Here is a 144,179-nt window from a genome sequence, read left to right on the forward strand (position 1 = left end):
AACAGATTATGTATCTCTATTTGTCTTTTTTTATGTCTTCTAGAATAATTATATTCTATATAATTATAAAATAAAATAAGCTTTGTGCATTTTTATTAGGGTTGTTTCTGCATGCTTTTTTTTTATTCTATTGCAAATGGGATAGTATCCTCACTATCCTGCATGCCTCATATTGTTTTGAGGTAAAAGAGCTGTTGATTTATTTTTATTTTATTATATCTAATCACCCTTCTTTAATTTTTTTCATTTTAATATTTTCCAGTCAATTCTTTTGGATATTTTAGAAGTGTAATTGAATTGTCTATATTTAATGACTTTGTCTTTTCCTTCTTGACCTTTTTAACTCTTCTTTTCTAATATTAACACCATTTTAGTCTTATGGCACTGCTTCCCTTCTCTACTGCAACGCTGAGTAGGAGTGACTAGGAGTGAATAGGAGTGGCAGTATCATTGTTACGCCCCTGACTTCAATAACAATGCTTCTGTGCGTTTTTGAGAGATACACCTTATTAAGGCATTCCTTTTAGGGGCACCTGGGTGGCTCAGTGGGTTAAACATCTCACTTAGGCTCAGGTCATGATCTCACGGTTCCGGAGTTCCAGCCCTAGGTAGGGCTCTGTACTGACAGCTCAGAGCCTGGAGCCTGCTTCAGATTCTGTGTCTCCCTCTTTCTCTGCCCCTCCCCTGCTCACACTTTGTCTCTCTCTCTCTCAAAAATAAACACTTTTAAAAAACCCGACCTAACATTTTTTTAAAAGACCAGATGAGAACACCATGTTAAAAACCTAGTAGACTACAGACAGTTTCAGTGTCTGTTGCATAGGGCTAGTGTGAGGGCTTAATAATATTTATCCCAACTCCTGCTTCCAGATTTCCTCCTAATGGTATGAAGGAACCAGGTGCCCTGGCCAACTCCCACGTGCTGTACAGCAGCTGAGATCAGAGTCTCATCACCATTCCTCACCCGCCCAAAGTAAAGCTCCAGCTGGCAACTCATATGCCTTTCACTGAGGAGGGATCGGGTTTTGGAACACTCGGGTTCTCAACAGGTGTGTTAACTGGCTTAGGCAGTGGGTACCCCCCCCCCCCACCAACTCCCCCGCCAGGACAGAAGGGTGGTGCTGTTTCTCTTCTCCCCGAGGCCAGGGCTGCCCCCAGGCTGCACCTTCTCCTTCTCGGCTGCAGAGGGCGCGCGTGAGGTAACCGGCGCTCTAGAAGGCAGGCGAGCTCCACGACAGGACGGGGAGGGGTAGGGCCAGGGGGCGGGGCGGGACATGGGGCGGGGCACCCGGGAGTCTGGCGGGGCGGGGCATGGGGCGGGGCACCCGGGAGTCTGCCGGCTGTAGTTTAAGCGCGCAGGGGAGGAGAGCGGGTTCCGGGAGGTCTTTCGGGCCGGCGCGAGGGAGCTGCAGGTGGGACCGTTACCCGCCCAGCACCTGAGAGCGAGCGGGGCGGCCGGAAAGGAAGCGTGCCTGCGCACCATGATCCCCTTGGAGAAGCCGGGCAGCCGCGGCTCCCCCTCGGCAGCCGCCTCAGGGGCGGGCCGGAGTCTGGGCGCGCCGCGCCGGCCGCCGCCCCCACCCCAGGCCCGCGGGCTGCTGACGGAGATCCGCACCGCCGTGCGCACCGAGCCCTTCCAGGACGGCTACAGCCTCAGCCCGGGCCGAGAGCTGGGCAGGTGAGGAGGGCGGGGGCCGGGCGGGGGCCGGGCGGGCCGATAAGTGCCGAGGCCGGCGGGCGCGGTGGCTTGGCGGCGCCGGGGCCGATAGCGTGCTCTGTGACATGGCACAAACTTGGGTGCGGGCGGCGATATCGGGCGGTCGAGTGGCACCAGCCAGCCCTCCGCTGGTTCCCGACGCCGGCGCGGCGCTCTCGCGACCGTGCGGCTTTCACTTGGTAGCGGGTGTGAGAAAGTCTCCAACGGCGGGCCGCCGAGACGGCCCCCCCTGCCTCCGCTCCCGGCCCTCTCGGCATCTGAGGTGTTTTCGCGGCGGCGGAGCGCGGGGGTGGGGGTGGGGGGGCGGGGAGCGTGTGAGCTGCGCCGCCGCCTTTTCCCGGAGCCAGCGAGGCTCAAGCAGACCCGGAGCTGTGCAGGCGGCTTTGGCTTTGCCCTCCGACTCGTGCGTGTTCTCCGTCTCCTTGTGTGGCTGTAAGAACGCATCGCTCCAGACGTGACAGCTTCCTCTGAGTCAGTGCTGTGTGAACCTCTCAGCCTTCGGCGGACTTCAGTTTCGGTGCCTTGGCTTTGTGCTGTTTTACTTCTAGAATATTCAGGTCCTTGTGGCTGTTAAGTTCACAGACGCCTGTCCTTCCCTCGCTCTTTCTACTCTGCTGGGAGCTGGCCCTAGCCTTCTCCTCCCCACGCCGCTCTTGATTCGGTCTTTTAAAATTGTAAACGGCGAAGCCTGTTTGGATACTTCACTTTTTGTGTGAAGAGGGATGATCCAGTGATAGGGGCCTGAGGACTGACTTCCTTTTTGCTTTCGAACACTTTGGAGAAGTTGTCGAGAGCGTCGGCTTTGGAGTCCGACCTGAGTTTAAGTCCCGGCCTGCTTGTCATGTGTGCCTTTGAGTGGGTGACTTAGACTCCCCAGCCTCCTGTTTTTCACCCATAAAATCCTATAATGACGGTACCTGTCTCGTGGGGGGTGTTGTGCAGATGCCTGTAAAGCACGTGCTGCAGGTCCTGGCACATAGCCTTCAAGAAATGGTGGTTGTTGTTGCAAAATAACACCATGTTGCGATGGGGAAAGGGCCTGACAATTGTGACGGCCTTCCTCTGGAGTCTTGGAAAAGGAGAGTCTTGTAACATTGGTTACAAAAAGTATCGAAAATATGCTACCTTACAAATGTTAAGGTAGCGTGTAGAAGTAGCTTTTTTGTGGGGCGCCTATGTGGCTCAGTCGGTTGAGCGTCCGGCGTCGGCTCTGGTCTTGATCTCACGATCCGTGCGTTGGAGCCCTGCATCGGGCTCTGTGCTGACAGCTCCGGGCCTGGAGCCTGCTTCGGATTCTGTGTCTCTCTCTGCTCATTCCCTGTTCATGCTCTGTCTCTCAAAATAAATAAATAAACATTTTTTAAAAAGTAGCTTTTTTGTTGTTGTTTGGTTGGTTGGGTTTTGTTTTTGGGTTTTTTGTTTGTTTGTTTTTGGAGGGGATCCTACCATTTTAAAATGTCATACTTATTCCAAATGTTAACAAAAGGAAAAACATCCGTCAGAATAAGAGGTAATGCTTGACTGTGGCAGGCACTGATGAACTGGATCTGTGCACACTTTAAATATGACAGGGAAGACCTAGGGACCTACTCAGCTAGGTATTCTAATTCATCAGAATTCCAGACATTCTGAAGTAGCCCTGATCTCTTGAAGAAAGAAAACTAAGACTTTCCATTATTATTTGCTTGTCTGGCTTCATTCTACAAAAGGAAAACTGGTATTACAAAACTGAAAGATCTTCAGGTGGCAAGCACTGTCTTGTAGAGTTTAAAATGAATGATTTAATCTGAAAAAATTGATTTGTGCCCTACCAGGTGTTGCTACTGATTCCTCTAGGAATGTTCCTTTCAACTCTTGTTTTTATCTGCATTATGCAATTCACTTGCCTATAGGTGTTTATCTTCTATACATATTTGCTTATGTAAATTTCTTTACGCAAGTAATAATTCCTGAAGCAGCAGAACAATGCAGATACTTGATATAAAAAAAAATCTAAAGTTGCAAAACAAAATTATTTGTTTCTTTTTGGTTCCTCCTCCTCCTTTTTTGTTTTTTGTTTTTGTTTTTTTGATCACAGGGAAGTTTAATGCAGTGGTGAAGAACATGGGCTTTGGAGTCTGATGGTCTGTGGTTGAATCTTAGCTTTTTACTTACCAGTTATGTACACTTGAGTGAGTTACCTAACCATTTATTGACTTAGAGTTGTGGGGAGAATTAAATAGAACACGTGTTTATAGCACTAAGTCTGTGCCTGCCTTAGGAGGAGGACTCAATAAATATAATTCATTGTGTAACAATAAATGTACATTATTTTTAATGTAACCAGAAAGCCAAAACAAGAAAACCTGCACAACTTCATGCTTCTCTCTATGGCAAAAGTGATGAAATCTAATTGCAAAAGGTAGAGGAACTGTTTGGAACTCTCAGGAAGCAAGAGTTCCGTTTTGTGTCATAAACAATCTTTGTTCCAAGTTTACAAATTTTGCCTGTATATTATGGTTCTGACATAATTGAGTGTTAATTCATAAGCCTTTCAGTAGTAATGAAGTTGTCTCTTTTTCCAACTATAAACTGTGGTTGCATTTCTGATATAACGCCTCTCCTGATATAGAACTTACAAAGTTATCTGTGTTACATTTTAATGAGGAATAGATCTTAAGGTTTTCCTAGGACATTATATTCTGTGGTCTTTCATTTAGTCAAAAATGTTGAAGAGTGAAGAGCCAACTGTTCAAACAAAGAAATTGAGTTCTTTCAGGAGTTACCATTATCTTACAGAAAATTAAAGCTTTTAGTGAAATGGTTGAAGAGGATTTTTGAAATGGTCAATATTCGTTCTATATCCATCTAATGATAGGATGTGATGTTGATTATTTTATGAAATGTCACATTCTTTCATGTCTCCAACAGAGTCCATAGCAACCTAAATGTGGGTAAATATATGATGTAAAATTTTCTTTTGTTGCTAAAAGCTTGACTTGTTATTCATAAAGCTTGTTGCCTTTCCTTGAGGCAGGATATGTGCCAGTGTAAACCACATTAATGATTATAGATGTGGGAGACGTGACCTTCGGTTCTGAGAATATTTTCATAATGTTGATTTTCCTTGAGTTTGAGAGTACAGAAACAAAAAGAGGTTTCTAGAAATTTAAAATTATAGTAATTTCACATTGACTGATTTGCTTTGCATGTGATCTCATCTAATCCTCAACTTTAACATTTTTTGATGTATTCATAAATTTTATCTTTAAAAAAGGATTTTTAAAACCAAAAGAATATATTTTTTCTTTATATTATATACTGACAGTTGAATTTCCCTTTGGGACAAAAGAGATGAATTCTCTGCTGAATGAGTACTACATAAATGTACAGTTACACAAGTGCTTTCACATGCATTATCTTATTTAATTCTCCTCACATGCATGTTTGGTAAATCCCATTTTCTATGAGAAAACCAAGGCAGAAATTGATTCTTATGATAGACCGCTTAGCTGGGACTCTGAAATCCCTGCCATTATAGAAGTCATGGATGTTTCTCAGAGAATAATCTGAGGTCTATCTTGTAGCTAAAGCATTTTCCCAGAGTTTTTATGAGCTCCACGTTGGGACAAACCCTGTGTTTGTTCAAATTAGACCACCCTCCTCATTTATAGTTCCCTCTTCATTTGGGCCTTATGGTGGGTAGGGATGTTGTAGCTTTCTCTTCAAAGCAGTTGAGAGTAACAAGAACAAGGAAGGATTTTTATCAGAGAATAAGAGAATGTTCAAGCTGAAGCAGATGCAGGGGCAGGTGTATTTCAAGAACTGTGTGTTCTTTACCTGGATTCATGGCTGTAGGTAATGGCTTCAGGTTTTTGTATGTTACAGCTACTTAAGCATGTGTCATAAATTGTAAGTCATAATTTCTTTAGAAATTAAAACCCTTATTAAATAATATCCATGTAGAAATTGCCTTGTTTTAGGATGGATATTCTTATTTAAGATTTCCTGGCTACTAGGTATTAGTTTGAAGAATATTTACCAATAGTTGTGTGTAATCTGATATTTTTGGATGGATTTAAAAAATTGGCTATGTATGTGGTTCAGCAACGGGAATTACTTAGGAAGTATGGCTTGTATTCTAAGGCAGAAATATTTCATTAAGTCACCTATCTTAATTTTAAAAAGTTCGGGCTTATGAAGTTAAAATCGTAATTTAAAATGCAAAAACCTAAAGATTTAATGAATTTCAGCCTTTTTACAAAGCCATAAGTAACAAAATTTTATACAGTCGGATTATTGAGCCAAGTGTGTTAGAAAGCTAAGTAGGTATTGTCATTGATTCACCTATTCAGGTAAAGAAGGAACTAGATTTATTGAGGGAACTTTTGCATCAAGTAGAGAGTTCAAATTAGACCACCTTCAAAACTCCTCTGTTCTAGGATTCTTTTTTACAAATTACTATCATTATTGTAGAACTGAGTTTAGTGCCCCAAACAATAAAAGTTGCTACTGATTACTGATCATTTTCTGAATGCTGCACACTATAGAGATGTAATTTTGTTTAGTCTTTACTGTCTTGCAAGGTAAGTGTCATCAACCTCATTTTACAGATGAGGTTAAATTAAGGCTCAGAAATGTTGAGTAAATTGCCTCAGATTACATACACATTTATTAGCCAGAATTTAAAAGTCTGACTTTCAAAGCCCTGCCAGTTCTTGTTACTCATGGTGATATCTGGTCTGATGGACTCAATGAATTTTTATACTTAGAGTCAACAGACATTTTGGGTTTTGTTGTTTTCCTTTCCGAGGTAAAGAAGACAGGTAGAATATATTCTAGGTCTTTCTTGAATGGAACTTCTTTACATTTAAGGTATTACTCCAGTGCTATTAAGTAAATGTTATATGTTAAGCACATAAGGCACTTTACTAGGCTCTGGAAATTATTCTCAAATGTAACAAATCAATCACTAGTCCCTTTATCAGCAAGGTGACATGCTACATGGGAAAATATTATGGGGAAAATAACATTTGAGCTGAGCCTTAAAGAATGGATGGAATTTCAGTAGTAGTGATGAAAGATATTCCTCTCGCCTTTGGCAATAAAATAAATAAGCACAGTGGCAGAAAAAGTCAATAAAAGAGGGCATAGCAAGTAGTCTAATGTGGTTAAGATATTAAACTTTATGAGATTAAGTTGCCTTAGAACTTTTATTTAATAAACTAACAAGAACAGTTGTATATATTCAGCATGCTGATATCCTGTTTGAGTACCTGCCATGTGCAGGGCACTATGGCGATACAAAGATGAATGATAAGGGAGGTCTCGCTAGGGAACTCCGTTTAGCTAGGGAGACAGGCGTAGTGAACAAATTGTACTATGTCAGACCAACTTAAATAATATAATACAGTTATATAAACAAAGCACTTTATTGTAATCTAGAACCAAACCCAGAACCTCAGAGATCACTTTTATTTTGCTTCCTCTATATACCACTTGAATTAGCATCTCCAGTTTTTGATCTTTGACTAAACCTTATGTATTCTATTATTTGTTCACCTTTGTCTATAAGACAGCACTGGAACTTATATTTGGAATCCATCCAGTAAATAAAACTTCTCCCATCCAAAACCTAAGACATTATCCCCTTATCCATACCATTCTTATAATCCGTCTCAGTTGATGGTACCACATTTATCCAGTATTCAGGTAAAAATCTACAGGTTGTCCTCTGCTTCTACTTTTCTCTTTTCCCCTCATCTCTGCCTGCAATTCCAGGGGTGCTAATGAGCCTTGACCTTCTTTTAAATGCATTGTCTTTTCCTAGCTTCTACTGCTGCTGTTTTAGTTGAGTCCCACTGCCTTGAATTATTTTTTTGGTTTCCCTGATTTCTTGTTAACATTTTGCAATACACTCTTCACAGCACTATCGGAATTATCTTTTAAAAACAATTATTTTAAAAATTCTAATGTACTCATTTTTACCATGAGAAAGCTCAAACTCCTTAGCATGTCATACATACTTAGAGATGCTCACCATGCCTTCCTAAGCTTTACCACTTAGGCACTGGCAATGCAAAGTTAACTAAAACCTAATCCTTGTTCTTAGGAAGCTTAGACTGGTGTCTAACTCAGATGTCACTTTCTCTTGTAATAATTGTTGATGTATCTTTCCTTTACCACCGCTCTGCAATATATTATCATTAAGTAATTCTGAAATATATTGATTTTTTTTATATTCCCCCCAAAACTGTTTAATGAAAACCTGGTTCTCAGTGTGTAATAGTGAACCATAGATGTTTGTGAAGTAGATGAAGAGCTCAGGAAGTTGTAAAAACTATGTAGTCCAGGAAGAATTTTGGCTAAATAGATAAAGTAGATGAGCAACAAACATCTTATGTCCTTTGAATCTTATCTACCTCAAGTCTGTATATAACTGGCTCTTAGTGTCAGAGAAACATTTATTTTTATGCCTTTGTCTCAGTAACCTAAAATTAAAGGATTAGGTACAATCACAATTTTTGCCATGAAGCTGTGGTGAAACATACATATTAGAATCCTTGTGGGCTGTGCTGTGATAATGTAATTCTTGATGTGTTCACTAGGACTCCTCACCTTGAATGCTGAATCTCACATTCCTGTGTACTGTGTTGCTCTACACAAAGAATAGTTCCAGAAATGTCTTGATCTCCTTTGGACTCCTCCTTGAGTAGTTTTAAGAGTTCCCTACTCATTGCACCAGTCATTTAGAAATGAAGGCAAGACAAGTTTCATCAAAACTTTCATGATCTGCTGTCTTACTCTCAGTTTCCGTATCAGAATGATGGACGAGTTTCTTCAGTGTGGAATAATGCAGGGATTGGCAAACTACTGCTGGCCACCTATTTTTGTGAGGCTCACAAGCTGTATAGAATGATTTTTACATTTTTTAAATGGTTCAAAATCAGAAGAGTGATATTTCATGACATGGAAATTATGTGAAATTCACATTTCAGTATCCCTAAAGTTTTTTGTTTTTTGTTTTTTAAACCCAGATCCACCCATTAATTTACCTTTTGTCTATGTCTGCTTTCATTTTATAATAGCAGACTTGAACAGTGGCAACATAAACCAGCAAAAGAAAATTTTCTGTCTGGCCCTTAATAGAAGTTTGCTGACTCCCAATATAGTGCATGACACAGTGGGAAGAATAAAACTAAAACTGTGAGGATTGCTTCCACAGAAACAAAGATGATGTCAAGAGTAGTCACTGGTGTAGGAAGAGAGCTCTGGGACCTGTGCTGGTGACCCTAAGAAACAGTTGCATGGCCCCAGATGTCAAATACATCTGGGTTTCTTCCCTGTATTTGCCTCTGGTCCCTGAATTTAGCAATAGCTCTTCTGGAAGAAGGGCTTCCAGAGTTTGCAGTTTAGTGATGTGTGTGGATCCTTTTCTCTGTTGGGTCATTAGTCTCCCTATCTATTCAAAAATACATATTCTCAGGGCTCCTAGTGGCTCAGTCGGTTAAGGGTCCGACTACGGCTCAGGTCATCATCTCATGGTTCCTGGGTTCGAGCCCCGCGTCTGTCTCTGTGCAGACAGCCTGGAGCCTGCTTCAGATTCTGTGTCTCTGTCACTCTCTGCCCCTCCCCCGTGCTTGTAAGCGCGTGCTCGCGCGCTCTCTCTCTCTCTCTCTCAAAAATATACATTAAAAAAATACACATTCTGGCCAGATATTAAGTAGTGTTTTATTTAACTGCAGAGTACTGTATTGCCTGGAATTTTAAGTGTGTAACAGTAAACATTGGTATGTTTGATGTGGGAATATTTTGAAGGCAAGTTCAACTGAGTTATTTCTGATATACCAGGCATATGCTTGCTATCAGTTATATATGTTGGTCAGTTTTCTACAAATGAACCTTTCTTTTTTCTCTTCTTTTAAAACTTCTCACAGCTATTAAAATAAGTCATGTTATTAATGATTTTTTTTCTCAAAAGAACCCAAAGGTCATTAGGAACCTTTTAAAATCTGGTGGAGGGGTGCTCAGGTGGCTCAGTCGGTTAAGTGTCCAACTTTTGATTTCAGCTCAGGTCATGATCTCATGATGAGATGGAGCCTCAGGTTGGGCTCTGCCCTGACAGCACTGATTGGGCTTGGGCTCTCTCCCTCTCTTTCTGCCCCTCCCCCGCGCCTGCACTCAAGTGCACACTCTCTCAAAATAAACACTTAAAATTTGATGGAAATGTTAGTTTAATGATTTTGTAGGGTAAAATAAAAGGAGGCATTAGTCTGTGATGAATATGTTTATGATTTAATCCCTCCAAGCATCTGTAGAAATCTTTCACATTTTTGTGAACAAAAAGAACTTTGATCTGAACAAGGGTGCTGTTAGGTAGATTGTTACTTATTTGAACAGCTAGAGAGGTCTATGCCTAAGGATGTATCATTTAACATTTTTATTTGTGGTGGTTGCAAAAATACAGAGGGCATGAAAAACATGTTTCTGGTTAATACTAGCTAGGAAGAATTAGTACTCAAAATTACATCAGTAGTGTCAAATGCTGGGGCTGAACCTAGAAATTAGAATTTAACAGAACAAATGAAAACCTTGCCTTTAAATAAAGTATGAGTACACCAGCTTGAAAATTTTCAAAAGGAAAAAGATCTAGGTGGTTTATTTACCAGCCCAATATGAACTATGAAAAACCTGTCAAGTTTTTTTTTAAAGCAATATTGGATTAACAAAATAATAATCATGCAACCCTTTGATTCAGTTGTACTTGAAGTAGGTTGCTTCAAATTTGGTTGGCATGTTTTATTTTATCAGCAGTTCTGATGAGGCGTGATAGTGAGAAAGTCTTAAAAACCTTTATGGGGTTAAAGAATGATTGAAAGTTGGAAAAGGGAGTGGCAGTTAACAGATCATGTTAGCTGCAATCAATACCTGACAAACTGGTCTTTGAAATTCAGGAAAGAAACGTCTTTCTATACTGTTCAGCAAAAGACCCAGACTTAACAACCCTTCACTTTAGGCCTGTCATGAAAACTTATTAATGAGGTTCCTGGGTGGCTCAGTCAGTTGCGTGACAGACTCTTGATTTCAGCTCAGGTCATGATCTCGCAGTTCTTGGATTCAAGCCACACATCAGGCTGTGCCCTGACAGTGCGGAGCCTGCTTGGGATTCTCTCTCTCTGCCCCTCCCCCACTCATGCGCGCGCTCTCTCGTTTCTCAAAATTAATTAATTTTCAAAAAATGTACCCAGGAGTGGAAGAGACTGCTTCACAGTTTGAAAGAAGGCATTGGCATCTGGCAATAGGTTAAAAAATAAACAACCCTGTGATTTCTAAGTTGCCTTCCAGTATAAAGATTGGGTATTTATGGGTGATGACTATCACAAATCAATGATTTGTTTAATAATATTTTATTTAGCACTTACCATGTGGCAAGTCCCATGCTAAGCAATTGATTTGTGTTTGTACTTGAATTCTCACAGCAACCCTAGGAACTGGATTCCAGTGTGTCCTCTTAACAGATAAGGAAAATGAGATTTAAAAAGGTTAAATAAATTGCCCAAGGTTATATGTCCTGTGAGCTGTAGAGCTATTTGTGGGATTCAAGCTCACATCTGATTTCAGAGCTCATACCCTTAGTTTGCTTAGTTTGACTCCCCTGTGACTTGCTTTATTAGTTTAATAACAAATGATAGTGTAACGTATCAAAATAATGTGTGTTGTATCTGTCTTTATAGGAAAACAAGGCATTTCCAGCTATGCTGTAGTTGAAATATATAAATGAGATCCCTAACTTTTTTAATTTTGGAAGATTATAGTATTAGAGTCAATTCAATTCTTTTAGGAGTTCTGATAACTAGTTTCTAACAAGTCAAGTGGCTTTTTAAAAGATTTAAATCATTCTTATGTATAAATGTGTAACAAATTAAATTATGTATAGCTACAAAAATATTGAGTTTAATATTTGGTTATCCTCTGTTTAGAAGGAATTTTGCAGATTTGCAGTTACATTTTATTATAGATAGATGTATCCTATTAAATTCCTAAATGATAGTGCTGCTTTTGTGTTTGAATATAATCTAAATTTGAATATCCACTGATGAGTATTTGGAAGTTTTATTAAAATTATTACCATTTCTAGAAAGTTGTCAAGTTTAACAGTGAATGTTTTTGTTTAATTCTAGGGGGAAATTTGCAGTGGTGAGGAAATGTATAAAGAAAGATTCTGGAAAAGAATTTGCAGCAAAGTTCATGAGAAAAAGAAGAAAAGGCCAAGATTGTCGAATGGAAATAATTCATGAGATTGCTGTTCTTGAACTAGCACAGGATAATCCTTGGGTCATTAATTTACATGAAGTCTATGAAACTCCATCAGAAATGATTTTAGTTCTGGAATAGTAAGTATTATTTTCCTTAAATGGAGTTTATTTGATAGTTCACACTTCCTTTATAGGAAGCTAGTCATCTGTGATACGTGTTGGGGCCTGGCTCTGGAAATCTGAAGAATTTCCAGAACTTTTTCATGTATTTCTCATATTAATTTGACATTTTTCAAATTAACAAGAATGCATGTAGATTAGATTTTTCATTTTCATTCTTTAATGAAATTCTCCTGATAGTAGGGTAAAATTCTCTTACATTCTTAGAGGCATTCTTGAGAAAGTAAGTGATACCAAGGTAATATTAAAAGACACTCTACAGTCCTTTATATGTTCATATAGTCTGAGTTAATCTTTCAGAAACAATTTTTTTGATTCATACATGTTTTCATTTGAGTAAGGAGGGACAGTATAGGAAACAGCTTTGGAAAATGAACAGTTTTTTCTTCCTAAGAAATCCTGTTTTCCTCTCTACTTCTCCTACCAAAGAAAATGATTGATAGATTTGAATACATTAAAATCCTTACTACATCAAGAAACACAAAGGAAAAGACAAGCTCAGGGAAAGTACTTCTCATACCTGTTCACCCAGAATGCTTAAAATTTCTTTATTGTGTGTAACTAGATCTTACAAATTACACAAAAACATGAACCTCCCAGTTTAAAAACAATGGGCAAAGGATATGTTAAAAATTTTTTTCAACCAGATAAAATTGAAGATCTAATCAATGTTATTAAATGATTCTAGCAAGTGGAGGGCAGCTCCAAGGCATTGTACAAAATGGATAGGTTTTCTAGGAAGGAGGGTGTGGCAAGAAGTTATTAGCAAAAGAAAAGAAAGGGTTATTTCAAGCAAGATCCATCACCTTCCCTTATGGAAAGAGCAGAGGGTCTCATTAGGTGGATTACCTCATTTTCTTTTGGGGGATGGATAGGCCCCACGTGAGACTCCTATTGATGCTGATCAGAAATTTTCTGACTGACCGATTAAGACTTACATTTCTTGGGGGGAGGTCGAAACTGTACTTGGGTTAGATATTAAGCCCCAGTTTGGTGACTTGGTATAAGTGACACCATTTTGAGCCTGCTTTTCTTTTTAAAAGATATGAAGAGAATTCCACATAGACATACATATATAAATAGTCTATATGTACGTGAAAGTATTGATTCTTATAATTTTTATAATGTAAATTTAAAAATAAGTTTTCAATTTCCCCTTATAAGAGTGGCAAAGATGATAAAGAAAAGGTGATATTCATGGGTTGAACCATCTGATTTATACTACAGGTGGTAGTCTGTCTTAATGGTACAACTTATCTGGGGGACAGGCTAGAGTTATATATCAAAAGCTTTAAAAAAAAAAAAAACAACGGCAACACTATTTCATCCAGCAATTTCACTTAAATATTTTTTCACAAGAAAATAGGCCAGTTGTGCAAAGATATATTAGAAAATGTTCAGTGAAGTTTTTTTTTAAATGTAACAAAAAATAATCTAATTATTAACATAGGAGGGAGTTGGTTAAATAAGTGATAATATTACAAAATGAATTACTGTGCAGTGATTTAAAAAGATAAGGTAGATATAAATGTGTTGACATAGATTTTTTTTAAATATTGTTAAAAATTTTAAAAGTTAATGTGTAGTAGTATTTTTAAAAACTTTAAAAGTTTGTAGGAAGCAAATTCTTGGTGGCTAAAATAGTGTCTTCCTCTTGATGATGTACTTCAAGAACATTATGTTCATATATTTTAATTCAGTAATTTCACTTATATGAATCCCTTCCAAAAAAATTGTTAAATGTGAACAGTGAGAAGCACAAAAGTGTTTCACCCAAGGTATTTTTAATTACAATAGTAAAAATATTTAAATTGGTGGATGGTTAACAAATGTAATATATGTGAATTATATCTGAATAGAGCTGTTTTATGATTTTTAAAAAATGTTGGTATAGGAATCTCATACATAAATCCCCTGCCTACCTAGGTTTTTGGTTTCCAGTTTGTTTTGGAAAGGATCAAGGCAGAATTGGAACATGATCTAGAGGAGACTGCAAAATACTATTCTCTGACCAGATCTTGTTCCTCTCCTGTTCTCACCAAACCTGCTCTTCAGCCTTCAACCCTGAACTCTTCTTAGGTCTTCCAGTCTTTCAGCCACCTCCTGACTTTTTTCTTTCCTGTGATTCCCTTCTCTTCTTCAGTAGTTATTTTAGCTAATCTCTCATCAGCACCTTCCATTATTTCCTTCTTCCTTTTCATCTTCCTCTGCCACTTGTTTTGCCCGTTTACCCTGGCCCGTGCTGTGTCCTGCACACTCTGGGGAGGATTTTGTACAGTCTGTGACCTGCTCCTTACAAGTGTGAGAGTCCTCAGTTGGGCTCTCGCTGTCATTGGGTGATTTTTTACCTAATCTCTCATCCCCTTCTATTAATGTACACCCCGGCCCCAAAAGGAGCTAATCAGAATCTTTAATACTCTTGCTACATCACTTCCTTCCCATCTTCTATTAGATACCTAGTCCTTTCTCCCCTCATGGAGAAAATAAAGGATGGCACATACTCCCTCAGTGTCCCTCTGCTTTTACTCCTCTCAGTCCTTCCCTTCTGTTCAAAGAAGTTTTCACTACTTAACTCCAAGGCTTAAACCTTTACTTGTGCTCTTTAATTCTCTTCCTTCCTTTTCTAGCGCCATTGTTTTGTTTTTTAATCAGTTCACTGACCTCTCGCAGCCTTTCAAGGTGCTCTTGAAAGAACACCTCTCCCAAGGTGGTTCTTTTCCCTCATCTTCCAGGTTTCTGTCTCTCCTATCCTCAGATTCCTTTTCCTCATCTCTGACTGTCTTTAAACCATGGTCCTGGCTTGCTCTTTCCTTTACTGCTATCTATAGTCCTTAAAGGAGCAGTCTGAATTTATAGCTTTCCTCACCTTCTGGTCTGTTTTGTTCTTCATTGACCCATGAATCTGCCATGTGCCAGTTCTCCCATTACTCCTCGTCTGCTGCACCTGCTCTTCCCAAACCCTGTTTGCCAAAATCAGTCTCCTCATTTTAGTGTTAATTCTACTCTCTGTAAATATTTTATTATACTTTCTTGAAATGATGTTTTTGGTTTTCATGGTCCTCTTTAAAAACAAAAAACAAAAAACTTCTCTCTCAGCCTTATACCCTTCTTCTGTATGAATACAAGTGCTCCCCCGAGTTCATTAGTGTTGTTCTTGTCATACCTTCATTCTGTACACTTACTCTGAATGGTAACAGTCTATGTTTGTGGCTTCAGCTATTCTTTACATGCAGTTATTTCCAAATCTTTGTCTACAACCTTGGACCTTCTGAAGTTCCACCTCCCTGCTGCATATCTCTGCATCCAACCACACATCATTACCAATTCAGGATCGATATGTGTGCACTCCTGCATTACCCTGGTAATGCCTGTTTTTCTTTTGTTCCCCATTTCCAATAATAGCCCCATTTATTTCATAGCTCAGGCTAGAAACTTTGAATCTATCCTTGTTTTGTTTATCTCCTTTAAAAGCTCATGTATAATAAATCACCAAGTCTTACACTTAAGCCTTTCCCTTACTGGTCCCCTTTTCTTGGTACTTGCTATTTCTCTTCTGTATTGGGTTCTCATTGTCTCTCCTGTGGACTCTCACAGGAGAGAGATCTTTGCTGATCACCCTGGCTTCAGTTCTAGGATGTTCCTCAGACTGCTGCTAGATAGTTAAGACATAGATGTGGTGATATTATTCCCTTGCTTAGAAACCTTTGGTGGCTTCTATTGCTTCAATGATCATGTTTTTATAACCACAAATGAGTATGATTTGGCTAAAAATGTTTGTGTTCTACTTTTTGTTTGAAGGGAAAGTCTTAGAAATATACTTTTAGATACTGAGGTATCAAAATTCATGGCAAACATCAATAGATTGTTGTTACAGAAACAGGCAGGTTTATGATCACTATTTCAGTAATGCATTTCACATACACTTAAATACCTGCCATATGCACTAGTGCTAATAGGTATAAAAGTGAAAAGTGGTATAAAAGTGAAAACAGCATAGCCCTTTCCCTCCAGGTGCTACAGGTTTAGTGAAAGAAATATAAATGATTGCAGCAGTGTTGGTGTTTTACTTGAAATGCTAGTTGCTGTGGGAACACAAATTGTAACAGTCATAATGTGTTAAGAATTTACCATGTGCCAGGCACTAAGCTAAGTCAGCCAACTTTATGTAAATTATTTACATGCTTTATATACATTATTTTATTTTAAAATTGTTTTCCAGCTTTATTGAAGTATAGTTGACATAAAACATTTTGTAAGTTTGAGGTGTAGGGTATGTTGATTTGATACACTTATGTATTGGGTAAGGATTACCACCATAGCATTAGCTAACACCTGCATCAAGTCACTTAATTACCTTTGTGTGTACGTATGGTAAGAATATTTAAGATTTATTCCCTTAGGAACTTTCAGGTATATAATTTAGTATTAAATATATATAATATAGTATTAACTATTATCACTATGCTGTATGTTAAATTTCCAGAATTTATTCGTCTTATAACTTGAAGTTTGTACCCTTTGACCAGTAGCTGTCCTTTTCTGCCACCTCCCCCCACCCACTGGTAACCACCATTCTGTCTGTTTCTAGGAGTTTTACTTTTTTAGATTCCACATATAAGTGGAATATATTTATTTGGGTGAATAATATTCCATTTTATACATAAGTGTATAAAATATATATCTTAATAGGTGTGAGATGGTACCCAGTTGTGGTTTTGATTTGTAATTCCCTGATGATTAATGATGTTGAGCAACTTTTCAAGTACCTGTTGCCTATTTGGATGTTGTCTTTGGAAAAATGTCTCTTTAGTTTCTTAGCCCTTTTTTAGTCAGATTGGTTGTAGGAGTTCTTTATATATTTTGGATATTAAGCCATTATCATTTAATATGATCTGCAAATATTTTCTCTCATTTCGTAGGTTGCTTCTCATTTTGTTGATGGTTTCTTTTGCTCTGAAGTTTTTTTCATTTGATGTAGCCCCCACTTGTTTATTTTTGCTTTTGTTGTCAAATTCAAAAAAGTTGCCAACACTGATGTCAAGGAGCTTACTGCCTGTTTTCTCCTCAGAGTGTTATAGTTCAGGTTTTACATTCAAGTCTTTAATCCATTTTGATTTGACTTTTGTGTATGATGTAAGATAAGTGTTCAGTTTCAGTCTTTTGCATGTAGCTACCCAGTTTTTTAAAAACCATTTATGGAAGAAACTCTCCTTTCCCCCATTGTACATTCTTGGCTCCTTTTTAGTAAATTAATTGACCATATATGCATAGTTTTATTCCTGGACTTTCTATTCTGTTCCACTGATAGATCTGTTTTTATGCCAATACCATACTGTTTTCATTACTATAGCTTTGATACATACATACACCCACGCACATTTTTTTCCACAAGAAATTTTTTACAAATGGTATATAATTGGTATAAAACACGTTTTGGGTATGCAACATAATTTGATATCTGTATGCACTACAAAGTGATCACCACTAAAAGTCTAGGTACCATCCATCACCTTCTAACTGACCCCCTTTGCCCATTTGCCCACCTCTCTCCCCTCTTCCCCTTTGATTACCACCAGTCTGTTCTCTATACCTATGAATTTTCTTTCTTGTTTTGTTTGTTCATTTGTTTTTTTAGATTCCATATATGAGTGAAATTTTATAGTATTTGTCTTCTTCCTTCTGATTTATTTCACTTAGCATAATATCTTCAATGTCTATCTGTATTATTACAGGTAGCAAGATTTCATTCCTTTTTTTGTTGAGTAGTACTTTGTAATATATTTTGAAATCAGAAAATATTCTCAAATCCAGACTTGTTGTTTCTCAAGATTGCTTTGGCGTTTCAGAGTCTTTTGTGGTTCTATAAAAATTTTCGGATTGTTTTGTCTGTGTCTCTGAAAAATGCCATTGGAATTTTGGTAGGAATTGTGTTGAATCTGTAGATCACTTTGGATAGTATAGACATTTCAACTGTATTAATTCTTCCAACCCATGAGCATGGTATAGCTTTCCATTTACTTGTATCTTCTTTGATTTCTTTCATCAGTGTCTTACGGTTTTCATTGTATAGATCTTTCACTTTCTTGCTTAAATTTATTCCTGAGTATCCTTTCTGACGTCATAGAAAATGGGATTGTTTTCTTAATTTCTCTTTTTGAAGATTCATTTTTAGTGTACAGAAGCACAATAATTTTGATATATTGATTTTGTATCCTGCAACTTTACTGAATTTGTTTATTTATAAATTTTAGAACAGGATTTTATATGAGAAAAACATTCAGAGAAGTAATCAAACCTAAGGTCACGCTGCAAATAGAGCTGGGATTTAGTCTGGAAGTGTGTGACTCCAAAGCTTTTAGCCATGTGTTGTCCTGCTTTCCTCTGCTTGGGAGAGTGGGGAGTGCTTTTGGAGGAGACATTTAGCTTTATATACTAGCACTTTTATTGCCTTACCTAGGATGTTTCAGATTGCTCTGACCTCATCTCATGCTTTCCTGTCTGACTTCTGTTCTGCCTCATCTCCTGCTAGTCTTTTTCCAACCTCATCCTGCATTTTAGACACACTTTCTTTTGTCTGCACTTAAAGATAGCATTGCATTGTCATTTGCCTTGCATTGTTTATGACAAGAAGTCTGTTTTGATTTTTAGTTCCCTTATAAGTGTCTTTTTAAATATTTTTTTCTTTCAGTAATTTGTGCATAATGTGCCTTGATTTGCCTTGTGTTTATCCTGCTTGTGATTTATTTTGAACTACTTGGATCAATCTTTCTCTGCGTAGCTCACTCCTCTCTGGTACTGTCCCTATGAAATCCAACTTTGTCAAATTCCTAGTCTGTTTCCTCAGTTTAGCAAGGCCGCCATATTCTGCTTGGGTTTTTCCTTCACCTTATACCACAGTCCATAAATTACTTCCAAGTAGGAAGACAGAAACAGTAGAGCCCATCTTGTTTGTGTCCCTCTTTTCAGGGATCATGGTCCTAACTGCCTATGTTCTGTCTGAAAACAGTTGGCTTATATACTTTGCTCATTTTCTAGTTGTTCATGGCTAGAGGGTAAGTTCCATACCATTTGGCTGAAAGGGGAAGTAAGAGCTTACTTAACCTTTAGTGAGTCTGTATCCTGTGTTTTTGATACCGCCATGCCCTTTTATTTGTGTTCACTATGCTGGGGATGTGCTCTTACCATTTCATCTGGTGGATTCCTATTCATTCTACAGGGCTCAGAATAAATGTCATTTTTCTAAGATTTTTTTTTTCTCCTTTCCAATTAATTGCTCAGTTGCTAAATTATTACATCACTTTATATATAATTTCACACCCATATATATTTATGCATATATATTCTTTAAAATGTGTTTCATTTTTCTCTCTCTCCTACTGGTACATGAAGTCATAAGCCATACTTACAATTAATTTATCTTTCTGTCCATAGCACATTGCACAAGACCTAACATGTTTGATTGGTATTTGTTCATTTTTAAGAGTGAAGGAATAAAGATCTAAACCAACCTTTAAGCAGGATGGAAATGGAAATGCTAGTTTCTATAGAAATAGGAGTGTTTGATGTTCGAGGTTGGGAGCTAAAATCTAGACAAGGTGCAGGCAACCAAGAAAACGCAGTGACTCTTAGCCTGCAAATATCATGTATATGGCTCTGCATAATGTTGATCAAAAAGATACTTATCTCCTAACTTTCTAAGGGCCACTAGAAAGTTGAAATTAAAAGTTCTTAATATGTTTTATAAAAATAGGTTTTTGTAAAATTTTTTGTAAAAAGTTTTTGAATTAATGTTTTCATAACATTTTTTTTTGGTAAAAAATTGTGTGTAATTCATAATAAAGTTAATTGCTGAGTTTCTGAATAGTTTTAAAGTAGTGGAAAACAAGCACTACTAAAGTAAATATACCATAATATACATGAAAATCTTGCTGTAGTTAAAAGATAGGCACAACAAAATGTAGTGTTTCTCTGGCTTTATGTAAAGGAAGATACTTCCTGTGAAGTAGTTGATAATATTCTTACATTTCCTGTAACCATGCCTAACAAATGCTTTTAATGTCGCAAATTGTTCTTTAGTATAATTTTGTTTAGATCCACTAGTAAATATGACAATGAGTTAATGGGCCAAGCTTACATTTAAGCAGGTATAAAATAGGGTGATTGTATCAGAGGGTATATGCAAGTCTTGCTGGTCACTGAAAGCTAGCTTTTACAGCTTTGTTAATAGTCTGCATTTGAAATACATCCTTGAAAATTTTCAGAAAATGGTAGTTTTGTGCTTCGTATCTTGTGCTTATGTAAAGTACTTAAATTATGTTAAGGCAAGAATGGGTAAACTTTATAGTGAAAAGAACTAACAATAAATTGATCTTAAATTTTAGGTAAAGAAATCATTGTACTTCTGTAAATTGACCTATAGTGAATTTTATTGTGGATGCTAGTAATGAGCGGAAAGACTCAGAGGACAATAAATTGTGATTGGAAAACTTTTTCAACCAAAAATACAGTTCTTTGTTTTAGTTGAGGAACACGGACAGTTCTGAGTGTAACAGGCAAATTGTGGTGTGTGTATGCAGAGGGCTACGTGGGCTATATGTTATATCATGGTGCATCGTGCTGCTTAGACTGAGTTGACACAGTTCATACTGACTTTTACTTTAGATCATCAAATCCATATTAACAGTATATGGTACTCCTAGGCTGCCATTATTACTCTGTAATTGTGTTGTGAATGTTCACCATTTCCGTTCTTCTGACTTGTATATTACTTTAACTGTGCCCAGATGCACGATGGCCATTTTACACTTAAATAACAAAAATGGTTTTGATGCTTTCACATATGGTTTTTTTCATGCTATAATCAAAATGTAATAAAAATTCAGTTGTGTAGGTTTAGTCAAAATGAAAACCTTATCAGCCAATGAATTATTCTTTCACTTTCGTCACCTGCAGCTGCTCAGCTAAACTTAAATATGTTCTTATCTAATTTTGGTGACAAATTGTGTCGCCTTATATGGGCAGAATTTGGAAATAGGTTGCTTTAACAGGAAAGGAAATAACTAAATTATCTTCTGAAAAGGAATTCAGTAAGTAGCTCTTGTCTGACAGCAGCATGGCTGTTTGCAGTTAGGTATTCCATGTCAATTCTATAGCAACTTTATGAAAGCAATCTTGCCTTTTTTTTTTTTTTTAACACATAAAAGAAATTTTGTGATATGACACGAGCTGTTATTTATGGTATGAATGAATGTTTAAGTATGGACTTTTTGCTGAAGGGAAATGAACATTTTTTAATGTTGATTTCCCCCCCGCCCCCCCACCTTATTGGCAAAATTAGTTAGAGAAAAACTGAGATGCTTTGGCCAGAGGTTGAAAGAAAATTTAAATCAGTACTGCTCTTTTGGAGAGGATAGGCTCTTCCTATTAAAATTTTAAATGCACATTCCCTTCAGTCCAGCTGTTTCTTTCTAGATGTCTACCCTTGAGAGCTCCTCACACATGAGTAAACATATGAGAAATTGTAATGTGCCTTCTCATCACAGCATTGTTTATAGTTGTGAATCATTAGGAAGAAAGTAAATGACCTTCAAAGGAGAATGGTTACATCAAGTATGGTTTATCTATTCACAGGGATGTAAGAATTCAAAATTACAAAATAGATAAATATAAAACCATCATGGAAAGATTCTTAAGACATGTTTAAAAGTAAGGGTTGTGGAATAGTATCAGGAGAATGTGTCCTATATTACCATTTGTTTTTTTAAAAATCCAGGCAACTAATATTTTTGTATGCATTTAATAAGTATATATTTTTAGAAACTCTGGAAGGATATAGTACACCAAAGGGAGAATAGTGTTTATCTCTAGATGTGGCTGTAGGATTGGGGAAGGGGTCTTTAATTCATTGAAGAGCATTTGCTTTATTTTCATTGTTTGTATTTTTTCTAAAAATAATATTTCTATGTGTTTTTCAACCAAAAATTCTCAAAAAATTTTCACTTGAGAGTGTGTTAATACATTTTACCATTAAAGTTTAATTTTTGAAGTTCTTAATCTGAACTCATATTTGAGGCTTCACATTTTTATTTTAAAAAGACAAAAGAAAAATGGATATAGGGACACACACTCAAATTATACTTTACCTAAATAAAGACACTTAATATGTAAAATATTAAGAACAAAAAGGCTAAATATTTTTAATGAGTCCTTTTCCTTTATAATTAAAGTATGCTTCTACCCTTCTCTAGTGCTGCTGGGGGTGAAATCTTTGACCAGTGTGTTGCAGACAGAGAAGACGCCTTTAAAGAAAAAGATGTTCAAAGACTCATGAGGCAGATATTAGAAGGTGTTCGCTTTTTACATGCTCATAATGTAGTACATCTTGATCTGAAGGTAAGATCTAGATTACTTTACAATTTTGAGATTGCTAGAGAATGACACTACAGATGTAACATATTTTTAACAGTGATTTATTAAAACATTTATCAAGGTTGTGTATTTTATTAGGTAATAAGGATATAAAGGTTGTGTCTGTTCTTATCCTCTAACCAATTAGTTATATTAAGGAGGTAATGCACATCTGTGTACATAGAAAGATAAATAATAATACTTTGCTCAAGAAACGGAGCTTAGAGGATATTGGTGGGGTAGATGAACTCTTCCTGGTAAGAGACAGAGTTTGAGCTAGACCTTTAAAAAAAAAATAGGATTTAGATAGAGAAAATATAGGAAAATGTAGAAAATAGAGGATAAAATTAATTCACAAGAGTTAAGAGTACTTGTTGGGCAAACATAAATGGAATAGTGTCACTGGAATTGAGAGATGAAATAGGAGATGCTGACAATTGAGGAAAGGCCAGATTCCAGGGGTTTCAAATATCATGAAGTGGTAGATGACTTTTTAGCAGGGATATCTGAAAAACCATGTTGTAGAAAATTGGGCTGCAGTAAATAAAATAGAGAACTAAAGAAATTAGAGGTGGGTAGATTTCTTTTTCTTTTTCTTTTTTTTTTTAATGTTTATTTATTTGAGAGAGATAGAGTGTGAGCAGGGGAGGAGCAGAGAGAGAGAGGGAGACACAGAATCTGAAGCAGGCTCCAGCCTCCACGCTGTCAGCACAGAGCCCAATATGGGGCTCATGAGAGACATGAGATCATGACCCCAGCCGAAGTCAGACGCTCAACTGACTGAGCCACCCAGGGTCCTCCGAGGTGGGTAGATTTCTAGTTTAAAATTATCAAAGAAGGAAGGGGAAGAGGGAGGAAAGAATACACAAAGGGCAGTTATGATGCTTTCAAGTGATCAAAATGCCAGCTGAAAGTAAGGGAAGCAAAAAAGGAAATTTTATTAGCTAAAAATTCCAGGGACAATTCCAACTTAAGGAATGCCACTATTCATTAATTCAAATATTGCAAGTACATAGTTGGTTTTTCTTCGGTCTCCAGCTCTACCTTCTCAAAATGGCAGTAAGATGGTAGTAAGTTAGATGCTGCCATTTTAGCCTTACAGTTGTCCAGAGATTCAGCAGGAAGGAGCCAGGTTCTATTTATTAGCTCTTTCAGAAGTTCTGAGATTCACTCTCATCAAACTGACTTAGATCAGTCTGGAACTAGTAAGTGTGTCAGGGGGACGTTGGGGGTGCTGGGTTTTGACTGGCCAGGCCAGCATTACCAGTGTCCTTTGCTCCAACCTGGGAGGGTTAAATTCCCCCTCCCATCCCAAGTTTTTTTTGGACTGAGAGTGGGGAAAGGATGGATTCTCAGACCAGTTCTGTTTCAGAAAGAATAGAGAGTAGGTGGGCGATCAGGAGACAGACAGTGAATGTCCACTACAAGTATCCTTAGCATAGTCCTTCAGGCATCTGGGGTAGAAAAGTCTAAGATCCCTGCTGATGGTTGCTACCACATGAAGTCCAGGTGTAGCTATGGGGAAATGAAACATTCCTCAAGGACTACACCAGTGGCTCCAGTTCCTTATTAGCCAGAGGAGTTCAGGTTAGGAAGGAACGTCACCTGAGGAGGCTGAACCCCTGGACCCAAAAAAGGCTTTCCTATCTTGGACTTCTGCCTCATTTCACTCCTCATCCTCTCCCAATCTATCTTGCCCTCTGCTGTAGTTTGCCCCGTAGCAGAAAGTAGACACTTACGGCAGCACTTCTCCAACTTTGACAGGGATCAGGATCACCAGAAAAGGCTTATTAAAGCAAATTGCTAGGCCCCAATTCCAGAGTTTCTGATTCAGGGAAGGGGGTGTGTGATGCTGATACTGTGGGTCCAGGCACCATTTTGAGAACTCCTGCTGTAGGGCACACCGTGACACCTGATAGATAGAATACTGTATAAATAACTGTGTCTAATCTTTACTGCATGAAGGAACACTCTCAAGGAAGAGTGAACAGTGTGTACTCTGGAGGTTGACTTCTAAAGTAAACTTGATAAAATTCCATTTGAAATAAGGGGGAAGGGTAATAGTTATTCCCTCAAATAGTAGTCCTACCGAAAAATATAGGGGAAAGAAAACAGTTCGGAAACTTTCTTGTTTTTTTCTGAAAAATGCCAATTTAAATTCATTCTGTAAACATATTTTTCTAAAAGATAATTAATTTTTTAGTACGGTAGCTAAAACTCATGATTATAACACTGTAGACTATGGTAGTTATAGTGTCATTTTTTGAAGGTAAGTGTGGACATGTGTGTACCCACATGTAGTCCCAAGGTATTAAAGCTGAAGTGGCCTTAGAGATGATCTAGGTACAACCCTCATAGCAAGAGTGAGGGAAGTGGGGCTTTGTTTTTTTTACTTTAGCCTGTCATATGGTTAGAAATTCAAAGATCCTTGCTGTAAGAAATACCCAACTGTGCTTCCCTCAGGAACACAGAGAAAGAGATGGTCTCTGCAGTCCAGACTTCAGTGGACTCAGACTATAAGAAGCCTCAGTTAGTGTCAGCCATGCAGAAGAATTCCCAAAAGTAAAGTTTGTGCTATGCTTGTTTCCATATTTGGTTTCACACACTTAACTTTTATTTTTTATGATGTTTTGCTAGTTTTGTGAAGTAAAAGGACTTCTAGGAATGAACCCCAATTTAAATAACATTGCATTTATAGGAAATATGCTTTCGATTTATGACAGCTCAACCTATGACTATTATTTAGGAACTAATTAAGTAGCAAGTCAGGTTGCCAACACTATGTGTCATGGATCTTTGATGTTACTTGAAAGCAGCCAAGGGTGAAAATTAAGTTCTTGAATACCAGGTTTAACTGGAAATTATATCCCTTTCTCCCCAATACACTCAGTATAAATCATATTCCTTTCTCCCCACTACACTTAGTGTAGAATTCTTTCTGATTTAATAGAGGCCTTGATGATGGGCCTTTGATGTTGGAAGCTGGACTCTTCATGTTGCTTAGGCCCAGAGGAACTAGAAAGAAGAAGGGTGGCCCGATAGGTCCTCAGCTTTTCTTCTGCCCTCACAGTCTTCACATGTGCAGTCAGAATTTGTCTCTAAGTGAACTGCTGGAGGGGGAAGGTTGGAGGTGGGGTTGGTGTGGCAGGAGTGCAGATAGGAATGATTTCTACCAAAAGGTCATCTGCGGTTGGCTTTCTGTGACTTCTGTGAATCTGGACAGAGGGTCTACTGTCCTACTCCGTTTAACAGCTGTCCGCCCAATGACAATTTATGCTTGTAATGTTGACTCTGAGTTTCTATAAGAGCCTGAAAGCTACAAAGCTAAATATGTTTTCTAAAGGTTTAATTCTGTGAATTAGAGAAAAAAATAGTTTTAAATCTATGAAACTTGGTAATCCCCATGTATAGGGTAACTTTGAGTTAGTAGACTATTTGTTCTCCATTATGGTTAAAATGGGAAATTCTTGTCACAGAGACAAGTAGTAGTTAGAAGTTAGAATAACTATTATAGTTGCTCCTATAAAAGAGATAATTGACACAATGGGAAATCTGCTACTTGGCTTCAGATCAGACTCCAAATGGGCAGTTTGCCAAAAGACTGATTCACTGAAGACTCTCAGCCAAATATCTTAAATTGAACATGGCAAATGCTTTGAGGGGTAGCAGATGCAGATTTTGGAGTGTTTCTAGGACGACAAAAATAGAAAAGACACTAGATTATGATTAGGGGAAAGCCCATTCATTTCATGTAAATCATGGCGGGACTGACAAATCTGAGAAACAACAACTCTAAAGTCAGAACAAACCTAAAAGCCTCAAAATAATCTCAGTTGGTGAATTAGTCATTGGCATAGTGGCCTGCTTTTACTTCAGTCAGAGGAAGGTCTTGACCAAAAAGAACACAAAGAAATCCAGTCTTAAAACCCAGTGCTCCTTGTGTTTGGATGGTCTTCTGTTGGTAGGTGTTCAGTTGTTAGCTTGTCCACCCTGGTAGATGTATATGATGAGAAGCTCAGGAGCAGACCAGGAACTAGAAGCCAGAGCTTTCCCTTCTGATATTTAAGTTGATCATTGACAGTTTGAAACCGTAACATTTACTTGAACATTTCTAAACAGCCCCCCAGACTGATTTAGACAGTATTATTAACCTATTTCTGTACTATGACCTGGGTTTTAATAAATAAAAAGCCAATTAACTTGGATTCTCATTGCCTGATAAAAATGTTCCTTAAAATTGTATCCATGGCACCTTAAGGCTAATTAATAAGCAAGTTAGCCTCAACTTTACAATGATCTTACCCAGAAGTGGTTGTTCAGTAAATGTTAAATGGGTTATGTACAAAGATAAAGATACCAAGATAAATGAAAGGATTCCCCCATGAAACAGAGAAATAAGATTTTACAAAGACCTCCCTACTGCCTTTGTCTATTTGAGGACAGTTTGTGTGTTTCCTTTTTTCCCCCACTTTCATTGCCTCTCAATTGACCATGTCATTTTCTTTCTTACCACCTGGGATTCATGCATCTTAAATAGAATTAAATATTGTGAACCACAACTTCTTTATCATGAACTGGATTCCCTAGAAAGGAGGCCTAAGCTGTAATGCTAATGCACTTCTCTTTGTTTTCAGCCCATATATTTCACTTACTGGAAGTGGGTATATTTTGCCATCAAAGACTGACAGATTATAGTCCTGTAATTGTACTTGTTTTATTTAGAGGAGTAAGATCTGTTTTTAAAATGTACCTGTGTTCAAACCAAGGCACAGTTGATAGAAACTACATAATAAACATTAACTGAAATTCCATGAAAGAGTTCTGATTTTATGAGATGTATTTTTTCCTAGCAACATCTCTGTCAACTGTTTAAGGTCTCTCACATTGGTAGGTGATAGATGCATGTGACTGGGCCTAGATTTCAAATACAGTAATGTTTTAATAATTTGATCACACTAGTTGAGAATTTACTACATTACCACCACACCCAACTAGTGTGGGTTTTACTAAAGAAAGCATTTCCCAAGTAATGTAAAGTATAAACAAAACATAAGCTGTTTTAAGCTTATGAAAACATGTAAGCTGTTTTAAGTGAATAAATGATATTTAAGAACATTTCACAGAATGTGCATGTTTTATTAATCATAAAATGGACCTTAAGATATGGTGAAGATTTCCACTTGGCAATATTTCTTTTGGCATTTTTTATGTACTGGGAAGGGCAAAACACGTTCAGTGATGAATATATGTAACAGAACCAAACTTCACTCATCTAATTTGCCTGAATAATGACATTTTATTTTACTATAGTATTTCATTAATAAAATAAAACTAAAATTACCTTGAGAAGTCTTGGGACTCATAATCCTAGGTTTTTGCCTTGAAGAAATTGCTAGAAGCTAATTAACAAGGAGAATGTCACTTTATAATGAAGTTTGTTTATATATATTACTAAAACTTCTCGTTATTTTATCATTGAAAAGAGAGATTGATTCTAACACTGATCAGCTGAGCATTTTTACTCCTTTTGTGTGTGTGTGTGTGGCAAGGCAGGGGTGCTTTACCTGATTTGGGTATTTATAACAATTTAGCATGCCTCTGCAGCCCAAGCTTCTATAGTGACAGCAATTTGGTTTTGTCTTTTTGTTCAGTTTTAGGTTTTTACTGTAGCCAAAACTTTCTATGGTTTTAAAAAACAGGTTTTTATATAAAATCACAGATTACACTGAGCCATGGTATGGTTATTTTCACTGTTGAGAAGTCTGTTTTTGTGAATGAAGTTTTCAGAACTTCATATGTTTTCAAAATGAAGTACAGTCTGTGATTGCATAGTGGTAATATGGACATTATGCAAGAGATGTTAAGAATTCCTAAACATTTATTGGGATATCACTTAGATCCTTTTTTATTAACAACGTTTATAGCTGCAGTGTTCAGTCCAGTACCACTAACCATTTGTGGTTGTTGAGTACTTGAGAACTGTGATGTATTCAAAGTGTGAACTCTACACCAGATTTCAAGGACTTAGTATGGAAAAGAAAAAGCAAAATATCTCAATAATTTATATATTACATGTTGAAGGGATATCTTAGACATATTGAATTAAAAAATAATTTCATCTGTTTCATTTTACTTTTTATAATATGGCTACTAGACAATGTTAAATTACATTCTGTGACTTGCAGTACCTTTCATAGGACAGCACCAGTTTAGAGAGTATCCACAGATAATTAAGCCAGAATGGCCTGTAACGTAAAGATCGCTTAGTCTTTCAACTTACTTTTCAACCTATTACAATCTAGCTTTTTCTCCCATGGTTTTACTAAAAATTACTTTCTCAGAAGTCTTTCAGACTTTGGTTATTTGCTATATTCAGTAGCTTTTTCTTAGTCCTCATTCTTTCCCTCATCCCATTTGATGATCCTCTCCTTCCTTTCTTACTACAACACGATGCCTGTTCTTTGCCTCCCTCTCAGACTGCTATTTCTGAGTGCCTTCATCACTCTTGTTGTCTCTCGTTAGATGTGGTTATCAGCCAAAACTCATCTTGGCCACTACTCTTCTGCCATATTCTCTTCCTCTTGTTTACTTCCATGGTTTTAGTCTTGCCTCTGTGCCCTTGCTTTCCATAGCAGTATCCTCAGCCTTATATTCTCTCCAGACTGAATTTCCAACTGTTCTGGGTGGTTCTGCGGGCACCTCAGATTCTGGGTCTGAGAATCAAAATTGAACCAGTTGTCCTCTCTTGCTGACCTGACTATATTAGTCAGTGAATGACATAAGCACCTTATTGTTCCTGCTCCTACACAGCAACAGTCACAATGGGCTGTGGATTTTGCCACTGTAATGTGTAAAGTTTCTTCTGTGTTTTTTCATTCCATGCTTCCATGTTTTTTCATTCCATATCCCTCACTCACGCTCTCCCTTTCAAGACTTTAAAAATAGGATAAAGGCACATTCTTCAGAGACATTCTTGTATTTGATGATACTTTGCATGTGTCATGCTATATATTGGCTCACCTGTATGTATTCTTTGGCATGTGACGTTTTCATTTCCTGGAATGTCCTCTTGCCCTCCCCTGTGGTCTGACTTCTTCCAGTTCTTCCAGAATGGCTCAGAAAGCCCTGATTCTTGTCCGTCCACCCTCTTTGTGCCTGCCACCACTTTTGTCCCTTTCACCTTTGTGCTGTTCTCCAGTGTGCAGTCCCTCCACTAGTAGCTTGTCCTTGCCTTGGGTGGGGTCTTTCCTCTCCCTGGAATGCTCCCTGCCTACCCCACCCCCCAAAGTATTCTGCCATGACATTCCTTCTTAGCATTGCTTTCTCCCCAAATACTGTCTTAGAGAAACCTTCCCCAACTATTCTGAATATAACATGCATATGCACACAAACACACACAACAGGCACTGTCATCCATTACCCTACTCTGAGTTCTCCTTGGTGCTTAAAACTACCTGAGGTATTATTATTTATTCATATTTGTTTGTCCCCATTAGAATGTAAGGTTCCAAAAGAACAGGGAACTCACGTCTTATTTTCTGTTATTTTTCCAGTATGCAGTCTATAATTTTTTTTTTTTTAATAAATGTCAAAATCCTTTTTATCCTTCAGGGTCTGCTCACTTACCTCCTGTGTAATTCTCCAAGGCTGAATTATTCCCTCTTATTTATTTGTTATACCTGAGCACTTTGTCTATGACAGCACTTAAAATGCACAGCAGAGTTAGTCAAGCCTGATATAGGTGCTTCTGTTTTCTCTTCTGATGGTGATCTCTCTGTCAGTAGGGACTTGTTATCACTCATATTTACAGTGCCTCCACTCCTGACACAAAATAGACACCCTTCAAATTGTTTTTTCTACTTAGTTATGTTTTTTCCTTTCTTTCAAACAGCAAATAACGTGTGCCTCCCATGTGCTGGCATGGATCCTGGTGCTATCACAGTGACCAGTACAGTGGCTCATGGACCTTTAGATTCTCCCCATCCTCTGTTTCTGAATCCAGACTTTGAATAATCTACAAGTATTTTCTGATAAGGGCAGAATGGATGGTTGGGTCAACGTTGAACCCCTTTAAAAAGGGACTGTCTACACTTCAACTTCTTTTTTCATATTGCAGCTCTTCACTGTTGAACATTGTTAGAATCTGCTTCACTGCCCTCCTGGGTCTTCCCAGCAAGTTGACACCAGGAAAAGAAGAATGAGGAAAAAGTATACAAAGATACTTTTGTGAGAGAGAGCATGGCAAGTAGGAGAGACTGAACAGTGTCCATTGAGACTCACTGTCCCTGGGCCAAGGGCAGCAAGTTTATAATGAGGCTGGAGAGCTAGGCAGGAGCTCGAATTAGCAGCTTCCAAATACATTTGGAAGTTAAGAGTAATGGGAAGCTACTGAAGGGTTTAGGCAGGGGGGTGACCGATCAGATTTATATAGTGCAAAAGCTCCTTCTGGCTAAGTATGGGCAAAATAGATCCTAGCAAACCATTTAGGGTCTGTTGCAATTAAGCAAAAACTGATGGTAGCTTGAATGATTGTTTTCTAGTTGGAGAGAAATAAATAAAGTTTAGAAGTGCTTACATTTATGATTTAAAATCAGTAGGATATGGTGACACATTAGTTAAATGAGGAGAAAGTGGGGAGAGAGGAATGACCGAGGTGATTCTTAGTGCTTTCTTCTGCCCTGCTGGGTGAGGATGGCATTCCCTGGGGTGTAATGACCATTGACATACAGGAAATCTGATTTGGGAGGGAAAATAGGAGTCTGGTTTGGGCATGTTGAATTCGAGATAGCCTTGAGACATCAAAGGAGAGAGATTAGGTAAGCAGTTGGTTGAAGAGTCTGAGCCAGAGATAAAATCTGTGACTCCTAATGTATAGGTGATAATTAAGCCTTGGGTACAGATACCTTGTGTGAAGTGAGAGTGTGGAATGAAAAGAGCAAAAAGCCTCAAGATCAAGCTGTGAGAAGTCCACCATTTAATGGGCCAGTTAAAGGAAGATGAGGAGACACACACAACAGCCAGAGTATTAGGAGGAAGACCAGGGTAGTGTTTGTTCTGGAAGCCAAGAGAAAAAGAGTTTGTAAACAAGGAAGGAGTGGCGGCAATGCCAAGCATTGCTAAGGTGGTAGTCCAGAAAGCATGGAAATATGTCGCTGGATTTTAGTGACCTGAGGTAGAGGAATGAGGACACAGAAGCCCAGTGGAGTGGTTGAATATGCATGGAAGGAAAGGAAATGTTAACATTCATTATAAAACTCTGGAGAACCACAGTGTGATGGAGAAGACAGAAAAATACAATTAGCTAAATAGTGGGATAAGTTTGCTATGTATAAGATGTTGTGGAATAGAGAGGGGTCAGGCATCCAACCCTCCCTGGAAGACCAGAGGGGGCATCAGAAAAGGCTTTATTGAGGAATCAGTGCTTTGTTGAAAGCCACCATGCATGGAGTGAATGACGAAACTGAATTTGTCCGGGAGAGAGCTTCCTGAGAAAAGGCAATACATAATGCAAAAGCATAAGATGTGGGAGTGCACATCTTGTTTAGGGATTACAGCTTGTTGGATTTGGAACACAGATTGCCTACAGAATAGTGGCAGGAAGTTAATCTTAGAGAGGAAGCAGAAGCTGGGTTATAAAACACTTGGGGTGCTACAGTGAGGTATTTATACTTTATTAGTACTGGTGCTTCTCAATTTATCTTTGGAAATTTTCTTAATGGCAGAAGACAGTAAGTGTAGACTTTCTGAAGCAACACAAACTTTTCTTTCAGGTGCCATTTCAAAAGTTCTAATGAATTTTATATTCTAGTCCATAATATATCTGTTTGACTTTTTATGTAAAAGTGTCTTAGGTTATTTTCATTTGGGTTAAAACAAAAAATGACTCCAGGAATATGAACCTTATTGATTTTGTGGCCTTGGGTAGTTCTCTCTCACCCATGGTCAAATACATCCCATTTGAGAGTGTGTCCATTGGTGAGGACTAGCATCAGTATCATGATCAGACTTACATTATGGTGAGATCGTTGTACAGTGAAGGATGGATTGAAGGTGGGGGCAGTCAGAGGCAGGAGGGTAGTAGTCCAGGTAAGAAATAATGAAAGCCCAAACTTTAAGCAGTGGGTTTTTTGCAATTTAAGAAATAGCATTGGCATGCCAGTGACTTCACTAAGGGTGAGACATGGTTGAAAATGAAGGAGATGAAGTACTGTAGGATGATTCCCTAGTTGCTGAGCTGGGCATTGAGACTGGGAGTACAGAAGGGGAGGCATGGGTTTAGTGGGGTTTGAAGGAAGAACCTGTTCTTGAGGTGTTTACTGAACTGATGGCCTTTGCTCAGTAGTGGGAGCTGAAGGTGTGGCCCATTTCAGCCAAATGACAAGATCGATTTTAATTGGACCTATGAGTCGGCAAGGGGCTTAGGGTAGAAGGTAGATAGAGGTCATCAGCGGGTAAGTGGTAGCTGAAGCCTTGATAGTAGATGAGATTGCTGAAAGATAGAGGGCCAGTAGGCAAGAGATCTGGGGCAACATCAATATTTAAAAGGAAAGAAGGGAAAAAAATCCTAAGAAAACAGTGAGGGATCTATTGAGGAGGAAAATGTCCAAGAGGGCATATAAGGATGGTTGCCAGTAGTACATTATATAGCAATCAGTGTGTATAAAATGGTGCCTAAAAGACATCCATTGATTTGGTGGGTCTTTGAATATTAAAGATTTTATGATCTTAGGACAGATCTAGGAGAGGGGGCAAAATCCAGAATCAACTGCATTGAGAAGTGAGGGAATAGCAATAAGTATGTTGGCTAGAAAGAAATGCAGAGTCATAGGGGATTCCTTTATGAGTAGCTTGGTCTTGTTTTTAAAATAGGGGTAGATGCACATTTATGGTCTGAGCAGGAGCCAGTATAAAGAAAGAGATTGTACAAGGCCTGTTGCCTTACACATCGTAAGTACATTGTAAAAATATTTGCTTAATGAATGACTGCTTGTTGTTAAATTTGTCAATCTCAGTTTCACAGTTGAAATGTGTATGTTTTATGCACTACTTGCTCTTTCTATTCAGTCATGGTTTCATTAATTTGGAGAGTGGGATGTTATGTTTTTAGCCTCAGAATATTCTGCTGACAAGTGAATCTCCACTGGGTGACATTAAGATAGTTGATTTTGGTCTTTCAAGAATAATGAAGAACAGTGAAGAGCTCCGAGAAATTATGGGTACTCCTGAATATGTGGGTAAGTATTCATAAGACTGGGTTGTGTTGTGTGTTTGGGGTCAGGCATCATCTTCATTAGCAAATTCACATGTGGCATGATTAATAGTGGGGCCAGCCATCTGCTATGTTAAAATTCTGCCATCAGAGACTCCTTCCTTTGTATTAAATGTAAAAATGGTAAACTTTAAGGTACCAAACTGATGATCCCTTTCCCGAAAGGCTAACAGAATTTGAAGGTATTACTTCTAAAAAGAATAGAAGAGGATTTTCTTCACAAAGTGTAGGATATCATATTATCTGAAAGTGGGAGGATATTTAACAAGTATTTAACAAGCCTTTAAAGAATTTCAAGTTCATAGTAAACATTGTTAAAGTAATTGCAAGCCCTGCAATTCCATAGATGTGTGAAACAGAGGGTATTTTGTTGGATTGATACAAGGTTGAGAGCCTCTGCCAGAAAGAAAAAGGAGAATAAACTGTGAAGGTACTAGTAAGAGAGCAGCTGAAGTGATGAACTGTGGCTCTTACGTTTGGTACAAAAATAAATAAACTGTGACCTTTTTGATAAACTGGAAGAAAAATAGGATGCAAAAGAATAGTGGTTTGAATGAGTAACAACAACAACAAAAAAGATATCTGTAAGCAAAGCAAGGCAGTGAAATAATCTAAAGGTTGTGACCAGAGATTATAATATCAACATTTAAACTTTCAGAGATGAAACAGCCCTTTGTAATTTTAAGGCCTTGGATGTAGCTGTGGAAGGGCAGCTCTTTAGACCTGTAGGTCAAGAAGCATGGATATGCTGGTGGCTGCATGGGTCATGAACACGAGTGTGGAAGTTGTCAGAGGTGATGGCAGGCAGGTTAAGGAGGATGGTTTTTGTGTCCGATGACAGCAAGCACCCAGGGCCCATGCCTGAAGGGAAGCATATTTACCTGATAGTAGAAGTGTCAGGTGGGCAGACAGGCTGCATTTTACGGGGTTTGGGGTGGCCTAGGCCTCCTTTCACAGAAGAGACAGTGAAAGTCATTCTTGAAGGAGCGGAGGATAGCGGGACTTTGTGTACAGGGGAAAGTTCATTCCAAGGACACAAGGCTGGGAGGACGATAGGGTTGAGGAAAACCAAGCTGTTTGGCAATGATAGTACAAAAAAATAACTCAAAGCTTTAACATAAGTCCTGCGATTTGAGAGGCGCCTGGGTGGCTCAGTCAGTTAAGCATGTGTCTTTGGCTCAGGTCATGAACTTGTGAGATCGAGCCCTGCATCAGGCTCTGTGCTGACAGATTCTCTGTCCCCCTCTCTCTCTGCCCTGCTTACACTCTCTGTCTGTCTCTCTCTCCCTCTCTCTCTCTCTCTCTCAAAAATAAACATAAAAAAATAAGTTCTACAATTTGAAACAGATCTTTAGTTAGGTAATAAATGATATCACAGGCAGAAAAACAACCTTGAAAGTGTTGATGTATTCTTTGTGGCTAGAATACTTAAATTTCAGCAAGTGTCATGACCACAAAGTAAGGTTTAAGAATGTGGCTTAATAGGGCTTCATCTGGCAAAGAGGTAGTCCAGATATTTCGGCCAGTTTAGAGCATTATAGACTAGAATGAAGGGTTGTGAGCTGAGAATCTTATAGTAATTATTGCCCTGAATGAGTTTTGTTTTGTTTTATGCTTTCTGTTCTTTGGTAAATTCTAAATTTTCTACCAAGAGAGCTTTTTTTCCCTCCAAAAAATAGAAGTATCTTTATTATAAAAGTAATACAAATGCAATCCCAAACAACTAATCCCAATTAAATGATTCAAAAGTATATAATAGAGAAAAACAAGAGGGCCTCTCCTCTTTCTTTCATGGACTTTTAGCGATGAGTGTAAGACTCCCACCTTGTTTTCTACACAGTATCACCTGCCTGGGAATGGTATGCTATCTACTGGCTGTGTATGTTACCTCAGTACTGAAATCTCTGTACCTCACATTCCTCTGTCCATAACATGGGGCCATAATAATACTGCCTTATTGGATTTGCTATACCAAGCTCTTATATCAGTGTTCAGCATATAATCACAAAAAAGGAAGCTGTTTTTATTTCCTACCCCCTCTTCCCACCATCTTTTTTTTAATGTTTCAAGTTTTTATTTAAATTCTAGTTAGTTAACATACTAATAATCTTAGTTTCAGGAGTAGAATTTAGTGATTCATCACTTGTATACAACACCCAGTGCTCATCACAAGTGCCCTCCTTAATGCCTATCAGCCTTTTAGCTCATCCCCCGCCCCCCGGCTCCCTGCCCACCTCCCATCCAGCAACCCTCAGTTTGTTCTCTGTAGTTAAGAGTCTCTTTTATGGTTTGCCTCCGTTTTTATCTTATTTTATTTTTCCTTCCCTTCCCCTATGTTCATCTGTTTTGTTTCTTAAATTCCACAAATGAGTGAAATCATATGGTCTTCCCACCATCTTTTGCTCTATGGTCTCTTATTTGACTTTTTCCCCCTCCAGTAATTTGGATGCTATGCATTTCATTTTAAATTTCCTAGTAGTTTCTTTTAAAACTTTTAAATTTGAACTATTAAAAATTGTTTTACTGATAAAGTAAAATTTTTAAATAATACTTGTAGCTTCTGTTTCACAAGTCAGTTTCAGAAGTAGAAGTTGAGGAAATTTAACCTACTTAACATTTTCTCCCAACCTGTCATTCCTCATATTCAGGGGACGAGGGGAGAAGGTTGTCCTCAACCAGTAATGAATATGTGACTTGAGTGTTTTGTCTTTTCCTAGAATTGGAACATCTTCATTCCCCCCTTTTTTTAAATCATAATTACAACAGTTGTTTAGTCTTTGATCTGTTTTTAAATGGATCCAGTACTTGATTGCCTATCTTTTCTTCCTATTTGCATATTTTTGAAAAAAAATCATCTTTTGGTTGACTGGATTGTATCAATGAGTAGGTTTTTCTTTAAAGGAGGATTTTCATAAACCTCTCCTAAGTTTTTAAACATTTGCAAATGTCTTTCTATTGCTGTATGTGTGACAGCAGTTTAATTAAATATTATCAAAGCAAACTTGTTTTTTACAAACTCCACAGAGGCAACTTTGTTGTCTTTGTGTGTGATGCATGTCATCTGAGAATGCCCAGGGCTTTTTTTTTTTTTTTTTTTTAACTTTGTTGGCTGACTTTTTGTCAGTGGGTAGACCTTTTAAAGCTACAGCATGGAAAATAGATCAGGCATGTGGAATGAATGGGGAAGTCAGGAGGGGAAAGTACCCTGGACTAGGGTGGGAGGTAGGGAAGGAGAGTCACAGATGCATTGAGAAAGATTTGAAAGTAGTAATCTGTTAGGTACAATGCATGATTATAGAGGATATGGGAAGAGAAAGGTGTCAGTTGTCACTTTCTATTACAGTATTTATGCATTCAGATATTTTAAAAATATTAAGACCCAACAATGGAGGGTGCAGGTGGGAAAAATAAACAAGTTAATTATATCTAGTTAGACTTTATAATAATTCAGATTAATTTACACAATATATATAATGTTAACTTATTTTAGCCCAAATCTTGAATAGTGTCTTAGAATTTCTGGTGGGTTTAAAAAAAAAAAAAAACTTTTATCTCGAAAAGCAAATTAGGAATTTTTTTCACACACCTAAATGTTTTCTTCTGTTTCTGATACTAGCTCCTGAAATTCTTAGTTATGATCCTATCAGCATGGCAACAGATATGTGGTAAGACCTATTTATGAAAAAATTGATCAAATTAGTTTCAAGAAATGAATAAGTCACTAATTTTTCTTACATTTTCATTCTGATTTAGGAGCATTGGAGTGTTAACATATGTCATGCTTACGGGAGTATCGCCTTTCTTAGGTGATGATAAACAAGAAACGTTCCTAAACATCTCTCAGATGAACTTAAGCTATTCTGAGGAAGAATTTGATGTTGTGTCTGAGTCTGCTATTAACTTCATTAAGACGCTTTTAGTTAAGAAACCTGAGTAAGTATTAGTTAATATTGATCTTTGTCAATTTTTGAGTGATATGCTCTGAACAAAAGCAGGTTAAACTGAAACACAAAAGTGTAGACATTAAGCTAGATAAGACCTTGAGCTTATTATACCTATTGAAAGAAAAAGTGTCAAAACTGAGAATGTTTCGGAGCGCCTGGGTGGCTCAGTTGGTTAAGCGTCGGACTTCGGCTCATGTCACAATCTCACAGTTTGTGGGTTTGAGCCATGTGTCAGATTCTGTGCTGACAGCTCAGAGCCTGGAGCCTGCTTCGGATTCTGTGTCTCCCTCTCTCTCTCTGGCCCTCCCCTTCTAGTGCTCTTTCTGTCTCTCTCAAAAAATGAATAAACATTTTTAAAAAAATGAGAATGTCTCTAGAAAATGTAAGCTGCCTCTCAGTATAACAGATATCCTCTGCTGTGTTTGGTCTTCCAAAAGGACTTTTCAGAGACATTTAACTTAAAATATTTTTCATGATTGTGGGAATGGCATTGCACATAAACACCAAAACTTCCAGTCTTATCCAGGAATCACAATAAGATTCTTGTTAACTCTTCATAACTCCCAAAATATAATGCAATAAATCTACCTTATGTTCTGATTTATTAAATTGGTTGATTTATAGATTTATTTATTCATTCACTTTTTTTTAAGATTTTTTTTTTTTTTTAAGTAATCTCTACACCGAATATGGGGCTTGAACTCACAACCTTGAGATCAAGAGTCTCATGCTGTACCAATTGAGCCACCCAGGCACCTCTCTTGTGCTCCAGTTTATAATTGAAGTTTTAAACCACCTAAGTGTGAAATGTGTATCTTTTTATAGACATCGAGCCACAGCTGAAGAATGTCTAAAACATCCGTGGTTGACAGAGAGCAATATTCAGGATCCTTCTTTCAAGGTGAAAGGGACATTAGAAGAAGCAAATGCACTCCAAGAAGGTGATTCTGTGCCTGAAATTAATTCAGATACTCAGAAACCAGAAACCGAGGAATCAGTTGTAACAGAGGAGTTAATTGTATTTACTTCATATACTTTAGGACAATGCAGACAGTCTGAAAAAGAGAAAATGGAGCAAAAGGCCATTTCCAAACGATTTAAATTTGAGGAACCTTTGCTACAAGAAATTCCAGGAGAATTTATCTACTGAGCAATACTTCCCTTTAGAACTTTAAGATTTCTACATTGAAAACATTAATATTATTTATGGACTTCTGGCCAAATGGTACATGTACTGAAAGTGGACAAACCAGGTATCACTGATAGAAAAAAAACTAAAATTACTTTGTCAAACTTGTGGATTTAGATATATCAAGACAGATTTATAAAGTTGCCAACCAGGAGTTTTAACGGGTAAAGTTATCTGTGTCAATGTTATTTTTAAGAAGGGAGATGTTTGAACCTTTTATTTCTAAATCCTATTTCTCCAGAATGAATATTTGTTATGCAAAGATAATCTGTATTTACTTTCTTTAAAAATCCAAGTAAAAGTGCCAAATTAACATCTTTGTAAATCTATTTGCATTATTCTTGTGTATCTATATATGCATATATGTATTGATATCTTTACTAAAATTGATACTTTTTCACTTTGGATTTTTTTGGAGGAGTAAGATTTTAATTAGGTATCTTTCAAATTTTGAGACCTAGAATAACATCCATAATAGTTTAATAATGTCTTATTTTTATATTTTATTACTGCTTTGTATCGACTTGATTTGACTTCTTTTGTCTTTGTTTTTGCCTAATGCTTATAACCTATCAGTGAAAAACCCTTGCTCATTTTTTTTTCTCTTCAACGTCACTAATAAGAGTGGTGTTGATTTTTCACCTCCCATTATTCTGGTTTTAAGGTCAAGGTAGGTTAAGTAATCCTGTAATATTAAACCAGCGTTGGCTTCTCGGCTGTTTCCCTCCTCACACCTTACATATTTACCCCTTTCATAAGGCTGTCCCCTGCCACCACCTCACATGCTTATCACCTAATTTTGGTCACTTGCAAGTGTCAGTGTGATCTGATCAACATGATGGTTGCTTTGGTCAATGCAAAGACACTGTTGTATTGTTTTTGTTAACAAAATACCCCAGAGAGGGGTAAGACTGGAAGCATATTCATCTTGGCCATCGGATCTCTATTTCTGTTGAGTTTATTAGACCTCAGATTGTATTAGGAAAAGTTCTAAAATGCCAAAATATTTATAAACTTTTATTTTGTTCATAAAAAATTTGACATTGGATACTTTGTCATTAGGGAGGAAGCCTTGTTCCCTAAAGATTTATACAAATATACTCAGTAGAATGTAATTTGATTGGGATTGAACACTTCAATTGTAAGTAGGCCCCACAGTGAATAGTAAATTCTTATTTAAAAACATGGAAATGTAGGGGCGCATGGGTGGTTCAGTCGGCTGAGCGTCCGACTTCGGCTCAGGTCATGATCTCACAGCTTGTGGGTTCGAGCCCCGCATGGGGCTGTGTGCTGACAGCTCAGAGCCTGCTTCACATTCTGTGCCTCCCTCTCTCTCTGCCCCTCCCCCACTAGTGCCATGTCTCTCAAAAATAAACACTAAAAAAATTTTTTTAAATGGAAATGTAAAAGTGTACACCGTGTAACTTGAAGCAACTAAATCTCTTTTTCACACAAAGTCTTAGTAGTGTCCTTATTTATCTTTCGCTAGGCTCAGGGTGTTAGATGCTCGTGAATGCAGTTGGTCTTTCCCGCGTGTACTTTGTGCACACGCCAGGCTTGTGCTGTGCACTGTGCCCTATACTGTGTACAATTCAGACCAGTCCCTTTGCAGGCTGCTCTTTGGAAGTCACATGATGCTCTCTTCCTAGCATGGGTTCTCAGATGTCACATCCTGACAGTGGCAGCACCTCACCACCCGTTTCAGGTGTGTGCGGAGTTCAGTGTTACACATTTACCCCGTGGTCTGTAGTCACACCCAGCCCTGCTGGGCAGGTGCAGGGGCACCAGCAGATGAGATTGCTGAGGCAGTTCCATACATCAGGTTGCACTATTTTCTCATTAAATTGGCTTTATTTACACAGTTTCTAAACAAGTTCTAGAAGGAGGAAGAGGAAATTCTGCCATAGTGGCAGGGTTTTCGGTGAAAACTTCGGTTAAGCCTCAGGTAAGTCTTGGAAGAAATAAGACACAATTCGAGACAAATTTTTGTAAATATCTCTCTGACAAAAATAGGAGGGAGGTGAGAATACCCACTATTGAATGACATATTTTTATATTTGATAGATTTGTCCAGTTTTAAAATCAGAATCATTCGGATAACATTTAGACTTTTTCCAAGCCATTTTATATTACATTCAAAATAAATACATTTACTACAGTTGCTGTGTTTGTTTTCCTTTAGCTGACCACTTAGCTGATTGCAGTGTGCTGATATCCCTACTTGCTTTTGTACCTTGAATTCAGAGTTGTACAGTGCCTTTTTTTTAGAAGCATTTATACTTGTAAAAGTATACTGAATTTTTTGTTTTATATGATATAAATAGAGCATGAAGAGTCTTCACAAAATTGGGCCAAATAAAAATCTTTCCATTAATGACTAACCAACTAGCTTTATACTTACCTAATACTGGAAATTTTTTCTTTTAACAAGTTTACAAAGAACTAAACAGTATTATTGAATTTAGTCATAGAATTTATAAGTCCAGTTTTAATTATAATAAAATTCACTAATAATTTAGCTTGATGAGAAGTTTGTGAAATATGCAAAATGTATATGTGGTTTTAGTCAATTGGGAAATTGTGTTTTAATGTTGTTTTGTGGTTTTCACATGAAAAGTAAGAGCAAAATGCCACTGTCCAGTGGTTGGATGCTAATTAAGAGACACCACAAACTCTTAAACTTTTACAACTGACCTCAGTTTGGAAGAAAATTTACTAGAGAAAAAGTCATAAAGGTTACTTAGAGAATGTTGGGCAAGAGGTGAATAACAGTCCTAGTAACGTAATGGGGTTGTATACAGCTCAGTTCAGGGAGGCCTAAAGCAAGATCGATCCATGGCATCAACATAGATTGTTTTATATAGGGGGAACGGTCAATATTCAGGGTACTAACAAACTAATCTTAAATATATTTTAAGCTCACACTTGTAGGAATTTGAATTGTACTGATGAAACTAAAAATAGTCAAAATCATTCAAAGTCATTTACCACCTAGTACCTTCAGGTTGTTGAATAATTTAAAAAACTAGATGAAAACTCTTAATCTTTAGGGGCCTACTCTCAACTATTGTTTTATCGTGGGAAGTGGGGATATAATTTGCAAATAAGGAAATGTGTAGATCTAAATCTACACTAGACTGCATCAGGCTTGCCATGTGTACCCTATAACCCCGCTCTTACTCTATTGTTATAGTTTGACTTATCCTCAGATTCACATGGATTGAATCATATGGAATGTGCTCTTTGCTCTTTGGTGTCTGGCTTTCCCTCAGCGTGATGTTTTTGAGATGCCTCCATGTTGGGGCTTACATCAGTAGTTAGTTTGTTCCTCTTTGTGTGTGTGTGTGTGTGTGTGTGTGTGTGTGTGTGTGTGTGTGTGTGTTTATTTTGAGAAAGGGAGAGCATGAGCAGGAGATGAGCAGAGGGAGAATCCCAAGCAGGCTCCGCGCTGTCAGTGCAGAGCCCAATGTGGGGCTCAAACTCATGAACCATGAAATCATGACCTGAGCTGAAATCTAGAGTCAGACACTCAACCGACTGAGTCACCCAGGTGCCATAGTAGTTTGTTTTTTCTATTGCAGTGTCATACTCTGAATATACCACAGTTTATGTGTCCACACCTCTGTTCATGGATCCCTCAGCTGTTTCAGGTTTTGGTTATTCTGAATAAAGATGCTTTCTATATTCTTGTCCAAGAATTTTTGTGGACACATTGTCATTTATCCCCAGTTAAATAGGCATAGGATGCTAGGTCATAGGATAGATGGTTACTGAAGTTTTTAAGAAGCTGAAGAATGGCCTCCCCAGGTGATTGCCCCATTTTCCATTCCTGTCAGCAATACCTGAGTCCTGGCTGCTTCACCTTCTTGCCAGGATCTAGTGTTGGCCATCGTCTTCATTTTAGCCATCTTTGTGGGTGGGCAGTGGTATCGCCCACTGGCTAAATTTGCATTTCTCTGGTGACTAATGAGGAACACTACTTCATGTGCTTATTGAACCATTCTTTTGTCCTTTTTTCTCCTTTTTAATTTAACAGTTGTGATAGTCCTTTATATATTCTGGATACAAGTCATTTGTCAGATTTATGTATTAAATATTTTTTTCCCCACTCTGGCTTATCCATTTTCTCAACAATGCCTTTTCAGAAGAAGGTGGTTTTCATTTCGATGAAGTCCAGTTATCACTTTTTGCTTTATGGCTAATACTTTCTGTATCCTCTCTAAGAAGTCCTTACCCCAAAGTCATGAAGATACTTTTTTTTTTTTTTTTAAACTTTAATAGTTAGGGCTATTACGTTAGGTCCGTGATTCACTTTGAACTACACTTGTGTGTGGGGACAGAGGCTTTTAGGTAGGTGTCAAGTATCTTTGAATATTCAATCATTCCAGCACCATTTGTCAGAGATTTTCCTTCCCCATTGAATTGTTGCACTGTGCTTATCTAAGGTCATTTCTGTGGATCTACTTCTGGACGCTCTTCCTTTCCATTAATCTATTTGCTTATACTTTTGTCAGAACTTTGTCTTGATGTCAAAATAGGACTTCCAATTCCTTCTTTTTCAAAACTGCTGTTGATTCCAGGTCCTTTGCAGTTCCAAATAAATTTTAGAGTTGGCTTGGCAATTTCTACCAAAATTACTCCCCCCCCCACCAAAAAAAAAGCCTCATAGGATTTTGACTGACATTGATTAAATCTGTTGATCAATTTGATATTTTAACAGAATCTTCCACTCCATAAGCACAGTATATGTTTCCGTTTACAGTAAAACCATGGTTTTTGAGCATTATTCATTCTGGAAACATGCTTGTAATCCAAAGCACTTATATATCAAGAGAATTTCAAGAACCATTGGCTCGGTTGTGATCATGTGACTTTTGGTGTCACGTGCTACTTGTATTGCAAGATATCGCTTGTTTATCAAGTTAAAATTTATTAGCAATGTTTACTGGTCTTGCAGAACACTCAGAACAAGTTACTATATTTCATTTTAATTTTTCTCAGCATTGTTTTGTATTTTTTAACATAGAGATCTTGCACATCCTTTAGCTCTGTATATTTTGTTGCTTGATGCTATGGTTTTGGACTCTGCTTTCACCTTTTTTGTGTTTTTGATACTTTATCTTCCAGTGGTCATTTTTAACTCCTTGTGCTTAGACCTATGTTAGAACTTGTTTAAATAACAATGAGTCTACCTCCTGACTGCTAGGGAAGGGCTTTTACCTATGGATTGTACTCTGGCTTCATTTCCTTCCTTTCTCTCATTTACATTTACCTATGTTTATTCAGTTTACCTTTGGCTACATTTTAGCTCGGGTCCATAACTCAATTTTTAAAAATTAGTTGTGTGTAACTTGGTTATGTATGGATTTTTTTTTAATAACTGGAGAATGAGTAACCTGAGCTCAGGCTAGTGCAGAGGTTAGCATTCTATGGCCCTTGTTGCCTGTTTGTTAAATGAGGTTTTATTGGAACACAGCCTGACCATTCATTTATGTTTGGCTGTGGCTGCTTTCATACTAAAGCTGTAGGGTTGAGCAGTTTCAACAGAGATCTTAGGGCCTAAAATAGTTACTATCAGGCCCTTTAAGAAAAAGTTTGCCAACTCCCAGGCTGTTGTAACCTAAATGTATTTGAAATATGGGATATTTCCTATTTAAAGCCAATATTGATACAGTCCTTCAGAAACCAGTTTCTTTCACGTGGCAGAATAATCTTACAGCTTTGGTTGCGTTCCTTCTTATGCATTTTATTAAAATATGGGTTTTACTTACTAAAACTAAACTAGTTTTCCTAAATACGTTAACAGTAGTAACTTTTTTCTTCTTTAACTTTATTTATTTTGAGAGAGAGGGGGGCAGAGAGAGCGGGGTAGAGAGAATCCCAAATAGGCTTCTCCTGGTCAGCGCAGAGCCTGACAACATGGGTCTGGAACTCGTGAACCATGAGATCATGGCCTGAGCTGAATGAAATCAAGAGTGAGCCTCACTTGAGTAAGATGTGCTTAACCAACTAAGTCACCCAGGCGCCCACACCCAGAGTACATTCTTAATGTAAAATGTTGTTATAGAGCACCTGGGTGGCTCAGTCGATTCAGCACCTCTCGCTCAAGGTCATTTGACTCTTGATTTCATTCAGCTCAGGTCATGATCTCATGGTTCATGAGTTCCAACCCCACGTCAGGCTCTATGCTGACCAGAAGGAGCCTGCTAGGTATTTTCTCTGCTTCTCTCTCTCTGCCCCCTCCCCTGCTGTCTCTCACATACTCTGTCTCTCTCAAATAAGCTTTTAAAAAAAATGTAATCTTAATTTCAGTAAACTGTGATGGGTTTTTCTACTGGTAGTATCTCTCTAGTTATCTCTTGTTAAAATAACCAGCCTTCTAACAAATTGTGAGAGAAATGTACCCAGCAGAAAATAAAGGAAGATATTTGGGAAGAGATCAGTTTAATCTCTGAGAGCTGGAAATTATTCAGGAGGAGGGATTATCACTTCATCCCTGCCCCTCTCAAAGTAGCATAGTCAGTGTCTTTGTCCTATACCCTTTAAAAACTTTATTTTGAAGTAAAGATTTGTGAGTGAACCAAAACAACATGAGTTCACTCCTTGATGAGTCAGAAACTATAAGGTTGAGTTTTCACACAAAGAAACTTTTATTTGCAGCAACTAAGGAGAGTTCCCAGGGAATGGCTTCCAAAGCTGTTACTCCCTGAGAGAGGGTGAATGGGTTCCTTTTGCTTAGGGTTAGGTTGTATATTTAGTTGGGGGAGCCTGGTCATCCTATTTAGAGGCAAGCGTAAGGTCACGCATGCCCATACATTGTATACTTTGTAAATGAGGCTGAGTTTCCTTCTTAGACGGAGAGTTTAGTATTAAAATGAGGTAAAAAGGTAATAGTACTCATTCCAGAGGTCACTCCATGGTCCATCTGTGCAGAAATGAGTCAGATTTAGCTCAAATGGGATGGTCTGGGCAGGCCAGAGAGTCCAGGCAGTTGCATCTGGGGAGGTGGGGGTGGGTTGGGAAGGTGGGGGGTGGGTGGTTCTCAGATTTCATTTGAGTGAAGGGGAAAGCTGAAAAGGAGAGCTTACAGTAAAATGTAAGAGAAAGGTTAGTACAAGCAGCTGGACAGTAAAGGCCAGGTTTGGGGGCCTAGATGGTGACACAGGGAATTGCAAAGATAGTACAGTATGTCTTCGGTGACTACAAAACAGTATCAAAACCCGGAAGTCAATGGTAGTACAATGTGTCCAGTTCTGTGCCACTTCATGAGGTGTAGATTCCTGTAACCACCACCACAATTAAGATCCAGAACTGTTTTCATCACAAAAATCAGTTGAGGTCAACATTTTCCCAGATTGAGGAAAGTCTTACATCACACAATGTTATATATCTTGTTTCTACCATCAATTCAGAAAACTCAAGAGGAGAAGGAGAGTCTATTACATTTACCCATATCTTCACTCTTTTCATTGTTCCTCGATGTTCCAAGACTTCTCTTTTTTTAAAAAACATTCTTTTCTGTTTTAAAAACTTCCTTTAGTCCTTCTTCTTTCAGTATAGGTCTATTCAATCAACAACTTTAGTTTGCCAGAGTCTGAGGATGTCTCCGCCCCCCCCCCCCCCCCCCAATTCCTGAAGGCTAATTTCACCAGATATATTCAGAGTTGACAGTTCTTAGAGCACTTGAAAAATTGTATGCATTTTCCTGGCCTCTGTGGTTTCCAAGGAAAAATCTGTGATCTCAATTATCTTTCCCTTATTGGCAAGCAGTTGTTTCTGTCTTGATGATTTCAAGCTTTTTTATCTTTAGTTTTCAGAAGTTTGTCTTATCAAGATTTCTTAAGAGTTTATGCTGTTTGGGGTTCACTCAGCTTCTTGAATATATAGATTTATGTCTTTTGCCAAATTTGGAAACTTTTCAGCCTTTTTTTTTTTTTTCCCAAATACTTCTGCAGCCCCACCTTCTCTTTCTGGGACTCTGATGACTTGTTAGATCTTTTTGTTACAAACCCATAGATACTACCTTCAGTCTGTTATCCCCATTCACATTGAGTCATTTCTGTTTTAACTTTGAGTCTCTGATTCTTTCCCTTTTCCTCTCCACTCTGGTGTTCAGCCCTTCCAGTGAGATTTTTATTTAATTTCAGTTTCAAATTTCCATTTGATTCTTACATTTCTTTGCTGAGACTTTGTTTTTTCAGGTTTCAAGCATGTTTATAGTTGCTTAACGAAGATTTCTAAATTTATTTTAAGTTTTTAAAAAAAAAATTTTTAGTGTTTATTTTTGATACAGAGATAGAACATGAGCGGGGAGGGGGCAGAGAGAGGGAGACACAGAATCCAAGGTAGGCTCCAGGCTCCGAGCTGTCAGCACAGGCTTGAACTCAGGAACTGTGAAATCATTACCCGAGCCGGAGTCAGATGCTTAACTGACTGAACCGCCCAGGTGACCCTTTAAAGTTTATTTGAGAGAGTGAGAGTACAAGTTGGGGAGGGGCAGAGAGAGAGTCCCAAGCAGTTTCCATGCTATCAGTGCAGAACCCAACATGGGGTTCTGTCTCACAAACCGAGAGATCATGACCTGAGCCAAAATCAAAAATTGGACCCTTAACTGATGGAGACACCCAGGTGCCCCGATTTCTAAAATGTTTTTGATGGCTGCTTTAATAGCTTTGTCCAATAATTCCAACATCTGTGTCATCTCCATCTTGGTATCTGTTGATCGTCTTCTCCTTCAGGTTGAGATTTTCCTGGTTCTTGGTATGAAAGTGTGACTTTGTGTACAGTGAGACTCTGGATCGTATTTAAATCTTCTGTTTTAGGGGCGCCTGGGTGGCGCAGTCGGTTAGGCGTCCGACTTCAGCCAGGTCACTATCTTGCGGTCTGTGAGTTCGAGCCCCGCGTCAGGCTCTGGGCTGATGGCTCAGAGCCTGGAGCCTGTTTCCGATTCTGTGTCTCCCTCTCTCTCTGCCCCTCCCCCGTTCATGCTCTGTCTCTCTCTGTCCCAAAAATAAACAAACGTTGAAAAAAAAATTTTTTTTAAATCTTCTGTTTTAGCAGGTCTTCTTCTCTGACACCACACTGGCGGGCACAGTCGGGGTACATACAGTGCCTCCCCACTACTGCCAGGTGGAGGTGAAGGTTCAGGCTCACTGCTCAGCCTCTCTTGACACCGAGGCAGGGATAGAGGTACGTCATTACTGCTTCCTACTGGAGAATGTGGGCTCCAGTGGTACCAAGGGGTTGGGCGCTTATTCCTGCTAGAGTGGGGAGAAGTGTAGGCTCTCCAGGTGGCCTCCACTGACACCACGGGGCAGGGGTGGGGAGTGGCATACCATCAGGCAGGGATGAGAGTCCCAGCTCTCTCTCAGGCCTTCTCTGCCACCACCCCAATAGGGAACTGGGTTGGGGAGACCTCATTGTAGCCAAGCAAGGGAGGAAGTCTAGACTCCACTTGGCCTTTGCTGACAGGGTGGGACTGAGGTTTTTCCATGTGTTTGGCTAGAATCCACAATTACTGTATAAAAGTTCTTTGCCTTTCTAGGTTGCCACTTTTGGGTCCTTTGGCTTGAGAGAGCAGGCTGTTCTTGGCTTTTGTTGTCTGCTCTCATTGGTGTTTCTGGGTTGCTCATTCCATTTACACCCCAGTCTGAGACATGTAAGCAAAACAAAACAAACAAACAAAAAACACAAGGAACTCACTACTATGTTCTTACTGAGGTACTTTGCCAATCTGCATTCTCTTTCTCTTCATCTTTCAGAAGTGTCTCATGTTTATTTTATCTATGTCCAGGGCTTTTAGCTGTATTTAGTGGGAAGAATTCCAGGGAAAAACATATCTACTCCATCTTGTCCCTCCTACTCTGTTATGAATAATGAATTTGCTGAAAGTGTCCTCGACTGGCTTTGTGTAGACTTAATTTGTAAAATGGAAGCAGTATTTAAGTATTGTTTAACACAGATGAACCATTGTAACACTCCCACTGGCTTCAGGCACACCACTAAGGACACATTCTGTAGTCAGCTCCCACACCCTCCAACCATAGGATGCTGTAGCAATAGGAGTAAGGGAATCATCAAACTGCTGGGAAGTTTGAATGACAGATATCTTGGAATGACATATGTTAAGACAAAAGTAAAATCAAAGTTTTAAAAATCTCTAAATTTGTAAAATCATACAAAAAGATCTTTGGCTAAAATTTCCAATGACCGTTAGAATACTATAATCATCTCTTTCTCTCAGCTACATCTTCAGTAGTGGTCTTTACCCGGGCAAATATAGATACTGAATTCTCAATGCCAGGACTAGAACTAGGAATTAGTGTTGTCTTCTAATCTACTAACTCTTGCACTCATCAAGAGCAACTTTTTTTATAAAGCCACAGTTCCCGGTATCTGTGGAAAGGTGACGCTGTTAAAGTACCATCAGTCAAGCAGACATTTCATAATGCTTGTGATTAATTTGTGCTGATCTTGATAGCACCGCGCTCTTGTGGCCAACATTTACATTTGCAAAATGGGAGAATTTGAGAGATGGTTTACTGGTATAATCAGTACAATGGCAAAGAAAGATGCTACCTGGGCTATAAAAAGTAAATCAATGGGGACCCCACAAACTGGGATATAAATTAGTACAAAGTACATTAAATGTATTAGAGAAACGTTATTTTTTTTTCCCCAGTTGGATAGCAATGGACAAATCTGATATTTTCCTTTGCTGTGCTTCTTAAAAATAATGAGAACTCATGAATATATTTCAGGGAACACCTTTAAGATTTTAGTGTCATGTGGGGAATAGTTTAGATGACAGGTAGGGTCATTTTTGTGGCAAATGATACAATGGAAGAGAAATTAAATGATTTAACTTTTTAAAAATGCTTTTTTTGCTGGTTTAAAACACAAGATTCTAACAACCATCCTACAAGACTTTCCCACCAGTCCTAGGTGAGGTCCTAGATAACTAGGGCTTCTCCAAATGGATCTGCATGCCAGGTCCCTGGACTTGCCCGGAACATGTTTCCTATACAGAACCCTTGATGTGTTTTCAAAGCTTTCAGCTTTTGCTCTGTTTTCTCCACAAACCGTGAATTCTTTGTGTTTCTAGATAAAGAAACCCAACACAAACTAGGATCATCTTTAATATTAAAATTTCAGCAAATGACTCTCAAATTCACTATACTTTGCTTCCAAGTTCCTTTTCTGGGGACTGAGAGGAATTTTAACAGTTTTAATTTTGGTATGAACTTGGCTGTCTTGCTCATCCCATGTGTTTAATAGAAGCAGAAAACAACACAGTCTTCCCCTTTGAGATGTTTGTGGCCTTTAAGTTCCCTTTTCAAAGAGTGGTGTAATTTTCTTAGATGTTTTCTTTTTAAAGTATCCTGGATTGTGTTAGATCTTTCTTATCCCCATTTAAATCATGCCACTGAAACTGGGACCTAAAATACTGTCATATGTAAGATATCTGCCACCCAACTTGATAAGGGATTCTTAGGTAAACAAGTATAGAGCTTTATGACAGTAGTTTGGATATATTGACATTAAAAAATGGTTAATATTAAAAGCTTCCTTCTTTGAGCTATTAAGAGTAAATCTTGCTGATCTAATGTCTCAAATATTTTATATAAACATGATGTTAAAGCAAATTCCTGCCATAATTCCCTCCCTTAGATGAAATCACTTGCTTTATGAGAAAAGTGGGGAGGGAGGGGCTGGGTGGATATTGGAGAGAAGGGATGTGTTTTGCCTGAGATGTTATGATACTTGTCTAATTTATCACTCACTTTGAAAACCCATGGTTTATGGTAAGAATTCACGAAAGAATACAGAGTGGCACTAATACTTAGGAAAGGAGACTGCCCCTGAACAAACACTGAAATACTACTGAACATAAAAACCGACAATTTCAAAAATTCTCATAAGTAGAGAAAATGATAAAATAAACCCATACACTCATCAACCAATAACATTCAACAATCACAATTTTGTAAGCTAGATTCATTGATGTGTGGAGTGTTTTTAAAGTAAATCTCAAGCACCAAAGTTTATGTGAAAAAAATCAATACATGGTTCTCTCTGGGATCAGAGTAGGAGCAGGAAATCGACTATAGTGGGGCCTGAGGGTATTTTCCCTGGGGATGGAAATGATCACAATCTTCATAGAGTATGGATTACATGAGTGCAAGCATTTGTAAATGTACATGGAATTGTACACTTTAATATTTGTGCGTCTCACTGTTTATAAAATTTGCCTTTACAAGTGTAAAAAAACCATGTGAAACCCTCTAGTTATTAGGGTTTTTTTGTTTTTTAGAGTTAGCAATTCTGGAACTCCTTTCTGTATATTCTAGATTTGAGCAAATTAGTAAATATACCTAGGATAATGAGAGCCAAGTTCTTTCTCTTGGAGATGGAAGTTACATTTGTGGAAAGGAGGAAGTCTCAATTGTGTATGTAAGTGAATGAGTATATGCTCATGTATGCTCACACTAGGAGGAAGTCTCGATTGTGTGTGTGAGTGAATGAGTGTATACTCATGTATGCTCACACTAGCCCACTGAATGGAATTTAAGATTTCTTGGGGTTTCTTTTTGCCATCTGGATATATCCTACCAAAGATGCTGAGTCAGAACTGTTAAACTCACTAGAAATATTTCTTCACTACAGATTCTCGTTTCAATATTGTGTGTGTGTGTATATATACACACACACACATTTAAAGATTGTGATTTAATTTTATTTTTAAATTATGTAAAAACAAAACAGCATGGTTTCAAAGTCAAAAGTACAAAAGATACATTCAGGTAAGTAAAGTTTCTATACCTGTTCCCTACCTATATCCCCTGGCCCTTTGTTTGCTTTCTCTAAGGTAGTAATTATCCCAGTGTTTCTTTTTGAAAATAGGAGCTAATATATACATACATACATATACACACACACATGCATATACAATATGCATTATACACACACTCTTCAATCGTGTGAAAGTATCAAAGGTTTCAAAGTTTAATCAGTTTTCTATTAATGGATATTTTGGTTATATTTGGGTTGTCTCCAGTTTTTGCTATTACAAATAGTATTGCATTAATAATACTATTTAAATGGCATTTAGTATTTTTGCCATCATATCTTTGGCAGAGTCTCAGACGTGGGATTGGTGGGTCGAAGGGTAAAGGCATGTAACATTTTTCTAGGTCTTGTCAAGTTCCCCTCTATACAACTCTATAGGAGTTGTATCACTGTGTGCCCACCAGCAATTTAAGAAAGGCTGATTCCTCCCAGCCTTTCAAGAAAGTAGGTTCTCAAATTTAGGTGTTATTGCCAATTTGCTTGAAGAAAAATGGTATCTTCTTTTAATTTGCATTCTTTCTAAGAATGAAGTTGAGCCTTTCCCCCCCCCCCCCCCCGAATGTTTAAAATTCACTTGCATTTCTTTTCTGTGAACTCATTAATATCTTTTGGCCACTTTTCTACTGGGTTACTGTTTTTCTCCACTTTTTCTCTTTAAAAATCAGGGATATTAACTTTTGTGATTTACGCTGTAAATCATTTCCAAGTTTGTCATTTACTTTTTGCTTTGTTTTTGTTATTTCCAGACATGCAGAAATTTGTTTTTATATAGTCAAGTTTATCAGTCTCTCTGATCACTTACAGATGATGACTCATGGTTGGAAAAGTTTCTCCACTTCCAGGTTCTAAGAGTTTACCAATATTTTTGCTAGTATTTAGATAGTTTCATTTTTACATTTAGATCTTTGACCTAACTGGAAATTGTATGCTGAGCAATGGATCCAATTCTATCTTTATGCATATAGCTGTTTTTTCCAACATCATTTTTCAGAGGCCTTCACTCCCTCCCCTGACTTAGATGCTGCCTTTATCATAACCAGGTTTCTGTATACACTTGGGTACTTCCGTGTTCTCTATCCTGCAACACAGCATCATCTCTTCATGTGTCAGTACTTCATTATTTCATTTACAAATATGTTTTAACGTCTAGTCCTCCCTCCTTGCTCTTGCTTTGCAAGGATTTCCTGGCTACCTTTGTTTATTCTTCCAAATGGGTTTATAACTCATTAGCTTGTCTAACTTTAAAAAACCACTAGTGATATTTTTATTGGCATCATATTAAATTTAACTCTGGGAGAACTGGCATCTTTCTGATGGAGAACCTTGCTATCCACAAATGTGGTATGCCCTTTCATTTGTCCATTTCTACTTTTTTATCTTGCAGTAGTGTTTCAGCACTTCTCATATAAGTTTGCAGATTTCTTGCTAAGTTTTTACTATTTTGGGTTTGTTTGTTTGCTACTGTAAATAGGGTCTGCTCTCCATTATCTTTTTTCTTTTTTTTTTTTTAATTTAAGAGAGCACAAGAGGGGGACAGGAGCAGAGAGAAAGATCATCTTAATTTTTTTTAATGTTTATTTATTTTTGAGAGACAGAGCATGAGTGGGATAGGGGCAGAGAGAGGGAGACACAGACTCCGAAGCAGGTCCCAGACTCCAAGCAGTCAGCACAGAGCCTGACACGGGGCTCAAACCCACAAACCGCAAGATCATGGCCTGAGCCTAAGTCAGATGCTCAATAGACTGAGCCACCCACATTCAGGACGCGGGGCTCAATCCTACAATCCTGGGATCATGACCTGAGCTGAAATCAAGAGTTGGATGCTCAACCAACAGACTGAGCCACCCAGGCACCAGATTGTTTCTAAACATTAATGTCCTCTACTAAATACTCTAGTTTTCCACAGATTCTTTTGGGTTTTGCAGATATATAATGATACCATCTACATAAATAGCAACTGCTTTACTCTTCCTAATTTTTAGGTCTCTTGTTTTTGTTTTTTTGTTTTTTTTTTGTTTTTTTTTTTTTGCCTAACTATATTGGATACAGCATAATGTTAAAAAATAGTGGATATAGTGTATCCTTATCTTGTTTCTGACTTGAATGGAAAAAAACCTCTAGTAGTTTTCCGGTTGGGTAAGATGATCGCTTTGGGAATACATGTACGTGCACACACTCTCCTCTTATGAGAGGAACTATCGATTCTCATTTGTTTTTAATGTGAACACTTAATGAGTTTTTGTGAAATGACTTTCTGTATCTATAAAAGTATCACATGGGGCTCAGTTGGTTAAGTGTCCAACTTTGGTCTCAGCTCAGGTCTTAACCCTCAGGATCGTGAGTTCAAGCCCCATGTTGGGCTCCACACTGGGCATGAGGCCTACTTAAAAAAAAAATGAAATAAATATAATTTTCCTCCTTAGCTCTGTTAATATGATTAGCTCTATCAATAGATTTCCTTATATTGAACCACCTTGCATTCCTGAAATAAATCTTAGTCACTGTTTACAGAATTGGCTAGGTTAAGCTGATGTAAAAATGGCCCCTAATTTTAGGGGCTTTTAAGGGTTTATTTCTCACCCATGCTACATGTCCCATTGTGGGTCAGCTGTAAGCTCTGTCACATATTATCTTCATTCCAGAACTCAAGTCCCTAGAGTAGCTACCATCTAGAACATTACTGACTTTTGGGAAGAGAGAAAAGAGGGCATGAAGAACCAAGGGCTGGCACTTAAAACTTTTACTCAGAAGTCTTGCTTATCACTTCCACTCACAAATCAATTGGCCAAAACAAGCCACCTGGTCACACCTGAGTTCAACAAGACAGGGATATATAATCTTCCCACAGAGGAGGGCACTGCAAAGATATAGGCACCACCATATTTTATGAAAAATAATATACCACTTATTATATGTCCCTGGATTCAGTTTGCTAGTGTTTAGAATTCTGCAACCACATTCATTGGAGGAATTGGTTTCTCTATAAAACTGACGTGGAAGTACAAAATTACTTTCTTATTAAGGCTGCAAGGTGATTGACACATGGTAGCTGCACTTAAAAGCTAAGTGTTACAGGTCTTTTTTGCGGCGACTCGGAGGCAGCAGGCTGCTTCAGGATGAAGCTGAACATCTCTTTGCCAGCTGCTGACTGCTAGAAACTCATCGAAGTGGACGATGAATGGAAACTTCATACCTTTTTTGAGAAGCGAATGGCCACAGAAGTTGCTGCTGATGAACTAGGTGAAGAATGGAAGGGTGATGTGGTCTGAATCAGTGGTGGCAACGGCAAACAAGGCTTCCCCATGAAGCAGGTGTCCTGACCCATGGCCGTGTCTGCCTGCTGCTGAGCAAGGGGCATTCCTGCTACCAACCAAGGAGGACTGGAGAAAGCCCATATCTGTTCAGGTTGCATTGCAGACCAACCTCAGTGTTCTCCATGTGGCCATCGTGAGAAAAGGGGAGAAGGATATTCCTAGACTCACTGACACTACAGTGCCTCATTGCCCGGGGCCCCAAAAGAGCTAGCAGAAACCTCAAACTTTACAATCGCTTGAAGGAAGATGATGTCTGCCAGTCTTTGTGAGAAAGCCCCTAAACAAAGAAGGGAAGAAACCTAGAACCAAAGCTCTCAAGATTCAGCATCTTGTTCCTCCACCAGTCGTCCAGCACAAACGTTGGCATACTGCTTGGAAGCAGCACACTGAGAAACATAAGCAAGAGGCTGCAGGATATGCCAGACTGGTGGCCAACAGAATGAAGGAGGCCAAGGAAAACACCAGGAACAGACTGCCAAGAGACGGAGGCTGTCTTCTCGGAAAGCTTCTATCTCTGAGTCTGAGTCCTGTCAAAAATGAGATTGTTCTAAGAAGAACAAATAAGATCAGATATCAAAATAATAATAAAAAAGCTAAGTATTATGTGGTGGAGGAAAAAATTTCTGCCTCGAAGGCTTATTATTTAATGATAAAAGGCATTTAATATACCACACGTGATATGTGATACATACCTATGTCTGAGAGGCATGTTTTTAATATTTTCATCTCCCACTTTTCTACCCTGGATTGTAAAATGCCACAGTTTTTCTCTACATGTTCCTGAATGTACTTTCACCTGAGCAACTCTGACGCTGGCCAAAAAACAAGCCTGGATGATGTACAGGTTACTAAGGAGGCAAGAATCCTGTAGGTGGGGCCTAGAGGTTTTCCCATCATCCTCCCGCCTCCTCCCTGACCTCCTCAGCCATCAGGCCTCCTGTGTACACAGCAGGTTTGCCAAGCATCTCAACGAGCGGTAAAAGCATTGCCTCACTTGTAAGGTGCTTGGTAAGTATTTCTAAATATTTTTCATACAAACTGAAAACCAAACACTCACGTGGCCTAAGGCTGCCTGACTTCAGGAAACCCTTGTGCTGCTGCCTATTGAGCATTACCTCGACCTTCCCAGTGTGCCAGCAGACAGAGGCCACTTTGTCAAGTTCTGGCTGTTTTGTATACATGTATTTTATTTCAGCTTCTTCATCTTTACTGTTAAAAACTTTACCAAAACCGGGAGTAATAAAACGTCTCATCAGGTATTATTAAATCAGTGAAGGGGGGATGGTTGAAGGGAAGAGAGATAGGAGGAAGCCAATCCTAGAAAAATGGAATCAATGACAGTAAAATGTGTGATTTATCAAAAAGTCCTATCAGCCTGTCAGGACATATTCATCATAGTCTCTTAACCATCCATTAACTGTGCAATCATATGCTTACTCCCAAATCTATCATGGCCACAAGCCACATGCAAAATGCTAACACTGGCACATGTGGTGGCCAACTCACCTTTCCAGGGCTTTCTTTTACTGTGGCTTCAGCCTACCTATCCCCTGGCCAAAATGGGTATCTTCGTTCTGAGGCATAGCTCATATTTCTCCTCCTGAGGCCTTTTTTTGTGTGTGTGTTTTCTTTCCATTTGCAGGCCACTCTCTTATCGTGTCTGAAATCTTAGATTTCCAAAAAAAAAAAAAAAAGAGAAAGAAATCTTAGATTTCAAGGCCCATCAGATGACTGCTCCCTCCAGACTGCCTCCTGGATTCCTCCTAATCAGTACCTGTCTTCTCCATCGTTTTAGCACCAGTGCTTGAAACTCTTCTGGCACAGTGTTCCTAACACTCTAACTCCCCGGGCCCTCCCCACCCACTCAGCATGCCAGCTGGTAGGCAATTTGCAGGGGAAGACATGCCACATCCTGTAGAGTAAAGGATGTAGCAGTCATACTACCATTTGTTGGCTGTGATTTCTGATTTGTTGACTGTGCTCTCTCTTCCACAGTCTTTATGGAATTCTTACAATTCTAGTGAAGCCCTTTTCCAGTCCCTGAGCTGGGTGTGCAGGGGGCACTTGCTCAAACTGCTTGTGGGAAACAGTTGCCTTTTCTTCTGATGACAATGTGCATTATCCAAGATGTCTTCAAGGTAGTGGGAGTCCAACGGCTGAGTCACAGTGATTACTGGATACATAGGAAGTGGTGGGCTGCAAATACACATCACTGCTATGCTCAAAGCAAAGGAAGACAATGTCTGTCTGCAATGGCCAAGTCCCAGCCTGTTCACAATTGCCCAAGGTGGATGGAAGTAAACTTAACTGGAAGAAGTACTCAAGATGGTGATTTCCAAATAGAAATCAAGGATTTTTTCATGACACAATACTATTTCCTGTCACTTGGGTTAGAAGAGCCTCTTAATTCAAATTATACACAAACAAAAACTGTCACTTGCTTTTACTTCAGAACAGATGGCCCATCCAGGCCCTGGCTTTCTATGATTTGGCAATAGCAAGAAGAAACAAGCAAACACTGAAAGGAAGTAAAAGTTAGAGAACAATCAAACATGAAACAATATGTAAACTAACACATATACAATAAACAGTGTGTAGCTGTTCACGAATAAAGCAGCACAGGGGTGCCTGGGTGGCTCAGTCAGTTAAGTGTCCAACTTTGGCTCTGGGCACGATCTCACAGTTTGTGGGTTCAAGCCCCGTGTTGGACTCTGTGCTGACAGCTCAGAGCCTGGAGCCTGCTTAGGATTCTGTGACTCCTTCTCTTTCTGCCCCTCCCCTCCTCACCCTCTGTCTCTGTCTCTTACTCAGAAATAAACATTAAAAAAATAAAAGCACAAAAGTACATGCACAGTAGTCTACCATTTGCAGTAAAACTTTGGATTGCATGTAAAAGTTCTGTGTTTCACAAGACCAGCAAGCATTTCTAATAAATTATAACTTGATAAACGAGCTATGTCTTGCAATATGAGCAGTATGTGATGGTGAATGTCACATGATCAAAACTGAGCCAATGGCTCTTGAAATTTGCTTTGATATGAGTGTTTTAGATTACAAGCATGTTTCCGGAACAAATTATGCTCACAAACCAAAGATTTACTGTACTTTAAATTTTTTTTTTCAACGTTTATTCATTTTTGGGACAGAGACAGAGCATGAACAGGGGAGGGGCAGAGAGAGAGGGAGACACAGAATCGGAAACAGGCTCCAGGCTCCGAGCCATCAGCCCAGAGCCTGACGCGGGGCTCGAACTCATGGACCGCGAGATCCTGACCTGGCTGAAGTCGGACGCTTAACCAACTGCGCCACCCAGGCGCCCCAAGATTTACTGTACTTTAAAAGATTGTTCAGATTGTACTATCTGCAAAAGTGCTTTCAGGGAGACTCCTATTTCACTCTATAATCTATTCAAAGAATATTTGTTTTTAAAGAAACAAGCTCCAGAACAGAAATAACTTCCAATGATCAAAGGCCTCATGCTCTATATTGAATTTAAGCTTAATATTTCTGGAAAGTCTTCCCTCCAATGAATATTAAGAATGTAGGAAAAAAGGGAACCTGGGTGGCTCAGTTGGTTGAGAGTCCTACTTTGGCTCAGGTTGTGATCTTGCAGTTCGTGAGTTCGAGCCTCATGTCAGGCTCTGTGCTGACAGCTCAGAGCCTGGAACCTGCTTCAGATTCTGTGTCTCCCTCTCTCTGCCCCTCCTCCGCTCGTGCTCTGTCTCTCTCTAAAATAAACATTAAAAAAAATTTTTTTAAGTTTTTCTTGGACCTCTTTATAATACGGTTTTAGCGTACCTCTTAATGGTTTATATGTTCTTTATATATTTAAAGTATGATTTTTGTCTCCCAAAAATAAACATTAAAAAATATTTTTTTTAATTTAGGAAAAGATCTAATGAACATCCTTTATTGTAGGCAATTATAACTGCATTAAGCCTAATAATAAGGGGGTGATACTGGCCTTTTCAAAGCAAATGTATCAGATTTCTGGTTTTCATCAGCTCTGGTGCTCAGAGGGGAGGAAGATGGTCAGCTTCATAATGTTCACTTACAAAAAAGGTACCACCTAAAGGTGTGCTCCTCTAATACGTGGCTGTTTGCAGAGCAGAAGGATAAGGACCTACTAGCTTTGAACTACCATTCCCAAGTTAGTTTTGCATGTGCTGTGTACACCTACATATTTTTTAAGCTTCTAAAATGTTTGGACTAAAGCAGTTATTTTGCAAACCTTCATCAGGCAGACAGCTGACAACTAAAACAGAAACAAGAAGACAAACAGAAAGCAGTGAAGCAAAAAGCATTTCAAAGGGATTGACAATGTTCGCAAGCTACTTAACATGAATTCAGGGTCGGGCATTCTCATGTTAACAGTTACAGACCTCTTCAGAGCTGCTAGTAAGACTTGCCTTCTCATTGATGGAACTGAAAACTATGGGGGTCCGGAGGGGGAGGCAGGGAGCAGGCAGGAAAGAAAGAGGAGAACTAGCAAAAATCAGCGAACATCTTATTAACACTGATTCCTTTTACTCTGTGCTTTGCTTTTAGACAGTGAATTTGCAGATAAATTCTTATAAACTTATAGTAAAATGTCCATTTTTGATTAAATTAAAAACCCGCAATAACCGTGGTCAAATTAACATTATACCAAAATTACCACATGCCAGCACATACAGTCACCCCTGGTGCTGGACACCCGGCTCAAGGCCCTGGAGGGACCCGGTGAGGAGGGGAGGCCACTCTTGGAGAAAGCAGAGTCGTTCTGATCACCTGTCCTCCTCCATCACCAGTGTCCCTGCTGAGCTTAAACACGGGAATCTGCTGACCACCCTTGCGCTTTAAGACCTTCTGAAGGTGCCACCTGAGAGAAAACAAAAGAATAGCCTCTAGTCACAAACACCAAAGCAAAAGGCATGGTCAAAAGAAAAAAAAAAGTTGTTTTTGAATAACGTCTTAAAAATTTTACACACTATTTTGTTAGAGCTATAAGATAACGTTTTAGCATTTTCTTAAGGACTCTCATAGTTTAACCAGCATCACTGTCAAGGCAAGTTTAACAAAGAATGACCGGTGAATGGAGGGGGCACCAGGAAAGAGAAGGAGCTTATTCCCCATTTCCTAATTCACATCAACCTTCAATTCTTGGCTGGAACTCTGCCAGCTCCTGCATTAATCCCAGGCTCGGGGGTCAATGAGCCCAGGGGGAGCCGGCTGGGGGCTGCCTGAGGGCTGCCTGCTCCTTTTGTCCTGGGGAATTAAAACACAACTTGGCTAAACAGCAAGCATCTCTGGAGAGGCTTCCAGAAGAGGGAGTGAGTGAATGTAGCTATTGGCAACCAGACAAGAAAAGCCAATTAATGGGGTGGAGATCCTCTATAAAGAATGTGATGAATACTTCTGGAACAGGAACCCATGCCTTTGTTCATCTGTGACGACTGAGGCAAGTGTTAGAAGTTGTAACACAGCATCAGTATCATAGATCTAGATCAGTAGAGCTGTCAAGTTCTTCACAGTCAGCAGCATAAGGAGAGGACAATTCAAGAGGCTTTACTGCATAAAACATCTGGACTGAGCTAAGAGCCAAAGCACTGGCTTGGTGTCCAGGCCATGAAACTTTTCAAGGTTTGAAAAATGAATTCTTACTATTGCAATCATTTCACTACAAATGAAAATGAGAATCAGGATTTCCATTGGAGGGTTCTCTTCCTGTTCCCCCATTCCCACTCACCTTCCCATAATACCTCTGAAAGGGGGCATCTCTGGATGAGCTGACATAGTTATGGCCCTCTAACTTGGTTCCAGAGACTGGAATCTTCAACTGGGGGTATAAAATGCCAGATACAATTGGATACATTGTTGTCCTCCCAAGAGATGAAAAAGTGATGTTTTCTAGAGCTAACCCTATGAAGTCCAATGATCATTCACAGAATTGGTTGTTTTCTAGCTGGAGAACTGACCTGATTTTCCATCTGGCTCCCTCCAAATGTCCTGCCCCTCTTTGGATGGTTTGGTGAGGTCAGTGGCAGTCCTCCTATTTGGCAGAGACCTTATGTGCAAACTCAGGGCTCTGAGTACTTACAACCATATTCAAAAAACCACTGTTAAGAAAGAACATAACTACAGATACATGCAACAATATGGACATCAAAAACAGGCCAAGTGAAAGAGCCTTACCCAGAAGCATATAATTTAATTTTCTAGAACAGGCTAAGCTATGTTGGAAAAATGTATCAGAGAAGTGGTTGTCTCTAGCAGGGCTGAGGGATGTGACAGGACCAACTGGGAAGAGCATAAGCGACTCTCAGGTGATGTGAACAGGCTACATCTAGATGGGGGCTTGTTACATTGGTGAATGCATTTATTAAAATTCATCAAATAGGACAGATTTGTACCTTTCCCAGAATGCAAATTTTACCTCAAAAAAAGAAAGAACAATAAATATATATTAAACTCTGGTTAATGATATGTTGCTTATGTGTTTAAATGAAGTGTATGGATGTTTGAACATGATGTGTTCATGGACACAGATATGGCTAGACAAACAGATATGAGATAAAGCAAATCAAGGAAAATATTACAGTCGACCCTCGAACAACACATCAAAACTCTGCACGTAACTTTTGACTCCCCCCAAATTTAATTATTAATAGCACACTGATGACTGGAAGCCTTACTACTAATATAAGCAGTCGACTAACACATGTTTGTATGTTCTATGTATTCTGTGCTGTATTCTTACAATAAAGTAAGCTAGAGGAAAGAAAATGTTAAGAAAATCATAAGGAGAAAACACATTTACAGTCCCGTACTGTATCAACAAAAATCTGTGTATGAAGTGGGCCCACACAGTCCAAACCTGTGTTGTTCAAGGATCAATTGTAATCGGAGAATCCAGGTAGTGGCTACCTGGGTACCAGAGTGTCAATTCTTTTATCTTCTCTGTACGTTCAAAATTTTCATAATGAAAGAGAGGATCCAGCCCATGGGGAAGCACAGAGGAGCCACGCCACATGGTGTGAAAGACTTGATGACATGCACATAAGGCCACCTGGCACACAGTGGGGCACTCTGTACCTGTCCACCCCTTCCCTTTGTCTTCTGGGCTCCCTCTCTCACTTAGTGGCACCGCCACCTTCCCACTCACCCATATCAGACATTAAAGCATCACCTCTGACGCAGTCCTCTCCTGATCTAAGCAGGCCATAGCTCCGGTTCACACTCTCACGGCTGCACAGCTGCATAGCCACACTGCTTTCCTAAAGGCAGTCCCAGGGGTCCAGTATCTGGGTATTTCCAATCGGCATGAATTGATCTTCTTTTAAAGCCAGATCAAATATTTTTATCAAAATACTCAAGTATGAGTGGCTTTTGTCAGAAAAAAGTCCCAATGAAACTATTCCCATTAAAAAATTAATAAAAACAACACTGACAAAAAAAAAAATAGATCAGAGCATCTCACTCTTACCCATGGCTTCCGCTGGCCCCACAATCGAGTGTGTCTATCTCACACAATGATGTCACGGCCCTGTGGTCCCAGCCCGTCCTACCCACCATACCTGCCTGGGAAGCCTGCACCTTTGTGGAGGTCACACTGGCAGGGGGCACAGCCAAGTGCCTTCTCGGGCACACTGCTCCATAGCTGGCATTCCTTCTCTTCACAACAATGTCCCAGGTGGCTAACTGCTCCCTCCCAGGTTGCTACCACAGCATTCGCTTCAGGGTACCCTGTCTTACTTGGGAGTTTTAAACCATAACCCCCTGGAAACCCTTCTGTATCTCTGAATTGCCCACACAGCTTCGAATCATTCCTCTAACTTGGTGTGGGCCCAAAACATATTTGTTCAACATTAGAATAAACACATCTCATATTCAGGTGACTTTACTGGCTGAAATATAAAAGCGGATATAGCTGAGAAAATGGACTGGCATTTAGTGGCAGCAATGGAATAAATGAGCATTAAAACTAGAGTTTAAAGAGTTGCTCACACTTGAATGAGCACTGACTGGTCGTAGATGTATTTCAAGTTCAAGGCAGAAGCTGTGGCACACTGCTGCTGCTCACTTCCCTACAACAGTCAGTTCCAGATGGTGCCCTGAGCCCGAACACTGCCTTCCCTGCCACAGTTATCCCCCAGAAAGGAAGACGAGTATGTGAGAATAAATTCACCCATAATGCTTTCACAGAAGGTGCTCAGTAATACCTAGTGGAGGTTTTACTTCGTGCATGTTCCCATCCCGAATCCTCCAAGACCGTCCCCCCAGCGATGGCAGCCCTCTCCCGGACTTCAGTCTGCATGGGGAGCACATTACCTGGGCATTGGCAATGTCCACGAAGCTGTACTTGGTGAGGTGGAGCTAATGGACAAAAGCGGAGGGCCCAGAGCCGCCAGGGCCTCGGGGTAGCTGTGCAGCTGCTCCAATGCTAGCTAGTAATAGGAAGCCCTGGAAAAAGCTTCTAAGGGAGAAAGACAGTTATTACATTTATTTTTCTTTTTAAACTCAGGTAGACTCTCTATAGAAAGTTGGAGGATACAATTCATGTACAGCATCGAAACAGAAACAAATGTGAAATTTCTGGATGGAAAATAATTCGGGAACATTTACCCTAAACTGTCCCTTTTAGAGACTCCAAAAGCAAAGTATAGAAAGTCAGTGTTAGGATGTCCCTGGAAGGGGGCGGCCCTCTTGCCAGCGCGCCGGGACCAACTGAATGAAGGTCAACCAATCACCGAGCGCCAGCACAACCCGATGGAAAGCCCCGAGTGGCTCTCCAGAACGAACTGAAGGTCAACCAATTACCAAGCAACAGCACAACCTGGCTCGAGAGAAAGACCCACCCGAGCCTAAATCTGGAACTGCTGCAGCTTAAAAACCCTACCCCACCATACCCGGGCGCGACTTCCTTGACTCCTCTCTCTCTCTCCCTGAGTCACAGAACCTCGTCCGAGACCTTAGTTCCCAAATAAAGCCTTTGACTGCTAAAATTTTTTAGCCTCTGACTCCTATCTTTACCCTGCCTCATGCCTGACCCTAACATTTGGTGCCGAAACCCAGGAGGAGGTGGTAGCTCGCCTCCCTCGGCTGAACTCCCCCCTCCTCACCAAGCCAGATGCCAACCACCCTACTCTCAAGAGACTACAGGAGCCGGTAAGTAGGACAGACCCCTCCTTTCCCCCCTTCCAACTACGGCTGACACCCACGAGACACGTCTCGCAAGTCAGTCTCCTCTCCTCTGCACACCGAAAGGCCCGCACGCCAAAAGACCCCTTATCACAACGCGAGGGACGCCTCGCCTTGCCACGCCAATGGGGAGTAACGAGTCTAAACCACCTCGATCTCTTACCCCCCTCCAATGTCTGTTAAAAAACTTTCGGCTCCTGGGCTTACAAGGTGAACTTCGTCGTAACCGACTCGTCCGCCTTTGCACTGTAGTCTGGCCTCAATACAAATGAGATAATGATTCTCAATGGCCACCTGAGGGGTCTTTACAATACCAAATCTTAACCAATCTGGACAATTTCTGCCATCGGCTGGGAAAATGGGGAGAAATACCCTACGTTATGGCCTTTTGGGACCTCAGGTCTCGCCCCCACCTATCTTCCTCCTGCCCCTCTGCATGCATGCTCCTTGTCCGCCCACAACCCCCCAATGACCCCACCTCACCAATTTCCCCGATCTCTGACCCGTTAGAGGATCTAGCCACGCCACCCACCGGGCCTCGCCCCTCTCTGTACTCCCAACCCCCAGCCATCCCACCCTTGCCTCCCATATCATCCCCAACTCGTGCTCAGGCCCCTCCCAGCAAACAGACCCCAGCGGCCATCTTACCTCTCTGTGAGGTGGCAGGGACTGAAGGCCTGGTTCACGTCCCCTTCTCCAAGACTTGTCCGCCATTGAAAAGCGACTAGGGTCATTCTCAGCAGACCCCACCCAATACATTAAGGAATTCCAATACCTCGCCCAAGCCTACAGTCTCACATGACATTCATGTGATCCTCACCTCTACCCTCACCCCTGAGGAGAGGGAGCGCATCCAGGCCGCAGCCAGAGAGCATGCAGACCAAACCCACATGACCGACCCCACTATGCCCGCAGGAGCCGATGCTGTCCTGGCAGCCGATCCCAATTGGAACTACCAACATGCAGGCAATGGTCACCGGCGCCGGGACCAGATGATCCAATGCCTACTAGCAGGCATGAGGGCAACCTCAAACAAATCAGTAAATTTTAACAAACTTCAAGAAATAATACAAGACCCCCATGAAAACCCCGCAGCCTTCCTTAGCCGGCTCACAGAGGCACTTACCCAATATACCAGACTAGACCCTACCACCCCCGCTGGGGCCACGGTACTGGCCACCTATTTTATTTCCCAATCAGCCCCTGATATTCGAAAAAAACTAAAAAGGGCTGAAGACAGCCCTCAAACCCCTATGGCCGACCTGGTAAAGATGGCTTTTAAAGTTTTTAATGGCCAAGAGGAAGCTCAAGAACAATAGTGACAGTCCCGTCTCCAACAAAAGGTACAATTACAAACCCAAGCCTTGGTAGCTGCCCTGAGACCAGCCGCAGTAAAGCCCTCTGGACCACGGCCCCCTCTGGGGCCTTGTTTTAAATGTGGCCAAGAAGGCCATTGGTCTCGTCAGTGTCCCCATCCCAAAAAGCCTACCAGTCCATGCCCATTGTGCCAGCAAATGGGCCACTGGATATCCGATTGTCCTAACCCAAGGGACAACAGACTCACAACACCTCCACGTGGCGAGGCTTCACCCGGATGGGACTCTGCCTTCCAACTGTTGGAGATGGAGGATGACTACTGACGAGGCCCAGACTCAGTAACTCCGGTGACCCACGCCAAGCCCAGGGTAAAACTCCAGGTAGCAGGTAAGTCCATCTCCTTTCTGTTGGACACGGATGCTACCTATTCCGTCCCTGCCGAGCTATTCCGGCCCCACTACGCCATCCTCCGTTTCGGTCATGGGCATAAATGGCACCCCCTCCATTCCCCCATGCACACCAGTACTCACCTGCTGCCTGGATGGCCTCCACTTCTCCCACTCCTTCCTAGTCATCCCCTCCTGCTCCGTCCCCCTGTTGGGCTGAGACATCCTCAGTAAATTAGGAGCCTCTATACATTTACCAGCTATTTGCTCCTCTCACTCCCCCACTCATCTCCTACTGGCTGTTATCATGGACGACACAGACCACAGCCTCAACCCACACCCAGACCTCCCAATAGACCCAATCGTATGGGATACATCCACCCCAACAATCGCCACCCATCACCAACCTGTCCTCATTAGACTCAAAAATCCATCACAATTCCCATCTAGACCCCAATACTCAATCTCCCACACTCCAGACTAGGCCTGAAGCCCATTATCGATCGCCTACTCAAGGAGGGCCTCCTAATCCCATGTCATTCCCCCTGCAACACCCCAATCTTGCCTGTAAAAAAGCCAAATGGCTCATATAGACTAGTTCAAGACCTCCAAATAATCAATGAAGCTGTAATTCCCATCCATCCAGTAGTGCCCAACCCATATACCCTCCTCTCCCAAATCCCCCCATCCACGACCCATTTTACAGTGCTTGATCTCAAAGATGCCTTTTCCACCATTCCCTTACATCCTGAGTCCCAATTCCTCTTTGCCTTCACATGGCAAGATCTAGTCACTTCTCTGGCCTGCCAACTCACATGGACGCTACTTTCCCAAGGATTTCGTGATAGTCCCCATCTCTTTGGGCAGGCCTTGGCCAGGGATCTCCTCAAAGCCCCACTCTCCAGTCACTGTACTCTACTACAGTACATAGATGACCTTCTATTATGTGGAACCTCTTTCGACCACACCAAACAAGATATAGTCCAAATCCTAAATTTCCTGGCTAACCTGGGGTATCGAGTCTCCCCACACAAAGCCCAAATCTGTACTAATACAGACATATTCCTGGGAGTCTCACTCACACCTACTACCAAGGCCCTAACCCAAGATCATCTTCAAGCCCTCCAGACCCTGTCCCCACCTACCAATGCAGACGAAATCCTCTCCTTCCTGGGTCTAGTAGGCTTCTTCCGACACTGGATCCCTAACTTTGCTATACACGCAGCCCCCCTATACAAAGCAGCCAAAGAAACCCCCCAAGGCCCACTCTCCAGCCCAGGATCGGTCGCAAGGGCCTTCCAACGGCTGGTCACATCTCTAGTCACTCAACCGGTCCTTTCCCTCCCTAATGTTTTAAAGCCTTTCCTCTTATACACAGATGAGAGGGCTGGAATTGCCACAGGGCTCCTAACCCAACCCTGTGGCCCTATGTTACAAGCTATCGCCTACCTTTCTAAACAACTGGACCCTACGATCAGGGGGTGGGAACTCTGCCTCAGAGCACTTGAAGCAGCAGCCACTCTAACCCAAGAGGCATTCAAACTCACCCTACACTGCCCCCTAACAGTACTTTCACCGCACCATCTATCTGATCTCCTTACACATAAGGCCCTGGCACACTTCTCCCCATCAGGCATACAATTGTTCCATCTGCTCTTTATTGAAAATCCTGAAATATCTCTCCAACTCTCCCCCAGACTCAATCCTGCCACACTACTTCCACAAATCAACCCCAAAGACACTTCACAGCCACCCTTCCACTCCTGCACTGAACTTATAGATATTTTCTCCAAACCTCCATCTAATTTAAAGGACCTTCTCCTCACTTCCCCTGATCTCAACCTATTTGTAGACGGCAGCTCACTAGTTGACTGCAAGGGCCACCGACGAGCAGTGTACACTGTAGTTACATTAAACCAAACTCTAGAGACCCAGACTTTATCCACAGGAACCACATCCCAGAAGGCTGAACTCACAGCCCTCATTAGGGCTCTCCAATTGTCCAGAAACAAAAGGGTCACAATATACACAGACTCAAAATACGCTTTCCTTATTGCACATACACACTCCCACTTATGGGAAGAAAGAGGATTCCTCACAACTAAGGGTACCCCCATCATCAATGGGCCACTCATGGCAAAACTCCTTGAGGCCCTCAAACTCCCACAGGAAGTGGCCATTGTCCACTGCAAGGGCCATCAACCCCTAACCACAGAGATAGCTACAGGAAATCACAAGGCTGACAACACCGCTAGACAAATAGCTCTCTCTCTCGACCCAGTTCCTATGGGCATCCTCACCAAAGATACCACTCCCAATTATACCCCAGATGAACAAAAACAATACATGGCCCATCCCAATGCCCACGCCAACGCAGGCTGGACCATGCTGGGCCCCCGACTGGCCCTCCCAAATAGCCTAGTCCCTTCCCTACTAACAAAAATCCACAAAACCCTACACATTGGGCCGGAGGCCACCTTCCGCTTCCTTGAGCCCTTTATGTACCACCCGCACCTACAACAACTGATCACCAAAACACACCAACAATGCACCACATGCGCCGCAGTCAGTTCCCAAGGGAGAATGAGGCACCCAGGCCCCACTCATCAGATGCGGGGCCATCTCCCGGGCGAAGACTGGCAAATAGATTTCACTCACATGCCAAAACACAAAAAATTACGGTATGTCCTTACTATAATTGACACCTTTACAGGGTGGATAGAAGCCTTCCCCACCTCATCTGAAGGGGCCTCCACAGTGGCTGAGATCTTACTCAAGGACATCATTCCCCGCTTTGTTCTACCAAGAAGGATACAGTCTGACAACGGGCCCGCTTTCATCTCAGCAGTCACCCAACAGGTCTCCAAAGCTTTGGGTATTACTTGGAAACTCCACATACCACACCACCCCCAGTCCTCGGGTAAGGTTGAAAGGGCCAATGGCCTCATAAAAGACCATCTCACTAAACTCTCCATAGAGACTCGGCTTTCTTGGCCTCAACTCCTACCTATAGCACTCACCTGACTCCGAGCTGCTCCCTGAGGACCCACAGGCCTCAGCCCATTTGAACTCCTATATGGGTGACCCTTCCTGTTACCCCAACCCTACCAAAAGATCCTCCTCCTTTGGCTGCCTATCTCCCTTACCTCAGCCTGCTCCGACACCTGATTTGACAGTACACTGACCTCACTCTACTAGCTCCCATCCATCTCTCCTCTCCCTCACTATCTGTAAACCCAAGAGACTCAGTGCTCCTTCGAGTAAGACAAAAACCAACCCTTGCCCCCCGGTGGGAGGGTCCCTACACAGTCATACTCACAACCCCCACGGCTGCTAAATTATTGGGCCACACCCCATGGGTTTACACCTCTGACCTCAAACGGGCCCCCCCTTTACCCCCTATACCAGAAGAATCGTGGACCTCCCAACCAACCGGCCCCCTCACCCTCAAACTAACCCGACAGGCCCCTTCATGACGGACCCTTCCCCTCGGTTTCCCACCTTCACACTCAACAATATTACACGAGCTACAACTCTCCCACTCATCCGACCCCATCACCCTCCCCTTATTTCTCTCCTGGGTCTCCGACTGTTGGCTTCAGGGAACTCTCTCCGATTTCTCCCCCGTCGAAATCTCCTTCTTTAGCTTTTTACTAACCATACTTCTATATCATGATGATACTTCCCTTGTTACTCCTTGTTAACATCATCCCCCTTATACCCTCACAACCCTCCTATAGGTGGGTTTTTTACCTATCCGAAACTTTTAATGGACACACCTCTATCACACCCTCTACCCCTTGCTCCATTGTTGGGTGCCAAAATCAAGTCACCTTTAAATTCCCCTCTTTCAACACCCTCCAAGCCTCTACGCGGATTACTCCTGCCATTTGCTTTTTATATGACCAAACTGACAAAATATGCTCCCAAACCTCCCCCAACCAATATGGAGGATGCCCCTATCACTATTGTAACATACACTGGTTCAACCTATACTGTTTCACAGGACCAAGGACAGGCCGCTTCTGCTTCAAAAATGGCAACTTTACCCTTACTGTCCCTGATCCATGGGATACCCGCTGGCAAACCGGAATAAAGGGCAAACTGTATCAGAATGACCATTTCTCTAACCCCATCTCCTTTTTAACCATCTATCAAACCTATGAGCCCTCAATGTCTCCTTTCCTCTCCAGCCTTAAAGATCTTACCCAAGTAATCACGGACCAAAAAGACCAGCTCAACACACAACTACAGACACCCCCTGCACAACATCCCTTCTCATGGCTTACATTGATCAGACAAGGAGCCATCCTGCTTAATCACTCAGGCTTAACCAACCTGTCACACTGCTTTCTTTGTGCATCCCTTCAGCAGGATCCAGTAATAGCCGTCCCATTACCCACCCCCTTTCCCAACACCACTAACTCCATCAACCACCCCAGAAGTCAAATCTCCCTACAGATTCCCATCTTCACTGAGACCCCTCAAGGCAACACGTCTCACCCAATATGCTACTCCTCTCATGCCTCCCCAACTTGCCCCTCCCCCCTGCCTATGCCTAGCCACGACCCTCCCCCAGGGGGATTCTATTGGTGTAAGGGCACAGCTTATAAACAAATGCCCCAAAATGCTTTTATCTGTCTCCCAGTCACCATTATCCCCCAACTCACCCTATACGGACAGGAAGAACTCCATCAACTCCTCGAATTCCGTCTCCAAAAACGAGTTGTTTTCCTCCCACTAATGGTCTCTCGCTAGCCACGTCCCTATTGGCCGCCAGGGTTGGGACCGGCTCCCTCACACACTCCATTACCTCCTCCAGGGACCTGTCAGACAGGCTCCAGATCGCAATAGAAGCCTCATCAACCTCCCTATCCAAATTACAAAGGCAGATCAACTCCCTAGCATAGGTCACTCTACGAAACCAACGAGCCCTAGATCTCCTGACAGCAGAAAAAGGGGGAACATGCCTGTTCCTGAGGGAAGAATGTTGCTACTACCTCAATGAGTCAGGCTTAGTTGAAACCGATATAGAACACCTAAAGGAAATCCAAAAAACTCTATCCACCCACCCAGGATCCTCAGACCCCCTAACCTCCTGGTGGCAATCACCCCACCTAACTTGGCTCCTCCCCATGGTCACCCCACTAGTTTCTATCTGTATAATACTTATGCTCTTACCTTGTTTTCTCCGTTTCATATGGAAACGAACTCATGAAGTTGCCCAGGTCGCATTTCATCGGATGGTGGTCCAGCCCTATTCCTGCATTCCAACCTCAGACCCCACATACTATGGCATCACCCTTACACCCGCAGGAAGCAGCCAGATCAGATCCCTCGCCCATTATCACCAATAAGAGGTTGGAATGTTAGGATGTCCCTGGAAGGGGACGGCCCTCTTGCCAGCACGCCCGAACAAACTGAAGCCCCGAGCAGCGCGCGGGAACAAACTGAAGGTCAACCAATCACCGAGCGCCAGCACAACCTGGCTCGAGAGAAAGACCCACCCGAGCCTAAATCTGGAACTGCTGCAGCTTAAAAACCCTACCCCACCATACCCGGGCGCGACTTCCCTGACTCCTGTCTCTCTCTCCCTGAGTCACGGAACCTCACCCGAGACCTTAGTTCCCAAATAAAGCCTTTGCTAAAATTTTTTAGCCTCTGACTCCTATCTTTACCCTGCCTTACACCTGACCCTAATAGTCAGTATCTGCGGGAACGTGGCAGATGACCTTGAGCAAGGTACTTGATTCTTTCCGTACCTCAATTCCTTCATCTCTCATTTCCCACCTTATTCGTTGCCTCGTTTCTTCATCTAAGGGGTTTGCCCAGATCCTTTCTGGCTTTCCTTTCAGTTCTAAAGTCCTGTGATTCCATGACTTGCTCAAAGTGACATGGCTCGTCCATGGTAGAGCTGGGGCCAAAATCTATGACTCTGGACTTCTAAACATTGCTCCTTTCACTAGGATGAAGGCCCCAATAAACCAGCATAAAGTATCCCCCAACATCAACAGCAACAAAACCTTTGGGCCAAGAAACAGAACGTGAAAATGCTGGTTTGTCAAGTTTATAGATTTAAGGCAACATTTCATGTAGGTTAAGCTGCTTATAAGCTGCTCACAGTCTCAGGTACATTTCTTGGGCCAAAGGCTACCAGAAACCCCAGGAAGTTCCTCCCTGAAGGTATAAGGTAGACGAGCTGCCTTCGGGAGAGAGCAAAGGTAGGCTTCCCAAGTAGGGGTTTCAGTTTGGCAACAAGAAAGAGCTTCCCTCCTGTAGGCCCCATCCCAGTATGAAAGGGGAGGATGGCCTGAGACAGGAGAGGCCAGGGAGGATGCTCACCCTGGGCTACTTCCCAGGACTGGGAAGTATGAGCATGGTGCCAGCCAAGACAGGAAAAGGAGGAGCACAGGTCGGGTCCAGATTTCCATGGTGAGACACCGTTCTCAGTATCTCCTATGTCTTACAATTTATTTAATTTTACAACAACCTCATGCACAGGCACTAGTGTTGCCCCTCATCACACAGATAATGGAGGTGAGAGATCCTCCCACAAGGCTACACAGCCAGCGCAGAGCTGGCTCTGGCATTCAACTCAGGCGGTTGGCTATAGATGCCAGCTGGGCTATCTCTCCTGGACGAGCCCGGCCTACTGAGGAGGAAAGACCTCGGTCTCCTGACCCATAAAATGTACCCATTCCTGTTGTGTCCTGCTCCCACCCCTTGGGCAGAGGGGAGAGGAGGCTGAGCTATTCCAGTCTGAATTACCCCTGGCTGTGCTCGCCTCAGGCCACCTCAAGACTCAGAGAGCCCTGGGCCAAGGCTGAAGGAAGGTGGGGGAGAAGGGATGCACAGGACACTGAGCGCTCTCTGCCTGTCTGCTGGTGATACGTCCTGGCAGGAAGTGAAAATGGTGCAGAGTCAGAGTGAGAAGCCAGGCTGGGTGGGCATAAAGGATCTTCAAAGAAAGGCAGTCTAGAAAAAAAAAAAAAAAAAAGAAAAAAACTGCTGCTGCTTTGCAACTAGTAGCACTGAAATGACTCTAAATGTCTTGGCTGCCCACAGTAATTGTGGCCTGTCTTTACAAATTCAAATTTGTGTGCAGTGGGGCTGGAAGCAGCATCTGTCAGCAGTTTGCATCCCGGGCTCTTCTTTTATTTTCTCCCCTCACCAGAGTCCCTTGCTCAAGGTCCCCTCCTCCAGAGAATGGCAGGGCAAACAGGCTGAGGACTCTTGAAAAACAGCCAGTTTTCCCCACCTGTGAACCATCTGGTACTGCCCTTTCCCTCTCTTCTTTACATAATCTCAGAAATCTTAAGGGATCTCTTGTGTGTGCACTGGAGTGAAAGCCCATCTTGCTTTTTGCAAGGCTTGTGATGCAAACGAATCCTGGTCCTTTCATTTGCGCTTGGAGATCCAGGAAAAACTGGGATTATAGGATAAACAGGAAGCTATAGCCAAAGGAATGGTACTGGCTACTAAAAATAGCCCTTTCTCTAATCTCCTGAAAGCATCTCAAGTATTTCCTTTGATGGAGGAGCAGGGCAGAGAGAGCTGGGAGGAAGCTACGCCTTGGCGGCTGGGTTCACTGGATACTTACTTCGTATAAGGTAATATATAAGGGTGCAGCTCCCACTGGCCACCACACTGGAAAGAAGGACCAGTTTCCCCAGAGGCAATGGCATCTTGCTTCCTGGAGACTTTACAAACAAAAGACATGAATTAGTCTTTAAATTCAAGTTTAGGACAAGGGACTTTGGCTGGATTGGGCCCCACAGGGAAAGGAAAGCTAAAGAGGAAGCCAGCAAGGAGGGGAGGCCACCTTCCGCATTTGCTTCCTTTCAGAAAACCAGGGCTGGTTCTGGAGCCAAAGCAAAAGTGCCCTCCCGAGGGTGGCCCACATCCAGGACCCAGGCCGTGGGGGCGACGGCTGAGCACAGAGCAAGCATTCAGCACTTGTCTTTTCGGACGGAACCCAGCCCGTGTGCCAAGTCCTACATGGCCAGGAAGCACAACCACTTTGTCTCCTGCCTGCTGGTAAACAGGAAGCTTATCCTTTTGTGGCAGTAGTTGGTCTTATGAGCCTACCAATAGGCCTGCGTGGTCACTGGCTGCTTTCTTTCACATTTTGAAAAATGTCCCACCCCCCTGGATGAGGAAACTGTGGTCATGACTCTCAGGATGAATGAACAGATGGAGAGGAGCCAGCTCAGCAAATTCAGCATACCATGGCCACCCTGGCCTTAACTCCTGTCTCCTGAAGGCCTGGGTGGGGCTTTGAGCAGCACTAGGGCCTCAATGGTACCAATTATGCTCCTTCTGGTGGCCATTTAACCACTGCTCACAACTGGCCTAAGCCTTTCTGTGAAGCTGTAAGATACCCGGCCATAAAGCAGAGCAGGACACTGGCTTAGGACTGGATAAATCACATAAATGAGAGCAGACACTGAAAAGTGAGGAGTGCATGGCGCAGCCAAAAGGGAGCTTCGACCCAGCTCCAGCTGACAATGGTTATGCAGGCCAAGTCTGGATGGATCTTCCAATACTCCAAGAGACCTTTTATGTTAAACCGTTCCAATTCTAAGTGTTGACAACCAACTAAAAAGAAAAACAAACAAAAAAAACCCAAAACAACAACCAAAAAAAAAAAAACAAAACCCAACAAAATGCGTATGAGTCAGGTTCTTTCTGTAGGCTTCTGGTTTGCTTTGACCACCCAAGCTGCACCAGGGCATCCTCACCCTCCATGAGATTTAGGTAAATTCCTCTGTCTGTCTTTGCTGATATTTCTCCAAGAAGAAATGAGATTTTGGACAGAGATGGAAACCTCAGTTATAAACTGGGAAGGAAAAGACGAAAAGTGTTTATATCCCCATTTGAAGATTTAACGTTAGAGTTTTATGTGCTTCTTTAGGACCAAGCTTTTGATGTGACCTAAAGGGGTCCAAGGCATTACAGTGCAAAATACTGGGCATTTCTCTGCCAGCTAGATCTGAGTCAAGGTATCCATATTCTCACCATCTACTCCTCCACCTTCTAGAATACAGATACTACTAACAACCGTCTACTTATTTCTGAAACCTGAAGGTAAATGAATCCTTAGGAAGGGCTGTTGGAGAAAGTTCCTCATATGGATATTCCTTCTGGGAACTGAGAACTAAATATACCCTCAGGGCTAATGTTGACCAGCTCTACACTAAAATAACACTAAATTGAGGTTTCTGTATAAAAAGTATTTTGATCAACATATCAAATTAAGGAAGATGAAGCATTAGATCATCCTTGTATTATTTATTTATACGCATTTTATCCAACAGAGAAGGCTGCTGAAACCCCAAATACATGTACCCAGATCGCTGTGACAGTTTTGGCTGGTGCTGGGTAGTATGTAAGAATATTTATCAAAGTTGCGTGTAAGCTAATTATAGCAATGTAATCTGGGAAAAGCCATTTAGTCTCATAATGGAAAGGGTCGGAGCATCTCCAAAAAATGCATGAGTCAGATCTTGCTTAATTTGAAGGATAACTCAGGAGGGTGGGGCCGTGAGCATGAATCACATAGAACTCCCCAGAAGGTTGTAGTTTCTACAGCTGACATGAGACATGAGAAGGAAAACTGTCCTGAAACAATTCAGAGAATAGCCACCCATCTCTCATGTGAAATTACAGCCACAAGTGGACACTAGAGACCAGGAAAAACTCACAATTATTAAGGGAGCAACTTACATCTATTGTCTAACTTGAGAATACTCTGGCAGGTTCTAAGGGGGAACACGGCCCCAGAACATTCATTACCTTTGCCACTTCACAGCACGGCTTTCTTGAAAATCATCAAAGAGAAGTCGCTCTGCAATTAGATAAAGATTTTACATTAAAGTCACTTTTCAAACCCAATTCTCTCTGATTTCCAGTTTAAGACAGCCAAGTTTTATTACCAATCCAAGCTTTGGAACACGAATAAAAAGTTTAAATTTCAAAACAAGCCTTGTCTATACAGGGCTCTGGTTTTCCCCCCTTCTCTTCTGCCATGTAAGGAAAAGAAGAAACAACAAAGCCTGATGGTCTCCTGCGTGTGCACTATGTACCTCATAACAACCAGAAAACTGGTGTGGAGGGGCAGGCATACACGGCACGTGTCTGACCACAATGCACACGATCCTGGATACAGGCAGCTGCCCACCAAAACAAGACGCCATCAATATAAGCTGTACAGCATGGATTAAAGCAGTTTTTTAGGGTTAAAAAGAAACAACAGTGTATTAAGTGTATACATAGGCTTTAATAATAATGATACGAGGTAACATATCTCTATTAGGTGCTTGGTGCCTATATGCTAAGCACGGTACATACAATAATTCATTTAATTCTCACAATCACCCCATGAAGTAGGAACTATTGTTATTATCCCTATTTTATAGATAAGTAAACTGAGGCACAGAGAGGTTAAGTAGAGTGTCCAAAGTCACTGATATGTGTCTCGGTGGTAGAACTGGGATTCAGACAGGCAGTCTGGTACCAGGGTCTGTGTTCTTAGGCACCATGATGCACTGACTTTAAGATACCTGCTGATTTCAGAAATACTGAAAAGTAAATATATACACATACATATACATAGACACATATGTGTATGTCTCTAAATTAAAATATACTCATGTTCAGTGCAAAAAGACCTCATCATATATGCCTTTCCTGCTATTTTTCATGATAAGAATGAGGCGCATACTTGTACTTTCACTCTTTCATTTAGCAAATGGTTGTGGAGGGCCTGCTCTTGTCAGACAAACAGTGCTGAGGGGAATAAAGACAATTCACAAAAGGGCCGTCAAGTATAACTATGCAGTACAGCACAGCACAATCCTAGCAGGCTTCCACTTCCAGGTGAAACATCCTAGATTCCTCATTATTAAGATGGTTTTCCAACAGTTGGAAGTTCTAGAAAGTTACTTGAGGAAGGGGCAGGTACCTTTTCCTAATTTGCACAAAGGTGCCTATGGGCGAGCTGCAGCCCGGTTAGTGCAGGCAGAGTCCTGAGCACCAGGAGAGGAAGCGACACCCAGGAAGTGGTCAGCTCTTCCTGGAGGGGGTCAGCAAAGGTTTCACAGAGGAAATCAGCTCGGCAGAGAGAGCAGAGCTGAAGGAAAGGGTGACAGGCTTCAGGTCGGTGGAAACGATGAGCGAAGGCCAGCAGCAGAAATGAGAGCTGGGGGTGTGGGAGGAGTCTGAGCCACACGACAGTGGTCTGGGAATGGAGGCAGTTCCTGCTGAGGAAGGCCACCCACTCTGAGCTGCTGGGCTCTACCCCATAGAAGGGGCCGCAGGCAGGAGCAGCAGCAGTGGAGTAGAAAGAGTATATGAGAAGGGCAGTTTCTTAAAATATTTATTTGCTCATTTGTACACCAGCTCATTCTAAAAAGGATGATAGGGCTAACAAGGATGTAAATTTTAGAAGAGAAGAAAGAAATGAATGAGGAAATGAAGCCAAAGAGAAAATAATTTTAAGAAAAGAAATACAGCTGGGGTAACATTAGTGCATAAAATTACACACTCTGGTGCACTAGACATTTCTTCAAGGCAGCCAGGAGGGAAGTCTGAGCAACTACAAGGCCCAGTGTCCATGGGGTCATGGGACACAGCAGCTGAGGAGGAATACAATTCCTAATAACACACAAAGCCCGAGAAAGATCTCTCCCACACATGCTCAGCAATGGAGTCTCTGAATTGGCTAGCATTGCAAACAACATCCCTAGAATTGTTTTTAAAAGTTCACAAATTCCAAATAGTCACTTTTTTGGATAACATCCCCTAATAAAAGCCACAATCAGAGTCCAAGCAGAAACATAAACAATTCTACAAGTGGCCCAAACATTGGGGCCTAAGTGGGAAGTTCTGACCGGCTACCTTGACTCAAAGGAGAACTAAGGCAGTCATGACTGACCGGGTCTCCAGGGAGCCCCTCCATGTGTGACAGTGAGGTGAGGGATTTGGGGTTGAGGTGGGGAGAGGAGAACAAGGACTCAGCCTCTGCCCCTTTCAATCAGCTTCCGTTTACCTACCTCATCTGCAGCCTTGAAGATAGTGGTCAGCAGCCCCCAACCTCACACACCACAAATTCAAAAAGGCATGCTGGAGAACTAGAGATAGATTTGAGGCTACCTCCAGGAATGTTGTATTTTAGAACTAAGCTTTTGATCACTGAAAATCTGTTAATCTGATGTGAAAATCTGCAAGAAACTCAAATTCAGTTAGCCTAATACACAGCCAATCAGGGGAAGATTTTTTGCTTTACAGTTAACTAAGAGGCAAGGGTTGTGACACATCTTGAAAATGAAGCTGGTTAGCCACAGGAAAGCGGAACAAAGTACAGGCAGGCTCTCTTCAGAAAGCAGTCAGTAACTCTGCTCTGACACACGAAGGGTGACTTAGGCCCACAAAGGCTAATGGCTTACAAACTCTTCTCAAAGGAGTGAGCACCTTTCTGGAGTCAAAGGGCAATCTGTGAAACAGGGTCGAGGACCCTCCTGTCACCTCCCTCCGAGCCCCCGACCAGATGGAGGAGATCCATAGGAAGTATCATTAGGGAGATAAACAGAAGCAGCTAGATGGTTCAAGCCACAGTCATGATCTGACCAGGGGAAGATGGAAGCAATCTGGTGGTATGATCTCAAACTGGGCTGCACATCAGAATCCTGTGAAGAGCTTAAAAAAAAAATTTGATGTCCAGGCCACTCCTCAGATGGATTGAAATAGAATCTATGGGAGTGGGATCCAGGCACTGGTGTTTTTTAACCTCCTCAGGTGAGCCTAATACACAGCCAAATTTGCAGCCAGTGGTCTACAGAAACAACACCCTGCAAGTCAAGTACATGGGCTGTGGTTCAAAGGCTGGTCAGATGATCCTGTAGGGGGTCCTGGGACATTAGAGAATGGAGCCAGCTGTTCTCTCCATGCCACACACACCACCTCCCCGACCACATCTTGAGAGATTTAGAGGCTGTGGCAATAAATGAAATAGACTCCTCTTCCCAAGTGGTCTGGCCCTGGATAACAGGCACATAACCCTCGTGGGCCCTGGTCTGATAGCGGGAACCTGAAGCAGCAATCTGCCAGTGTGTGAGATAAAATCCTTGAGTTTAATAAGAGGTAAGCTCAGGAGGTCCTTATAGCAAGACAAGCACCCCAAAACCCAGCTGAGAAAGATGGACTGATGTAAGATAATAAATCCTTGATTTTATGAGGCAGTTTTCTCACATTGTAATATTTCTGAAATCAGGCTATGTCTTACAAGCTGGGCCTCTTTAGTAAAGTGATTCTTTTCTCAACACTACCATCCCCAAATTGTTAAAACCATAATTTGCCTTAATACGTTAAGAGTGGGCATAATAGGCAGCTGAAGTTGGAGCAGGGCCAGCCTGTACATGAACTCAGGACCATGTGAGCTTCCCAGCAAGACTATTAATATCCCATGGTTCTTCTTTAACTCTGGGCTTTGCTCAGGGAGACCCAGTCCAGGAATAATCTACCCACTCAATTTCCTCTGGATGACGTATGGCTGGTCTGGCTTGTCCCACATCTGAGTGACTACTATGGGCCAGGCATAAAGCAGGATATTTTATATGCACTACTACTATTTCTTATAATATCTACAAACGGTAAAATATTTTTGCCTTTTTTGAGCTAGGAAAGAAGTCTTAAGAAAGGTTCTAAAAGTTGTTCATGGTTACATAGCTATTCCACAACAGAGCTATCACATGTATCTGTCTGATCCCAGAGGCCACGATTTTTCCATCAAGTAACAAAACCCATGTTATGGGTTTCCTAACAATCAACTTCCCATACAGGTAATATGTGCTGTCCAAAAGCCACTCCAAAAGTTCACATGTTCTTTCTGCAGGAAACAAGCCATCCCTACCAACACACTAGCTATGTGAATGAGCAACCATGGACATTCATGAGCCACCAGATGACTATAGTACCAGCAGACTATCTATGGAGCAGAAGGACCATCCACCTGTTCCATCCATGAATCACAACAGATAATAAATTGTTCTAGTTTGAAGCTGCAAAGTTTTGAGATGGTTTGTTATGCAGCAATAGATAACCAAAATATCTTTTAAAAGCTTTTCTGAAAAGATTTTAAAAACTCTGTAAAACATATGTTAATTTTTTTAAGTTTATTTATTTATTTTGAGAGAGAGAGCACGAGCAGGGTAAGAGGGGAGAGAGAGAGAGAGAGAGAGAGAGAGAGAGAGAGAGAGAGAGAGAGAATCCCAAGCAGGCTCCACAATGTCAGGACAGAGCCTGACATGGGGCTCCAATTCATCAACTGTGAGATTATGACCTGAGCCAAAATCAAGAGTCAGACACTTAATTGACTGAGCCACCAAGGTGCCCTGTAAAATATACATTATTTCTAAGAACAACAATTTAAAAAAGCAATGAAAGGCTTAAAAAAAGAAGACTTATATTCAAACAAAAACAAAGCAGAGTGGAAATATTCAGAGTAGAATTCAAGGCAAAAAGCCTTTAATGGAGTCAAAAATAGACAAAAATATAACACCTATGATCAGTAGTAGCAAACAACATAACAGTAAAATTTAAAGCCAAAAACTAGTAAAAATAAAAGAATAAATGAAAAAACTACAGCAGGAAACCAACATGTCATTTTCTATTTTTAACAAATCCAATGAACAAAAAAAGCAATCAAGAAGCAAGAATCTGAATAACTTTTTTACCTTGCAAGGTTCAGTGTGTGTGTGTGTGTGTGTGTGTGTGCGCACATATCTGTGAATACACATTTGAACATACTAAGATTTTCCAGTGTCTAGCATAAGGCTTCGTGGGACTGACATAAACATTCTACTGTTCCCATTGCCCAGTCCTGTGACTACCTCCTGGAGAATAAATCTGTACAATTTTTGAGAAGACAAAGCAAGTACAGATCAGCAGTTATGTATCTTAAGTCAATTCATATACACAACGATGGAAATTGACCTTCCACTACTGCAAGCAGCTATTATCCTTAATTTTGAAGATTAAAATGACAAAATTTGAAATTGAGTTTCAAATAAGATGGAAGAAATTAAAATCAGCTTAATGCCATTTTCATTAAGAATAAAACAAACTGAAAATGTTAACAGTTGTTATCCATTAATTCAATCAACAAATATTTTCCAACTGCACTCAAAATACCAGGCACCATCTATGCACTGGAGATACAGTAGAGAACAAAATAGACATGTGGTTTGTGGACCTTACATTGTAGTGGGAGGAGATAAACAATAATAAGATTAGTTTAGTTAGTGATAAATACCTTGGAAAAAATAGAGTTTCAAGAGAATGAGAAGATAAACTACAAACTGGGAGAAAATATTTGCAAAAGACGTATTTGAAAAAGGACTGTTACCAAAATATACAAAGAACTCCTAAAAATCAACAACAGAAAAATAAACCTAATTAAAAAATAGGAAAAAAAAATGAACAAATGTCTCACCAAAGAAGATACACAGATGGCATATAATCATGTGCAAAGATACTCAATGTCATCAGTCATCAGGGAACTACAATTAATACAAAGAGATACCATGAGACATCTATCAGAACTACTAAAAGCCAAAACACTATAACACCAAATATTGGATGTGGAGCAAACACTGATGGTGGGAATGCAAAATGGTACATCCACTTTGAAAAAACAGTTTGGTAGCCCACCTACCAACCTAAACAAACAAATATATGCATGTGACATATGTGAAAATCAAGAAAAGGAAACCACACTAAAATGGAGTCGGGGAGGGGGGGTTGGCAGGGGAGCTCTTATGCCCTACCACCCATCCTCAAATGCAAATCCAACAGGAAGAGAGGGACTTTGCAGGTGGATTCTACTTTCCCATCCCAGCAAGTGGAACAAAGGTTTTCCTCACCGCCTATGCACCACCACCCAGCAACAGATCAGCCAATGAGAGACAATCACCACTCAGCCAATGAGGAGCCACTATACTTCCAACTCTTAGTTTACTGCAATGGGCTATGTGTTTATAACAGCCTTCCCAAGTCCCCGTTTTCCTCTATAAAAGAGTGTGCCTCTCCTTTGTTCTCCTAACTTCCCTATGGTTCTGACATAGCTTACTTGACCCAGATTGCAATTCTTCGCTCTTCGCCCCCCCCCCCCAAAAAAACATCTTTTGCTGGCAAATAACTGGCAGTTTTCTTTTAAGGTTAACTCATGCTAGAGTATAAAAGGAAGAAAGAGCAGTTTAAACTGTGGGGTGAAGGAAGGCCTCTCTACCAAGGCAACATTTGAGTTGAGATTGAAGGAGTAATTTGAAACCCAGAAGAGGGGCAAGTAGAGCAGGCTAAGGCCTCCAGGCAGCCGCCAACTTGGTATGTTCAAGAACCAGAAGGCAGGCTAGCATGTTAACTGAGGGCCGGCAGGAGGGCACGGTCTTCATCATGTAGACCTTTTTCGGGTATCACAGACAGTTTGGATTTTATTCCAAGTGTAATGAGATGCTGCTGAAGACTTCAAATGGGATGATATAGTCTGGCTTGCCTTTTCTTTTTTTAAAGATTTCTCTAGAAGGGGCAGGATGGAAGCATGAAAACCAATTAAAAAGCTCCTGCAGTAGGAAATAATAGCAGCTTGGACTAGCTGGTAGCAGCAAAGATGCAAAAAAGTGAAAACATATGAAGTAGGAAGCAGAACTAACAGGATACTGGAGGGATGGTGAAGGGCAAGGCAGAGTGATTTCACAGGATTTATCATTATTATCCTTAAGCCTCCTTACAAGTATTACCAGCATTCAAAATTACCATGCACTTAGACTTTAGAAATGATAGAGTTGTGGTAGAAAGCTTAAAATAGTAAACTTTGATTGCTAAATCTGATTACTCATGATGTCTCATACATTTGAATAAAAAACGTTTCAAGGCCATTCTCTTGCAGATTTGAAAACACAGCAAAAAGATATTCAGTATTTTCTGGCATCAAAAACTTTAGATAAAGGACTCTGATTCATAACCATTTTGCAAGGGAATATGAGTAAGGAAAACCCTATTAAACGTTTACTTCAGCATTTCTATTAAAACCCTCCATCTTAGAAAAAGAAAGTATATAGGAAAATAAAACAATTTGGCATCAGTGATTAGAAGTAGAATCTGGGAGGCTCGTGGCTGAATGTTCCCTCCCTGAAACTCTCCTATCATGTTCACTCAACTCTCTACCTTTTTTCCTTTTACCTCTCTGGCCAGTCCTCTTAAGTTCCTTATTGAAATTTATACCCTCTATCTCTTCTATATTGCCCCTCATTCTGTTTTATGGGCTGAATTGTGTGCCTTGCCATCCACTCATATGTTGAAACCCTAATGCCCAGTACCTCAGAATGTAACCATATTTGAAGACAAGGGAATAGTTTTTTATGTTAAAAAAGTACTCTTAATCATTCATCATCAGGGAAATAGAAATCAAAACCATGATGAGATACCACCTCACACCTGTCAGAATGGCTAAAATTAACAACAAAGGAAACAGGTATCGGCAAGGGTGTGGAGAAAGGGGAACCCTCTTACACCACTGGTGGGAATGCAAACTGGTACAACCACTCTGGTAAATAATATGGAGGTTCCTGAAAAAGGCAAAAATAGAACTACCCTATGATCCAGCAATTGCACTGTTAGGTATTTACCCAAAGGATACAAAAATACTCATTAGAAGGGATACATGCACCCTGATGTTTATAGCAGCATTATCAGCAATAGCTAAATTATGGAAGTGCCCAAATGCCCACTGACTGATGAATGGATAAAGAAGATGTGCTGTGTATGTGTGTGTATATATATTAATACATACACACATATATATAATGGAATGTTACTCAGCCATAAAAAAGAATGAACTCTTGCCATCTGCAATGATGTGGATGGAGCTAGAGAATATTATGCTAAGTCAGAGAAAGACAAATACCATGTGATTTCACTCATGTGGAATTTAAGAAACAAAACAAACAATCATAGTGGAAAAAGGAGAGAGGCAAACCAAGAAAGACCTTTTTTTTTTTTTTTTTTTTTTTTTTTGGAGACAGAGACATTGAAAGGACTATAAACCATCATCAAGTGAGATTTATTCCAGGGATGCAAGGAGAGTTCAATAGCCACAAATCAATGTGATTTACCACATTAACAAAATGAGAGACAAAAACCATATAATCATCTCAATAGTTGCAGACAAAATAGCATTTGATAAAACTCAACATCCATTTAGGATAAAAACTCTCAACAAAGTGGGTTTAGAAGAAATACGCCTCGACATAATAAAGGCAAAATATGACAAACACACAGCTAACATCATACTCCTTGTGAACAACTGAAAGCTTTTCCTGTAAGATGAGGAACAACACAACGATGCTCACCCTCACCACTTTTATTCAACATAGGACTGGTAGCCCTGGACACAGCAATTAGGCTTAGTAAATAAATAAATAAATGGATCCTCATTCAAAAGGAAGAAGTACAACTGTCCCTATTTGCAGATGACATGACACTACATATAGAAAACCCTAAAACCCCCATCAACAAACTGTGAAAATAAATAAATTCAGTAAAGTTGCAGAATACAAAATCAATCTGTTGTATTTCTGTACACTAATAACAATCAGAAAGACTATAGGGATCATTTCTATAGTTCGTTACTAATAACAATCAGAAAGAGAAATTAAGAAAGTCCTATTTATAACTGTATCTGGAAGGATAAAATACCTAGGAATAAATTTAACCAACAAAATGAAAGACCTGTACTCCGAAAACTATAAGACACTGATGATAAAGGGGAAGCCAAAACAAACAAATGGAAAGATATAGCATGCACATGGATTGGAAAAATTAATGTTGTTAAAATGGACATACTACCCAAAGCAATGTACAGATTCAGTTAAATCCCTATCAAAATAGCAATGGCATTTTTCACAGACCTAGAAAAGACCATCCTAAAATTTCTATGGAACCAGAAAAGATCCCAAATAGCCAAAGCAATCTTAAGAAAGAACACAGCTAGATGTATCCACACTTCCTAGTTTCAAACTCTACTACAAACTCTACTACTACAAAATTATAGTAATCAAAACAGTATGATACAAGCACAAAACAGACAAATGGATCAATGGAAGTGAATAGATAATTCAGGAATAAACCCACACATATATGGTCAATTTATAAAAGGACACAAGAATATACAATAAAGTCTCTTTAATAAATGGTGTTGGGAAAATTGGACTGTTATATGGAAAAGAATGAAATTGGACCACTCTGTTATACCATAGACAAAAATAAACCCCAAATGGATTAAAGATCTGATTCTATAAAACTCCTAAAAGAAATTATAGGCAGTTAGCTCTTTGACATTGATATTAGCAACAATTTTTGAGATATGTCTCCTCAGGAAAGAATGACAAAAGGGACTACATTAAACTAAAAAGGTTTTCGTACAGCAAGTAAACAATCAACAAAATGAAGGGGCAACCTATTTGCAAACGATATATTTGGTAAGGGATTAATAACCAAAATATATTAAAAACTCATTCATCCCAATATTAAAAAAAAAACAATCCAATTAAAAAATTGGCAGTGGACCCCAGTAGACATTTTTCCAGAAGAAGAAATAAAGATGGCCAACAGACACAAAGAACGATACCCAATATCACTAATCATCAGAGAAATGCAAATCCAAACCTCAGTAAGATATCACCTCATACCTGTCAAGATGGCTGTCATCAACAGACACACAAAATAACAAGTGCTGGCAAGAATGTAGAGAAAAGGGACACTCATGCACTGTTGGTGAGAATGTAAATTGGTGCAGCCACTATGGAAAACAGTATAGGTTTCTCAAAAAATTAAAAATAGACATACCATACAATTCAGCAATTTCTCTTCTGCATCTTTTTCCAAAGAAAATGAAAACACCAATGCAACAAGACATAAGCAGTCCTATGTTCATTGTAGCATTATTTACAATAGGCAACGTATGGAAGCAACCTAGGTGTACACTGAGAGATAAATGGGTAAAGATGATGTGGTATATATACACATGGAGTATTACTCAGCCATAAAAAGGAATGAAACCATGCCATTCACAACAATATGGATGGTGTTATGTTAAGTGAAATAAGCCAGAGAAAAAAAAAGGCTGTATGATTTCACTTATACATAGAATCTAAAAAAAAACCGAAACAAATGGGGGTGTCTGGGTGGCTCAGTCGGTTAAGCCTCCAACTCTTGATCTCAGCTCAGGTCATGATCTCATGGTTGTGGGATCGGACGCTGTGTCAGGCTCTGCACTGACAGCATGGAATCTGCTTGGGATTCTCTGTCTCCCTCTTTCTCTCTGCCCCTCCCCTGCTTGCTCTCTCTCTCTCTCTCTACCTCTCTCTCTCTCTCAAAATAAACATTTAAAAAAATAAAACATTGTTAAAAAAACAAAAAAAAGAAATGGGCAACCAAAAGAGAAACAGATTCATAGTTACAGAGAACAAAATGATGGTTGCTGGGGAGGGGAGTTTGACAGACAAAACAGGTGATTAAGAGGTACAGTATTCCAGTTCTACAATAAATAAAACACAGGATGTGATGTATAAATAGGGAATATAGTTAATAATATTATAAGAACTTTGTATAGTGACAGATGGTAACCTAGACATGTGGTGACCATTTTGTAATGTATATAAATATTTAATCATTAGGTTATTCACCTGAACCAGTACAATATTGTATGTCAATTATTCTTCAATAAAAAAATAAATGCTAAAAAATTAAATTAAATTTTTAAAAATAAGGTAAAATAATAAAAATTTAAAAGGCAAGAAAATGGTAAAATTGAGGACAGTAGTATTTCTGATGGGGAGGTTAGAGAATGGAATGGGAAAAAACATACATGTGGACAAACAATGTAGGGTGGGTAAAATTTTACCTCTACCATCTTACAGTCTCCAGCTGGGCCTGAGAATTAAATTGACTTAAAACAGATTAACAGGAGAAAGGCACACAAATTTTATTTTTACATACACTTGGAAGTTCCCACAAGAAAATGAAGACCTAAAGAACCGGCAAAATCCAAGTTCTTCGATATTAGGTTGAACAAGAAGAGATGATTTTGGAAAGACAACTAGAATATATGGCAAACCTAAATGAAAACCGTTATTTTAACAAGGTCTGTTTGTACAGAATACCCAGTCTCAACTCCTTACTCCAGTGATAAGCATGTTTCTTCCCTGTATAGGGAGAGCATCTTTCACATGGGTGATCAGAGCATTCTTCTCTGCACCTGCTGTTTTTCACGTGCCTCTAGCTAAAAATAATCCTTATGCCAAAGTGGCATATGTTTAGGTAGCATATTCTGCCACCCTTCAATATTATTCTACATTCTCACATTGTTCTTACATTAGGTGATCCATTCACAGAAATCCATAACCCATGTGTATGAGATGTCTAGATTCCTTTGCATGTATTTAATGGTACAGATTTTTAAAATAAAATCTTTAAAACATAATATTAGCTCTGTGCCAAACATATAGTTAATGCCCAAGAAATATTAACTATTTTTAATGTGAGGTGAAAGTCCCTACATAAAAATATAGTACAATTTGGACCCATATTTTAAAGATTAAAAAGGAACTGGAGGAAATAGATCAAAATGTTCACAATGACTACTTCTGGGTGATGAGAGGCAGAGTAAATTAATTTTTTTCTGGACCTTCATATTTATCTGTACTTTGCAATCTTCTGCATCAAGCATGCTTAGATTACTAAGAATGACAACAAAACCAAATAGAACAGTCAATGAATACAATGCCTGAAGCACATTATGTATCTGCTATGATAATAAAGAAATTTATATATCTCATCTTGTCAATATTATCAAATCACTAAATGGCTTTGCTTCACCATTTTATCCTAGCAAAGTCACTCAAAGATCAATACAGGATATATTCTAAAGGTCCCTTGTGCTTTTCTACATAGTTTATTAATAGCTTATCTGACTCAGCATTTTCTAAAGATACTGCAGAAACACAGGAGTGGGACTAACCACCTCCTCTATTCTCCATTTAGTCTCAGCCTTTGAAATGTAAAACGCCAACAGTACTGTCACAAAGAAAATGGAGAAGGATGTCTGGGTGGCTCAGTCAGTTAAGCATCAGATTTCAATTCAGGTCATGATCTCATGATTTGTGAGTTCAGGCCCCAGGTTGGGCTCTGTGCTGACAGCTCAGAGCCTGGAGCTTGCTTCAGATTCTGTGTCTCCCTCTCTCTCTGCCCCATCCCGATCCCATTCTCTCTCTCACTCTCTCAAAAATAAGTAAACATTAAAAAAAAATTTTAAGGAATAATGTAGATAATATAATATCAAAAGCAATTTGTATTCTGTAAAGGGCAATGCAGTTGTTCTTGTGTCCTATACGTTTGAGTATCTTGGGAGCATAATCAGGTTTGTAACCGCAGTGACTATCAAAGAGTTTCTGAAACAAAAAAAGGGGTTCAATAATGGCTTCTTAAATAGAATTTTTAAATGTGTCTTCCTCTTCCGTCACCCAATAGCAGTTCTAACACTTCTGTTTTATAGACTATAAACCTCCAATGACTAAGATGGCCTTTGATAAAAATAAAAACTATTCTTAAAATTCAGCTCTGGATAAACTTCTGTCTCATGTGTGTTATATCTTCCTAACAATACTCTGTGTTTACCGGCAAGTAGAAACTGTGTATTAACTTGTCTCCAGTTCAGCATAGTACAATGTTTGGCAAATGGTAAGCATTCAATACACAACAAAGATTCTTTATTACTTGTTCCAAAAGTGAAAGCTCAATAGCTTTCAGGCAGAGTTGGCAGAATTTACCCTAAATATATAAAACTGCTGGTGATACTACCATAGGCAATTTGATGATAAGCCACCCTTTGTGTTATAAAAGAATGAACATAGCAGCATGCTTTGTTCATAATTTCAGCCTGACGTAATCCTAAAATTGAAGTGTATGATTTGTGACAAATGGATCTGAGTCAAAGACAAGATTTCCTTGATGAATAGGCTTTATTCACTGAGTTAGTCGCAGAGGGAGTAAATATACACAATTCAGTATTAGGGCTTATCTTCAGGAGTTTGAAGGGCAGGCTTCCCATGACCATTCTCATTCCAACCCAGTCTGCGCTTTCTATAGCTGAACCATGGCATAAGTATTAGGCATTTTCAAAACTGCTGATAAACTGATAGAGTTGCTTGGCTGAAGGTAATTTTAAAGGTTAAAGGTCATTAGCCAAGTTTATTTTTCAACAGATATTACACTTTGTTTTTCTTAGATACCGTCTATACAACAGTAGTCCTTCATGGTTTTTTCTTGTCCCAACACACATACCACATGACATTTAGATGCACATATACATGCCAGGCTATAGAATAAACAAGGGCATTCACAGTAAAACCGTCTCCTTCCCCATGATCAAGGAAACAAGTCAAAAACTATTATAAAATTAAGTGTTAATCTACCATAATTTGTATTGTAAAAGTAAATTAATTACAAACTTAATCAAATTGCTAGATTTAACAAATTACTTGCTGAGCATCTCATGACCATTCACTACTCTGAATTATAGGGGGATAATGTCACGCAGAGAAAGTTAGATTATACGTTAAGGTGAAAAAAGGGGCTACTGGTACACAGTGCAAGAGAATTTACATGAAAAATCTTATCAAGGAATCTTCCAATGAATTTGAACAAAGCCAGATGTTATTCAGTGTCTCACTTGTACTCACTGGAATAAAATAATTAATGTACTGCTCTGCTGATTCCTTTAATAAGAAGCCCTCTAACAGATTTCTAAAAATTACTCCCTTTAATATTTCATATTCATATGGGAAACTACAATTCTAAGAATAAGTTTTCGGAAGCTTTTTTTGTGGGGAAGTTGGCAGGAGCCATTCAAAACAGATAGCAATTCTTTATTTAACATGTACTTAATCAAAACTTACTGCTAATTCCTCTGCCAATTTCAAAGGGTTTGGAAAGATGAGAGTGGAACCAAGGGAACTAGAGAATCAGGCTACCTAGAGACTCTCCAATGTGAAATCCTTCAGAATCAGATCTTTGGTGAAAGCCAGGCAAACTCAAGGTGCAAACTGACTGACTGGACTGAACACCTCACCCTTCATTAGGCACCAGAAAAGACTAAAGTTTTAAAGTGGTAGAGTTATTACTTGGATTGGGAACAAATACCTCTCATCATCAGTTCCTTAGAACACTATTCTAAAAACTTTGGCATTACCAAAGAATTTCCATTAAAAATGGTTATTTTTTGTTACAAATAATAGAATCAGTATCTTCAATCAAGTATTGGTTGATACAAAGGGAAAAATTAAGAATGCCTTCTCTCTATTCTGGCTTATATACTGGGTGAAGGCATGAAAACACACCTATAATGTATTTATGGTTTATTTAGAGAAACATTCTGGCAAATTAGCATGGTTAAGTGTTACTTATTTGGAAATACTGATGTAGCAGTAATTTGAAAAAACAAAAACTACTCTACCAGTTTATTTCAAGATTTCAAGTCAAATTTTCATTCTCAGGAAAATTTCTATTAAGGCAAACAACTTGGGCTAGGCTCTTAAACATCAAACAGTAGAGGAGACATTTAATGAATAAACTTCCTTGTTAACACTTTGCCTAAGTAGACTTTTTCAGAGGTACCGTGTTCTGGCTAAATGAGGCTGGCTTTGTTTCTTTCAATAAATTAGAGAAGGGAAAAAGGTGGGGAAGGGAATGTGACAATCACACTTAATCCAAACCAGGCTGCCATATGTCACTTTTTGTCCTTTGCTGGTTCATTGATTATTCATGAATTCACTACCTGACAAGTGCTGTATTTATCTTTACAGCCACAAAGCTGTCAATTCAGTTTCAAGCAAGCCTGTCTTTGTTTTCAATGAAACACACAATTTACGCAAAAAAAGGCCTTGTGTATGCGACACTGCCCTATGCTGTAATACAAGTATTAAAAACAAAAACAAAAACACAACACTGATATAATATAAGTGAGTTTCCATGTTGGTCCTGGTCTGAGCCTTATTACTATTTTTTAATGACTGTTACATCAAAAGAAAAATGAAATAGTCTCAGCTTTTAGAGCCTTTGGCCTCTATGGATTCCCACAGAGGCCCTGAATCCTTCTCCCTGTATTCTGTTATCAATGGTCTTACTGTTTCCATTTCTTTTATTCTTTTATACATGCTTATTTCTGGCAAGTTTACTCTGCTATTAACTTACCTGCTTAAAGCTACCTGAGTTCCAAGCACTGCTTCCCTGGGATGCATTACATCAGCTCTAACTCAAAATCTGCCCCAGAGTTTCCTTTTCCCATATACAGTCCCATAAAAGATATCACAGGTCAAATTCCAGCTTGTTTGCCAGCATCTAAAAAAGACATATTTTTTCAAAGGTATAAAAAGAGACACACTTAAGGGGCGCCTGGGTGGCTCAGTTGGTTAAGCATCCGACTTTGGCTCAGGTCATGATCTCATGGTTTGTGAGTTCATGCCCCACATCGGGCTCTGTGCTGACAGCTCAGAACCTGGAGCCTGCTTCGGATTCTATGTCTACCCTCTCTCTGCCCCTCCCCAGCTCATGCTCTGTCTCTCTGTCTCTCTCAAAAATAAATAAACATTAAAAAATTAAAAAAAACAAAAAGACTTAGCTTTTATTACTACCAGACAAGAAGATAGGGAAAACAAGCTTGCCTAAAGACATTTTAAATGCTTCCTTGATGGCAGTAAGCTTAAAACTACCACCACAAATCCACGATATTTGTCCTGAGGGAGAAAGTCAGAGGGAGAAAATAAATTAAAAATAAACTTGCATCCTAAAAATTCCTTGACTAGCTTGAAGAATAAAAAAGCAAAGTGAAATCTACAATCCAAAATTACTGTCATTTAAAAGTTTTATGATAATAAATAATGCCAAAAATGTAAACTGCATTTAATTCTCCCTAGATGTGCTCAACAATAATTTTGACATGAGAGTTCAAAACATGTGATAAAGATTAACAGTTAGTGATTGAAGGCAAAGACCTACTCCAAAGTAAAAATAGCACCTCATAAATAATTCCAACATATGATGCATTCTTCCATGTTTTATTTCAATTTATCTTTTGAGGATCCCCAAACTTAAAAATTTCTTTATAATTCAAGAATGTGATTAAGATCTACCCCTCCACTAACAAGAAAATGAAGCCGAGACAGCATTAATATTTCAGAACTCCACTATGTTCTAAGACAAAGTCATCAAATTCCTAAAGTAATTAAGGCATGAGATCAGTGTTTATGCCTAAGAAAATAAAAGAAAAAAAAAAGATTCAAATACAGGTTGAATGTTTTCATGATTTAAGACTTATCCAGGTCAGTGTATAATTGTTTTATTGGAAAATCTATGTCCAGAAGTTCCTAACTTGTTTGTTCTTTACCAAATGCATCACCACTTGTTCCATCATCCAAGATAAAAAAAAACTTAGGCTCTTCTATCACCCTGTTTTCATTAGTCAGGATTAGGTGCAGCTGCAGATCACCATCTACAACAAGAACAAAACAGATATACAGACAAAACCAGCGGCTTACATAAGACAGAAATCTTTTTTTGTCCACACAAAAAAGAAGCCCTGATGTAGTCAGTTCAGTGTATAGCAGTTCAGAGTGTTGGACTCTTTTCCACTTGATGATGTGCCATTCCCAACGTGTGCCTTCCACTTTGAGGTCCAGGACCTCAAGATGGCTGCCTGAGCTCCTGGTATCACATGCACAAAACAGCCAGTAGGAGAGGGGAAGCAGGATTCATTCAATCCTAAGATTTTTCCAGAAGTTGCACACAATGCTTCTACTTTCATCTCATTAATCTGAATTTAGTGATATGGTCACATCCACTTACTAAAAGAACCTGAACATGCATTCTTTGCACTAAGCAAAAATAAGTCCAGCTAAAAACTAGGGTTCTATTACACAAAAGAAGAAGAAAATGAAAGCTGGGATTGGCACAGTCATAAGCTCTGATACTTCTCCCTTACCTTACACATCCAAGTCTCCTCAGTTCTTTATCATTATCTAGTTAAGTCAACCCCATCAGCCTGGTTTTAATTTACCTCATCATCACCTTTGCTTGAACTATAGCATCCTACCTGATCTCCTTCACCAAGGTGTAAATTAGCAATTCCATTTGGGCACAGAAACTAAAGAATAATACTAACTGGTATAAGCATGGAAAGAGCCATCTGAGTGAGAGGCATTATGCCTTTTCCTTCAGACTTGTCATGCAAGACAGCCTAGCAAAGGAAGAACTCCCCATTCTTCCACACGAATGTATTAAGACCCCTACTGAAAGGCACAGAGATTGACTATAATCTGGTGTCTTTGTGTTTGTGGAAAATCTTCCTGGGGGTTAGTGGTCAGAGATGAGGGTCTTAACAGGGCTGGAAATCAGTCTGTTTTTCAGAAAATACTTCCTAATGGGCAGAATGTTGGGCCAGAATTAAAAACAAAAAAACAAAAAAACAAGAAAACCCAAAAACTGTCAACCTAGAATTCTATACTTGGCATAAATATTTTTCAAAAATGAAGGCAAAATGGGACGCCTGGGTGGCTCAGTTGGTTAAGCATCCAACTTCAGCTCAGGTCATGATCTTATGGTTTTGTCAGTTTGAGCCCCACATCAGTCCCTGTGCTGATAGTTCAGAGCCTGGAGCCTGCTTCAGATTCTGTGTCTCCCTCTCTCTCTGTGCTCCTGCCCAACTCACGCTCTCTCTCTCTCTCTCCCAAAAATAAATAAACATTAAAAAAACAATTTTTTTAATGAAGGCAAAATAAATACTTTTCCAGACAAATAACAGCTAAGAGAATTCACCGAGAGCAGATTTACATTATAATTAATGCTTTTTTAATTAAAATATATTTGATATATAACATTGTGTAAATTTAAGGTGCACACATTAATTTGATACGTTCATATATTGTAATAACTGCTGTTATAGCAATAATTAGCATCTCTATCACATTACATAATTATTATTTCCTGTTAGTGGTTGGAATAATTAAGTTCCTGTCCCTTAGCAAGTTTCACGATTATAAATCAATACTGTTACCTATGTTCACTGCAGTGTCCATTAGCTCTCTAGGACTTATTCTCATTGCAAGTCTGTACCCCTAAACAACTTCTGTCCAATTTCTCTGCTGCACCCCCATTTCCTGGTAAATGCTACTTTAGTCTCTGTTTTAATGAGTTTGTCTTTTTAGATTATACAGTTAAGTGATATCATACAGTATTTGTTTCTCTCTGTCTGATTTATCTCATGAGAAATTTTAAAGTTTTTCTGGCAAAAGGAAAATATTAAGTGGAAATTTAGAACTAAAAACATAATAAAGAGGCTTATGATGACAAATATGTGGCTAAATGTTAAAGACGGTTTTTCTCATTTTTAATTTCTTTACAAGTTGAAGTGACATTGAAGTGACATCAGCAAGGTGATAGAATAGGAGTTTTCTCTGTCTTTTCACCAAAGAACAATTATGACAATCACCAATAAAAGAGTACTTTTGAGGAAGTCCAGGAGTCTAGCAGAGAAGTTCCAGCACACCATCAGAGCAAAAACTTCTGACATTAGCTTGGAGAGAGGGAAGATGGGAGAGTAAGAGGATCATGAACTCACCTCCTCCCACAACACACCAAGGCAACAACTACATGTATTGCAACTCACACTGAAAACAACCTGAAGACTGGCAGAATCTTCTACAGCTAGTTATAGAGAGAAGGTGACATCAAAAAGGTAGGAGGGGCAGAGAAAGGGTAGGAAGCCAAACCCCCTAGCCCAACTACTCACAAAGGAGACAGACATCACAAGCATGGAGGAGTCAGGGGATTAGGGCCCACATTGGACACCCATCACCCTGGGGACCCATATTGAGAAGACAAATCCCCCTAAAACGTGCTTTTAAAAATCATTAAGGTTTAACTTCAGGATAACTGTACTGCTGCTATAGGAAACCAAGTCTCTGCCCTTAAAGAGCCAGCATGCTAAATAACTCAGCCCAACACAGCACAGGAAGGGGGGAAAAAGAAAGAAAAAAGAGAGAGAGAGAGGGAAACAAACCATAAGAAACTCTTAATGATAGAGAACAAACAGAAGGTTGATGGAGGGAGGTGGGCAGGGGATGGGATAGATGGGTGATGGGTATTAAGGAGGGCACTTATGACAAGCATTTAGTGTTGTATGTAAGTGATGAATCACTGAATTCTACTCCTGAAACCAACATTGCACTGTATGTTAACTAACTAGAATTTAAATCATTTTTTTTTTAATTTTGCCTTTTGTGACAACATGGATGGACCCAAAGGGTATTATACTAAGTGAAATAAGTCAGAGAAAGAAAAATACCATGTGATTTCACTTATATGTGAAATCTGAAAAACAAATGAGTGAACAAGCAAACAACATAGAAAAAAAGACTTATAAATACAGAGAACAAACTAGTGATTGCTGGGGCTAGGGGGGTAGGGTTGCTGGGGGAGGGGGTAAGGTGATAAATAAGTCACAAGGATGAAAAGTACAGCATAGAGAACATAGCTAATAATATTATAATAACTTTGTATAGTGATAGATGGTAACTACGCTTTTTGGGGTGAACATTTCATAACATACATAATTGTCAAATCACTATGGTGTACACCTAAAATAAAATTACGCATCATCTATACTTTAATTTTTTAAAAATTCTGACATTTGACTCATTGAAGAGGGTAAGAAGAACAATTTCACTTTACCCACATTACCCTTCCTCCAAGGTAGGGTACCATATATACCTTATGGTACAGCTCAGTACCATAAGACCCACTCACCTGCAATTTTTCCCACAAGGGAAACAGAGCATGTAAGTGAGTATCCAGCTTCCCCAGCTGTGTTATAATCTGCCAAAAAGACCCACTTCTTTCTTATCTCGTCCAGAATATTGAGGTGAACTGCACAACTGAAGGGTAGGTTGGGCACTCAGGGCTAAAATGTATCAAAGAGACGTGTATCCTACAAACCATTTCATAGACTGCATCAGGAAGCCTACCACTGAGGTGCTGGGGATGCCCTGCCTGCAATTCCTCCAACTGACCCATGTACCTACCCCCAGCACTTCTCATGCCTCACTCACACATACTCCGACCCTGTGGCAGGCTCTCTATGTGTGTCACCCCATCCCATACTTTCAGTAAATGGGTGTGTTCAAAATTCTTTATGCAAGCAAAATTGTGTTTAAAGAGATGTATATATAAGTATATACAACGGAATATTATTGAGCCATTTAAAAAAAAAAAAAAGGAAATCCTGCCATTTGCAACAACATGGTCAAACCAGGAGGACATTATGCTAAGTGAAATAAGCCAGAGAAATGCAAATACTGTATGACCTCCCTTATATCTGGAGTCATTAAAAAAAACAACAACAAGAAGTCAAACTCACAGAAACTGTAGAATGGTGGATAGCAGGGGGCTGCAGGTGGAAAAATGGGAAGAGACTGGTCAAAGAGTACAACTTTTCAGTTATAAGTTTTGAGTATCTATATACAGCATGGTGACTGTAGCCTATAGCCTATATAGCAAAATGTATAGTATAATGACTATTTTATATAAATGAAATTTGCTAAGAAAGTTTAAGGGTTGTCTCACACACACATAAAAAGGTAACTATGTGAGGTGATGAATGTGCTGACTAACTTGATTGTGGGAATCCTTTCACAATGTGCATGTATATTAAATCATCATGTATATTAAATCATCATCATTGTACATCATGATGTACACTTTAAATATACTAATTTTATTTGTCAAGTATATCTCCATAAAGCTGGGAAAAAGTTACTTGGCTATTTAAAGCAAACTTAGTAAAGTATATGGTTTGTCACATGTAGAAGAAAAGATGTGATAAAAATAGCATCAGGGGGAGGTGCATAGACAGAAGTATATTGTTGTAAGGCTCTTGTGTGAAATGATACATTACTTAAAGGTAAATTGATAAAATTAGATATATATTGTAAACCTTGGAGTAACTACTAAAAAATTTAAAAGGTATAGCTAATATGCCAATACTGCAGATAAATGGAATCACAAAAAAATACTCTATTAATCCAAAAGAAAGCAGGAAAACATGAAAGAAAAGGGGGGGAACAAAGATGAAATGCAGAAAATAAAGAGCAAGATGGCAGACTTAAACTATATTGATAATTAAATGTAAATTGTCTAAACACTATGATTATAAGGCAGACATTATCATAATGGATTCAAAAAGAAAACAAGATTCAACCACATACCATCTGAAAGAATTAGATGGCCCATGACAATGACCAGTGTCCCTCGGGTCTACAAAAATATGGAATATCCTCTTCTCTCTGGAAAATCAGTTAGTACAGAAAGGAGGGCACGGTAGGGTTCTCATTTCACAGTGGGTCAAGAAATTTTTCATCAATAAACAATTTCCCTGCCATGGAGTAAACAAGTGCAGAAAGTCAGAATTATGAATTCTGCCTTTCTGGTAGCCTTAACATAGAATCAGATCTCCTGAAAAGAGGAGGCACCTGGCTGGCTCAGCTGGTAGAGCATGCAACTCTTGATCTCAGGGTTGTAAGTTCACGCCCCATGTTAGGTGTGGAGATTACTTAAAAATAAAATGTTTAAAAAATTATCTGAAAAGACAGAAACTTTGGTTGAATTCAAGACTCCCAGCCACATAAAGAATTACATTAATTTGAAAAGGATAAGGGATTCACTTATTCCACTGAGGCTTTCGCAAAGTTCAGCCCTCAACACCAATTAACAGGCCATGGAGCAATGAGAAAAAAACTTGATGCTGCATCAAGTCAAGGATTTTACAGGAGTTAATAGATGTGTTGGCCATATCTTGGCAAGTCAGGCTGTCAAACGTGTACTTTAGTCTACTGAGCAAGTCAGCCTGATAAAACAGGTAACCAGACAATGGCCCAGCATTTTCCTCCTCTGTCAGGTAAGAAACAAGATATACATCTCACTCAGTCTGTTTCATAAATAGCAAAGCCATAAGCAGCTTCATTTACAACCATAAACATCACAAGGTGACAAAAATAATTTCTTAGGAATTAGGTCAGGACAGTTATGGGTTCTGAATCACTATCTGACCTTGAATTCCTGAAAAGCAGCAGCAAACAGCAAACAAAATAGTTTCACAATTTTACGTAGCCTCTTAACATTGGCTGTGTTTTGTAAAGCTAATGACCAAATACTGAGAAAGTGCGTCCTAAAGACATTCATAGCTGATTCAGTGAATAGTCTTACAGTGGGTTGTTTGATCCAAGGATCTAGATGAGAAACATGGAGCCAAGATGTGTAAGGGAAACCAAGGTAGCTAATGAAATAAAATAATCAGATGACCTGGGAAGAGGGAGAGCCAAAGTGACTTTTTCTAAGAAGCAGTGTAAGTTCTTATATCAGTACTTGTATCAGTTATCTATGGCTACTGTAACAAATTACCACAAACTCAGTGGCTTAAAACAACACAAATATATTATCTTCTATTTCTGTTATTCAGAAGTCTAACATAGATCTTACTGGGTTAAGATCAAGGCATCTGTAGGATGCACTCTCTTCTGAGGGCTCTATGGGAGAATTTGTTTCTTTGTCTTTTCTAGCTCATACAGGTTTTCCACTTTCCTTGATTTGTGGCCCCTTCCTCCATCTTCAAAGCTAGCAACAGCAGGCCTATTCCTCACGCTGCTATCTTAAGACATTTCCCTTCCAATTCCTTCTTATGCAGAGACCCCTGTGATTACACCGGGTCCACCAAATTAATAAAAGATCATCTCCATATTTTAAGGACAGCGGACTAGCAAACCGAATTCCCCTTTCCCATGTAACCAAACATTCAGAGGTTCCAAGGATTAGGACGTGGACACCTTTGGGGGAGGAGGCATTATTCTGCATACCACAGAGCCCTGAGCAGCTTCTTTTTCTTCACTGCTTTGCATGGATAAAGCAATGCTGTTTAAAGAGGAAAAACACCAAAGATTGGGGAAAATATGGGTAACCATTGTGGTTCCAAGTCCACACTTTTATAGATCTTCAGGAGAGGTGTGGACAAGACTGCCAAGGAAGCATTAACATTACTGCACATTGTATTGGCCCAAAATAGAGTGGCTGGAGAACATTAGTGCCAACTATCAGAAGCACAAAAAGACAAAAGAAAAAGAGGGAAAGGGGGCTGAGGGTCAGGGTTTGATACCAGAGTCCACGATCTGTCACTAGCTACAAGATCTTACTTAGGCAAGGCACTTAACTTCACGTTTTATTTTCCTCATCTATAAAATGAAAAGGTTGACCTAAATTATCCTCTAAAGTCTATCCCAAGTCAAAACATAATGAAATATGGGAGAAAGGAAGAAAACAAAGACCGGAAGTTTATTCTCCTTAAATTTGAAACCAGGGCTTAGCACTTCATCTTCCCATGGGAATGGAGAATAGAAAAGTAGACTTTAAAATTTTGAGGCCAAATGATACCTTCAAAATAGTAAGACTGTGGGAAAAAATCTGACTCTCTATAGCATCTTCATCACTTAAATTTTCTTTCCTTTTTTTCTCAAGTAGGCTTCATGCCCAGTGCAGAGCCCAATGCAGGACTTGAACTCATGACCCTGAGATCAACACCTGAGCTGAGATCAAGAGTCAGACGTTTAACCAACTGAGCCACCCAGGCACCCCATATCACTTAAATTTTCAACGTAATCCATTTAAGTTAAAACAGCCACAACAGATGACATATTTTGATGATTCTAATAATAAAAATACATAAAATGATAATATTATGCCATTAAGAAAGGAAAGAAAATTTTAGAAGGTTAGCCATTCTTTAGTGTTGGGCAAGAAGGAAAGAGAAAGGTAGAGGAACCAGTTGCTAGGAAATAGAAAGTGTCATTCAGCAAGAATAATTTATGAGTTATGAAATGGTAATCAACTGATTAATAAATACCTTAGAATACAAACCTAAAAACAAACATGCAAAATTAATCAAATGAACGGCCATTCCCCATGATCTCAGAATACTAATTTTTTTGTTTATTTATTTTTGACAGACAGAGAGGAAGAGAGGGCCAGAGAGAGAGGAAGAGAGTGAATCTCAAGCAGATTCCGCGCTGTCAGTGCAGAGGCTGAAGTGGGGCTCAAACTCATGAACCACGAGATCATGACCTGAGCCAAAATCAAGAGTTGGACACTTAACTGACTGAGCCACACAAGTATCCCTCTGAATTCTAATTTTAAAATGATAAAGTATTGAAATATATTATGCAGTTAATCCCTATTACAAAAGAATGTTGTATATGATATGTGAATACTTATTGATTATAGCAATTTCATGTATTTAATATAACTAAATCCCTAGAGATAGTTCCTAGACTTTTTTTTCCCAGAAAGAACTGATTATAATTATTAACCATCTTATACTAATTTACCAGAGGAACACTGAAAAGTATAAAATTTACAGTCAACCTAAAAGCAAAGGGAAATCCTCTCTGAAAGTAATAATCCAGATGGCTACTTTTTGGCCTCAACTAACATTTACATAACCATTAGTAAGGTAGGCTTTGAGAATTCAGAAATGTTTATGTAAATAATTTACACATTAAGAGCTATAGTTTTTTAATAAATGATTATCTGTTCTACATGGTGAGTATGTGGCTTCTGCACAGCAAAGGAAACAATCAACAAAACTAAAAGGCAGCCTACAGAATGGGAAAAGATATTTGCAAACGACATATCTGATAAAGAATTAGTATCCAAAATCTATATGAAACTTATCAAATTCAACACCCAAAAAACAAAAACAAAAAAACAGTAAGAAATGAGCAGAAGACATGAATAGACATTTTTACAAAGAGGACATCCAGATGGCTAACAGACACATGAAAAGATGCTCAACATCACTCATAATCAGGGAAATACTAATCAAAACCACAATAAGACACCACCTCACTCCTGTCAGAATAGCTAAAATTGGGGCATGTGGGTGGCTCAATCAGTTAAGCGTACAACTCTTAATTTCATTGTAGGTGATGATCTTGCAGTTCCTGGGACTGAGCCCTGAGTCGGGCTCTGTGCTGACAGTGCAGAACCTGCTAGGTATTCTCTCGCTCCCTCTCTCTCTGTACCTCCCCTGCTCTCTCTCTCTCAAAATAAATAAATAGTTTTAATAAAATAAAATAAAGTGAAGTGAAATGAAATAAAAGAAAAATAATGGTTAAAACTAACAACACAACAAAAAACAGGTGTTGGCGAGGATGTGGAGAAAGGGGAACCCTCTTATATGCTGGTAGGAATGCAAACCGGTGCAGCAACTCTGAAGAACAGTATGGAGGTTCCTCAAAAAGTTAAAAGTAGAACTACCCTATGTTCCAGCAATTGTACTACTAGGTATTTACCCAAAGGATATAAAAATACAGATTCAAAGGGGTACATGCACCATGATGTTTATATAGCAGCACTATCAACAACAGCCAAGCTATGGAGAGAGCCCAAATATTCATTGGTTGATGAATGGATAAAGAAGTGTACACACACACACACACACACACGAATATTACTTAGCCACCAAAAAGAATGAAATCTTGCCATTTGCCACCATGTGGACAGAGCTAGACAGTATTATTATGTTAAGCAAAATAAGTCAGTCAGAGAAAGACAAATACATGATTTCACTGAATATGTGGAATTTAAGAAACAAAACAGATGAACATATGGGGAGGGGTGGGGAGAAAGGGAAACAAACCACAAGAGACTCTTAAAGATAGAGAACAAACTGAGGGTTGATGGATGGAGGTGGGTAAGGGATGGGCTACATGGGTGATGGGAGGACACTTGTGATGATGAGCACTGGGTACTGTATGTAACCGATGAATCACTGAATACTACTGAGCTGTCAGCACAGAGCCCAACATGGGGCTCAAACTCATAAACTGCAAGATGACAACCTGAACTGAAGTCAGACGTTCAACCGACTGAGCCACCCAGGCCCCCCTCAAATTTTATTTCTAGAGAAGGTTTAGTTTCACAGAGAAATTGAGAGAAAATACAGACAGCTCCCAAATGTCCCCTGTGTACACCTCCTCCACATACAGTCTCCCCTACTACCAATATCCTGCACCAGAATGGGCCATTTATTTCAATCAATAAACCTACAGTGACACGTCATTATTATCCAAAGTCCATAGTTAAATTAGGGTTCACTCTTGATGTTATATATCCTATGGGTTTTGATAAATGTATGGCAACATGTATCCACCATTACAGCACCATATAAAATACTTTCACTATTATAAAAGTCTTCTGAGATTTGCTAGTTCATCCCTACCTCTCACCAACTCCTGGCAACCACTGATCATTTTATTCAAGTGACTTTTTTTAAAGGCCAAATATTTACCCTAGGAAAATGTAGCCTAAAGTTGGGAAGACTTGTTATATGATGGTTTAATTTCCTAGGCTGTTTCCACTCACTGTCATACACCATCATAGGGTACCTGACCTATGTCACTATTATATAGACAATACAGGATGAGGAAACTGACAAGAGTAGGAAAATATTTCACCCATGAAAATTTACCATTAATAAGTTATTTTAAAAAATTTTAATGCTTATTTATTTTTTAGAGAGAGAGAGAGAGAAAGCATGAGCATGGGAGAGGCAGAGAGAGAGGAAGACACAGAATCCAAAGCAGGCTCCAGCTCTGAGCTGTCAGCACAGAGCCTGCAGTGGGGCTTGAACCCACAAAGTGCGAGATCATGACCTGAGCTAAAGTAGGATGCTCAACTGACTGAGCCACCCAGGCACCCTTATTAATAAGTTTGATGTATCTAACAATATTCTGATATTATCTTCACCTAAACCTCAAAGAATTTTAGAGAATGTGGTACAATATGACTATTTAAAAGCAAGCAAGCAGTACTTTGTTTTAAGATTTTATTTTTTAATTAATCTCTACACCCAACATGGGGCTCAAACTCACAACCCGAAGATCAAGAGTTTTATGTTCCACCGACTGAGCCAGCCAAGTGCCCCAAGCAAGCAGTATTTTTGCCTTCACCATTTTTCCAGTGGTCTTTAACATTTATGATGTAACTTTCAATTAACTGTATTCTTCAACGATGGAAAGAAAGAACTAAAATAAAAAACTGGTATTTCCTGCTCCTGATAGTAATAAAAAGTCTTTATGATATTCTCCCAGCTTTTCGCTTCCCAGCTTTCTGTTAAAAATGAAAAATTAAGTTCACTGTGCTGCACATTCTACAGATCAAAAATCCAGTTCTTTTCTTTTCTTTCTTTCTCTCTCTCTCTCTTTTTTTTTTTTTTTTTTATACAGCAGGGGTCAAAATACTGGAGATGAATAGTTGCAAATGCCAAAAGCATAATCTCGCTATTTACATTTATTTAATATATTTTACAGTTAAGAAAAACCATGGTAACCATTCTTTAGGGGTCTTCCCTGACTCAAACCTGGTTTACAGCTATTTTTCAAGCCCGAAATCCCAGACTCAGAACTGCAATCAGGCAGGTATGGAAAACCCAAACTGTCTGGGCCAACTGGGTGAGGCCCTATCACTTAGAGCATGTTTCCACTTGCCAAAACAACTCATTGCCAGTCAGAGAGGAAAAGAGATGATGAAGGAGCAGCAGAAAATACCATGGTATCTCCAACTACAATGCATTCCCAGGAGGCCAGTTTTCAGATGAAAAAATGTCATCTTGTAATTTGTGAGCCCTCTTCTATGTATTCTATGTACTTTAAGAAAAAAAGAGAAAAAATTGTGTTGGGGACTATTTTGGTTTACTCTATAACCTAAGGCCAGTATACTTTGGTATGAAGTCTATTATGCTATTCAAGACAGGTAGCATAAGATCCTTTTTAATAATCAAATCTTCCCCGGTGAAGAGATAGTTGATATAATGTGGGCACAACTTTGGCTTCTAGATGCAAGTAATGATCAGTTTCTTGATTTGGGTGCTCATTACACAATATGTGCAGGTGCATACTTTTCAGTATTCACGTAATACTTCAATAAAAAGCTCAAACCAGGGGCGCCTGGGTGATTCAGTCAGTTAAATGTTCAATTCTTGATTTCAGATCAAGTCATGATCTCACAGTTTGTGAGATCGAGCCTGGAGTTGGGCTCTGCATTGATAGCTCAGAGCCTGCTTGGGATTCTCTCTCTCCCGCTCTCTCTCTCTGCCCCTCCCCGGCTCATTCTTTCTCACTCTCTAAAAAAAAATTTTTTTTAAAAAAAGCTCAAACCAAAACAAAAATCAAACATGTACCAATATAATAAAAGATTCATGGGTATGAAAATGTAATTCACAGAAACTCAAAGGCCAATTAACTTTTAAAGATGCCCCACCCCTCTTGAACTCCCAAACCTTTTACCTATGCCCTTAGAAACACATCTGTCATCCTTAATTACTCATCCTTTTCTCAGAACATTCCTGCTTGGGACACAACCCTGTCTGTACACACAATCACTTGGGAGTTAAAAAAAATTTACTTAAGCCTGAGCTCCACCTCAGATGGTCTTGAGTCAGAATCTCTGGGGGCTGGGACCAAGGAAATGGTATGTTTACAAGCCCTCCCCGGTGATTTTAATGCACAGCCAGGGTTGAAAGCCACTGCCAACTGAAACTTGGCTCTCCCTGTAGCCCTCTTCAGTTTTGGCTGTCTTTGGGAAGACCTTTATCTCTCCTTCTATTCTAAATGAGAGACTTGCTGGATAAAGGATTCTCGGCTGCATATTTTTTCTGTTCATCACATGGAAGATCTCCTGCCATTCCTTTCTGGCCTGCCAAGTTTCAGTAGAGAGATCGGTCACGAGTCTTATAGGTCTCCCTTTATATGTGAGGGCACGTTTATCCCTTGCTGCTTTCAGAATTTTCTCTTTATCCTTGTATTTTGCCAGTTTCACTATGATATGTCCTGCAGAAGATCGATTCAAGTTATGTCTGAAGGGAGTTCTCTGTGCCTCTTGGATTTCAGTGCCTTTTTCCTTCCCCAGATCCGGGAAGTTCTCAGCTATTATTTCTTCAAGTACACCTTCAGCACCTTTCCCTCTCTCTTCCTCCTCTGGAATACCAATTATGTGTATATTATTTCTCTTCAGTGCATCACTTGGTTCTCTAATTTTCCCCTCATACTCCTGGATTTTTTTTATCTCTCTTTTTCTCAGCTTCTTCTTTTTCCATAATTTTATCTTCTAGTTCACCTACTCTCTCCTCTGCCTCTTCAATCCGAGCCGTAGTTGTCTCCATTTTATTTTGCAGTTCATTGATCTCATTTTTTAGCTCCTCCTGGCTGTTCCTTAGTCCCTTGATCTCTGTAGCAAGAGATTCTCTGCTGTCCTTTATACTGTTTTCAAGCCCAGCGATTAATTTTATGACTATTATTCTAAATTCACTTTCTGTTATATTGTTTAAATCATTTTTGATCGGTTTGTTAGCTGTTGTTATTTCCTGGACGTTTTTCTGAGGGGAATTCTACCATGTCGTCATTTTGGATAGTCCCTGGAGTGGTGCGGCACTGTGGGGGCACTTCCCCTGTGCTGTCTTGAATAACTTGCGTTGGTGGGCAGGGCCGCAGTCAGACCTGATGTCTGCCCCCAGCCCACCGCTGGGGCCACAGTCAGATTGGTGTGTGCCTTCTCTTCCCCTCTCCTAGGGGCAGGATTCACTGTGGGGTGGCGTGGCCCATCTGGGCTACTTGCACACTGCCAGGTTTGTGGTGCTGGGGATCTGGCGTACTAGCTGGGGCAGATCGGCAAGGTGCACAGGGGCAGGAGGGGCAGGCTCAGCTCGCTTTTCCTTCAGAGATCCGTTTCGGGAGGGGCCCTGCGGCACCGGGAGGGAGTCAGACCTGCCAGAGGGACGGATCTGCAGAAGCACAGCGTTGGGCGTTTGTGCGGTGCAAGCAAGTTCCCTGGCAGGAACTGGTTCCCTTTGGGATTTTGGCTGGGGGATGGGCGAGGGAGATGGCGCTGGCAAGCGCCTTTGTTCCCCGCCAAGCTGAGCTCTGTCGTCCGGGGCTCAACAACTCTCCCTCCTGTTGTCCTCCAGCCCTCCCGTTCTCCGAGCAGAGCTGTTAGCTTATAACCTTCCAGATGTCAAGTCCCGCTTGCTGTTGGAACACACTCTGTCCGGCCTGTCTGCTCTCGCAAGCCAGACTCGGTGGCTCTGCTTGGCCGGCGGGCTGCCCCTCCGCCCTGGCTCCCTCCCACCAGTCCGTGGAGCGCGCACCGCCTCTCCGCCCTTCCTACCCTCTTCTGTGGGCCTCTCGTCTGTGCTTGGCTCCAGAGACTCCATTCTTCTAGTCTTCTGGCGGTTTTCTGGGTTATTTAGGCAGGTGTAGGTGGAATCTAAGTGATCAGCAGGACGCACAGTGAGCCCAGCGTCCTCCTACGCTGCCATCTTTCCAGGATTCCCCTGTCTTGGCTGTCTTCAATCTCACAGTCCTCTTCACATTAGGCCTGGAGACAGGGTAGGTGTTCTTATTTCTTGTTGCTACTCTGAAACTACCATCTCACCTGCCTCCCTAAAATTCTAGCTTTCAATCTCACATTATCAGACCATACCATCCCTAATTCTTGCTGTAGTCATTGGCATGACACCCCCAACATCATTCCTTAAATATTTTAGCTCCTGGCCATGACTCTGTCCAACAGTGTTCTTACCAAAATGCATGATGATCTAAGAAGTCAAAAAATACCTTGAGACAAATGAAAATAGAAAAACAACATACTAAAATTTATGGGATGCAGCAAAAGCAGTTCTATGAGGGAAGTTCATAGTAATAAATGGATACCTCAAGAAAAAAGAAAAATCTCAAATAAACAAGCAAACATTATCCCTCAAGGAACTAGAAAAAGAAGAACAAATGAAGCCCAAAGTTAGTAGAAGGAGGGAAATGACAAAGATCAGAGCATAAATAAATGAAATAGAGACTAAAAAGACAATGGGAAAGACCAATGAACTAAGAGCTGCTTCTTTGAAAAGACCAGCAGGGGTACCTGGGCATGACTCAGTTGGTTAATTGATTTTGGCTCTTGATTTCAGCTCAGGTCATGATCTTATGAGCCACATTGGGCTCTGCACTGATAGCATGGAGCCTGCTTGGAATTCTGTCTTTATCTCTCTCTCTGCCTCTCTCTCTCTGTGTCTCTCTTAAAATAAGTAAATAAACTTTTAAAAAAAATCAACAAAACTGACAAATCTTTAGACTCACCAAGAATTAAAATGAGAGGACTCATGTAAAATCAGAAATGAAAAGAGACATTACAACTGATGCCACAGAAATAACAAAGAATCATAACTGACTACTATGCACAATTATATGCCAACAGATCAGATAACCTAATAGAAGTTGATAACTTCCTAGAAACAAAATGCATGAATATTTAAATATCCACATAGATGAACCTTAATATCCTCCTTTCCTCTCACGGTCCAGTCTTTCGCTTGACCACAGCTACTCATTCTCAGTCATACTCTAGAACTTGTCACCAATAACTTGATCCCCTGTACACTCTCAATTTCTAGCTTCCCACTTTTGAGCCAGCCTCTATCTTTTCAAATCACCTCTTCAAATATCTTTACTCCAATATTTTTAAACTCCTGCTCTGTAATTCATTGATCCTACCACCTTTGCATTGTTTTTCACCCAAACTTAGATTATTATAATCTCTCTCCTTCTAATATACCCTCAACTATCCTGCCCCTCTTCCTCTATCATTATCACCAGGCAAACCTTAATCTTAGATAAATACTCTTCTCTACCTTATCAGCACAGGTTGTGGCCTTGTAATCACAAACAAGTTCTTTAGTCTCCTGAATGATCAGGTCATACTTTTAGCTCTCTTTTTACTTCTATGTCTCCTTCCCCCTTCTCAGGCTCAGTAGATGAACTTGCTTCCCAGTTCTTGCTTCCAAGCAATCAGAATCTATCAGTACCTACATTTGTCCCTGAGTACTCCTGCCCTCCCCTTGCCATTATGGATGAATGGTCTGTGTTCCTACTAAAAACAATCCCTCCACTGTATGTTAGATCCCATCTCCTCAACCTCCTTCCAGAAATTCTCCCCATCTTTTATGCATCATCAATTTCCCCCTCTTTATTATACTATTTATATCAGCATCAAACACACTACAATAGCTCCTATCTTTGAAAAAACTCTCTCTCTCTCTCTCATATCTTATTCTAGCAATAGTCTCATTTTCTATTCCCCTTTGGGAAGAAATTCCTCAAAAGAGATACCTATTTTTGCTAGCTCCCATTCCTGTCTTCCCATTCCTTCTTGAGGGCACTCTATCCTAGCCTTTATCTCCTTGCTACTGCAAAGAGACAGCTCCTATGAAAGTCATTAATGACTTCCATATTGTTAAAACCAAAGGTCTCAGCACTCATCTTACTTGATCTATCTGAGCATATTTAATATTGTCAACCAGTCCTCCTATGAAACAGTTTCTACACTAGGCTTCCAGGACACGACTCACTCTTGGTTCTCCTCCACCTTACTGAGCACTTCTTTTTAGTTTCTCTTATTGATAAACCTCATCTTCCTGACCTATAAACACTGGAATGACCCAGGGATCTTCTTGAACTTATTTTCTACCTCTGCACTCATTCCTTCATCCAATCTCATGGCTTTAAACATTCTTCTATGCTGGCATCCATATCTCTCGCTTGGACTTCTTTGTATTCCAGATTCATGAATCTATCTGCCTAGTCAAAATCTTAACCTGAATGTAAAGGAAGCATCTAGAACTTGTTTGTTCAAAAACAACAAATTCTGATTAATCTCTCCTCTCCCAAACCTGCTTCTCCCACACATCCTTTCAATGAATGGCAACTCTAGCCTTCCACTTGTCCAGGCCAAACACTCTGTACTTATTCTCTCACATCTCACATCTAATACTTTAGCATGCCTTGTTCACTCTACTTTCAAAATATATCAGACTGAGAACACTTTTCACCACCTTTCTCTCCACCCTAGACTAAGTCACCATCATCTCTTGCCTGGTTTATAACAACAATCTCCTAATTAGTCTCCTTGCTTCCTCCTTTAGCCTCCCTTACATTGTCCTCTTAACACAGCAACTAGAGTGATCCTTTTATTTATTTATTTTTAATGTTCATTCTTGAGAGAAAAAGAGACAGAGTGCGAAAAGGGGAGGGGCAGAGAGAGAGAGAGAGAGAGAGAGAGAGAGAGAATTCAAAGCAGGCTCCAGGCTCTGAGCTGTAAGCACACAGCCCAACGGGGAGATCGAACTCAAGGACCCTGAGATCATGACCTGAGCCAAAGTCAGACACTTAACCAACTGAGCCACCCAGGTGCCCCTAGAATGATCATTTTAAAACCGAAGTAAGATTACATCACTCCTCTGTTAAAAAAAAAACTTCATATTTCAGATAGTAATCACACTCAAGGTAAAAAATAAAAGTCTTTACAATAGCCTATGAGCCTCCCTATTAATTCTCACACCTCATCTCCTTTTACCCCTTTACTTACTCTATTCCAGCTGCCCTGGTTTTCTTGAAGTTTGTGACATGCTACATATGAAAGTCTTCTCATTTGTTTTTCTCTCTGCTTGGAATTTAAGTCTGATAAAACCAAGAATGATCAGAATATGGAACAAAATCTTTTACACACCAATGGTGGGAGTATAAATTAATGCAAGTACTTGATAGAACAATCTAGCAATATCTAGTAAAAATGAAGATACACACACCCTTCAATCCAGCAACTGCACCTCTGCATACATATCCTAGATTCCAGGGCCTAGAGCAACTCTCTCACAAGTACACATGGAGACCCTACAAGAATAGTCACTGCCACATTGTTGTAAAAGCAAAACAACCAGAAACCTGAATATCTACCACCAGGAAATGTACAAATTATAACAGATACATATACTAGAATACTATATAACAGCGAAAGGAATGACCAACCCATGAATATCAACATACTGTAGTTAAAACCATAATGGTAACCTAATGAAAAGCAAGTTACAGAATGAGATATATTACAATATGATCCTATGAATATATATTATTAAAAACCTGGAATATGAAGCTACCTTATGTGTGACCATATTCATACATAATAATATATATCAGGACAGTGGTTAGTTACCTCTGAAGAGGAAGAGAAGAGAGAAAAATACATTCAGGGAAGATTATACAGAATGTTTCAACTATATATGTTTTATTTCCTAAAATAAAACATACTAGCAAGTATGGAAAAATATCAAGATTTGACTGAAATTGATGATAGGTACATGGGTATTTGTTGCTTTAGAGAATAAAGTCTTCTGTATGCTTAAAATATGCATAATTTTAATCAAGCATATTACATTCTAAGAAAACTTATATGATTAAAATTCCACACTTTCCAAACTTCACAAATAACAATGGTCACCTTAGCTTCTTCTAACTGAAGTGAATGCTAAGGTTGTCAGGGCTTTTCTGAAAATTCTGGAATTCCACAAAAAGATGGTCGGTTGCCATCACACTCAGTATTCCACCTCAGCTTCCTTTTCTTAAAGTAGCCTATTTCTACTTAAATACTAATCATCTGTAAACACTACCACATAAACACACTTCCCTAGGTAAGGACTGTGAAGTGGAAATGTAATTTAAAGCAGACACAGCAACAGGCATGAAGATTCACGTGAGCTTGTAAAATCACCAGTTGGTACAGATGACTAATGTAAAAGTAGATAAAAGCTCTTTCTTTTAGAGTCTTGGGTTTCTGGATTGTAGCAGAACCAGTGATCTCTCTTCTGTTTTCTCAAACCTTTATCAAAACCAGAAAGTGCCTATTCAAGTTGAACTCTGGAAAAATGTTCCTTAGGATCATTTATGAATTAGATTAATACAGAATGGAAATTCACGAACACTAAAGCATAATCTTTAGGAAAACTGACTTTTGCAAGATCAAAACAAACGTTATGGAATCACATACAATATGAAAAAGAAATGTTTAGCCTGCAAATAAATCGCAGGTTAGATTAATTTCAATCACTCAGTACAACCCACTTGCTCTTTTAGCAAGATTGTTTTTAAAAATCTCAAACACAGGGGCACCTGGGTAGCTCCCGTCAGTTAAGTGTCCAACTTCAGCTCAGGTCCTGATGTCGTGGTTCATGAGTTCAAGCCCCACGTTGGGCTCTCTGCTGTCATCACAGAACCTGGAGCCTGCTTCAGATCCTCTGTCTCCCTCTCTCTCTGCCCCTCTCCTGCTCTCTCTCTCTCTTTCAAAAATAAAAACATTTTTTAAAAATTAAAATAAGATCTCAAACATGAAAACTGAGCCATAGTTCACAGATGCAGAGGCATAAACCCAGCTGACTGGTATAAATGACAAACCTCTTAATGTTATGGTTTCCTTGCTTTTAAACACTTTTAAGATACTGAATACTTGCCACTATTTATATTTTCTTTATATTCATTTATTTATATTTATACAGAAACTTTGAGAATCTCAGGACAAAAGGCAATGCAAAACCTGCTTTGTAACCACAGTGAAAGTTAAAAGAGTTGATGCAGGGGCGCCTGGTGGCTCAGTGGGTTAAGTGTTCAACTTCGGCTCAGGTCATGATCTCACTGCTCATGAATTCGAGCCCCACATCGGGCTCTGTGCTGAAAATCTGGAGCCTGCTTCAGATTCTGTCTCTGTCTCTCTGCCCCTCCCCTACTCATGCTCGCTCTCGTGTTCTCTCTCTCTCTCTCTCTCTCTCTCTCAAAAATAAAATTAAAAATAAATAAATAAATAAAAGAGTTGATGCAATAGGTAGTCATGAGCCAAAAATGACAGTAAAATAGCAGGAGAATAATTCTATTATGCTAATTATTTTGTATAAATTCTGTTAGTGGCTATGAGGTGTGAATCATCAAGAGTCTGTCATACTTGCACATGATCTTGGGTACTTAGTTTCCAAGGAACTAATCAAAGACTGAATGTGCTTTAAAGGCCCATTACCAGTTGTTGCTGATTAAATAGACTTCACAATTAGATATTGCTAGGAGGGCACAGCAAGTGCCACACACATGATCCATCTGCAAAAGGACTGATATATCCATTCTGAAAAAGTATATGCATATTTGAAAGCTACAAGTCTTCACGACCACCATTTTTTTTTTATAGTAGCATAAACAGCTTTGCAATTGTCAACCAGAAAGTTTCAAATTCCCCAGGGCTTTATTTTAGCACTGCAGAGATATCTAGGGCTTGGGAAAATTCAGAACAGGGTGGGTTAAGGAAGCTACAATTATATCTTTGCTGCCTTCATCAAATTGTAGGAGTGGGAGGTAAAGACATTAATCAAGACACTCATAAAACGACACACCCTTAAAAGTGAATCCTGCATTCTGATAAACTAGAATCAAATGCAGAAAAAAACCACATTTACCCATCACTTGGTGAATTTTACAGGAAGCACAACAATGAGGAGTGCTTAATTCATAGGTGTCTAAGAAAAGAAATTCATGCTTTTAGCTGTAACCAAGGTAGTTATTATGATGTAATTAAAAGTTCTTATTCACTTTATTAATTACAGAGTTAATTATATCTGTTTAAAGTGAGCCATGGGATTTACAGAGTCAACCTGTTATTTGTAAAAAAAAAAAAAAAAAAAAAAAGTGAAGACTTTTCTAAGTACTAATCAGCATGGGTGTGTTTTATAGTTGCTCTTAATACAGTTTCCAATCTTGAAAGACTGCCTATATTTCCACTCAACTCTCTTTACCACTGACAACACCACTGTCACATAGCCACAAAAAAGGAAATGTTAAACAATTCTGTTAGAAAATGTTTTAATTGATTCAATATGTCCTACATAGGTTATTTGATATCTTACAAGTAATACCACACATATTCAGAATGTTATTCATTTCATAGGCACTATCATTTCAGAATGAGAGCTACCTTAGAAGTTGTGGCCAGAGGCCTTTGAGAAATATGCTGAAAGAAAAATTAGGCAGGAGGTAGGGAATTCTTGGAGCAATACTAGAGTTGGCCTAATGTTTCAATTATACAACTTCTAGGTCTTGGGACTATTTGGAGGATATTTTCAGTCTGTCCTTTTGATTCCTCATCTAATGGATTGATGTTAAGAATATAAGTATATTTAAACATATATACACATTTGACATCACTTTGTAAGCACGTAAAAGGTGAGGGAAGACTTAATTTCTACCTCTTTGGTGTCCCTCCTGAAACAAAAATCAGGACTATGCCAGCAAATCCACAGTTCTGTGATTTTGATGGATCTTATCCAAATTAGGCTCTAAATATTTAGCATCATCTGGTGGCAAATTTATTCTTTGAATTGGAGAATAAAGTATGGATCACAAAAAGTAATGTAAAACTTCAAATCAGTAATAATATTCCAACATCACTGCAAGTTAAAGTTTTTGGCATGAATTTGGGTCATAAATAAATATATGGTTGTCTGTTATACCATGCTCTCCAATTTTGTATATGTATGAAGTTTCCCATATTTATTATGGGAAATGAATGAAAAAAACAAGCCTCTGGAAATAACCAGATTTGTCTCATAGAAAAACTCTTTAGACATACATTCTAACTAATTCTGTCCTCCAATTTCTTTCTTTTTTAATTTTTTTTAATGTTTATTTATTTTTGAGACAGAAGGAGACAAAGCATGAGTGGGGGAGGGGCAGAGAGCAAGGGAGACACAGAATCTGAAACAGGCTCCAGGCTCTGAGCTGTCAGCACAGAGCCCAATGCAGGGCTCGAACCCACGAACCGTGAGATCATGACCTGAGCCAAAGTTGGACGCTTAACCGACATAGCCACTCAGGCAACCCTGTCCTCCAATTTCAAATACAATTTTCAAGTTTCAAAAATCTCTGGTAATATCACAGGGGAAAAAAAAACTGGCAGAGAAGCACTGAGTAGCTTTCTAAAAATGTAGGAAGATCCCTATATACATATGATGGAAAAAAAATACCTTAAAATTTATAACTTAATACTCAAGTTCACACTGACTTGCTGTATTTTATCACAACAGTTCAATTCTTAAAAATGAGATGAAAATATTCTTTACAGTTTACATTGTAGTGAGTTAAGAAAATAAAGCCATAGCTGAGCTGGCCAGAACACAGACCTCCCTGCTAGACATTCTGTAAAGAAGTTAAGTACTTCTCGGGCCATCAGAGGCTTAAAAGGGTTCCTTACTTCAAAGAAATTGTAATATGGACTAACATGTCATTTTATCAACAGCAGTAATGAGTTTATGCTGACATATATCCCGCCTATTTTATCTGTTTGCATTCCCACAAAAGAAAGCTACAAACAAAACCAAGAACTTTATGTAGACTTCAAGCAATTACATTACTTTGAAGAATCCTTTTCATAAAAATAACCACTTTTTTATTCTAAGTTATTAGTTTAAAAATTTGTTTAATGTTTATTTTTGAGAGACAGAGAGAGAGAGAGAGAGAGAGAGAGCATGAGCAGGGGAATCTGAACCAGGTTCCAGGCTCTGAGCTGTCAGCACAGAGCCCAACGCGGGGCTTGAACTCACAGACCACAAGATCATGACCTGAGCCAAACTCAGATGCTCAACCGACTGAGTCACCCAGGCGCCCCTATATATTAAAAATTCTAAACTTTAACAGAGAATATATGTAACTTTTATAAAACCACAAACCTCCTGGGTTAAAATAAGGTTTAAAACAATAGAAGAAAGTACTAAAAAAAAAGTAGTAACTTTTTTCACAATTAGACTTTTCTTCAGTGAAAATTAAAAGAAACAACAAATGTGGCATAAGAGTGTTTCGTTACACTTCTGTCATCTTTAAAAAAATGTATGCTCTTTGTGGGTCATACAAAAAGTTGGAGCATCTGAATTTTGAAGGGCAGAGTCACTTTGTGTATGTGTGCTGGCTAAAACTATCCCTATCTAATCTTTGAAGAGTTTACAAGTATAATATCAAGCCTAAAAGTAATCATTAATCAAAGGACATAGGCAAGTATTCACAAATTAGATTGAGAGGTCAAAAGGAAAATTTCATACTGAATATTTGCCGGGTATTATAAAGCTGGGTTATTCTTTCCTTATTTTTCTATTGAAGTTTAACACTCAAAAGCACACAAAATGTAAATGTTCAGCTTAATAAGTTATAACAAAGCAAGCATCCACATACTCACAACCATTAAGGACTAAAAATAGAGCACTGTCACTACCACACAAATGCTTCTTGTTTCTGCCTAATCATTTACCCTTTCCTCCTCTCCAAGGGTAACTACCATGACTTGTAAACACTGAGATCATAGAGCATGCATTCTTTTGCATGTGTTTTTTTTTTGGCTCAACATTATGTTTCCAGATACATACATTTTGTTACATGAACAGTGTCTGTTCATTTTTATTACAATATAATATTCCAAGGGGAACATATAATGCCTTACTACCTACTATAAAATTGATGCACACTCTCCCACCCAATATGGAGCTAGGTCAAATTATGCTGCCATAAACATTCATATACATAGCACTTGATTACACACATGCGTGGCATTTCTGTGGGGAGTTGAACTGCTGGGTCACAGAGTATACCTACATTCAGCTTCTACACTGCCAGTTTACCAAAGTGGTTCTACCAATACATATTCTACTAATAGTGTATGAGAATTTAATGCTCCACATTCCAACAAACTATTACCAGTCTTTTTAATTTTACTGTTCTGGTAGAACTGTGGTAGTTGTATGCCATCATGGTTTTAATCTGTATTTTTCTAATGACTTGTGGTCTCAAGCAACTTTTCTGATTTTTACTAGACATTGAACAGTCTTTTCATGACTATCTGTTCAAGTCTCTCACTTATTTTTCTATCAGGCTTTTCTCTCATGAATCTGTAGTCTTAATTGTATCCTTTTGGGGTCTTTGTCAGAGTGGTACAATTATCTTCTACTCTGTAGAAATAGCTTGTTTTTCACTCTCTTAATTTGGAGAAATGGAATTCTTCATTTTAATAAAATTCAATTCATTGTTTTTACTTTTAGGTTTAAAATGCTTTCTGTGTCCTGTGTAAGAAAAGTTTTTATATTATAAGGTCAAAGATATTTTCCTATACTGTCTCGCAAAATATTTACTGTTTGCCTTTCACAAGTAGATCCACAATCCACTGGGAATTTATTTGGTGTGTGGTGTGATATAGATCTTTGTTCCATATAAATATGCATGATGCTCCAGCACTATTTACTGAAATACCATGTTTCTATTGTTCTACCGGCCACCTCTCCTGTAAACCAAGTGTCTGTTTATACATCTGCTTGTTTTTATATTCCTTATTTTGTTCTATTCATCTTTTGAACAAAGAACATTGTCTTTATTAATCTAGCTTCATTACAATCTTGATATCTAATCAAATAAGTTATTCCACTTTGTTCTTGAAGAATGTCTGGACCCTTCTTAGCCTTTTGCATTTTCGTATAAATTTACCTGTTTCAATGATTATGGCAACCCTGTGTGTAACTAAATCCTATTAACCTACTTAAAAAAATATGATACAGCAAGTATAGAAGAATTATGTAACTTGCCTGAGGCTATAAAATTGCAAAGTCTAGACTTGAACTCATGAGTATCTTTGTACAAAGTGTACGCTTTATAACACAATATCCGGCATGCCCATAGCTCACACTCAATTTTTTAGGTAAAAATTTTAAGCCTAAAAATAAAAATATACACAAGTAAAAAATATTATTTTAATACCTATTCAACTTACTATGGGCAATGTTAAGATAATTAATCCTGTCGATGGCAAATTTATGATGAATTGGTACTATACCAACTGGTACTATTAGTACCAATTTTGCCAGTAGAAGTGAAAATTACTTCTGAACTGAATTGAAAATTACTACAATCACAGAGCCTGGGTGGCTCAGTCAGTTGAATGCCTGACTTCAGCTCAGGTCATGATTTTGTGGTTCGTGAGTTCAAGCCCCACATAGGGCTCTGTGCTGGCATCTCAGAGCCTGGAGCCTGCTTCGGATTCTGTGACTCCCTCTCTCTCTCTGCCCCTCCCCTGCTCATGCTCTCTCCCTCTCTCTCAAAAATAAACATTAAAAAAATTTTTTAATTAAAAAATAAATATGTTAAAAAAAGAAAAGAAAATCGCTACAATCCTTTTAGAGTTCTGGAAAACTAGTAATGCTTACTACTAATAAAAGTGCAAAAGAACTTGGGTGTCCTAAAGGATTTATTTACTGCCTGTTTAATGTCCAATTATTAAAAAAAAAAATGTGGGTTATGTCAAACTCCCATTCTAGGCCTATTAAGATGAACTGGATAGGGGCACCCAGGCGGCTCAGTCAGTTGAGCATCCAACTCTTGATTTCAGCTCATGTCATGATCCCAGGATCATGGGATCAAGCCCTGCATTGGGCTCCACACTGAGCATGGAGCCTGCTTAAGATTCTCTTTCTCTCTCCCTCCCTCTACCCCTCTCTCCTGCTCATGCTCTCCCTCTCACTCTAAAATTTAAAAAAAAGAAAAAAAGATGAAATGGATAGATCTTTGATAGATAAAAGAGACAAAAGATTCATGGATGATTCTTAGATATCTGGCTTGAGAAAAGCATGCTCATAGAACTAATACACTATGAACTAATATTTCGTTAGCAACTAGGCAGTGTGGTTACTGCTTGACATACATGATCTCATTTCATCTTTCCAACTCTAACATATTACTGCCTCAAATTACAAATGAAAAAAAAAAGGAATGGGAAAGAAAATACTAGATATTAGATCTTCACTAAAGCCTTCATTTGCTAAGCTTTTTCTATCATTGCAAACTGCTAATATCCATGTGATATTTATTTCACAACTGAGCTGAAAGACTAGATTTTCCACTGGAGGATATATAAAATGACACTAAAACAACAGCCAGGCAGGTGTCAGGGTTTCACTGTAAATAAATACAGTAAGTCACATGGGAGTCTTTTGACATTACTGCCCCTAACAAAGTCACTTTTGAAAACAACACTAGATTTGTCTCTTTGGTTTTCTTTTTTTCTTTCTTTCCATTTTTTGTTTTTGTTTTGGGTTTTGTGGGGATTTTGCCTTTCTTTTTCCCCTTGAATTTTGGTACCTGAAGCTTAAAGGATTTTTTAAAAAATTAAAGATATTTAGATCTTTAACACATGATGAAGATCATGTAATATATCTCATCCTACACTTTTTAAGTTTATTTATTTATTTTTGAGAGAGGGAGTGTACATGTACGAGCAGGGGAGGGGCAGAGAGAGGGAGAGAGAGAATCCCAAGCAGGCTCTGTGCTGTCGGCACAGAACCCAGTTCAGGGTTCAAACCCAGGAATTGTAACACCATGACCTGAGCCAAAATCAAGAGTCAGAGGCTTAACCAATGGAGCCAGCCAGGCGCCCCTCACCCTACACTTTTTACAATTCCATTTCAGTGACAGAAGAAATCCTGGGATTTGGTTTTTAACATAGATATAAATTAAAACTATTACAGGACCATCGAAAGATAAGGGGTCCCTATGATCCATGTTAGTGTAACTGGGCAGAAGAGAACAATTTCCTTATATAATGAGAGCATGGGAACTATATTCAGGGAAAAAAATACACCCACTTCATTCTGTACTCCTTGGACCACATCAGTAATACAAGGCAATACACTTAAGATCAACCAGACTAACCATTTTTATCTGTGAGTACAATTTATACCATGATTTCCTAGAAATTATAAATTAAACAGGTTGAAGGCAGGACCTAAGACTCTACTTTTTTTTTTTTTTTTAATTTTTTTTTTCAACGTTTATTTATTTTGGGGACGGAGAGAGACAGAGCATGAACGGGGGAGGGGCAGAGAGAGAGGGAGACACAGAATCGGAAACAGGCTCCAGGCTCTGAGCCGTCAGCCCAGAGCCCGACGCGGGGCTCGAACTCACGGACCGCGAGATCGTGACCTGGCTGAAGTCGGACGCTTAACCGACTGGGCCACCCAGGCGCCCCAGACTCTACTTTTTAAAAAAGTTTCCACAAGGCACCTGGTTTAATGGACACCAGCAACTTGGACACCCTAGAAGAAATGGATAAATTCCTAGAAACATACAACCTACCAAGACTGAAACATGAAGAAACAGAAAGCTAAACAGATCGAATACTAGTAAGGAGATTAATCTGTCACCTAAAACCTCCCAACAAACAAAAGTCTAGGACCTGATGGCTTAACTGGTGAATTTTTTGAAATGTTTAAGAAAAATTAATAACAAACCTTCTTAAACTTTAAAAAAAAATAGAAGAGGAGGGCACACTTGTGAACTCATTTTACGAAGCCAGAATTGCCCTGCTACAAAAACCAGACAAGGACACCACAAGAAAAGAAAATTAGAGGCCCAAATCCTTGGTGAACAAGGATGCAAAGATACTCAAAAATATAACTGAATTCCACAATACATTAGAAGTATCAAATACCATGATCAAGTGGGATTTAGTCCAGGGATGCAAAGATGGTTCAACATCCACAAATCAAACAATCACCAACATGAAAGATAAAAATCACATGATTTTAACAATAGATTCAGTAAAAGCATTTAATAAAATTCAACATGATAGAAACTCTTATCAAAGTGGGAATAGAAGAAATATACCTCAACATAAAAAAAGGCCATAAATGACAAGCCCACATCTAAAATTATACTCAATGGCAAAACACTGAAAATTTTCCTCCTAAGATCAGGAACAAAATGAGGATGTCCACTTTGGCCACTTTTACTCAACATAGTATGGGAAGCACTAGTCAGAACAATTAAGCAGTAGAAAAAAGTAACAGACATCCAAATCATAAAGGAAGAGCTATAACTGTCACTATTTGCACTTGGCATGAAAACCCTAGAGACTCCACCAAAAAAAAATTGTTAGAACAAAAAAAATTCAGTAAAGTTGCAGCATTCAAAGCCAATATACAAAAATCTGTTGCATTTCTATGTGCTATAATATCAAACTACCAGAAAGAGAAAATAAGAAAGCAATCCCATTTACAGTCCCATAAACAGAATAAAATACTTAGGAGCACATTTAACCATAGAGGGGTAAAAACTGTATACGAAAAAAAAAAACTGTAAGATATTGATGAAAGAAAGTGAAGACAACAAAAATAAATGGAAAGTTACTCCATGTGCCGGATTGGAAGAATATCGTTAAAGTGTCCATACTCCCAAAACAATCTATTGATTCAACGCAATCCCTATCAAAATGCCAATACCACCTTCACAGAAAGAAAACAAAACAATCCTAAAATTTGTAAGGAACCACAAAAGACTGTGAATAGCCAAAGCAATCCTGAAAAAACAAACAATGTGGAAGTATTACAATGCCAGACCTCATGTTACATTACAAAATTGTAGTAATCAAAAGTATGGTACTGGCACAAAATAGACACATAGCTCAACAGAACAGAAGAGAAAACCCAAAAATAAACCCACAATTAAATGACGAATTAATTTTTGACAAAGGAGGCAAGAGTATGTAATGGGAAAAAGACAAACTGTGTTGGGAAAGCTGGATGGCTACATGCAAAAGAATGAAACTGGACCACTTTCTTACACCACACATAAAAATAAATTCAAAATGGATTGAAGACCTAAATGTGAGACCTGAAACCATAGAAATCCTAGAAAATAGCACAGGCATTAATTTCTCTGACATCAGCTGTGAACATTTTTCTCAATAGGTCTCCTGAGGCAAGGGACAAAGTAAAATTAAACTTTTGGGACTATATAAAAATAAAAAGCTTCCACACAGCAAAGGAAACAATCAACAGAACCAAAGACCTACTGAATGGGAGGAGATATTTATTTGCAAATGACATGTCCGATAAAGGGTTAGTATCCAAAATATATAAAGAACTTGTACAACGCAACACTCTCAAAACAGACAATCCCATTTAAAAATGGGCAGAGGACTCGAATAGACATTTTTCCAAAGAAGTCACACAGATGGCCAACAGGTACATAAATAGATGTTCAACCCCACTAATCATCAAGAAAATGCAAATCAAAACCACAATGAAATATCACCTGACCCTTTCTGATTGGCTGTTTTCAAAAAGACAAAAATAACAAGTGTTGGCAAAAATATGGAGAAAGGAGAACCCTCATACACTGTTGGGAATGTAACTCCTGCAGCCAATATGGAAAACAGATGGAGGTTCCTCAAAAAATTAAAAATAGAACAACCAGAGTGCCTACGTGGCTCAGTAGGTTAAGTGTCCCACTTTGGCTCAGGTCACATGATCTCATGGTTCATGAGTTCGAGTCCCACATTGGGCTTGTTGCTATCAGTGCAGAGTATACTTTCGATCCTCTGTCCACCTCTCTCTCTGCTCCTATCCCACTCAGCCTCTCTCTCTCTCTCTCTCTCAAAAATAAATAAACACACAAAAAATAAAATAAATAAAAATAAAAATAGAACTACCGTGAAATCCAGCAATTCCCAGAATACAAATTCTGGGTATTTGTCCAAAGAGATACATGTACCATGTACACTTATGCTCATTATAGCATTATCTGAAACTGCCAAGATAAGAAAGTAACTTAAATGTCCATCAATAGATAAATGGACAAGAAGATGGAAAATATACATTAAATGGAATATTACTCGGCCATAAGAAGGGATGAAATCTTGCCATTTGCGACAACATGGATGGACCTGAAGGGTATTATGTTCAGTGAAATAAGTCAGACAAAGACAAATAGTGTGTGAGTTCACTAATATATGTATCTAAAACAAAACAAAACAAAACAAAAAAACACTGGGGCTCCTGGGTGGCTCAGTCAGTTAAGCATCTGACTTCGGCTCAGGTCATGATCTCATGGCTCATGGTTTCCAGCCTGATGTCAGGCTCTGTGTTGACAGCTCAGAGCCTGGAACCTGCTTCGGATTCTGTGTGTCCCTGTCTCTCTGCCTCTCCCCAACTCACGATCTGTCTCTCTTTCTCTCTCTCTCTCTCTCTCTCTCTCTCAAAAATAATCATTTAAAAAATTTTATTTACAAAAACACTACAACAAATGAACCAATAAACAAAACAGAAACAGACTCATAGATACAGAAAACATGCTGTTGGTTACCAGAGTAGGAAGGACAAAATAAATGAAGGGGATTAAAAGGTACAAACTTCTAGTTATAAAATAAGTATGTCATGAAGGTGAAAAGTACAGCATAGGGATATAGTCAATAATATTGTTAATAACTTTGTATAGTGACAGATGGTAACTAGATTGGGGGGATCATTTTGTAATGTATAAAAACATCAAATCACAATTATGTACACCTGAAAGTAACAGGATATTGTACATCAATTATTCTTCAATTAAAAAAAAAAAAGCTCAAGGGCATCGTTCCAGACTCTGAACTGTCAGTCCAGAGTCCAACACAGGGCTCAAACCCATGAAGAGTGAGATCATGACCTAAGCCAAAGTCAGGTGCTTAAACTACTGAGCCACTCAGGCACACCCAGAACAAGCTTTTGCAGGTAAGCATGCCTGGAAAGCCAGTCCTGGAGAAAAGTTAAGCATTCAGCATCACCCTAGGGAAAGCAAGAAGGAAGCTGTTAACATCTAGTCCAGCTTTGCAGGACTGAGAAATGGCATACAAGCTTAAGAATTCTTTCTGCCATAAGAGTGAGCAAGAAGTGTGGAGCAACTGTAGAAGAGTTCTGAGAAAGACTAAATCTCTCACAGAGCTGAAGGAAAATATTTCTCTCTCAAAACCAGTGAATAAACACTGGAGAGGTGACTGCTTCTTCAAATGTAAAGACAGCAATGCAAGACATGAAGAAATATGAATATCAAAAAAAATAACAACACAAAAGGAATACAATAATTTTCCAATAACTGAACCCAAAGAAATGGAGATCAGAAATTTACCTAATAAGAATTCAATATAGTGGGTTTTAAGGAAGCTTAGTGAGCTACAAGAAAACACAGAAAGACAATTCATTGAAATCAAGAAATGGACAAAAAAAATGAGAACTTTATAAAAGGTAGAAATCATAAAAAAGAATCAAACAGAAATTCTGGACCTGAAGAATACAGTGAATGAAATAAAAAACACAATAGAAAACTTCAACAGGAAAATGAATCAAACAGAAGAAAGAATCTGTGAAACAGAAGGCTTTTGAAATTATCATTGGAGTAGAACAAAGGAAAAAAAGAATAAAAAAGAGTGTTGATTGCCTATATGAACTATAGGATACCATTAAGAAAAATTACCTATGTAGTATTGCAGTCCCAGAAGGGGGTAAAGGGACAAAGGAATATTTAAAGAAATAATAGCTGAGAATTTCCCAAATCTAAGGAAAGATTTAGACATCCCAGTTCAATCCTAAATAACTTTTTCCACAATGCATTAAAATAAAACTGTCTCAAATCAAAGAGAAAGAATTGTAAAAGCAGGCGGGAAAAAAAATCCTCAGTTACAAGGGAAATCTCATAGGCTATCAGCAAGTTTTTCAGCAGAAATCTTACAGGCCAAGAAAGAATAGTATGATATATTCAAAGTGCTGAAAGAAAACAAACTTACAATCAAGAATATGTTACCCAGCAAAGTTGTCCTTAAGAAATGAAGGCGATAAAGACATTCCCAAACAAAAGCTGAGAGAGTTCATCACCACCACACCTGCCTTAAAAAAATGTTAAAAGGAGTTCTATGAATTAAAATGAAAGGATACTAATTAGTAACATGAAAACATACCACGGTAAGGTAAGTACAAGTCAAACTTAGAATATTCTGGAATTGTAATATGTGGGTGTAATAACCACTTAACTTCTAAATAAAGGTTAAAGGACAAAAATATGAAAAATAACTATAGCTACAATAATTTGTAAATTAGTCATAAATTGTGGCATCAAAAACATTAAAGATGGAGGGAGGGGTAAAATGCTAGTTTTTGTATGTGTTCAAAGTTAAGTTGTTATCAGCATAAAATATACTATTATATCTATAAGCTGTTTTATTGAAGTCTCATGGTAACCAAGAAGCAAAAACTTGCAGCAGATAGAAAAAAGATTAAAAAAAAGGAATCAAAGCTATAGAAAATCATCAATTCCCAAAGAAGATAGTAGGAGAAGAATGGGAGGGCTTACAAAACAGCAGAAAACAAAAAGATGACATTAATATTCTTTACTTATCAATAATTACTTTGAACGTACTTGGATTAAATTCTCCAATCAAAAGGCATACCATGGCAGTGCAGATAATAACAAAACCCAACTATGTGATATATACAAAAGGAAAACTTCAGGTTTAGGTACATACAGAAGATAAAAAATGAAGGAATAACAAAGATATTCCTTGCAAATAGAAACCAAAAGAGAGCAGGGTGCCTGGGTGGCTGAGTCAGTTAAACGTCTGACTCTTGATTTCAGTTCAGATCATGATCTCACCGTTTGTGAGATCAAGCCCCACATCGGGCTCTGTGCTGAGAGCATGGAGCCTGCTTGAGATTCTCATTCTCTCTCTCTCTCTCTCTCCCTCCCTCTCTCTCTTTCTCTCTCTCTCTCTCTCAAAAATAAATAAACATTTAGGGGCACCTGGGTGCCTCAGTTAGTTGAGCATCTGACTTTGGCTCAGGTCATGACCTCACTGTTTGTGAGTTCAGCCCTGCATCAGGTTTGCTGCTGTCAGCACAGAGCCTGCTTCAGATCCTTTGTCCCCCTCTTTTTCTGCCTCCCTCTCTCTCTCTCAAAAATAAACATTTAAAATAAACAAACATCAAAAAAAAAAAAAGAGAGCAAGAGAACACAGACTTTAACTGTAAAGTTGAAACCAGAAACAAAAGGTTATAATATAATAATTAAGGGGTCAATTCATCAGAGGATATATCAATCCTAAACATATATATACATATATATATAGACACAGATACAGATATACATATACATATATATACAAATACAAATATTTGTAAATAATAAATACAAATATATACAATACAAATATACATATGCACACAAATATATACATATACAAATATACATATACATATATACAAGAATATATAATATATATACATATATACATGCATATAAGTATGTATATTTATATACAGCCAATAATGGAGCATCTACATATACTAAGCAAATACTAACAGATGTGAAGAGAGAAAATATATTAATATAAGAAGACTGCAATACTCCATTTTTCAACAATGGATAGCTTACTTGGAAAACCAATAAGGAAATCTTGTACTTGAACTATACATTAAACAAAATGGACTTAACAGACATTTACAGAACATTCCACTCAAAGGCTCAGAATACACATTGTTTTTAAGTACACACAAAATATATTCCAAGATAGAGAATATGATTGGTCAAAAAACAAGTCTTACAAAATTTAACAAGATTGAAATCACAGCAAATATCTTTTCTGACCAAAATGGCATAAAACTAGAAACAAATTACAGGAGAAAAACTGGAAAATTCACCAATGTGTGGGAATTAAACAACATATTCCTAAACAACCAGTGAGTCACAGAAGAAGTCAAAAGGGAGATCAAAAAGTATCTTGAAACAAATGAAAAAGAAAACACAACATACCAAATTCATGAAATATGATGCAGTTTACAGCAATAAAGGCCTACCTTAGCCAAAAATAAACCACCTAGCCTTACAGCTAAAGGAACTTTCTAGTTCAAACTAAGATCAAACTAAGATCAAACTAAGCCTAGAAATGGCAGACGGAAAGAAAGAAAAAAGATGAGATCAGAAATAAATAAGTTTACTGTAGGAAAACAAAGAAAGATCAACAAAACTAAGAGTTTTTTCACAAAATCCACAATCCTTTAGCAGACTTGGGAAAAGAAAACAAAGATTCAAATAAATAAAGTCAGAAATTAAACAGGAGATAGTAAGTCTGACACCACATGAATACAAATGATCAAAAGAAACTAGTATAAATGCTAACAAAATTATTTGCCAACAAACTGGATAACCTAGATAAAATGGACAATTTCCTAGAAACATACAACTTACCATGCCTGAATCATGAAGAGAAAATTTGAAGAGACCAAAAATGAGCAAGGAGATTGAATAGCTAATGAAAAGACTCCTAACAAGTCAGAATCAACTGGTTTCACTAGTGAATTCTGCCAACATTTGGAAAAGAATTAACACCAATCCTTAAAGTCTTGCAAACAAAAGAAAAGGGAACACTCACAAACTCATTTTACAAGGCCAGCATTATCCTGATACCAAAGCCAGATAAGAACACTACAAGAAAAGAAAACTACAGGCCAATATGCCTGATGAATATGGATGCAAAAATTCTCAAAAAAAATTACTAGTAAGCCAAACTCTATAGCACATTAAAAGGTCATATACCGTGATCAAGTGGGACTTATCCCTGAGATGCAAGGATGGCTTAAACATTTGCAAATCAATAAATGTGATTTAACAGAATGAGAATTTAAAATCATATGATCATCACAATAGATGTAGAAAAAGCATGTGAAAAAACAATTACATCCTTTCATAATAAACATGTTCAATAAATAAAAGGAATGTACATCAACATAATAAAGGCCATATATGACTATCCAACAGCTAATAACACACTTAACAGTGAAATACTGAAAGCATTTCCCCTAAGACCAGGAACAAAACAGGAAGCCCACTTTCATCATTCCTATTCAACATAGTACTGGAAATCCTAGTCAAGACAATTAGGCAAGAAAAAGAAGTAAAGGCATCCAACTCATAAAGCAGAAAGAAATTATCTCTGCAGATAACATGGTCTTACACACATATGAAATCCTAAGGACTACACCAAAAAACTATTAAAACTGATCTTATTAAATTTATAGCACACAAAATCAGCATACAAAATCAACAATCAACACAAATGCAATCAATCAATTGCATTTCTATACATTCACAATGAAATATCTAAAAAGGAAATAATAAAAACAATATCCATTATAATAGCACCAAAAATAATAAAATACTTAGAAATATATTTAACCAAGGAGGTAAAACATCTTTATTCTTAAAACTATGACACACTAATGAATTAAATGGAAGAAGACACAAACAAATGGAAATATTCCCTGAGTTCATGAATTAAAAGATTTAATATTGTTGAAATACACATACTACCCAATGTCATCTATAGTTTTAATGCAATCCCTATAAAAATTCCAAAGGCATTTTTTACAGAAAAATCATATGAGAGGCACCTAGGTGGCTCAGTTGGTTGAGCATCCAACTCTTGATTTCAGCTCAGGTCATGATCCCAGGGTCATGGGATCAAGCACTGTGTTGGGCTCTATGCTGAGTATGGAGCCTGCTTGGTATTCTCTCTCTCTCTTTCTCTCTCCCTCTCCCCCCCCCCCCCACCTCTCTATATGGGAAAAATTTTTTTTAGTAAAAATAAATTAAAAATAAAAAATAAAGGGGTGCCTGGGTGGCTCAGTTGGTTTAGTGGCTGACTGTAGCTCAGATCACGATTTCACAGTTCATGAGTTTGAGCCCCACATCAGACTCTGTACTGACAGCTCAGAGCCCAGAGCCTCCTTCAGATTCTGTGTGTGTGTCTCTCTCTCTGCCCCACCCCTAGTCACACTGTCTCTCTCTCTCTCTCTCTCTCAAAAATAAATAAACATTAAAAAAACTTAAAAATATAATAAAATAAAATATCACATGGAACAATAAGACCCAACACAAACCAATCCTGAGAAGTAAGACCAAATTTGGAGGTATCAAATTTCCTGATTTCTAACTATATTACAAAGTTATAGTAATCAAAACAATATGGTACTGGCATAAAAACAGAAACACAGAGCAACAGAACAAAATAGAAAGCCCAGAAATAAAGCTATGTTTATATGGCCAACTAATATTTGACAAGGGATCCAAGAATACTCAATGGGGAGAAGATAGTCTCTTTTATAAATGTTGCTAGAAAATCATATTCACAGGCAAAAAAATGAAATCAGAACATTATCTTACATCATTCACAAAAATTAACTCAGAAATTAAGTAAAAATGGGGCACCTGGGTGACTCAGTTGGTTAAGTTTCTGGCTCTTGATCTTGGCTCAGGTCATGATATCATGGTTCGTGGGACTGAGCCCCACATCGAGCTCTACTCTGATAGGGCGCCTGGGGGGTTAAACATCCAACTCTTCACTTCAGCTCAGGTCACGAACCCAGGGTTGTGGGATTGAGCCATGCAGGAGCCTGCTTAAGATTCCCTCTCTCTGGGGGCACCTGGGTGGCTCAGTTGGTTAAGCATGATCTCATAGTTCGTGGGTTTGAGCCCCACGTCGGGCTCTGTGCTGACAGTTCAGAGCCTGGAGCCTGCTTGGATTCTGTATCTCCCTTTCTCTGCTTCTCCCCGGCTTGTGCTCTGTCTTTCTCTTTCTCTCAAAAATAAATAAACATTAAAAGAAAAAAAAATTCTCTCCCTCTCCTCACCCCTTCACCCCCACTCACACTCTCTCTCTAAAACAAACAAACAAACAAACAAACAGGTCACATAACTATCATTTATACAAGATGCCACTAATAATAGCATCTAAGACCTAGACTGGTTGCTGAGGCAAAGCAAACACATGTGAAAAATAAAATTTGCAAATGATGAAATGTTAGAAGTATGAAATTACAAAACTAAAACCTAGGTAAATTGAGAGAAAGCTCCCAAATATAAAGAACTTCCCACACTTAGAATATAACAGGTAATGACTGCTAGTACTAAATTTCCTTTTCTCAGTTGAAAAATAATTTCTTTCACCACACAGAATCTGCGCTCAGATGTGCATTTATCCCTAGATTTAATTGAACAGTTGAAAAGTGGCAAAGCGATGATGGGTTCCTAACTGCTATAAAAATGTCCCTATGAGCTGCAAACTTTAATATATTACTAAGCATCTTTTTCTTTGCCTAAAATGTCTGTTGGCTTAAAAACAAGTCTCCCTGCATCTATTCAACTCACTTCCTCCAATCAAGGAACAAATGGGACACCAGAGAGGATGGAGCACAGTGAACTAGGGAAAAGTGGCATGATATGAGGCTGTAACAATAAGCAGAGAGATCACAGGGTAGGCTTGTGAAAGAGGAATATTGTGGTTCAAGTTAAATATTTCTAGTTTATACTAAGTATAGTAGTAAATAATAGTGGGGTCTCAAGCAGGAGATTAATATGATCAGATTTTATATATTTTTTTTAAACTTTTTTTTTTCAACGTTTATTTATTTTGGGGACAGAGAGAGACAGAGCATGAATGGGGGAGGGGCAGAGAGAGAGGGAGACACAGAATCGGAAACAGGCTCCAGGCTCTGAGCCATTAGCCCAGAGCCTGACGCGGGGCTCGAACTCACGGACCGCGAGATCGTGACCTGGCTGAAGTCGGACGCTTAACCGACTGCGCCACCCAGGCGCCCCAGGTTTTATATTTTTTAAATGGCTTTTGTGTGAAAAATAAAGTCCAGTTATTAATACATTTTGGCAGACCAGTTAGGAAGCAGTATTCAGATAAGAGACAATAGTAGTTTGGACTAGGATGATAAAGGTAGATATGACCACATTTGCGAGGAAGCAAAAGAATGTTGAGAGATCTTAAAGATGATCCCAGATATTTTCTGTGAGCACCTGGGTAAATGATACCAAAACCAGATAAAGACCCCAGTAAAAAAGAAAGCTACAGGTCAATATCCCTGATGAACACAGATGGAAAAATTCTCAATAAAACACTAGCAAATCAAATTCAACAATACATTAAAAAATATCATTCACCATGATCAAGTAGGATTTACTCCTGGGTTTCAAGAATCTATTCAATATATACAGATCAATAAATGTGATACATCACATCAGTAAGAGAAAGGATAAGAAACATATGATCATTTCAACAGACACAGAAAAAGCATTTGACAAAGTACAACATCCATCTATGATAAAGACTCTCAACAAAGTGGATTTAAAGTGAACACACATCAACATAATAGAAGCCATATATGAAAAACCCACAGATACCATCTTTTTATTTTTTATTTTATTTTTTGCTAACATCATCCTTAATGAGGAAAAAATGAAAGCTTTTTTTCCCCAAAGTCAGGAACAAGACAAAGATGTCCACTCTCGCCACTTTTATTCAACATAGTACTGGAAGTCCTATCCACAACAATTGGAAGACAAAGAAGTAAAAGGAATTCAAATCAGTAAGGAAGAAGTAAAACTTTCACTCTTTGCAGATGATATTTTTCCTCTATTTAGACATTTCTACTTTATGTAGAGAACTCCACCAAAAAAGTGCTAGAACTGTTAGACAAATTCAGTAAAGTTGTAGGATACAAAATCAATGTACAGAAATCTGTTGCATTTCTATATACCAATAATGAAGCAGCAGGAAGAGAAATTAAGAAAACAATCTCATTTCCAACTGCACCCACAATAGTTAAGATACCTAGGAATAAACCCAACCAAAGAGGTGAAAAACCTGTACTCTGCAAACTATACAACACTGATGAAAGAAATTCAAGACAACACAAAGAAATGAAAAGACATTCCATACTCACAGATTGGAAAAACAAATATTTTTGAAATGTCTATACTACCCAAAGCAACCTACCCATTTAATGCAATCTCTATCAAAACACCAACAGCATTTTTCACAGAACTAGGACAAACAATTGAAATTTGTATGGAACCACAAAAGATCCAAATAGCCAAAGCAAAGGAATCTTGAAAAAGAAAAGCAAAGCTGGTGGCATCACAATTTCAGTTTCAAGTTATATTTCAAAGTTGTAGTAATCAAAACAGTATGGTACTGGCACACACACACACACACACACAAACCCCACATAGATCAATAACAGAACAGAAAATCCAGAAATAAGCCCACAACTATATGGTCAATTAATCTTCAACAAGCAGGAAAGAATATCCAATGGGAAGAAGACAGTCTTTTCAACAAATGGTGGTCGGAAAACTGGATAGCAGCATGCAAGAGAATGAAACTAGACCACTTTCCTACACCATATACAAAAATACATTCAAAATGGATTAAGAATCTAAATGTAAGACCTGAAACCATAAAAATCTAGCAGGGAACACAGGTATTAATTTCTTTGACATCAGCCATAGCAACTTCTTTCAAGACAGGTCTCCTGAGACAAGGGAAACAAAAGCAAAAACAAACTATTGGGACTACATCAAAAGAAAATGCTTCTGCACAACGAAGGAAACAATCATCAGAACTAAAAAGTAAAAAGTAAACCTACTGAATGGGAGAAGATATTTGCAAATGACATATCCCAAAAAGGGCTGGTATCTAAAATATTATAAAGAACATACAACTCAACACCCAAAAAACAAATAATCTGATCTCAAAATGGGCAGAAGACATTAACAGACATTTCTCCAAAGAAGACATACAGATAGCCAACAGACACATGAAAAGATGCTCAACATCAGTCATCATTGGGGAAAACAAATCAAAACTACAATGAGATATCACTCCAAACTGTCAGAATAAAAAAATCAACAACGCGAGAAACAACAGTTATTTGCAAGGATGTGGAGAAAGGAAAACCCTCTTACTCTGTTGGTGGGAATGCAAACCAGTACAACCACTCTGGAAAACAGGATAGAGGTTCCTCAAAAAGTTAATTATAGAACTACCCCATGATCTAGCAATCACACTATTGGGTATTTTCCCAAAAAATACAGAACACTAATTCAAAGGGATACATGCATAGAATGTTTATAGCAGCATTATTTAGAATAGCCAAGATATGTAAACCCAAGTGTTCACTGACTGATGAATGGATAAAGAGGAGGTAGAACACACACACACACACACACACACACACACACACACACACACACAGAAACACACACAATGGAATATCATTCAGCCATAAAAAGGAATGATACCTTGCCATTTGCAATGACATGGATGGAGCTAGAGAGTATAATGCTAAATGAAATAAATCAGTCAGATTAAGACAAACACCATATGATTTCACTCATATGTGGAATTTAAGAAAAAAAAAAGCAAAGAGAAAAAAATAAGAGAGAGAGACAGAAATGAAGCAAGGAACAGACGATTAGTTATAGAGAACAATCTGATGGTTACCAGAGAGGGGGGGATGGGTTAAATAGTGATGGGGATTAAGGAGTGCACTTGTCATGATGAGCACAGGGTGATGTATAGAACTGTTAAATTATTATAGTGTACGCCTGAAACTAACATAACACTGTATGTTAACTAAGTGGAATTAAAATAAAAACTTAAATCTTAATTGTTTTTCTGAAGTAAAAACTTAAAGCAATTATTTTCCAGCTGACAAGAAGCATTACAATCTTTGTTAGCATGTCCTATTATGATACGACACTGCCACCTGTTGGAAGATGTCACTAACGAAATGTTTTTATTCCTAATCAAGTTTGTGGGGAAGTTTGTGAATTTCTGAAAGAACATGAAAAGGCATATGTTTTTAACCTTTCTAGCCCATCACACTTGATAAAAACAATTAGTGAAGAGTCTAGTCCCTGGATTTTGCATCTGCCACTTAGGAGATACCCATTGACTGAATGGCTCTGTTGGCAATGGGGCTTGCATTTCCTGGGTCCCATGGGACCACAATAATTAGAAACATTTCTTGGTAAGGGCGCCTGAGTGGCTCAGTCAGTTACATGTCTGACTTTAGCTCAGGTCATGATCTCACAGTTCATGGGTTCAAGCCCTGTGTCAGGCTCTGTGCTGACAGTTCAGAGCCTGGAGCCTGCTTCCGATTCCATCTCTCCCTCTCTCTCTGCCCCTTCCCCACTTGCAGTCTGCCTCTCTCTCTCAAAAATAAAAAAATAAAAAACATTAAGAAAAAGAAAAGAAACATTTCTTGGCAGGCTACCAAGGCTACCTTTTCATGAAAGGCCTACTTGATAGTTCTGGAGCTTCGGCCTTGGGAAGGGCTTCAGGTTTGGCACACATCTGGAGGCCACACAAGTACTCTTAAGAAATAGGCTGGATAGGATGTAAATTAAAAAAAAAATAAACTAAACAAAAAATAAAACAAAATTAAAAAAAGAAAAGAAACAGGCTGGAGGACCACCATTTTTGCACTTTCCCTATGCCTTGCTACAGCTTACTAGTATCTCCCAAAATGAAGTTTTACATTCATCCAGAATCTTGATTTTTGTAACTCTTGGCAACAAGACACCTCCAGACTGCCTGGCTCTGGTGGCCAGCAGGGCTTATGTTAGTGGTGCCACAGAACTATACATATGTTTGCATACTTTAAAAGCTGTTGAGTGTATGGCTTCCAATCACCTGAATGTAGGTGCTGACTGACCTCCCCTTTGAGACACCCCCAACTACTGGGAGCTACTAAAATAAAATAGGCTACTTGGACAATCAAATAGGTTTGAGAGACAACTATGACCTATGGCAAGGGTTGAACAATAAGGTTCATCACTTACACAAGGCTGATACTTCAAGACAGAAAGAAGTAGCTGTTTCATGTAGTGCACAGAAACCAACACAGAGAGTTAAGTAGTCAAACAAAAGGAAGAAACAGTAATATGCTCCAAATGAAAGAACAAGATAAAACTTCAGAAAATAAAACTTAATAAAAACAGAGATAAGTAATTTATCTGATAAGTAGTTCAAATTAATGGTCATAAAATGCTCACCAAACTCAGGAGAAGAAAGGATGAACACTGAGAATTTCAAAAGAGGTATAAAATATAGGAAAATTCCAGGAAGAAATCACAGAACTAAAGAATACAATAATTAAACTGTAAAATATTCTATAGGAATTTAACAGCAAACTACACGAAGCAGAAGAAAGGATCAGTCAACTTGAAAACAGGGCAGAGGAGCCAAAATAGAAAAAAATTATGAAAAAATATAAAAATACCTTAAGGGACTTCTAGGACATCGAGGTGGCTAGCATGTGCATTGTAAGGGTTGCAGAAAGAGAACAGAGTGAAAGACATAGAAAATTTACTTGAATAAATAATAGCTGAAAATTTCTGTAACCTGAGGAAAGAGACATCCAGATCCATGAAATAGAGTTTCAAATAAAATAAGCCCAAAGAGATCCACATCAAGACACATCATAATTAAAATGTCGAAAGTTAAGACTCAGAGAATCTTAAAAGAAGGAAAAGAAAAATAATTTGTTATGCAACATGGAACCCCCCTAAGAATATCAGCAGGTTTCGCAACAGGAGTGCCACAATATGTTCAAAGTGCTGAAAGAAAAACATTTCCAACCAAGAATACTCTACCCAGAAAAGTCATCATTCAGAATTGAAGGAAAGATAAAAAGTCTTCCAGGCAAACAAAACTAAAGGAGTTCATCACCACTAAACCAATCTTACAAGAAGTTTTTAAAAGACTTCTTTAAGCTGAAAAGAAAGGGCATTAATTTAAAAAGAAAACATGAAAGCATTAATCTCAATGATAAAAGTAAATATGTAGTAAAGGTAGAAGATTAATCACTTATATGGGGAACCTGGGTGGCTCAGTTGGTTAAGTGTCCAACTTTGGCTCAGGTCATGATCTCACAGTTTGTGAGTTCAAACCCCACATCAGGCTCTGTGCTGACAGCTCAGAGCCTGGAGCCTGCTTCAGATTCCCTGTCTCCCTCTCTCTTTGCCCCTCCCCCCGCTTGTGCTCTCTCTCTCTCTCTCGCTCTCACTCTCTCTCTAAAATAAATAAACATTAAAAATTTCAAAAAATCACTTATGAAGCCAGTATGGAAGTTAAAAGACAAAAGTAATAAAAATAACATAATTACAGTAATTAGTTAAAGAATACACAAGATAAACAGACATAAAATGTATAATCAAAAACATAAAACATGAGGGAGAGAGTAAAATGTAGAGCTTTAGAATGCAATTAAACTCATTATCAACTTAACATAGACCATTATAAATATAAGTTTTTATATACAAGATTCATGGTAACCACCAAGCCAAAATCTAGAGTAGATACACAGTAGAGTAGATACATAGAAGATAATGAAAATGAAAAAGGAATCAAAGCATACCACTAAAGAAACTCATCAAATCAAAAGAGAAGGAACAGAAGAACTACAAAACAGCCAGAAAACAAGATAGCAATAAATACATACCTATCAAAAATTACTTTGAATTTGGGGCATCTGGCTAGCTCAGTTGATAAAATATGCAAACCTTGATCTTGGGAGTTTAAGTTTGAGCCCCACATTGGGTGTAGAGATTACTTAAATATAAAATCTTTAAAAAAAAAATTACTTTAAATGTAAGTGGCCTAAATTTTCCATTAAAAGGCAGAGGGTGAATGAATGGATAAAAAAAACAAGACCCAGGGCGCCTGGGTGGCTCAGTCAGTTGGGCATCTGACTTTGGCTCAGGTCATGATCTCACTGTTCATGGGTTTGAGCCCCGCGTCAGGCTCTGTGCGGACAGCTCAGAGCCTGGAGCCTGCTTCTGATTCTGTGTCTCCCTCTCTCTGCTCCTCCCCCACTAATGCTCGCTCACTCTCTCTCTCTCAAAAAATAAATAAATAAATAAAATAAAGCTTAAAAAAATTAAAAAAAACAAATAAGACCCAACGTTCTTTTAAAATACATATGAAATATTTTCCAGCATGGATCACGTGTTAGGTCACAAAACAAATCTCAGTATTAAAGAAGATTGAAACAATTCAAGCATCTTTTCTAACCACAGCAGTATAAAACTAGAAATCAATTACAAGCAAAAAAAAAAAAAAAACTAGAAATAAACACAAACATGTGAAGGCTAAACATGGTACTAAACAACCAATGAGTCTCAAAAAAAAACAAAGAGGAAATCAAATACCTGAGGCAAATGAAAATGGAAACACCATGGTTCAAAATCTTTGGAATGCAACAAAAGCAGTACTAAGAGGGAAGTTTATAGTAATACAGGCCTGGTCCATGTCAAGAAACAAGAAAATTTTCAAACAAACAATCTAACTACATAAGTAAAGAAAATAGAAAAAGAACAACCAAAGCCCAAAGTTAGTAAAAGGAAGAAAATAAAGATGAGATTGAAAATAAATGAAGTAGAGACTTTAAAAAACAGCAAAAAAGAACAATGAAACCAAAAGTTGATTCTTTGAAAAGACAAACAAAATTAGCCAGGCTCATTAAGGAAAAAAAGAGAGAGGGGACTAAAATAAAATTGGAAATGAAATAGAAGTACCCACACCAGAAACCCACACCAGAAATACAAAGGATTGTGGAAAGTATACAAACAATTATATTCCAACAAATTGGACAACCTAGAAGAAATATGTAAGTTCCTAAAAACATACATTTTTCCAAATAGGATTAGAAAGAAATAGAAAATGTAAACAGACTGATTACTAGTAATGAAATTGAATCAGTAATCAAAAAACTCCCAACAAATAAAAGTCCAGGACCAGATGGCTTCACTGGTAAGTTCTATTAAACATTTAAAAATCAAATTACTCCAAAAACTTAAAGCAGTAATGGTTCCAAGTTCATTTTTTAAGTTAACATTATCTTTCTACCAAAACCAGACAAATACAAAAAAAAAAAAAAAAGAAAGAAAGAAAAAAACAAAAAAACTACACACTCTATCCTTGATGAGCATGATGCATGATGCAAATATCCTCAACAAAATATTACCAAACTGAATTCAACAATTCATTAAAAGGATCATTCACCATAATCAAGGGAGATTTATCCAAGAATGTAAGGACGGTCCAATATCCACAAATAAATCAACATGATACATCACATTAAGAAAATGAAAGGCAAAAATCATATGATCATCTCAATAGAAGCAGAAAAAAACACCTGACAAAATTCAACATCCATTCATGATAAAACTCTCAACAAAGTGAATATACAAAACGTACTGCAACATAATGAAGGCCATTTATGAAAAACATACAGCTAATAACATATTCGGTGGTGAAAGCTAAAAGCTCTTCCTCTAAGATCAAGGGCAAGACAAGGATGCCCGCTTCTGCCACTTTTAGGCAACATAGTACTAGAAGTCCTAACCACAGAAATTAGGGAAGAAAAAGAAATAAAGTGCATCTAAATTGGTAAAGAAAAGGTAAAACTGTCACTATTTGCAGCTGACATGATACTACATAAAGAAAACCCTAAAGACTAAGCAAAAACAAACAAAACAAAAAAAAAAACTGTAAGAGTAAATGAATTCAGTAAAATTGCATGACACAAAACTAATATACAGAATTATGCTGCATTTCTATATGCTAATAATGAACTAGCAGAAAGAGAAATTAAGAAAAAATTCCATTTACAATGCATCGTAAAGAATACAATGCCAAGGAATAAATTTATCAAAGGAAGTGAAACACCTGTACTCTGGAACCTAAGAAACATGTGAATGAAATTGAAGATGACACAAATAAATGAAAATATATTCTGTGGTCATGGATTGGAAGAATTAATATTATTAAAATGTTCATACTACCCAAAGCAATCTACAGATTCAATGCAATCTCTGTCAAAATACCAATAGTATATTTCACAGAACTAGAACAAATAATCCTAAAATTTGTATGGAACCACAAAAGACCTAAAAAGCCAAAGCAATCTTAATAAAAAATAAATCTGGAGGTATCAAAATCTCAGATTTCAAACTATATTACAAAGCTACAGTAACCAAAACAGTATGCTACTTGCACAAAAACAGACACAGAGGTCAATGGAACAGAATTGAGAGGAAGAAGTAAAATCATGCTTATACAGTCAATTAGTATATGACAAAGGAGGCAAGAACAGAGAAAACTGGTACTGGGAAAACTGGACAGCTACATGCAAAAGAATGAAATAAATGATATTTATTACTGTACCATTATTTTTTCAACTATTCCCCTGATGTTTGAACTGTAAATTTTTGTGGGTATTGGGACCGTTCTGAACAACTGTGACCTCCCTGAAACCAATGGGCAAATGTAGAAAAAAAGGCAATAGTATAGTTCAACAAAACCTTAGAAAATTGAAATTGCTTGCTGCCTGCCTGACCCTCCTTAACCCCTTTGCCCTCCAACTGCAACATCTTTCACAAACTGCTGTTTAATATTCCCTCCTCACTGTTACAGCCCATACCCCACAGTAAACAGCAACCTACATTCTTCACTAATAAATATCATGGATATTTTTGCAGTGGGGGAGAAATCTCACCTATCAGAAGCAGCAGTAGTCACAGCATACCAGAGTAATTGCCAAAACATTCACCTAGAAGAGCAGAATAATAGAGTAATCCAGACCTTTGGAACTATACAAGTATGCAAAATCACCTCCATTTTAGAGTATGCCATCATGGGTAACTTGCCCCCAAAGATTAAAAACATAGAATTGAGGAAAAAAGAAACAAACAACAACAACAATAACAACAACAACAACAACAAAAACAGAGCATGGATGACAAAGATGTTTAGGATTTGGGACACTGTCCAGGTAAAACATTCATTTAATCCAAAATCTAATAATTTTAATAAACTCCAAGATCCACATGTCTTAAGACAAAAACTTCTATATCCCTTCAATTACGAGATGGCTCCTTGAATTTACATTTATAGAAAGGTAAATGTGGTAATACACGCCTAAATTACATAGTTCTTTTAAATTTCATATTTTATGTGAATGACAAAAATCACTGAAGAATATGTGCAATTCCTCAAAAAATTAAAGAGAGAATTACCCTGTAATCCTGCAATTCTACTTCTGGGTTCACACTCAAAAGAATACAGATATCTGTATACCAACGTTCATAACAGCATTATTCACAAAAGCCAAAAGATGGAGACAACCCAAATTATCAACTATAATTTGAAGCGGATAAACAAAGTGATACATACATACAATGGAATATGCTTTAAAAAGGAAGGAAACTCCGCAATATACTATAACATGAATGAACCTTAAAGACGTTATGTTATGTAAAATAAACCAGACACAAAAGGACAAATACTGTATGATTCCACTTATATGAGGTACTTGGAATAGCCAAACTCAGAGACAAAAAATAGAATAGTGGCTGCCAGCAACTGGAGAGAGGGGCACTAGAGAGTTATTACTTTAATGAGTACAGAGCTTAAGTTTGGAAGATGAAAGTTCTGGAGAGGATGGTGGGGATAGTGCACAATAACATAAATGTACTCAATGTCACTGAATTGTACACGTAAAAATGGTTAGAATGCTAGATTTCACGTTATGTATATTTTGCCACAATTAAAACAAACAGCCAAAAAAGAAACACTGGATCAAGAAATATAGAGTCCTCCTAACAAATCAGGCCAAAGGGTGATAATGAAGCTTTGGACACTGTATGTAAAATAGAGATGCAATTTTTTCTAGGAAGCTATGTTATATAGCTTTTCTCAGTTTCTCAAAATGTTCAGAGATCCTAGAAATATTCATATTCCCACTACCTTTAATCCAACGAAGTGAGAAAAATATGAAAATAATTTTAGTAGGACTTTTTAAAACTATCTCCAGGATGTCCCAATCAATATATAGAATACAGTATAGTTACATTCAAGCCCGGCACACACAAAATCTTCAAATAAACTCCTGCTGGTATGAGGTAAGTACCTACTATTTGACCAACTGTCCAATATAGTTCTCCAAAATCTAATGCAGTATATTAAACATGAATAAGAGAATAAGGGAATAACATCTAGGAATCTGTTTCAAATAGAAAATTAAATGAACCAACAAAGCTAAAGAAGATTATAGTATTGTTTCAAGGCAGAGAGATAAGGAGGCATCAGTGTCTGAAACAATGAAAGCTATAAAGTTAAATATAGTACCTGGGACTCAGATACTAATGCTAACCAGTGTCAGTTTCTGTAACTCCTATAATTTAAGAACAGTATCCCCAACTTCCACCTGGAAGCCTTTTATAGGAAAAGACTGGCAGTCTCGACAACACAAAAATGCAAACCATTAGTATAGTAAAAGATACAAAACAAAGTTAACAGGCAAATAGACTGAAAATATCTGCCACATATCCAACAGTAAATGGATTAATATCTCTACACAAAGAACTCCTACCAATCAATAAGTAAAAGGTGAAACTCAATAGGGAATGGACAAATTATAAAAACTGTTTTCCCCCTGCTTCATTTTTCAACTCTTAAAATGCTGCTCACAGGTTCTTCACAGCATGGTTTCCTAGGACTGGTCTTCCACACATAAAAGTTGTCATCAACTCACTCTCTGAATTACCCCCACAGACCTGATTTTTACCTGAGTAAAAATTAACCTCATTTTTTCTGGCAAAGGACTTGTAGTTAGAGTATATAGGTACAATTCCATGATGAAAAGACAACCTAATTTTTAAAATGGGCAGAGGATATGAATAGACATTTCTCCAAAGATATACAAATGGCCGATATCACATGAGATGCTCAACATCATTAGCCATCAGAGAAATGAAAATCAAAACAATGAGATACAGTTTACAGCTACTAGGATGGCTAGAATCAAAAAAAAAAAAAAACAATAATGACAAGTGTTGGCAAGGATATGAAGAAATCAGAACTTTCATATACTGCTGATGGGAACTGCAGCCGCTTTAGAAAACAGTTTGGCCGTTCCTCAAAATGTGAAACGTAGAGTTACCATATGGCCCAGCAATTCTAATCTTAAGTATATACCCAAGAGAAATGAAAACATGATGTTCGCACGAAAACTTGTACATGAATTTTCACACCCCCATTATTCATAACAGCTCAAACTCAAATGTCTACCATTGGCCAATGGATAAACAAATGATGGTATATTCATATAGTCAGATACTATCTAGCAATAAAAAGGAATGAAGTACCGAAACAAGCTACAATATGGATGAACATGAACATTTGGTGAAAGACAACAACCAAAAAAGACCACATATTGCAGAATATCATTTTATGAACTACCCAGAATAGGCATATATATAGGCAGTAGATGTAGTTGCATAGGGCTAGGAGTGGGTGGGGTAGGAGTAAAAATCCAAACACTCCTAACAGGTACAGAACTTCTTTTGGGGGTGATGAAAATACTTTAAAATTGATTGCAGTGATGGTTGCACCATTTTGCTAACGTACTAAAAATCAATGTATATTTTAAATGGGTAAATTCTATGGTATGTGAACTATATCTCAATCAAACTGTTACTTTTTTAAAGGATTGTTTTTTTCTATTATATCCCTAGCTCCTAAAACAGTGCCTAGAAATATCAGGAATTCGAAAAAATTCTGATGGAATGGAAAAATAAATTTCAAAAGGCAGATAAACCATTATAAAACTTTCATACCCAAAGTGATGAAATTACTGCATGTTGGCATCGCTGGAGCAATGTATATGTGCGGGCATGTTTTCCGTGAAAGGAGATGAGACTGAAAAACTCAGCATGAGCAAGATCTTGAAAACAGTCTGGAAGCCAGGCTAAGGAATTTATATTATCCTGAATCAATGGGCAGGGAAATAAGATTTTGAGGATGGTAATAACATAATCAGATTTGGGTTTTATACATGCAAAGTTTAAGTAGAGAGTCATTACTTCTATCCAAAGGTGAAATTGAGCAATAAAATGCCTTACAAGTAGAGCAATACCCCACAGGTAAGAATGAGTAGGAGTTGGGTGTAGATTCAAGAAGCAAGTATCAAAATATAAGAATATGGGGCGCCTGGGTGGCTCAGTCGGTTAAGCACCCGACTTGGCTCAGGTCCTGATTTCACCAGTTCCAATCGCGAGTGGGGCTCTGTTCTGACAGCTCTGAGCCTGGAGCCTGCCTGTCTCTCTTCCCCTACCACCACCCCCCTCCCCACGCTTGTGTGTGTGTGTGTGTGTGTGTGTGTGTGTGTGTGTGTTCTCACGTGCTCTCTCTGTCAAAAATAAATAAAAACATTTTTTAAAAATTTTAATATGTAAGAATCTTTAAAAAAATTGTTTTCATATTTGTTCACTTCTGAGACAGAGAGAGACACAGCATGAGTAGGTGAAGGGCAGAGAGAGAGGGAGACACAAGAATCCAAAGCAGGCTCCAGGCTCGGAGCTGTCAGCACAGAGCTCAACGTAGGGCTGCAACTTACTAACGGTGAGATCAGGACCTGAGTCAGACCTTAACTGACTAAACAACTCAGAAGCGCCTCAACACCTAATCTTTATGGATTTTTATTCTTACACACAACGCACCCCCTCATACACAAACACACAGACTGACATCCATACACACACATTAATTCCGGCCCCTGCACTAAAGTCACTCCCATAGTCAAAACCCTGTATGGACCTCAAGTGTGATGGGGACAAAATTCACTATGACCACTATCAGAAAATTATTTAAAACAATCATCTAGGCAGGGTCTTCCTCAGTATTGTAACTTAGGACCACCAACTAAGTGCCCTGTTCTACCTCTTTGAAAGGATTCCAACTCATCACAAATGTGGTCTCAGGGACTGCAAAGCAAGGCCACTGTCAGCTCCTCATGGCCTCATAACCACAGGGTGAGGAAGCATCTCAAGGCGCTGAGCCCACCAAGGGTCCCCATGCACCAACCAAAAGCAGAAGGGAGGTCGCGACCCAGAGACCGCGCAAGCCGCTGGGAGGTGATACCTAAGGGCATTCCCCTTGCCGAACCCACGTGGCACACAAACGCAGCAGCCCAGACTGCGGGGACAAACGTTTCCGGGGATAAAAGAGACCGGGACGCTGGGGCCCGCAGAGCATCTAACCTGTCAGAGATACAAACACAATTCAGCCAAAAGCGTGTGCTTTCCTCCCGGAAGTGGGAGAGTGGGTGGGACTAGCCCGCAGGCCCGCAAGCCCCGCAGAGAGCAGTTGAGACTTCCAGTGCGTCATCCTCCAGGGGCTAGAGCGCCGAGGTGCGCCAGCCGCTCCAGCGCTGCGGCTCTGTTAGGGCATCCAAGTTGGCGCTCCAGCCTGAGAATGGTAGATTGTGGCTTCATCATCGGTCCCGCACGGGGAAGGGAGTCGTCTCTTCAGATCCCCTCTTTTTGTTTTGTGTCCCCAGCATACTCAGTCCAGCAGCGCTAGGCGAGGAAATTTAAACCCCTGGCTTCTATTGCTCCTCATAGGATATGGAGCTTTAGTTGAAGTCCAAGTGATGATGTTTTGGGGTGATGGTGGGGCTCGGAGCTGACAGCCAAGAAAGAATTCTTGAAGACGTCTTTGGTGCAAAAAGGTGATTTTATTAAAGTACGGGACAGGACCTGTGGGCAGAAAGAGCTGCGCTGGGGTTGTGAAGAGCAACTGGTTATATACTATGGAATTAGGGGAGGTTAAGATACAAGGGAGGCCTCCAGAGGGACTTTCCCATGCTAAAGATGACTCCTAAGATATGAGGCCTTGCTATTATCAAGCTAAGATTGTTTTTCCTCTAGTAAGGCGTTAACATTAGGACGGTAGGGGGTTCCTGGAAAAAAGTTGTACTCTGTGTTTGTCTCAAGTATTTGTCAGTGGGCTGTAGGTTTTAAGGAAATTTAATTTTACCTGCCATTTCCTTCTTGTCTTTCTTCCCCACATCACTGCCGAGGGGAGAGTGATACTAGGAACTTCGGGAAACTGAGTCTATGGGTTTCTGAAGATTAGGCTATTGATAAGATTGCCTTTTTCTTGTAATTTACTATGATATTTGTAAACTGATGGAGACTCTTGTCCTGTATGACTATGAACTCTATTATTTAACCATTTGTTTTCTTTCCTTTGTTCTTGGGCAGCCAGGAGTGCCTGAGGAATGTCACACATATCCTGGTGGGGGGTGGGGGTGGGGGGAACAGTAGCTTGTACTTTGCCTTCAATTTACTTTATTCTCCCTCATTACAAAGATGTGGTTTCAGGCCATCTGAATCCCATTCTGGCTCTGAAGTCCATCTTGCCCCATGTAGCTGAGAAATTTGGCAACACTAAATTTTCTTTTATTCACCAAATATTTATTAAGCCTACTATGCTCCAGGGAATGCAGGGGTAAGAAAAAGCTTTAAACTCCGTGAGTTAAGTAGTAAAATGGGTAGTAACAGAATTTACCTCATAGATTTGTAAAGAGGATGTAAATCACTTAGTGTC

General features: G+C 39.1%; 3 protein-coding genes across 6 annotated transcripts; 2 read left to right on the top strand and 1 right to left on the bottom strand.

Annotated features, from left to right (window-relative positions):
- The first annotated feature begins 1,320 nt into the window (after positions 1-1,320).
- Positions 1,321-42,625, top strand: STK17A (serine/threonine kinase 17a). Of its 4 annotated transcripts, none has more exons than XM_053218666.1 (8): positions 1,321-1,678; positions 11,878-12,090; positions 22,380-22,524; positions 33,647-33,773; positions 37,425-37,473; positions 37,562-37,741; positions 38,554-38,693; positions 38,793-42,625. In XM_053218666.1, exons 1-8 carry the CDS (start codon positions 1,482-1,484, stop codon positions 38,900-38,902), a joined length of 1,161 nt encoding a protein of 386 aa, XP_053074641.1. In that variant the 5' UTR covers positions 1,321-1,481; the 3' UTR covers positions 38,903-42,625. The 4 variants fall into 4 exon arrangements, with proteins under 4 accessions (XP_053074641.1, XP_053074639.1, XP_026927391.1 ...); XM_027071590.2 differs by having other exon boundaries at positions 1,323-1,678; positions 38,578-38,693; XM_053218664.1 differs by having other exon boundaries at positions 1,322-1,678; positions 38,554-42,625.
- Positions 42,626-59,672: 17,047 nt separating this feature from the next.
- On the bottom strand, positions 59,673-78,238 carry LOC106977739 (cytochrome c oxidase assembly factor 1 homolog). The gene is given in 7 exon segments (XM_027071588.2): positions 59,673-59,965; positions 60,833-60,922; positions 63,415-63,470; positions 63,473-63,559; positions 73,588-73,687; positions 75,783-75,834; positions 78,041-78,238. Coding segments are annotated over 5 exon segments (375 nt in total). The 5' UTR covers positions 73,673-73,687; positions 75,783-75,834; positions 78,041-78,238; the 3' UTR covers positions 59,673-59,908.
- On the top strand, positions 67,416-71,644 carry LOC128314825 (uncharacterized). The gene is made up of 2 exons (XM_053218667.1): positions 67,416-68,907; positions 71,208-71,644. The coding sequence occupies exons 1-2, from the start codon at positions 67,416-67,418 to the stop codon at positions 71,342-71,344; spliced, it is 1,629 nt and encodes a 542-aa protein (XP_053074642.1). The 3' UTR covers positions 71,345-71,644.
- Positions 78,239-144,179: the final 65,941 nt, after the last annotated feature.

The sequence above is a fragment of the Acinonyx jubatus genome, chromosome A2 (assembly GCF_027475565.1).
Source record: "Acinonyx jubatus isolate Ajub_Pintada_27869175 chromosome A2, VMU_Ajub_asm_v1.0, whole genome shotgun sequence".
In the NCBI taxonomy this organism is placed as follows: Eukaryota; Metazoa; Chordata; class Mammalia; order Carnivora; family Felidae; genus Acinonyx; species Acinonyx jubatus.

What these genes read in the sequence shown, in the direction of transcription:
- LOC128314825 (XM_053218667.1), top strand. Translation starts at nt 67,416, where the DNA reads ATGTTACAAGCTATCGCCTACCTTTCTAAACAACTGGACCCTACGATC. An exon ending in ACACCACCCCCAGTCCTCGG is followed by an intron (nt 68,908 to 71,207) that starts GTAAGGTTGAAA and finishes GAACTCATGAAG; the next exon opens with TTGCCCAGGTCGCATTTCAT.
- STK17A (XM_053218664.1), top strand. Translation starts at nt 1,482, where the DNA reads ATGATCCCCTTGGAGAAGCCGGGCAGCCGCGGCTCCCCCTCGGCAGCC. An exon ending in TAGTACATCTTGATCTGAAG is followed by an intron (nt 22,525 to 33,646) that starts GTAAGATCTAGA and finishes TTATGTTTTTAG; the next exon opens with CCTCAGAATATTCTGCTGAC. An exon ending in CTTTTAGTTAAGAAACCTGA is followed by an intron (nt 37,742 to 38,553) that starts GTAAGTATTAGT and finishes AAACCACCTAAG; the next exon opens with TGTGAAATGTGTATCTTTTT.